The sequence below is a fragment of the Nuphar pumila genome, chromosome 13, assembly GCF_984573655.1.
Source record: "Nuphar pumila chromosome 13, dmNupPumi1.hap1.1, whole genome shotgun sequence".
Classification (NCBI taxonomy): domain Eukaryota; kingdom Viridiplantae; phylum Streptophyta; class Magnoliopsida; order Nymphaeales; family Nymphaeaceae; genus Nuphar; species Nuphar pumila.
The window spans coordinates 70,881,918-71,026,096 of NC_143261.1; the positions used below are offsets into that span (position 1 = coordinate 70,881,918).

The following is a 144,179-nucleotide window of genomic DNA, read 5'->3' on the forward strand; positions in this document are numbered from 1 at the left end:
CCCTGTTTGGAATTTAAGAACAGGGATAGGAGTTAATGTATTTGGCAAAAAGTTGATCAAACTACCATCTGGTGGCTGTTTGGAAACTGATAGTTGGGATGGGAGTTGATGCATTTGGGATGGAAAGTGACTTTGTATTTACACTAAAACATGGAATTGACAGCTACCACCTCTAGGACGTCAAGGTTTTGTGTCCATGGTGTTATCATCCCTGACCCACACTTTAACCAAAATGAGAAAAAAAATCTGAATTTGATTAAGCCTCAGATAGTAACGCAACAATATCAAATGTGAAACAGATCTGAAAACAGCAACCTAACTATTTCTGAGTTGGGTCACACATGCACACATTGGACCCGTATCCAAACCGTTTGCAATCCTGGACCCACTTTCGCAGAAAATATCCAAATCTCATATCATTTAAGTAATTATGCAAAAGGGGTATTTTTTGTAATCTAAGAAAAACCCACTGTTCGGTTGAAGGTAAAGGCCAGCCTCGCGAGGGCTCAAGGGGGGTTTAAGGCCATCTCCCTCATCTCTCACGTCCAATCTTGATCATGACTCCGATTTCGCACGCTAACTTCTTCCACCAATCTCTCCTCGCTCCACCAATCTGAGGTACACCCACCTTCTTCTTCTACTCTTCTCGCTCTTCATTTTGATGTATGATGGCCTATGCTTCACTGCGAACTTCCGGAGTCGCTCTATTGTCTTGGCGCAAAACCTCTCGCTCAGTTTCCTGCACTCTAGAACCCTAGAATATCCTGAAAATTATGTGGCGTATTGCCAAAAAACATACTTCTCTGTGGACTTTAGATATAATTTATCGATCCGGCGTCGTCAGAAGCAGCTTTTCGGAGGAATTTTCGTCGCTAGCTTCGTCGTTGCGGAGAAACCTTCATCCCTTCATTTTGGGGTTTAGGGATGGGTGTTCTGAAATGGGTAGTCGAAGGTATAAGGATTCGATGTTGGATTTAGGAGATAGAGGTGTTGGATTGTATAGAAGGAGTGTCGAAAACCAGGCGAGTTTCTTGTGTTTCTGGGATGATGATTTTAGGCGTAGAGCGGGAGAGATGCAAGGTTTTGCTAGTGTTGCAGAAGCCGTGTCTTCGACGGATGAGGATACTTCGGCAATAGAAGAAATTAAGGGGCTTGTGGAACGGTTCTCTGAGGAGGTGTTCAAAGAGAAAGAAGGGGAATTCCGTGGTAAAAGGAGAACAAAGTTTGGGAATTTGGGTTATGCCAAATACAATGCTCTGAAGAGGAGGCAGATAAAGATCGAGACGGAAGCGTGGGAACAGGCAGCAAAGGAGTACAAGGAGCTCATGATGGATATGTGTAAGAACAAGTTGGCACCAAATTTACCCTATATTAAGTCACTGTTTCTTGGTTGGTTCGAGCCCCTTCGGAATCGCATCGCCTCAGAGCAGGAGGCTTGTAGGAGGGGGAAGTGCAGGGCTGCATATGGCCCCTACCTTAATCGTTTGCCTGCGGAGATGATGGCGGTTATCACTATGCATAAGTTGGTGGGGTTGATGATGACTTCTGGCGATCATGGTTGCGCTCGGGTTGTCCAAGCAGCTTGCCGAATTGGCGATGCGATCGAAAACGAGGTGGGCAAGTTCTCTCCGTGCTTCTTTGGTAGTGATATCTGATCCTGATCTTCTGAATTTCATATCTTTAATATGCCACCTATATTAAATATCAGTGATTATAGTCATTATTGTTATACCTAAACTTCATTTACCCAGTTCATAATTAAGAGGTTTGCCATCTTTTGCGCTTTCAGTCTAGGATTCATAGCTTTCTTGAGAAAACAAAAAAGAAACATGCCAGGGGAAATATGGCTGAAGAAGAACCTGAAACTGTAACCAAGGAGAAAGAATTTCTCAGGAAGAAGGTGACAAATTTGATAAAGAAACAAAAACTACGGCAGGTGACTAAGTTAGTGAAAGGAAAGGATGATTCAGCGCCATGGGGTGTGGAGGCCCATGCAAAGGTACTTCTCAGATTACCCAAATCAAGGGCATATCCACTTGATGTCAGCTTGTCTAAGCTGTGTTTATGTTGTGAAGGTTGGATGCCATCTTATTGAGTTGTTGATTGAAACGGCTTATATTCAGCCTCCACTAGATCAGACAGTGGATGGTCCACCTGATATTCGTCCTGCTTTCAGACACTCATTGAGAAATGTCTCAAAAGAACAACCGTAAGATGTATCTTCGAGATTGACCTGTTGGGTATTATGAAAATTAGTTTTATGTGAGATATAAATGTTCATGCTTTTTGTGGCACAGGAGTAATTCAAGACGATATGGTGTTATTGAATGTGATCCTCTAGTTCGTAAGGGCCTTGATAAAACAGTAAGTACAATAAAATTGTTGTTCTCTTAGTGGCTTACAAATTAATAGCCATATAATCATCAGAATATTTCATGTTGCATAAACGTTATTGTTTGTACTTATGATTTGCATTATTTGGTTTTCTAAAAAATTAAGAGTGCATGCATCTGAGGTCTATGTATCGTTTCTTCTGCAATTACGTGATCCAAGATATAGCTACTTTTTTTTTGAAGGTTGATAATTTGTAAGATCATGCATGAACCTCTTATACTGTTTTTAGCTATTGTAGATCAAGGAAGCATCTAACAGGTGCCTGGGCTTTTCACTAGAGGAGATTCTTTTTTCTGATTAGCCCTTTCATCCATGCTTGGCATGGATAAAATCTGTCCCTGCTCTGTGACATTCTCTTGATTTTATATTAAAGGTGGGCCATGAATCAGCTTGAGTTCTAGTGACTATTGAGACAAGTATTGCTTGCTACAAAATTAATTCTGTAATCCATCTAATCATTAGATTCTGGATTTGCAATGTTCTTATATATTCCAGCTGTGCTTAGAGTCCAGATAAAATATTTTAACTATAGATATGTTTCGACTCCAGCTTGATGCTTGTGATCATTCAAGATGATTGGCAACTTCTCATCTAGAAAAATGACTGCTTGCAAAGTATCTGGTCTTCTGAGAAGCCAGCTGATCAAATAAATCTCAAATGATCTTTGTTTAAGATTCTCTATGTTTTGACAGGCCAGGCACACAGTGATTCCTTACATGCCAATGTTGGTGCCTCCACTATGTTGGACAGGGTATGATTACGTCTCCTATTTTGTTCTGCCATATTCTTTTAGTCTGTCTTGAAGGGATTACTTTTTGATCATAGTATGATAGAAGTTGATTTGGTTTCTGCATGCAACTTGTGTTACAAATAACAGTATTTGTGCTGTTGCTTTTCAGAAGTTCTGCTTGCGATAGATATCAAATTGAACATGCAATACATGCGTTATTGTTTTGGTCAACTTTTCTTGGAACCATGTATGGCATGGTAACTTGCTGGCTAGTTGGAGGCCTTGCTTTTACGTCTTGATGAAATGTCCGTGTTCATCTAATTTTTCACATGATTGGATGAAACACTAAAATTTCAACCTTTTCATTCTATCCAATTGTTTTAACTGCTATGATTTTATAAACAGCTATGACAAGGGTGCACATTTGTTTTTACCATCTTACATCATGCGCACTCATGGATCAAGGCAACAGCGAGAGGCAGTGAAGAGAACTCCGACACAACAGTTGCAATCTATCTTTGAGGTCTAAATTTATGAATTTACGTCTTGGTTTCTGAAATACTGGTTATGTTATTACATTTAAGACATGTAATCACATTTAACATTTAGGAACTCAAGTATCTTTTATCCTTTTTGTTGGAACATAGTATTTTTATCCCTTTTATTGGTTTCTTGTACTTTACTAGTTAGTTCAACTTTTTCTCAAATAAAGTGGCATTCATTATCAATGTGTTTAGTGCATTCATGAAGAACTGGATCATTTGCGATGCAAATTGCTGATTCATTATCACATGTGAGTGTTAGTGTAAGAGTTATCTTAAGCCCTAGCTCACGCAAGATTCCCATAAGCCATAGTCCTTTGCATGCACCAAGTGCCATAGCTTTGTACATTGACTCGACACTTGATATAGACATTACATCTTGTTTCTTACTTCTCCATGAGATGAGATTGTCTCCCGCAAATGTACACAACCAGGTGCAGGCCTCTTATCATTGTGAGATCCATTCCAATCAACATCTGTATGGATCTATGTCTCTATTGACCATTATTTGCATACAATAAACCCTTGTCTAGATTCTTCTTGAGATACCGTAATACTCTTAAAACTGCTTGCATGGGATTAGTGGTTTGGGAGTGCACATACCTGTTCAGCACTTGTACAACATATGAGGTGTCAGGTCTAGTAATAGTAAGGTAGATCAATTTTCCAACTAATCTTGATATCTTGCAATATCCCTGAACAACTCTATCCTTTTGATGAAGTATATGGTTTTGATCCATAAGAGTTTCAATGGGTTTACATTCTTCCGTTCAAGTTTCTTTTAACAGATCCAACACATACTTTCTTTGAGAAAGTAGAATGCCCTTAAGGCCCATTTGGATGATAAGGGCAAAACTTGAGTTTTGACATACCTAGGTCGAGAAAGCAGAATACGCTTAAGGCCCATTTGGATGTTAGGAGCCAAACTTGAGTTTTGAGAAACCTAGGTTTTGCCTAAAAACCTGGTTTTCGACAAACTTGGTTTGCCAAAAACTAGGTTTTTAACTTCTGGCTGACCAAAAACTTGAAATTCATGTTTTTGGTCATTAAAAACTTAAAAAAACAAAAAATAGGGCTCACCATTTCCCCGCTAGCCACCAGCCAAGAAACGGCCGAAAGGTAAAAAAAAGAATAAGAGCTAGAACAAGAAAAACAAATGTCTGGCCATCCACTGGCCGAGATGATATCGCCAGACACAGGAAATGTCCCGCCATAACAAAGTTGCCGCTGCCTCTACTTTGCATAAAAAACTACCCAATTCAACCAACATCTCAGACAACCAGCTGCAAATGATTAACACGTTCTGACACACTTTAACTGAACCAAATTAGACCCACAAACTGGCAGGTAACATGCAATATCAACGAGATTTGGGAGACAATCAGACCCATAAGCTGGCAGGTAACATGCAATATTAACCAGATTTAGGAGGCAATCCAATAAAGGGTCAACAACAGAAAAATATCCAAAAATTTTGTAGTGCACATAAATCTTGCCCCAAAAATTTTGGAAAAAATTCATTAATATTCCTCTAAAATCTTAGTTTAGTGAAGCCCCATATACCCAAACATTATTGAGTACTCTGCATCTCAGGCATGACATTATCTCCTCCTTGGTTATGTTGAAGTAGAAGTTTCCTTATAGTCTTCATATGACTCAGATACCATGTTCCATAACTAGTACCAACATTTTTATTGTGTTTCCTATGATAATCTACAAAAAAATTTGAAGAAAATGAAAAGAAGAGAATGAAGAGGGAAAAAGAAAGGTGTAAAATGTGCTAGAAACACGATAGAGAAGAGTGGGGAAAAGCAGCACTAAAACATACTTTTATTGCTTCTTCTTTTAGGTACAGGGAAATGACAAAAATATCCCTATTAGCAAATACATATACATGTACAAGTATGTAAAGACATATGCATGTGAGAGTAAAAAAGACAGAGCAATATATGGAGGACAAGTAAAGACCTTTACTTCATAACATATGTGGATCCACTTAGCTTTTTGCCCAACCCTAGCACATTTAATCCTGTCACATGAGACCTGTTTTTCTGCACGTATCTCATATGACATGGTACAAGACGGAATTTGTTATAACATGTTGAAAGTGTTTCATTCAGTCAATGATAGCCAGCATGTTGCCAGAATTCATTTCAACATTTAAATTTTTTGATCTTTTTATGATTTAAAATTACACTTTTACTTTTGTTTGACATTTACTGTTTTAGAGTCCCAACAACAACCACCCTCTCCCTTTTTTATTTTTATTCGACACTTATGGTTTGAGAGTCCCAATAACAAGCTCCCCCCCTCTCTCTGTCCTATGCCATGACTACTCTGAACTTTCTAAATATTACAAAAGCTACCAACTACAATGAAGTTTTAAACGTAATGTATTATAAAATATCCATACACATGTATGCATGTCTTTGTGTCTTGTACATGAGTCACATGTATGTGTCCATGTCCTTGTGGCATGGATTTTGTCCCTCCATTAATTTAATTATGATGCATTGAAGCCCCATAGAGTTTTGAACTGGGACACATTTAAGCCCAAATCAGCAAATATAAACCCACTTGCTTTTGAATGTATGTATCATATAAGGTTTGATAATACATGGGTGAGGTGGATCAAAGAACTTACCAGAAAGCCCAGATCTGATTTCATATGGATGACGGGAAGGGTGATATCTTTCACTATCTAGAGGTCTTACATACAGGTGCCTGTTGTTGTTAAAATGTACCTCATATATATATATATATATATATACATACATATGTATATATATATTACATCAATACCGATAGGGGTATTTTTGTAATTTCACATAGTTGTTTTAGAAAACAACTATTTTCGAGTTTTGTTAAAATGTAATTTTCTTTTTTGTATTTTTTAAGGATCAAAAGGGGCTCCAACCATAGAGTCGTTGGAGCCCCCTTTTGGGCTCTCCTTTTGAGGCCTTTGGCCTTCCTTTCTCTTCTCTCCCTCTTGTATAAATAGGGGTGAACCCCTTGTATAATTTTCATTCTTGAGAGCTCTCTCTCTTTTCAATAAGAGGCTTTTTATATTGTTGCCTTCTTAAAGGCTTGTGCTTGTATTGTCCCTTAGTGGACTTGTGATATTGTCTCTTTTATTCATTGCAACTCTTTATATTTCCGCAATATCTCATTACATGGTATCAGAGCCACTCGATTCTTGAAGGAAAGGTGTGGTTCGTGTATTTCATATTTTGTGTATCTCTTCTCACTTCTTGGAAACATCATGGAGGCAAAGATTGACCTATCCTTCAAGCTCAATGGAAAGAATTACATGATGTGGGCATCGATAATGAAAAATAATCTCAAAGGAAAGAAACTTTGGGGTTTTATCATGGGTACCGTTCCGGAACCTAAGCTTATGCTCACAAAGAACGAAGGAGGTCAAGAAAAGGCTCTTGAAGGAGATGCTCGCCTCAAGGCCATTGAAAATCATCAAAAAGAAGTGGAAGATTGTGAAAGCAATCACGCGAAAATCCTTGCGTGGTTTATGAACAATGTTGAGCTTAAGGTATGTGCTAATATAGCTAAATTTCGTAGAGCCAATGAGGCTTGGTCCTTTATGAAGGGTATGTATACCCAAAAGGATCTTGCAAGAGCATATTTCTTACAAGAAAAGATTAGAACCACCAAACAAGGTGATTCTAGCATTCAAGACTATTATAGTGCCCTAAACCCACCATGGGATGAATTGGCTCTTTTAGAGCCAAAATGGGTTTCTATGGAAGATATTGATTTAAGACAAAAACAAATGGAACAAGAACGATTGTTTCAATTTCTTTTTGGGCTACGTCCCGAATTTGAGCAAGTGAGATCCTCACTTCTCCATAGATCTATTTTTCCTCCTATTGAGGATGCTATTGCCGAAATCACTCAAGAGGAGACAAGGCTTGGCATGAGTAAACACGTTGATGAAGTACTTGTCGTATCAAAACCGGGTAACAATGTAAGAACCTACAAACCTCCTCATTTTGGGAAACAAAGAAACTACAATGGAGGAAGAAAAATGATTGTTTGTCATCATTGCTATGAGCCGGGTCACATTAAACCTGCTTGCTCAAAGCTTAATGGAACTTTCAAGCCTAAGGTGGCCTCTCTTGAAGAAACTACCACCAAAGAAGATGAAGGCAAGAAAAATGACCTCAAGGAAACTCTTGGGCAAATATCTATGACTCTCCAACAAATTCTAAAAGTTTCTTCCTCCACATCAGGTGCGGCTATTGCTTCTACATCATCACCCGGTACGTATTCTTGGATCCTTGACTCCGGAGCCTCTTTTCATATGCCCCCCCATGAAAATGCACTTATTGATGTTTGCACCAATTCAAAGGACTCTTGTGTCTCTACGGCCGATGGAACCTTTTTAAAAATTTCAAGTATTGGCTCTTTTAAAGATTCTCAAAATTTTTGTGTTGCAAAAGTAAGAGTTATTCCCAAACTAAATTTAAACATTTTTTCGGTCTCCCAAATTGCCGACCATGGATGTGAAATATCTTTCTCATCTAATGGTTGCTTTGTGCAGGATCTCCGGTCCGAGAAGCGGATTTGGCAAGGCCATAGAAAGGGAGACCTTTATTATATGGACCATCTCGATCTCCCTATAAATTATTTTTGTTCTTATGTCCAAGAAAAAAACATGGAAACTTGGCATAAAAGACTTGGTCATCCAAGTTATTCCAAAATGTATCTCTTTCCTTTTGGAAACAAATTTTGTAAGGAAAAAGAAATTAATTGCAAAGATTGCATTTTTGGAAAAATAAAGTCTATTCCATTTCCAACTAGAACTTTTCTTTCATTAAGACCTTTTGAATTGGTGCATTTGGATGTTTGGGGGCCTTCTCCGGTTATGTCTAAAGGGGGCTATTCGTATTATGTTACTTTTATTGATGACTTTACTCGGTATGTTTGGATTTATTTTCTTAGTCATAAATCAGAAGTATTTACCTTCTTTAAAGATTTTCATAGAAAAATTCAAAATCAATTCCAAAACAACATATCTATTTTGAGATCCGATTCCGGTGGTGAATATTTATCTCACGAATTTCAAAACTATTTAACCCAAAATGGAATTTGCCATCAAAAGTCATGTCCTAGGACCCCTCAACAAAATGGCCTAGCGGAAAGGAAACTTAGGCACATTATAGAAACCGCTAGAACATTACTTGTTTCTAGAAATATTCCAAAGAAGTTTTGGGCTGAAGCCGTTCTAACCGCAACTTATCTAATCAATAGAATGTCCTCTTCTAAATTAAAAAATGCTTCTCCCTATGAAAAGCTCTTTAAACTTTCACCTGATTTCAATCGTCTTCGTATTTTTGGTTGCAAATGCTTTGTCCTGTTACATAAAAGGGATAAGTTGTCTCCAAAAGCAATTGAATGTGTTTTTCTAGGATATGGTGAAAATAAAAAAGGTATAGATGTTATCATTTTAAGAATGATAAACTATATGTTTCAAAAGATGTAACATTTCTAGAAGAAGAGAATGGTTTTGATAAAGTAAAAGAAACAAATGAAATCGATTACATATTTTTATATGATCGTATTGATGACATACAAGAAGATTTCCTTGAAAACATAGAAGATACATGTGAGGCGTCCCATCTTGATATAATACCCTCAAATGATAGTGATACAAATATGAATGTTTACTCAAGAAGAAATCAAGAAAACCCTATTAGTGCCCTCGAAAAATACTCTCAAATTTCTGAATCTACTGAGGAACCACAAGTTAGACATTATTCTAGAATATCAATACCCCCAAATAGGTTTGTATCCTATGATTCCTTAACACCCAACTATCGGGCATGTTTAATAACCCTACATTCTTATTTTGAACCCGCTCACTATAATCAAGCTAAATCTATACCACATTGGGTTGAAGCAATGCAAGTTGAACTAAATGCATTAAAAAAGGCTAATACTTGGGAAATAGTTAATCTACCCCCACACAAAAAACCTATTGGGTGTCGCTGGGTCTTCAAAGTTAAAACTAAAAGTGATGGTTCTTTGGAACGATATAAAGCTAGATTAGTCGTTAAGGGATACTCTCAATAATATGGCATTGATTATGAAGAAACATTCGCTCCCGTAGCTCGAATGACCAGTGTCAGGACCTTAATAGCTGTCGCATCAACCAAAAAATGGCCTATTTATCAACTTGACGTAAAAAATGCCTTTTTAAATGAAAGTTTAAGTGAAGAAGTTTACATGGATCCACCACCGGAATTAATATTAAGCAAGGTCAAACACTTCGGCTTTTAAAGGCATTGTATGGCCTTAAACAAGCTCCTAAGGCTTGGCATGATTGTTTCAGTGATATCATGATAAAGTTAGGATTTCACTCTTGTTATACTGACACTGCTCTTTTTGTTAAAAATGTAGGTACTAGTATCGTAATATTGTTACTTTATGTTGATGATATGATTATCACTGGGAATGATCAAAATAGTATTATTGATGTTAAAAATATGTTAAAAAATAATTTTGATATGTCTGATTTAGGTTTTCTTAGATATTTTCTTGGAATTGAAGTTGCATACTCTTCTCGAGGATATATTTTGTCACAGATGAAGCTTGCTGCAGATATCTGTTCTAAGTCTGAGATTTCTGATGACAAAAAAGTAGAGACTCCCGAGGTTATTAATGCCAAATTACGGTTGGAGGATGGGGTTCTTCTGGAAGATCCCACACCCTACAGACAACTCATTGGGTCTCTTACCTATTTAACCATCACCAGACCAGATATCACCCATGCGGTTCATTCAGTTAGCCAATTTCAGCATGCTCCTACATCTGTGCATATGAGTGTTGTTCTCCAGATCATCCGTTACATTCGGAATACCATCAATAAAGGGCTATTTCTATCCTCCTCTTCTTCCTTGAATCTTCTTGCTTATACTGATGCAGATTAGGGAGGTAATCCTAATGATCGAGTCTCAACTACCGGTTTTTGTGTCTTTTTAGGGGACTTTTTGATTGCCTGGCGATGCAAGAAGCAGCAGAAAGTTTCACTATCATCTACTGAAGCTGAGTATCGGGCTATGGTAACCACGACAATGAAGCTTGTATGGCTTCGCAGTCTGCTTAAAGACATGGGGGTTGATATTACCGAAGCCTCAAAATTATGTTGCGACAACAAGAGTGCCATCTATATTGCAAGCAATCATACCTTCCATGAGCGTACAAAACATATCGAAATGGATTGCCACTATGCTCGTGACGAATTCTTACGAGGAACAATTGCTCTACCATATGTCACTTCAGAATATCAGTTGGCAGACTTCTTTACTAAAGCTCTTCCAGCTCCTCGCTTCATGTTTCTTTTTGGTAAACTTACTTCATTTCCCCGTAAAGTTTGAGGGGGGTGTTAAAATGTACCTCATATATATATATATTACATCAATACCTGATAGGGGTATTTTTGTAATTTCACATAGTTGTTTTAGAAAACAATTATTTTCGAGTTTTGTTAAAATGTAATTTTCTTTTTTATTTTTTATATTTCTTTTTTGTATTTTTTAAGGACCAAAAGGGGCTCCAACCATAGAGTCGTTGGTGTAACGACCCCAATCCATACCCTTTAAAAATGCGGAATATTTTTTTTTTCAATGCGGAAACCTTCCCAGAGATCCGGGGTCCTCACAGTTCCAATTTCCAAAGGATTGCCCAACCACCACAAACGAAGTTACAATCATCATCCATAACAACCAACTAAAACTCTTTTATTATTGAACCAATAAGAGTCTCATACACAACTCAAAAGTGAAGTAACAACTGCACAAATTTAAAAGAACTAAAAGAAGCAAAAATAGAGTCACTATGTCCCCTGCTGAAACTGACAAACGCAAGTATGACTCTCATCCATCCACAGTAGCCAGTCTAGCCTCACTGTTCACCATGTCCTGTGAAAAACCAACAAAGTAGGGTGTCAGAACCGAAATTCTGAGCATAACTACTTCTAAAGAAACCAGGTGAGATAAAGGACATGGATAAGATTTCATGCAATGATTTAAGTGAGTACAAATATAAAATTTGCAGCATTCAAATATCCATACCTACCAATAATTACATATGCTCACCAGTCAAGAACAGTAAAGCAGTACCATATATCAAGAACTAAATAACCAAACCTTGCAGCATGATTTCAAGAAGTAAATCATATGCTACCACCAAATCATGTCATGATATAAAAAATGATTCAAACATGCATGATCTAATGCATAACAGGAAAATGCATGATTATGTGCAATGCATGATTTCTTCTGTTATCTTTCATTTAAGTTCCATCTTTCAATATGCATGCCCTATTAAATGCACACAACTTTAAGTTCATCTTTTTAATTATCATTGCCCGCGGATACACCAAACGGGTACAATCCCTAAGGTCAAGTAGGTTCTCAGGGTAGCTTAACACACAATTTGTATTTTATTACTGGGTTCCAACTTAGCCCTCGACCGAATCACCTTCGAAACATTAGACCTCCACATCTAATGTTGGGGACACAAGGGACACCCCACGCCCACATGTGCCACTTCCTTGGTACCATAAACAACAGTTGTGTCAAACACACCACTCCCGGGTAAAGTGGCGGACTCTCCCTAAAACCGTGGCCAGGAGAAAGAACCTCAATATCGGGTTCAGGGGACCAGATTACAGCACACAGAGTTTTTGTATCCTCACAGTCTCCCCAAGACCGGATATCTAAGATTCTCATACTCCAGATGAGATATCCCAGAAGGTATATTACACTGTTCTTATTCATTATATTTTTATTTAAGTTAATTTCTTTAAGTTTGCAACACCATATCCAAAAGTAAAGTAAAAACCCGCATCCTCCCTTGCAGGGACCTTTACGAGACTCCAGCCCGTATAAACCACTAGAACAGTGTAGTAATGTGTCAAACCATCTTATGTGGTTTAAGTGATGCAGTTAAAAACATATGAAAAGGAAAACCAAACCCACGACTCTCCAGGCCGATGATGGTCCAATTAGGCCATCGGTGCATCACATAATAAAACAAAAGTAGTGTTTTAATTATAACACTAGGCCAAAATGCCAAAAACATGTGCACTCATGTAAACATAACCCAACCATATGCACGTGTTCACCATCCATGTGCAAGTGCTTTCATGTAACCACTTAACACACATACATTCGTCCATAATTCATAAGTACATGCGAACATTTATGCATGATTTTTCATGCCAAACACACATTGATTTCATATATGCACATGTACTGAAAACCAATTCATAGATGCACGATAATCAAACATGTCTCATAAATGTAGCTACATGAAACCTTCCATAACATGTGTTATCATCCACACACATGAACATAACCCAAATCTAGAAATTTAAATTTCAGGGTTGCACACATTCATATCATGTATGCACCTGTACCAACCAAACTTTGTAATAACATATTACCAGAAATCAAATATCTCACAGGTTACAAACTATATAAATCATGCTAACACGTGCCATTAAATATTCAAACTCAACTTTAAGTATATAATAACAGATAGAGCTATCAACGTAAATTTGTTAACTTTGAATTAACTTATGTATGTAACCTGTGCCAAAAACCCAGAGTTAACCATCCAAGTACCCGCATTGGGTATTCAATCAATATTGCCCACCAGGCAAGATTTCCCAAGTGACTGCCTCACAGAAAGGCACATATCTATATGTCACTAAGTGCACTGTCATTCATTTAAACTCAATGTGACAATCTTAAGCATATACAGGCTTCTGTACACATTCCTCAACGGTGGATTTCATATGAAGTAAAGTGTTCTCAAAACAGGCACCATTTTGCTAACATAGTTTAAATTATGTATGCCATATTTCCCCGACTTTACTAAAATGCACAGACCGTCAAAATAACATGGCTAGGTACCCTATGTCGAAAAGAACTACATGAATCTTCAATGCAGCTCGGATATCACAGCACGCTCTGTTTCACAGAAAATAACATGCATTCAAACATTTTAAGAAATATGCATTCTAATAGACATTTGAATATCGGAAAATATGTAGTTTAATATGTCTTTAAACTTCAGAAAAAGTGCAGCTTAATATACATTTGAACGTTAGCCCAATATGTATTTAGCATTAGAATTATGCAGCTAGAATGCATTCTCATTCAAGAAATCTTCGTGTACAGAGGTGCGCTAATCCACAATATTCATCATGCTATAATCTGGAAATAAAATTTCAGGAAGATATACAATACATAGTTCTGATATGCAATTTCATTTACACTTACTGGAAAATTTTCTGTTTTCCATGTACAAGTTCCATACCGAGCCACAATTCTGTGTTATTAAACCAAATTTGGTTGTCTTATACTTACAGAAAAGTCTCCATAGCCGTGAGTATATAGCAACAATTGATTTTATTTAATACCCCAAAAATTCAAACATTATCAATGGACTTAAAACTATAAACAGAAGTTAATGTACAATATGTAATTACTTTGAACATCTTTATGCTTAACACTGAAAATCAATGTATTCTGAAGCATAGAGCAGAATTCCATTAACTGTCATTGAACTCGTTCTTCATTAGGTTGTGTACAACCCATACATCTGACAGTCGATGTTGTGATGCAACAATGAAAAAAAAAATCCAAAATGGGTACTAATGCCATTTCCTCAGAACAAGAGAATGTAAGTATTACATGTTATCGACATAAACAAGTATATCTGGATGTGCTAATATACTAAAATTTACACTCATTACACTGTGTATTCTTATAACAAGCAGGACTTAAAACATTCAGACATTACAAGAAGCTACACTTGTAACTATACATTACAGATTTCTTACTTATTTTTAATTTTCTAAAAACCAAAAACGATTTTACTTGATAACCCAACAAGAGGCCATCATCGTGTCAGTCGATCGATGTATATATATGCATCTATCATTAGTTGCACTGTTTCACATTCTTCATGGATTTTTAGGAAAAATATAAAATCAGGAATGGACTAACAGTTAATATTTGCACCCGAGTTACGATACATAAAAAAAATCAGCTCTAGGAGTCGAGTTGCATGGTGACAAATTTGCAGTAATGACTTACCTGATTCTAGGTTTGGGATTTTACCCCAACCGAGATCCCCAAACAGGGATCAACATACATCGTACCTCCCCTTCTATCAGAAACACTGAGAATCCCCAAATCTAAAACCCTTAACCGACAAAAATTTAGACCCCCAACTAAAAACAAAGGAAAACACCCCTCATCTGGAAAGACCCGAAACCCCCAAATCATAGATTTGGGGTTTTAGGTTTAGGTTTGACATAAACCCCAAATCCTACCCTCAAACCCCCACATGGAATCGAACCCATGTTCGATCCCTCACCTCGATTCCAAGAAGACCCGTACCTTTTTTTTTGAAGCTTTTCCGGCGATCGGAGGCTGCCGTGGCGGGAGTACCGAGCTGTTGTTAGCCTCGGCCTTCGGTGGTGGCTAAAGCTCCACTCACGGCTGTGACAGACGAAGCCCCTCACTGCTGCCTCTTAAAAGTGCTCTGTTATTGTGAATATCGAGAAGAAGGAGCGCAGGAAGAGAGGAGAGAGAGGAGAGAGGAGAGGGAATTCTTGGAATTGGCAGCAACACTTCCTTTTTTTTTGTGTGTCTACACTAATCATCATTAGGGTAAATAGGTTACAGATCCTTTTTATAATGACGGGATTACCCTTAGTTAGTAATGAACATTACATTATAACATAACATACACTTGGCCTATATGGGTATGGATCCTTTACTGGATCTATATCCGATCTGGATTCTAATACCCTCCCTCAAGTTGTGCATGGGATTGGACCATGTGTAACTTGTTCTTCAGATACCAAAAGCGGTTACTTGTGAGACCTTTGGTGAACATATCAGCAACTTGGTCTTCTGAAGGCACATAAAGCGGTTCAATCTCTTTATCTGCTACCTTTTGTCTGATGAAGTGTTGGTCAATCTCAATATATTTGGTTCGACCGTGATGAACAGGATTGAACGCAATTTGTATTGCACTTCTATTGTCACACATGAGGACTGAACTTGAGATACTCTCTCCCATCTCTGTAAGGAGATGCCTAATCCAGGTTACTTCTGCTGTGGTAGCTGCCATAGATCTATATTCTGCCTCTGTGCTAGATCTTGCCACAACTTTTTGTTTTCTGCTACTCCATGAGATAAGATTACTCCCAATGAAAACACAATATCCTGAAACAGACCTCCTTTCATCTGGGTCCCCTGCCCAGTCTGCATCTGTATAAGCCAATATGTCATGTTTTGGTGTTGCCCATGAAGATTGAGCATACTTGAGTCCATCACCTACCGTGCCTTTTAGATATCGGAGAATACGTTTGACGGCATTCATATGACCGATCTTTGGTTCATGCATAAACTGAGATACTTGATTTACAGAATATACAATGTCTGGTTTAGTAAAGGTAAGATACTGTAACATGCCCACTAAGCTGCGATACTTGCTGGCGTCAGGATATAATTCGCCATCACAAATGCTGAGTTTTTGATTAATAACACTGGGTGTAGGCACAGGTTTGCAATCTGTCATTCCTGCTTTGGCCAAAAGATCAAGAGTGTATTTGTGCTGAGTTAATGACATTTCTCTATCATGTTTGTCTACCTCGACACCAAGAAAATATCTTAGCCTCCCAAGATCTTTCATCTTGAATCGCATACTCAACAAACTTTTGATTTGTTGAATGTGCTCTGGAGCATTACCAGTGACCACTATATCATCAACATATATAAGTAAGAAAACCACAGTGGTTCCATCCCTGTATATAAACAAAGAATGATCTAGTTGGGAACGAATAAAACCGTGGTTCTGAATCTCTGATGAGAAGCTTTCAAACCATGACCTGGAGGCTTGCTTTAAACCATACAATGCTCTGGTTAATTTACATACATATTCTCTTGGGTCTCCCTCTGCATAACCTTGAGGTTGTTCCATATAGACCTCTTTCTTTAAATCTCCATGAAGAAAAGCATTTTTAACATCAAGCTGACTAAGGCTCCACCCATGTTCAATGGCTAGGCCAAGGATAATACGAATGGTGCCCATTTTCACTACTGGGCTAAAGGTCTCATCATAGTCTTCACCATATTCTTGGGTGAAACCTTTGGCAACAAGACGTGCCTTGTATCGTTCAATGCTCCCATCCGGTTTGTATTTAATCTTATACACCCATTTTGAGCCAACAACATTTTTATCTGGGGGGCGACCAACTATCTCCCATGTTCGGCACTCATGAAGTGCCTCTATCTCCTCATTCATCGCCTCAATCCATTTGTGAGATTGAACAGCTTGACAAAAACCAGGTGGTTCCTCATGTTTTTCAATCTTAGATAGAAAGACCTGAAAGTCCATAGAGAAATTATCATAGCTTACCCATTTTTCAATTGGATGCCTTATCCTGCTTGATCTTCTTGGTGCCTCCCTGTTACTGGGTAATGTCATGTGTTCTCCAACAGGGGCATCTGTTTGCTCTCTGGGTCTTCTAGTGTAGACATTCCCTTTGTATCTCTGACAGTCTGTTTCCGCTACCTTATCTGAAATTGTCTCATCATGTATGTTTTCAGGAGCCAAAGTGGTACATTCAGCAGCATGTGAAATAAGCTCAGCACTAAGCCATGGATCATACCAATTATCAGCCATATCACCATGTTCACGATCATTGCTGTCTTTATCTTCCAGAAAGTTATTTTCATCAAAGACAACATTTCTGAAAATTTTGATCTTCTTATTGATAGGGTCATAACACCTGTACCCCTTGTGTTCATCTGCATAACCTACAAATTGGCATATGGAGGCTTTGTCTTGAAATTTGTTTCTCATGGATTTGTCAATATGGACATAACATGTGCATCCAAATACTCGTAACTCATCATAATTAGGCTGTATTCCAAAAAGAACATAATAGGGAGACTGATTTTCAAGGATAGGCATAGGGAGCCGATTTATCACATGAGTGGCAGTGTGAAAGGCTTCTGTCCAAAGGTTAATGGGCACATTACAATCATGCATCATACTCATTGCACTTTCAACAATATGTCTGTGTTTACGTTCAACAATTCCATTTTGTTGTGGGGTATAAGGGCAAGAAACTCTACGATGTATCCCATTATCTTGGAGGAAATCTAAAAACTCTTTAGAGGAGTACTCACCACCTCCATCACATTGGAGAATTTGAATATTTTGGGAGAATTGATTTTTAACATAGGCATGAAAATGACGAAAAATAAGAAAGACCTCTGATTTGTGTTTCATAAAGAATATCCAGGTAAAACGAGAAAAGCTATCAATAAAGAATACATAATATTTACTTCCAGAAGACGAAGGATTGGGAGCTGGACCCCAAACATCAGAACATATTATCTCAAAAGGAATAGAAGCTCTTTTATTTATTTGATGAAAAGGAAGTACATGACTCTTGCAAACTTAACAACTGGGACACATTTTATTCTTTAATGAAAATGAAACAGACTCTGGAAGAAAACCATTGGACACTAACTTTTCAATAAAGACTTGACTACAATGACCAAGACGAGAATGCCAGAGATCTGGCTTATTACATTTGGATAAACTTAGGACGTTTTCAGAGACATGATCAGACTTGAGCTTCAAGATACTGGAGGCTGGATCTTCATTAAAGACATACATGTTTCCGCGTTGCTCTCCTTTAGCGAACATCTCCTTCGTTTGAAGATCCTTGACAAAGACAGAAGTAGGAGTAAATTCCACAGATGAATTGGTAGAATCAACAAGTTTAGATACAGAGACAATGTTTTTCTTTATATTTGGTGCATGAACAACATCAGATAAAGGAATAGATGACTCAGACAAAGGAATTAGAACATTGCCTATGTTTGATATAGGGTGGTGAGTCCCGTCTCCAGTTATAATATTAGATTTTCCAAAATAGGGAACCAAAGTAGAGAATTTACCTGCATTCCCAGTAACATGAGTCGCTGCCCCTGAGTCTACATACCATATTCCATCATCATTCTGCTTCAGGTTCAGGTTAGCCATAGCAGACAAGAGAAGATCCTTAGCATCATCACTGACACGAAAGGTACCTGCAGTTCCTGGTGTAGCAATGTTTCTATTATTTTGTGCTCTGTTTCGATTCTGTGGATTGAACCAACAGTTGGCTTTGATGTGGCCTCGTTTATTACACTGATAGCATGTGGGAACATTCCTTGAAAAGCTGGCTGTGAAATTTGGTGTAGGTAGTAATCCATGTCCACCCTGGATGGCAGATCCCCTGCCTCTGCCACGCCCTCCACGTGCACGATCAACTATCATCCCTGTGGCAAGAACCTCATGTGTAGATGATTGTCCAACTGAAACATCAGACATGCTCTTCAGAGTCATTTCGTACTGAAGGAGTTTGGCACGTAGTTCCTCAAAACTGAGTAATGTAGGTAAGCACGATAAAGAGGTTACAAGGACATGATATTCTGAACCCAGAGCATTCAGTGTCTGTTGCACCTTTTCTTTATCTGATACTGGACATCCAACCATGGCTAGCTGGTCTGTAATGCTTTTGACTTAATTTAAGAATTCAATAATACTCATTGCCCCCTTTCTTAACATTTGAAATTCGCGTTTGAGAAACAACACTTTAGCCTCTGATATCTGAGAATATGTCTGAGCTAAAACCTCCCACAAGAGTTTGGATGTGCAGTCATCAGGAATGGAAATCAATATCTCTTGAGATAGTGTGGAAGTGATGTATGCAACAAGTGCCTGATCGCGCTTCATCCAAGAAACAAATGCAGGATTACGAATAGTACTCGGTAATCCTCCATCTTCTTTGGTTTCGGCTATGATAAATTCTGGAGGCATTGGAATAGAGCCATCCAAGTGGCCTGAAAGGTCTTAACTTCGAATAAAAGGAGCAATCTGTCTCTTCCAAGTCAAATAATTGTTGGTGTTTAGCTTTTCAGAAACTAGCTGTCCCAGAAAGCTAGAGGAAAGGCCTTGATTAGCTGAGGTATCCATTCGCATTCTTTGTGCAAGTGGATGGGAAGAATTCGGCTGGGATTAAAGAATGAAGAGAAGACAAGTCCACGAATGAGAAGGACTCAGCTCGTAAAGAAATAGCAACTGACTTTGAAGTGGTAGGGAATAACAATAGGTAGCAGATTTTGAATATGGATTTCAACAGCAGATTTTTCAAAAGGGAATAACAACAGATATATTGAAATCAAAGGAAATAGCAGCAGATTTTGAATAGTGGCAGTAAAGAATAAAGAAATGGAAAGAATCGAAGAACAAGAAATAGAAAGAATCAACCTGATGTTGGAGAACACGAGCTGCTGCTGTTGGAGAACACGAGGTGCTGTTGGAGATGTATTGAATCACGAAGAACAAGAAATAGGAAGAATCGACCTTCTGTTGGAAATCACAAGCTGTTGTTGGAGATGTCAATAAATAGAAAGAATCGACCTGATGTTGGAGAACACGAGCTGCTGCTTCTGTTGGAGAACACGAGCTGTTGTTGGAGATGTGCTCGGCTGAAGGAAGACTTGTCTGTGATCACGGCAGAAGAGGAATGATGGCAGGCATGGCTGAAGGTGGGTAGGCGTCATAGGTTGAGGAATGGGCCCTTTTACGTTCCCTGATGAAGGAACAGACTCGATTCTGGGTGGAGAAGGCACGGTCGGACTCAGTTCTGGGTTGTGGGTGGAGATCGGCAGATCGTAACTGAGAAAACAGGCTACTCGTTCTTTGATGGAGGCCACTTACGCCCAGATCAACGACTGCTTTGATACCATCTTAAAAGTGCTCTGTTATTGTGAATATCGAGAAGAAGGAGCGCAGGAAGAGAGGAGAGAGAGGAGAGAGGAGAGGGAATTCTTGGAATCGGCAGCCACACTTCCTTTTTTTTGTGTGTGTCTACACTAATCATCATTAGGGTAAATAGGTTACAGATCCTTTTTACAATGACGGGATTACCCTTAGTTAGTAATGAACATTACATTATAACATAACATACACTTGGCCTATATGGGTATGGATCCTTTACTGGATCTATATCCGATCTGGATTCTAATACTGCCGTGACAGGAAGACTCGGCTGCTGTTAGCCGCAGGTTTTTCCGGCGACCTCCACCTCTCCGATGCACACCCAACTCGACAAAGAGAGACGGGAGGAAAGAAAGAGAGAGAGACTGAGTGGAGAGGGCAAAACCCTCTCTCCACTCCCCTTTATCGGCCCCAAAACCCCTCCTCTACCGAGAGGTGCGGGGTCGGTTACGCCCTGCGTAACCCCCCCCCTTGCCCTCCTTTCTTTTTCTGTTACAGCATTATCGGGCAACCCTTATCGGGTTGCCCTTTTCTTTTAAAAGGGCTGCTACAGGGCGTGGCTCGGGTCCGGACCCGAGACCCGTAACCCGGCCCCAACCAATATGGATCCACAAGTTGGATCCAAATGGATCCAACTGTGGATCCTCGGATTAATAAAAAATGAATAAATTTTATAATTAAAATTTTATCTATTTATTATTATTAATGTTATTAAATCATATTTGATATTATGTATTCCTAATTACCCCTTTATGGGTCCTAGATCCGAAATGTGGATCTAGGCCCAATTTGCATATTTTAAAATATTTTGTAACAAAAATTTTCGGGTTTTACACTTGGAGTATGTGACCGTTGGGGGCTCCCAACGAATCCATGGGAGCCCTCTTTTGGGCTCTCTTTTTGAGGCCTTTGGCCTTCCTTTCTCTCCTCTCCCTCTTGTATAAATAGGGGTGAACCCCTTGTATAATTTTCATTCTTGAGAGCTCTCTCTCTTTTCAATAAGAGGCTTTTTATATTGTTGTCTTCTTAAAGGCTTGTGCTTGTATTGTCCCTTAGTGGACTTGTGATATTGTCTCTTTTATTCATTGTTGTAAGTGCTTATAAGCACTCTTTATATTTCCGCAATATCTCATTACAGTTGTATGTGATTGTTAGTGTTAATGAGAAGTGCAGTGTGAAAGCGTTGCAATAGGTCTGGTTCTTTTTAGGTATTTCCCCATCACAAACCTCCAATTACAGCTGGCATTTGGTTTTTAAAGCTGCATCCTTCGCACAATTGTGTCATATGTCACTGATTTTGAAGTCTCAACCATTTTGGGTCTATTGATCAATGAAGAAAAATGTGAACTGCAAGAATTTCTTTCAGATCCCACTATTGGAAGAGTGGCTGACAGTTTTTCTGGGTGCAGCTTTGGAGATATTCCTATAAGATTGTTAAAATATTGTGTATATATGTTTATACCTGACTCATATACATATATTTATACAATATATGTATATTAGGGGTATTTTGGTCATTTAATACAGTCCAATAGGGACTGTTGTTAGAATTTCATGTCATTTCTTGTACATACGTATATGCTTGACAGTATATATATATATATTCTCAAATATATTTTGTATATAGGTGGTTGTAATCTTATCTCTTTTTGTAATTTTATTTTTTATTTTTCTTCCTTTTTGACCAGGTTGACTAGCCAGCCACCTCTAGTGTATAAATAATGGGCTGATGCCCCTTTGTATTTTATGCTTTTTGAGAGCATTCTTCCTAATAAAAACCTGATATTTTCATGTGTGTGCCTTAGTGCATTTTGTGATATTTATGTGCCTTGATGTATTTTGTGAGTGATTATTCTTATTAAGTCCTTAGTAGACTTGATTGTTACCAATATTCGAGTGCTTCTTTACATGGTATGAGAGTCGTTGGGCTGTTTGCTTGTATTCACTCGTGGAAGCTGCCTCGTAAAACGCATTGGTGATCTTTTTGTCATTCGTTGGATCGTGGTTTCTTCCTCTTCAACATGGCTGAATTCTCGTCACACAACTCAAGCAACTCCAACTTTATTCCACCATTCAAACTTGACGGTAGCAACTGCATCATTTGGGCAGGACACTTAGAGACATTCATAAAAGGTCAAGGATTATGGGGGTACGTTAGAGGTACTATCTTCGAACCTACTCTTAAAATTACTATATGCGAAAATCGTGTCGAGACAAATCTTGAAGGAAAAGAGAGAGAAAAAGCAATAGAGGAATATTATAAAAAGTTAGATAAACAGGACATGAAAAATGCTAAAATCTTATCTTGGATGCTAAGTGGGGTTGAGACCAAGATTGCCTCAAATCTTTTATGCTACAAAAAAGGCAAGTGAGGCATGGAAATATCTTAAAGGTATGTTCACCGAAAAAGATATGGCTCATAAAGGTAATAGGCATGTGAACAATAAAAAAGTCTGCAACTTAAAAGGTAGAAACATCACAAACACGATCAATATTTCAAAACCAATTGCAGATTGAGTCTAAGTATGTAGAATACAAGTATGCTGACATGTGCTACCAAAATTCAGAACTCAGCTATGTATATAATAACAGGTAGAGTTATCAACATATACTCAGTAACATTGAAATAACCTAGGTCTGTACATGCTTATACACGGATCTGTGCAAAACCCATTTTTTTTAAAGCAACTCTCACAATCACCCGTAATGCCTAGGCATCTTCCCCATCCACTGGTGATGCATACACATATGGAACCAATTGGACTACATGTATAATTAACAACCAATGTTATTGTACGTAAAAATTTCCTCGTTAAGCAGCTGAATCCCAATATGCTAGTAATGATAAAAAAAAGAAACTCATAACCATTATGAAGACAACTCAATAGACAGCGCACTCATTCAGTCGCATGATAAAAAAAAAGAAACTTAATGTGTCAACAGTCATTAACAGAGTAAGGTGAGCGGTATGCAGATTTCAGATGCTACATCAACTGGGACTTTCCATTCCGAAATCCGATAGAAATACTAATAGAAAAAAAGAATGCCCATTAGTTACCAACTCAGACTCTAAACCCTCAGTCTGATCATAAACCACAAAAAAAATTCAGAATTTCCCTCTTTATGTCCCTTGTTTTTCGATTAGGGATTCACTGCAACCTAAATCCCCAAATTTGTCGATTTGGGATTTACGGCAACCCACTGCATGCTTGAAAATCAGTGCATATACTAAAATCACTGTAAAAAAACTACGTTACATGCTTCCAGCGCAGTACACTCGCAAAAACACAGTAAACCCTACCTTATTTGCAGCTTTTCCCCTATTGTCGAGTTCCCCTGCCGTTGTGCGCTCTTCTTCAAGTCGTGCGACAGAGAGAGGAGGAAGGTAATGAGTGAGAGAAGAGGAATGAGAGAGTGGGGAATTTAAAGAGGTGAAGGAGCGAGAGTTGGAGGAGAAAGGGGGAAACAGAGGAGATCGTGGGGGTCGGTTACCCCAACTTTCCAGCGGCTGTGTGAAACCGCAACCGCCCCCTTTCTTTTTTTAAAACCCTTAGGGTTTAGTTAAGGACCCCCCCCCCCCTCCCCCACATTCACGAGTTTTTTTTTTCATGTTCACCTTATAACGCACCATGATTGCGGGTTTGGTTCGACAGAATCCGTGACCCGCGACCCACATCAAGTTGGGTCCACCCTTGGGCCTATCCGGATCCATCCATGGATCTGGATCTTCTTGTAGATTTGTAATGTATTAATTTTTAAATATAAACCCTAACTAGATTTCTTTGGACCCAAATACATTTTCATGGATCTCAACAACTTATTATGGGTCCAAGATCCATCTTGTTCATAACACCCTCTTAAGAAATACGGATCTAAGGATCCAAAATTTTCTTCACACTATGGATCCGAATTACCATACATGGATCTAGACCACTATTATGGATCCAACATAAAAATTCTAATTGGATCATCGCCATAATTAAATCTCCGATGTCCAGGATCCAAATGCAATATTGTGGATCTGAACGTTGTGTAGACTATTACTAATCTCCATAAGGTGTTATAAGTCCGATATAGAAATTTTCTTATTAAGAATCTGATTTAAACTTTATGGATCCACTCAATTCGATCTGGATCCAATATCAAATTTGATCATGATATTGAGGATTCAATACTAGAGATCCGATCCATTTGACCATAATCTATTATTAAATATCAATTTAATGACCCGATATCTAAAATCCAAATGGAATATCGAAGATCTGCACAGGATATTAAGAATCCAACATTGAAGATCCAAATAGGATATCCAAGATCCTAGTATGAATAAACAATTAAAACAATAAAATATCCTTGTACCAACTTAAGGGCATAAATTTTAAGTTTATTTATCTGATAAAATTCACAGGTATTACATCCTTTCCCCCTAAAAAGAATTTTGTCCTCAAAATTTACCTGTAAGGGCTTACTCAAAAAGATTGGGGTACTTCTCCCGCAGGCCTCAGGTTCCCACGTGCTTTCATCAATGCCATGCTGTTGCTATCTCACTTTGACGAGAGGACTCACTCGCTTCGTTCCAATATTTTCACTGGCTTTTCTTCCATTGTTAGATCTTTTCGTATATCCACGTCCTCGTACTGGATGATATGTGACGAATCTTAAAGATACTTCCTTAGCATAGACACATGGAATACATTATGGATCTGAGCATACTGGGGAGGTAGAGCTATACGATAGGCCGTTTCACCAATCCGCTCCAAAACCTCGAAGGGTCCCACATAGCTGAGGCTCAATTTTTCCTTCTTACCAAACCGAAACACACTTTTGGTGGGTGATACCTTCACGAAGACCTGATCTCCCACTTCAAAAGTGAGCTCTCTACGCCTCTGATCCGCATAACTCTTTTGCCGACTCTGGGCTGACAACAATCTATCTCTTATCATCTTGACCTGCTGGGTATAATGCTGCAACACAATTGGTGATTCCATCGAGCGTTCACCAACTTCGTCCCAATACACAGGTGATCTGCAAGGTCTTCAGTACAAAGCTTCGAATGAAGCCATGCCGATGCTTGCATGGTAACTATTATTATAGGCATACTCAACTAAGACCACATGCTTGTCTCATTCGCCTTTCCAATCCAGCATACATACTCGCAACATATCTTCAAGGGACTGGATAGTCCTCTCTGACTGTCCGTCGGTCTGGGGATGAAAAGCGGTACTCAGCTTCAACTTTGTACCCAAGGCCTGTTGCAACTGACCCCAAAACTGAGAAGTAAACCGAGGATCTCGATCTGATATGATAGAGACTGATACTCCATGCAGTCGAACAATATCTCTGATGTATAAATCTGCTAGGCTCTTTAGGGATTGATTTATCCGTATGGGTAGAAAGTGGGCCAATTTGGTGAGTCGGTCCACTATTACCTATACAATGTCATGCTGTTTCCGTGTTTTGGGCAAACCCACCACGAAGTCCATGGTGATTTCTTCTCATTTCCACTGTGAAATCTCCATTTGTTGCATCATTCTGCCAGGTTTCTGATGTTTGATCTTAACTTGCTAGCAAGTCAGACACCTTGAGACATAACTTGCGACCTTACACTTCATTCCGTTCCACCAATACCCTCGTTGTAAATATTTAAAGTGTATGGTGTACTTGGACCTATGTGCTTCTCCCAATAGTTCTTCTTTCAACTTGGGGTTACTAGGGACCTAAAGTCGCTTCTGTATCCAGATACTGCCATCTTCTTTGAGTGAGAAGGGCGAATTTTCTTGTCGAGCCAGTGACTTGAGCTTTTCGTACTAGGGATCCTCCTTCTGACCCTCAATAATCTTTGTAAGGATCTCAAGATGGGCAACTAAGTTGGATAGCTTGATACTTCCTTTGTCATCTGCGAACGACTTTCAGTCAATGAATTCTTTCACCAAATTCCACCCTTTTGTCACTAGACTGGACAAACTGCACCCAACTTTGCGATTGAGAAAATCAGCTACGACATTTGCCTTCCCTGGGTGATAGAAAATGGTAAAGTCATAATCCTTTATAAACTCCAACCATCGCCATTATCGCATATTCAACTCCTTCTGGGAGAACACGTACTTGAGACTTTTATGATCAGTGAACACCTCAAATTGTTCCCCATACAGGTAATGTCGTCATATCTTCAAAGTGAACACTACGACTGCCAATTCGAGATCATGAGTTGGATAGTGGGGGGAGTGGGGGTCGGTTACCCCAACTCTCCAGCGGCTGTGTGAAACGGCAGCCGCCCCTTTCTTTCTTTTTTTAAAACCCTTAGGGTTTACTTAAGGACCCCCCCCCCCCCACACACACACACACACATTCACGAGTTTTTTTTTCTTCGTGTTCACCTTATAACGCACCACGGTTGCGGGTTTGGTTCGATCGAACCCGTGACCTACGACCCGCAACCCACTTCAAGTTGGGTCCACCCTTGGGCCTATTCGGATCCATCCACGGATCCGAATCTTCTTTTAGATTTGCAAGGTATTAATTTTTAAATATAAACCCTAACTAGATTTCTTTGAACCCAAATACATTTTCATAGATCTCAACAACTTATTATGGGATCAAGATTCATCTTGCTCATAACACCCACTTAAGAAATACGAATCTAAGGATCCAAAATTTTCTTCACACTATGGATTCAAATTACCATACATGGATCTAGACCACTATTATGGATCCAACATAAAAATTCTAATTGGATCATCACCATAATTAAATCTTCGATGTCCAGGATCCAAATGCAATATTGTGGATCCAAATGTTGCGTAGACTATTACTAATCTCCATAAGGTGTTATAAGTCCGATATAGAAATTTTCTTATTAAGAACCTGATTTAAACTTTGTCGATCTGGATCCAATATCAAATCTGACCATGATATTGAGGATCTAATACCAGAGATCCGATCCATTTGACCGCAATCTATTATTAAATGTCAATTTAATGACCCGATATCTAAGATCCAAACAGAATATCGAAGATCCGCACAGGATATTAAGAATCCAACACTAAAGGTCCAAATAGGATATCCGAGATCCAAGTATGAATAAACAATTAAAACAATAAAATATTCTTGTACCAGCTTAAGGACATAAATTTTAAGTTTATTTATCTGATAAAATTCACGGGTATTACACAGGCGCCATTAGAGAGAACAAAAGACCGAAATTCGTATGGATATGGTTTCTGAGCAGGTTTGTGGTGCCTACAGTCTTGTGTGATTGGCCTCGTACCTTAAATGGTTGTGTCCAAAGAATTCCATTAAATATATGTGAAAAGGAAAGGTTTGATGGAAAAATCAAAGCTTGGTACTATGAATGTGACTGGGTGTGTTTCCATTTAAAGAGGAAGTTTGGAAAGAGACATGAATGGAGGAAAATAATATCAGAAAGTACCTCAATGAGTTCCGCTAACTGAAAAGAACAGGAAAAACTTCAACATTGATAAAGGAAAATTGGGCTTATATCACCTTGTGTGCTGTTGCAAGTGTCATTATAAGGTTTGACCATTTGACATAGTTTTATAAGTGCAGTGAATGATTTAGAACCTTGAAAGGCAGCTCTATTGAACTTGTGCATTGCATGTGCTTGACTCCACTTGTATTTCTAAGTAGTTGTTCGATGAATAACCACATACCCTTCTAGATCTAGACACATCCGTACTTGAAACCATAGTCACCTGTATGGTTCAAGGATTTGTCACAGGGATTCGGCCAGCAGGGTGCCGCACCCGCGTCGACGTGATCGGGTGCAGCACCCGGTGCGGTCAAGCCGACCCTAGGTGCGGTCAACGCACCCAGGATCAAAAATGTCCAATCGTGGACCCAAAAAAAAAATGATGAAAGGGGTTTGGCGGGGGGATTAGGGAAAAAAATTATCTGTTTTTTTATTTCATTAGTGTTAACTGTTAAAAATTATATATATATATATATATATATATATATATATATATATATATATATATATATATATATATATATATATATATATCTCCCGCACCCCTGCACCCAAGTTTTTTTAAAGTGCCGCATCACCGCACCAGCACCCGCACCCATGTGACATAGGTTCAAGGTAATTTCTGGTCGAGGTTTTTTCTCTGGGAGATTTTCAAAAGTTGTTTTTTCTCGAGAAAATCTTGAGTTAAAAATTGAAAAAATAAATTAATAATCAAAATGGTAAGAAAATAATAAGTGTTGCATTGTTTTTCTTGCAAAAATATAAAGAAACAAGCTTTAAAATGTTTTAAAATATAAAAAAACAAAAAATTGAAAATGTAAGCTTAAAGTATAAAAGAGTGAGTTTTTCCTAAAAAATATCATGATATTATCGCTATAATTTGAGTTTTGGCTGTTGAAAATATCACGATATATTGCTGATACTATCGGCTGGTCTTAAATCACTGCTATTATCGCAATATTTTCAAAATATTGGTGCTATCAGTGGCACTGCTTGAAACTTTCACAAACTTGATCTTTTATTCTAGACTTCGAGTAATAGAAAAACCTATTCCAGAATCATCTAGAAAAATTTCTATACCCACATGTTTGATTTTAATCCCTTGGGACATACTATTTGTTTATTTAGTGTGGTGTAGTCTTGACTCAACATCCATCTTCTACCACACAGAGAATTCTGTCGTCAACTTTTACTTCATGCATTTGTGTGAAGCTTTTAAGAATTGTATTCTTTCTTTTTTCTGATAATTAGCTATTTGTAATAGTGAAGTCTTGTATTCTGTCTATTCCAGTTGTTTGCTCTATGTATGGGTTGTTTATGTGTACATGCATACATGTGTGCAGGCTTTGGATACACTTGGGAGTACCAAATGGAGGATTAACAAAAGACTTCTTGCGGTGGTAGACAGAATATGGGCCAGTGGGGGTAATCTTGCAGGACTTGTTGACTGTGAAGATGTAAGTTGCTCTACTAATATATGAAGCCATAATTTTTCTTACATAATTGTTTTGCTTATCCTTTTTAGATGATGCAATAATGTCCTTTGCAAAAGACCTTTTTGGTTTGATACTTTAGATTGAAAAAGCATGTTATTGCTTCCTGCTTTAATGAAGTAGGTTTGTCTATGTTTGGCCATTGTCTTTGTTATCCGTTCAACTTCTGGCAGGCTCCTTTACCAGAGAAGCCGGACACAGAGGATGAAGCAGTGCTGAGGAAATGGAAATGGAGTTTGAGGAACACAAAAAAGGAAAATAGTGAAAAACATTCACAGCGGTGTGACGTGGAACTTAAACTATCTGTAAGAATTTGTCATTTGTTTCTCTGCTATTCTATTTCCAACTTTTAGCATGCCAATGAAGTATGCTGATCTATGCCATTCTCAGGTGGCCCGGAAAATGAAGGAGGAAGAAGGATTCTACTATCCACATAACCTGGATTTTCGAGGACGGGCATATCCCATGCATCCTTACTTGAATCATCTTGGTTCAGATCTATGCAGGGGAATCCTAGAATTTGCAGAAGGGCGCCCATTGGGGAAGTCAGGATTACGTTGGTTAAAAATACATCTGGCAAATCTATATGCTGGCGGTGTTGACAAGCTATCATATGATGGCCGTTTAGCATTTGTCGAGAACCACTTAGATGATATATTTGATTCAGCTGATAAACCTCTTGAAGGTTCAAGGTGGTGGTTAGGTGCAGAAGATCCTTTCCAGTGCTTAGCTGCTTGCATCAATCTTTCTGAAGCTTTAAGGAGCTCTTCACCGGATACAACCATTTCACATGTGCCTGTTCATCAGGTTGCCAGATTCTTTTGAACATCTTATTCTTATTGCCTTGACTTGCACAACTTGCAATATGTATTTGTTTCATTGTCATTTGTTTTTGTCATGGCCTTATGGGAACAACTACTTCCAACATCTAGATTTGATGTTTCACAAACAGAGTCCTGAACAACCCCCTCCCTCCCTCTTTGGTGGCATATGTGCCACAGTTATGCAGACATAAGCAATTATAGACTGGCATATGTTACTACAACATTGTGAGGTAATCTAAAGTATATCGTAAACTGGCATATGTTACTACAACATTGTAAAGAACTTGTAATTACTAAACAAATCCAGTTTCCGAAATCAACACAGAAAGGCTAAGTATTTAGTTTTTGGCTTTTCCTAGAATGATAATCAGAAATGGGAACTACTGAGCAAGTAGATGGGATTAACTTTGGTTGAATGACAATGGGAAAAAATCAAATTGGTAGCTCACTGAAATCTCACCACCAATTACTATTCAAAATATGTTAGTATAAATTAGTTCCCAGAATTTCACATGATTATTAATGTGCCTGACCTAGGCTAATTAGGATCTAGTACAGTTGTAGGGACTTTCGTTAGTTTCCTTCTTGGCTATACAACAACAACAACAACTACTATGCCTTCATCCCAAAATAATTGGGGTCGGTGATATGAACCAAATAAGAAAATCATTCTGGGTCTTTCACATGAATCCTTCTCCTCCAATCATTTCTATCCAATGTCATGTCGTCGGTGAGGTTCAAAGCATTCATATCCTTTCCTATCATCTCCATCCAAGTCTTTTTAGGCCTACCCCGACCTCTTTTAACTAATATATTTTCTCATTTCTCCATCCTTCTAACTGGAGCATCATTAGGCCTTCGCCGAATATGTCCAAACCACCGTAAACGATTCTCTCTCATCTTATTTTCAATGGATGCAACGCCTACCTTCTTACGTATCTCCTCGTTTCGAATCTTATCTTTTATTGTATTTCCACACATCCATCGCAGCATACGCATCTCAGCTACACTCATTTTTTGAATATGATGTCTCTTGGCAACCCAACATTCCGTACCATATAGTAAAGCGGGCCTAATTGTCGTCCTATAAAACTTTCCCTTCAACCGTCGCACAACACTCCAATTGTACTTTTCCATTTCATCCACCCAACCTTTATCGTATGATTTACATCTCCATCAATTCCTCCATCCTTTTGAATGATAGATCCCAAATATTTGAAACAGTCATCCACCGGTATTTCTTACTCACCAAGCTTCACTACACTCCCATCACTACTTTGTTGCTTACTAAACCGACATTCCATATATTCTGTCTTACTCTTACTCAACTTAAAACCTCTTGCTTCCAATGTCTGTCTCCATAATTCTAACTTAGCATTAACCCTAGCTCTAGACTTATCAATCAAAACAATATCATCAGCAAACAACATACACCACGACACATTTTCTTGAATTGATCTCGTAAGCTCATCCATCACTATAGCAAATAAGAAAGGGCTTAATGCAGATCCTTGATGTAACCCAACCGTTATAGGAAAATTGGTTGTCACCTTTCCACAAGTGCGGACATTGGTTACTACTCCTTCGTACATATCTTTAATTATACTAATGTACTTGAGAGATACACCTTTCTTCATTATTGTCCATCAGAGAACATCCCTAGGTACTCTATCGTATGCCTTCTCCAAATCAATAAAACCATATGCAAATTTTTGTTTCTCTCTCTATATCTCTCAATAAGTTGTCTAAGAAGATATATAGCTTCCATAGTTGATCTTCCAGGCATAAAACCAAATTGATTCTCCGATATCATGACAACCTTCCTCAATCTACACTCAATCACCCTCTCCCAAAGTTTCATAATATGACTCATGAGTTTTATACGACGATAGTTTGTGCAATCTTGTATATCACCCTTATTCTTATATAGAGGCACCAAAGTACTCTTTCTCCACTCATTAGGCATCTTATTTGTCCGCCAAATCTTGTTAAAAAGATTTGTCAACCATTCTAAACCTTTCTCACCCAAGCATTTCTAAGCCTCAATAGGTATATCATCTGAGCCAACTGCCTTCTTGATTTCATTTTCTTCAAAGCCTCTGCAATTTCTTTCTTTTGAATCTTGCGCATGAAGTTGTAACGAGATATTGCAGAAATATAAAGAGTGTTTATAAGCACTTACAACAATGAATAAAAGAGACAATATCACAAGTCCACTAAGAGACAATACAAGCACAAGCCTTTAAGAAGGCAACAATATAAAAAGCCTCTTATTGAAAAGAGAGAGAGCTCTCAAGAATGCTAACATGCAAGAGGGAGTGGAAGGAAAAGGAAGGCCAAGAGCCTCAAAAGAAGTGCCCAAAAGGGGGCTCCCATGGAATCGTTGGGAGCCCCCATCGATCACATTTGTGATTGTTGGGGGCTCCAACGACTCTATGGTTGGAGCCCCTTTTGGTTCCTAAAAAATGCAAAAAAGAAAATAAAAAAATAAAAAACTGAAATTATATTTTATCAAAAAACAAAAATAGTTGTTTTCTAAAAAAAACAATGTGAAATTACAAAAATACCCCTATCGGGTATTGATGTAATACAACAACAACAAACAACAAACAACAACAACTACACCTTCATCCCAAAACAATTGGGGTCAGCGATATGAACCAAAAAAGAAATTCATTTTGGGTCTTCCACATGAATCCTTTTCCTCCAATCATTTCTATCCAACGCCATGTCCTCGGTGAGGTTCAAAGCATTCATATCCTTTCCTATCATCTCCATCCAAGTCTTCCTAGGCCTACCCCGACCTCTTTTAACTAATATATTTTCCCATTTCTCCAACCTTCTAACTGGAGCATCATTAGGCCTTCGCCGAATATGTCCAAACCACCGTAAACGATTCTCTCGCATCTTATTTTCAATGGGTGCAACACCTACCTTCTTACGTATCTCTTCGTTCCGAATCTTATCTTTTATTGTATTTCCACACATCCATCTAAGCATCCGCATCTCAGCTACACTCATTTTTTGAATATGATGTCTCTTGGCAGCCCAACATTCCGTACCATATAGTAAAGCGGGTCTAATAGTCGTCCTATAAAACTTTCCCTTCAACCGCAATGGCATTCTACGATCGCACAGCACTCCAGTAGCACTTTTCCATTTCATCCACCCAACCTTTATCCTATGATTTACATCTCCATCAATTTCTCCATACTTTTGAATGATGGATCCCAAATATTTGAAATAATCATTCACCGGTATATCTTGCTCACCAAGCTTCACTACACTCCCATCACTACTTCGTTGCTTACTAAACCGACATTCCATATATTCAGTCTTACTCTTACTCAACTTAAAACCTCTAGCTTCCAATGTCTGTCTCCATAATTCTAACTTAGCATTAACCCCAGCTCTAGACTCATCAATCAAAACAATATCATCAGCAAACAACATACACCACGGTACATTTTCTTGAATTGATCTCGTAAGCTCATCCATCACTATCGCAAATAGGAAAGGGCTTAAAGCAGATCCTTGATGTAACCCAACCGTTATCGGAAAATTGGTTGTCACCCCTCCACAAGTGCGGACATTGGTTACTACTCCTTCATACATATCTTTAATTATACTAATGTACTTGAGAGAAACACCTTTCTTCATCATTGTCCACCAGAGAACGTCCCTAGGTACTCTATCGTATGCCTTCTCTAAATCAATAAAAACCATATGCAAATCTTTGTTCCTCTCTCTATATCTTTCAATAAGTTGTCTAAGAAGATGTATAGCTTCCATAGTTGATCTTCCAGGCATAAAACCAAATTGATTCTCCGATATCATGACAACCTTCCTCAACCTAGACTCAATCACCCTCTCCCAAAGTTTCATAGTATGACTCATGAGTTTTATACCACGATAGTTTGTGCAATCTTGTATATCACCCTTATTCTTATATAAAGGCACCAAAGTACTCTTCCTCCACTCATTAGGCATCTTATTTGTTCGCCAAATCAAGTTAAAAAGATTTGTCAACCATTCTAAACCTTTCTCTCCCAAGCATTTCCAAGCCTCGATAGGTATACCATCTGGGCCAACTGCCCTTCTTGATTTCATTTTCTTCAAAGCCTCTGCAATTTCTTTCTTTTGAATCTTGCGCATGAAGTCACGATTTATCTCATGAAAAGGAATGGAGAAGTCTCCAAGATCTTGAGCATGACTATCATTAAATAGCTTATCAAAATAATCTTTCCATCTCTCCTTAATCTCCTCATCTTTGACTAAAACCCTTTGCGTTTCATCTTTGATACATCTAACCATACCCAAATCCTTCGATTTCCTATCTCTCATCTTTGCAAGCCTATAAATATCCTTCTCGCCTTCTTTGGTATCCAACTTGTCATAAACCTCCTTATATACCTTAGCCCTCGCGTTTCGAACAACTTTTTTAGCTTCCTTCTTTGCTATCATATACTTCTCCAAATTCTCATTATCACGACTCTTACTTAGATTTCTATAACACTCTCTTTTAACCTTAATAGCTAATTTGACATCCTCGTTCCACCATGATGTATCCTTACCTAGTGGTGCACCGCCTTTAGACTCACCCAATACCTCCTTAGCTACTTTTCTCATACCACCCGCTATCTTATTCCACATTGATTCTGAATCCTCCTCGAGACACCAATCAACTTCCTTAACTACCTGCGCTACAAACATTCCTTGTTTAGCTCCTTTCAGTGCCCACCACTTAATTCTAGGATCTATCCTATGTCTATCCCTTTTGCGGCATTGTCTAATTCTAAGATCTAAAATTAAGACTCTATGTTGTGTAGCTACACTTTCTCCTGGTATAACCTTACAATCGATGCAACAACCCCTATCTCTCTTTCTAAGTAGGAAAAAATCTATCTGACTCGTATTAACCCCACTTTTAAATGTTACTAGGTGAGACTCCCTCTTCCTAAACCAAGTGTTTGCTAAGATCATATCATAGGACAAACAAAAATCTAAAATCCTTTCTCCACTTTCATTTCTTTCTCCTATACCATAGCCTCCATGGATATTCTCAAATCCATCCCTACTAATGCCTACATGGCCATTAAGGTCACCGCCGATGAAAAGCTTTTCTCCATAAGATGTCTCTTGTACTACTCCATCTAAATCTTCCCAAAATTGATGCTTAATGGAATCATCTAAACCTACTTGAGGTGCATAAACACTAATAATATTAATAATATCCGTACCTAATACTAATTTAATAAGTAAAATTCTATCACCCTTCCTACGGACCTCAACTACATTATCTATAAACTGACGACTCATAGCAATCCCTACTCCATTCCTATTCCTATTTATTCCTGTATACCACATCTTATATCCCCAAGGTTCTATCACTTTAGCTTTCTCACCTACCCATTTGGTCTCTTGAAGACATAAAATATCAATCTTTCTCCTACACATAACATCTACTAACTCTACCAACTTACCAGTTAAAGACCCTATGTTCCAAGTGGCTAACCTAATTTTATGGTCTTGGACTAACTTCTTTACCCCCACCCGTCCAACAAAGTGAGGGAACCCTTGCCTATTTGACACCACACCCGGGCGCCGGTGTGACGCGTCGCTTCTGGGCGACGACCTAGCAACCCTTGCACATTTATCACTGCCTCCGGGCCTAGAGAGTACAACGCGTCGCTCAGTAGGGAACGCCCCAACGAAATTCTCATATTGGTTCATTTTCATAGGATATGACAAAGTTTTTATGCTGGCTGTCACAGGCCTACCGCAACCCTCCTCCTTTATCCGGGCTTGGGACCGGCAGTGTATAACTACACAGGCGGAGTTCGGGTATTGATGTAATATATATATATATATATATATATATATATATATATATATATATATATATATATATATATATATATATATATATATATATGGAGTATATTTTAACAGAAGTCACGATTCATCTCATGAAAAGGAATAGAGAAGTCTACAAGATCTTGAGCATGACTTCCGTTAAATAGCTTATCAAAATAATCTTTCCATCTCTCCTTAATCTCCTCATCTTTGACTAAAACCCTTTGCGTTTCATCTTTGATACATCTAACCATACACAGATCCATCGATTTCTTATCTCTCATCTTTGTAAGCCTATAAATATCATTCTCGCCCTCTTTGGTATCCAACTTGTCATAAACCTCCTTATATACCTTATTTATCCCTAGCGTTTCGAACTACTTTTTAGCTTCCTTCTTTGCTATCATATACTTCTCCAAATTCTCATTATCACGACTCTTACTTAGATTTCTATAACACTCTCTTTTAACCTTAATAGCTAATTTGACATCCTCGCTCCACCATGATGTATCCTTACCTAGCGGTGCACCGCCTTTAGACTCACCCAATACCTCCTTAGCCACCTTTCTCATGCAACCCGCTATCTTATTCCACATTGATTATGAATCCTCCTCGAGACACCAATCAACTTCCTTAACTACCTACTCTACAAACATTCCTTGTTTAGCTCCTTTCAGTGCCCCCCACTTAATTCTAGGATCTATCCTATGCCTATCCCTTTTGCGTCATTTTCTAAATCTAATATCTAAAATTAAGACTTTATGTTGTGTAGCTACACTTTCTCCTCTATGCAACAACCCCTATCTCTCTTTCTAAGTAGGAAAAAATCTATCTGACTCGTATTAACTCCACTTTTAAATATTACTAGGTGAGACTCCCTCTTCCTTCTTGGCTATGCTTTTATTATTTGAATGCAGTTCCATAACTGAAAAGAAAACTCAAGTTTGACCACATTGTCTTTATCGTGGTATTTTCCAGTAATGATGTCCATATCCTGATGCAGATCTGCATTGGAATATGCAAGTGAATTAGAATCTAATAGAACTTACTAGATTTTGGGAGATGACTTCTGATATGATGCACTCAGTCTTTTTTTCTTATTTGGATAGGCAAGCTGAACTCGATCCTTACTTTTATGTGATTGTTTCCCTTGTAGCAGTTCCTAAAAGAAAGAGCCATAAGAATAGTGCATTTTAGGTTACTGTTATGGTTCTTGTAAATCTTCAACAACCCGATGAACTAAAATATTTTGATGAAGTTGATAATCTTGAATTGATCAAGAGATGCATTTGTAATGGCAAACCTTTAAAACATTTGGCATTATACTTTTCGTGGAAAAATTATCTTCCACCAAATGTCAATTTGTCTTTCACCTGATTGGATCTTCTGAAATTTTGTATTATTGTGGATGTAATCAGGATGGTTCTTGTAATGGCTTACAACATTATGCAGCCCTGGGAAGAGACAAGGTAATATATAATTATCGTTGTCAACTATTGAGGTTTACGTGAATCCCTTCCTGTGATCATTGTGTATTGTCCTCCAAGGTCTTCCAGATATCGGGGAATGTACTGAATTCTTGTTCTGAGTTCATTGTTTGTTTGCTTAGAGGTTCATTACATTGATGCTTTGTAATTTCTTTGATACTTACCTGCTAAATAAACAGTACTAGGTTAACCTCTATATCACAGGGATACTCCAATTCACTTGTCTCTGTTAAGGAATGTAATGCTCATATTACAAGTGTGTATGCTACCCTCTTTCCTTTGTACATATGTTTATTTTTTAGGGTATTTTTGTAACATAGCTATAGGGGAAATAGTCAACTATTTTTGTCCTCTTGTGTAGCCAAAGGGGACATCCCCTATATGTTGTATTCTTCCATTCTTTTGAAGCTAATGGAAGTTCATTGTTCCCTCCCTCTCTTTCCTCTCTTCTTGTTATGCATGTATGCTTGTGTGCCCTAAGTTTGTATATGGTATCAGAGCCATTATACAACCTGGAGGGCATCAGTGAGTGAAGGAAGGTGTTGTGGAACTTTCATCCTGATGTTCTGCTGCACCATGCCTCAGGAGTTGTGCCTCATTGCTGACATCATCATCGTGATATTCACTGGTGGGGATTGTGTTGGCTGAGGTAGGGATTTTGTAGAAGGTGATTTTAGAGGTATATTGAATCAAGAATCTGCTCAATCAGAAATATTCTGGATTTCTGTGATTTTTCTAAGCATTTTCTGTTATCGCCACTCTTGGAGTCCAGATTTGATAAAACTGATTGTTTTTGTGTGTGCATGCCGTGGATATTAGTTTTGGGTTGATTGGTTTGATTTCATGGAGCTTTGATGAAGTTTTTGGGTGTCTATGCTTGATGTCATTTTGTATTTGAGCATATATAGCCATTTGGGTGTGCTGTTTTGTGTTAGGAACTTAGTAAGTGAAGTTTTATGTGTTGTGCAGTCTTGGGTGGCTGTGTATATGGTTATGCACTGAATATATGCTAGTTTGATGAAGTTGTTATCGTGATTACTTGAATCTTTGGATATCGGCTATTTGCTATTGTGTGCTTCTTAGGGTCACATTTATTGTGGCTCTTGCTCTTGTATTGCTAATTGGATTGCAGTATATTTCTGGTGTTTTTGATGGTTTTTGTGTAAACCTTTAATCTTGTAGTTGGTGTCTGGTGTGAGAATGAAGAAAGGAGACCATATTCAGCTTACTCTGGTGAAGCTCCACGGGGCCAACTATGCATTTTAATCCGATTTTATGACAGCATTTATTGATGGAAAAGGCTTGGGAGGGTAAGTTGATGGTACTAGCTTGATATCCAAGGAGGGTGACCCGAATTTTGAAACATTAATGGAGTGGAAAATGAATGTTGTGAAGGTAAGATTCTGGGCTCCATAGAGCATAATATTGTTATGAACATTTCTAAGTTTCAAGAATCCAAAGATGCATGAAAATATTTGAAGCGAGTTTACATGCAAGAAAATTGGGCAAGGCAATATCAACTCATGCAAGACTTCTGGTCCTTAAGGCAGGGAAATAAGTCTGTTCAAGACTTTTTATTCTGAAATGCAACTATAGGATTCCCTTATCTTGATAGAAAGTCACAAGTGCGAGAAGTGCAAGGATTGCAAGGTATGTATAGATGTTTAAAAACAGAAGTGAGGAAATTGTGAGGTTAATAGAGTTCCTTATGGGGCTTTGTCCTGAGTGTAACTGGCTCTCTTTGAGCTTATCATAGAAGAAACCAAGATGAGATCTCTTCAGTCCTATCCAGCTGGGGATACTGTTATCATGGCAGCCAAGCAGGCAGGTGCCAAGAGGGGAGCACCTAAATTTGATATGAGTGGAGTTAGATGCCATTAATGTAAGGAGTTGGGTCACATAAAAAAGGCTTGTCCAACATTGAAGAGAAAGAATGGGAGAATGGGAGGGGGAGTGCTTCAACATCTAGGGCATGTTTGGAAGCGAGAAAAACTCTCATAGGAAAAGAAAGTTTTGCCTATGAGAGTTTTTGATATGAGAAGTTTTCCAAAAGAAAGTTTTTCGCTTGTTTGTGTAGCATGAGAAAAATAAGCTGGAAACAAAAGAGATTTTTTTTCACTTGTTTGTTTGTGCATGGAAAACTTTATCTCCAACAAATCAACACTAATCAGATCATAAAACCATCAGCTGATATTTACAGGTATGATGGATGCGTTAACATTCTACATTGGTTGTTGAAGATAGGATTCCTCATGTTATCCCGAATTGACATGGTCTCCCCTCGAAGTTTGCCATTCTCTTGCCTCAGTATGGAGTTTTCATGGTGTTCCAATTGTGTCTGTTAGGATGTCTCCCACATTTCACATAAAAAATTAAAGAAGACCAAAATAAATCCCAAATGAAAACCACCACTACCACCAGCGAGAAAAAACAATTGTTCAAACAATTTTTTTTTTAAAGAAACTACCTTCATTTGGGCACGCCTATTCTGAAACCAGAATTTAACTTGTCTGCTCTCAAGATTCAACCTTTTACTCAGTTCTGATCTTTGCTTCTCACCAGGATGAGGGCATTCCTTGAAGAGACTATAAATAGAGGGATAAACGAGTAAAAACTCAGATATCATCCCTACAAAGAATAAAAAACAAAATAAAAGAAAAATTAAACCAGAACTTCTTACGCTACTAGTTCCTGAATCTGCTGGGGAGTGTGCCTATGCTATTTTTTCTTTTTGGAGGGTTATCACCACAACCACCCCCACCGCCGCAGTCACAGAATCCCTGACCATCCATACCTCCTCCACCATCGGTACTCGTCTGCTAGGAAAATCCATCAACAATCCAAATTTCTTAACCCCAAGAGAGAGAAATGACAGAACCAAGAAGAGAAGAAGGATTGAGCTAAAGAATCCATCAGAATATTCAGGGAAAAACCAAAGGAAAGAAGAACAAAAAGAGGAGAAGAAGAGCAGAAGGAAAGAATTGGAGGAGGAGAAGTGCAGAAGGCGGTGACAGTGAGGCTAAAGAGGAGGGGGCCAGAAAGTTTTTGATAGGAAAGATTCCTCCACCCCCCCTTGGAGGAGTCTTTCCTATCAAAAGTTGTATTTTTTCAAAATGTTTCTCAGCGAAACATTTTCACTCGTTTGGAAAGGTCGGAAAAACTGTACGGCTTTCCGACCTCGGTTCACTTTTCCTACATCTTTCTTGCTTCCAAACGTGCCCCTAGTGTAGTGAGTGGTGAAAAGAGCTCTGGGAAAGAAGAGAATTTCTCTACTGTGGTGTCATCCTCAGTTCCTGCTTCTCTATCGAGTATCTTTGGTTATACCTTTGTAGGTATGTTCAGGTTGGTTAATAGATTCAGGAACGTTACGTCATATGACTGCTAATGAATCTATTAACCAATTGCAAGTCATGACGTAGTGCATGGTTTTCTCATGAGCGTCTCTAAAGTAGGTTTGATTATCTTTGATTCCAATCCTAATGAAAAATTGAATGTGTCTGAAGTCTTTTTTGTTCCATCACTTGCTATGAATTTGATTTATGTTGGCCAAATTACTCGGTACAACCGTGATGCTGTCTTCACTCTCGACTGTTCTTTGTTCAAGATCGGTTGTTAGGGAAGAAGATTGGGACTGGGCATAAACAGGGCCACCTATACTTTCTTGACCAGTTGGACCAAAGATTTGAGGATATTTTCAAGCATGATGTGAGTGCTGCAGTTTAGGAGTCTTATGGCATTAATAGTTGGGTCATTTGTCTAGTTCTAGGCTACAATGTTTGTTATAAGTATTATGGATAATAGTTGTTCATATAGTGTCTCTGATGTCATGAGAGTTGTAGGTTGTCCAAAGGTCATGCTCTCAATTCAGTCTAAAAGCGAAGTTGAGCCCGTTTGTCCTTATGTCAAAAGGTGGGTCCATGTATTTTATGATATTTATTGATGATTTTTTCAGATATGTTGGAGGCATTGAAGAGAATTCAATCTTGGGAGCTAGTCAAATTGCCAGATGGGAAAAATGTAGTGAGTTGCAAATGGGTGTATAAAATTAAGACTACAACAAATGGTTCAATAGAAAGATATAGGCTAGACTTGTTGCGAAAGGGTATGTCAGAAATATATGATATATTTTACTGAGACTTTTGCCCCAATTGCCCATATGACCACCATCAAGACCTTGTTAGCAGTGGCAGCTGTTATAAGATGAGACTTGTGGCAGCTCGATGTTAAGAATGCCTTTTTAAATAATGATTTAGAAGAGAAAGTATACATGGAGTTGCCCTAGGGAGTAGTTGACAAGGAGGGTAGAGTATGCAAGTTGAAGAAAACTTTGTATGGTTTGAAGTAAGCTCCAGGAGCTTGGTTTGATAAATTCAATGATGCAGTTATGAGATTGGGCTTCAAGCAAAGCTTTCATGATCTTTCACTATTTGTGGTATCTTCTATTCGAGGCATTTTGTTGTACGTAGATGATATAATAATTATGGAGGATGACAAGGTCATGATTGAGAATGTAAGCATTCAAATGGTGAGCTTCTTGTTGACCCTACTGTATATAGGCAATTTGCTGTGCATGTGGTGTTTATGAGTGCTCCTACATCTCCTCACTTGGTGTAAGTCAGGGTGGTCATGTGGATGGGACTTGATTGGTGGAGTTAGAGAGAGAGAGCTTGATGGGTGGTCTCCAGGATTTGCTTTTGGCTTTCCCTTTTCTCCCACACAGCTAGTCACACCCACAATTTGGGTCAAAGTGTAAATATCAAGTTCTATTTGTCACAAAACAATGTGATTCTTTAGTGAGCCATTTATGGGCTAAAGCACACTTGAGAAATGACCACTTATGGGTCCAACATAAAGAAAATATAAAAAGAAGCCACTTAAGGGTTGAAAACACACTTGAAATAATGCACTTTATTAGGAAACAAGCCTTGAGAGAATTAGATACAAGAGGGGGCTAACCCCTTTATATACAAATGGAGGTTCATAGAGAGAAAAAATACACTCATTTTTTATGTACATGTGAAAAGAAAAAAATGCTCTTGAAATACAAATGCACAGAAATACATATGTAAATAAATAAATAAATAAATAAATAAATAAATATATATATATATATATATATATATATATATATATATATATAGATAGATAGATAGATACATTTGTTTACATTAACACTCTCCCTCAAACTTAGGGTATCATTGAAATTGTCCAATAAGAAATGAAACCTTGGGGAAGGCAAAGCTTTTATGAAAAAGTCTGCAAGCTGATTTTCTGAAGTCACATATGGCAGTAAAATGGTCTTCTTAAAAAATTCTTTAACATAATACAGTCCATCTCAATATGTTTAGTGTGCTCATGAAAAGTATAATTTCCAGCAATATTGATGGCACTCTTATTGTCACAACATAGTCATGATGACTCTGTCATGATTACTCCCATCTCCTTAAGATGTGATGCAACCATCTACGTGGGGTCGGTTCGCACACATGCCTAAATGTCTCATTAAAATGCAGAAGTGATTTACTTTCAAAACAAATTGTATGTTCAGAAGTTGAAAGTATATGTAAATTAGATTGGGATATGGGCAGTTTACTCGCAAAATATAAATAAATAAATATATGCTGAAATAAATACGACCTGCAACAAACACACTCCGTATGTGATTCCCAGCTTCCACCGAACTTCACAATTTAAAAAATTACACTGCACTTCAATATGAATCACACAATATGCTGAGATTAACCAAAGAATGAACGATGTGAAATAACAATCAGGGCGACTATGAATAATGAGATCAACCAAAGGAAGCTTATCTTGTCGACTATGAATGATGTTACTTCTCATTTGATCAAACTCGGATCCCAATCCCTTCATAAATTAAAAAAATTGCTCATTATTTATTTGTTTCTTTATAAGTTGAGCATCATTGGGAGTTTCCCAAATGGTTTCCAATTTGGCTATTTGATCCCATAGTTTCTTTAGAGAGCCAAAGTACTCTAACACTCTTTTCGCCTTGTTTATAATTATGTATTTTGTTTTGAAGTTCCCTTCTAAAGGTAATATCGCATTGAGTATATGTTTGCTTGATAAAGAACCATGCTTCATTGGCTCTCTCAAATTTCAAAATAGTCGTCACAAGTGTCTTCATTCATGCTTATCGTAAATAGGAAAAGCACCTTGGCATGGGCTATTTCCCATTCTTTCATGGTTTTTTTATAGCTTATAAAAGCCTTTTCTTTTTCATCTCCTTTAAGCACTTCTTCTTTAATGGTTTCATCTTTCTCTTGTATGGATTTTGTGAGAGTAAGTTGAGGTTCAGTTGCGGAACCATCAACAAATTCCCACAAACCTTTTCTAACAAGAATCCTTTTAATGGCAGTAGCCCATAGATTATAGTTATTTCCATCAAATTTAATTGTAACTACCGTCACTTCTTTGTCGACCATTAAACCAAAAAATATAACACAAGATAATATGATAAAGAGAAGGAATATGTACTTGGGACAATTTTCAGCTTTCTTTTGAAGAACCAAGACTTCTATGCATTCATGAGATGATCAATCTTCAAGAGGATTGGTCAGCACGTTTCTCAAGGCAAGATCCGATCTTTGTATCACTAAAAAAATGCTTGAGTTGAATATCACCAAGAAATCGAACAAGCTTTGATACCATGTCACGAACCAATGTAATTCTTTAGTTAGCCACTTATGGGCTAAAGCACACTTGAGAAATGACCACTTATGGGTCCAACATAAAGAAAATATAAAAACAAGCCACTTAAGGGCTGAGAACACACTTGAAATAATTCACTTTATTAGGGAACAACCCTTGAGAGAATTAGATACAAGAGAGAGGGGGCTAACCCCTTTATATACAAATGGAAGTTCATAGAGAGCCGTTGGGACCTACCCAATGGCTAGAAATCTAGCAGTTGGGTAGGGTCCAACGGCTCCTACATTATTCCCATAATGCCCTTTGTGGCTGGGAATAAATACAAAAATAATATAGAAAAAATATAAAAAATACACTTATTTTTTATGTACATGTGAAAAGACAAAAATGCCTCTGAAATACAAATGTACAGAAATATATATATATATATATATATATATATATATATATATATATATATATATATATATATATATATATATATATATATATATATATATACACACACTATGTCACATGGGTGCGGGGGTGCAGCAAAATAAAATAAAATAAAATAAAATTATATATATATATAATTTGTGTAGGGGAGGGGTCGAGCCCCCTCCCTGCGCCCTCTTTGTGCAGGGGAGGGGTCAAGATGATGAGTTGTGAAGCTTGATTCAGAGTTTTTGCCCTTGTAGAAAGGGGGGTCCGGGGGTCTCCCCCCCGGCACGGGTCCCGCTGCACGTTCAGCGGGTGGGGGTCTAGGGGGGGGGGCGCCCCCCAAAAGATTTTTTTTAATATAAAAATTGGATACAAATGACCCTGGGTGCGGTCAACGCACTCAGGGTCGGGTTGACCGCATTGGGTGCCGCACCCGCATTGCGTCGCGTCGACGCGGGTGCGGCACCCAGTTTGCCGAGTCCCTGTGACAGTATATATATGTTTACATTAACACTATTTACATTTCCTATAGTTTGGGTTAGCAATAAGGACAAGAATAGACCCTAGTCTATACCCAAACCCGACCTAGCAACTAATTGGGTCTAGTTCAGTTAGAAACAGGCTTAGGTGTAAAATACCTACCCAAGCTTGATTTCAGGGGTCCATGTACTTGATAGCTCATCGAGTACCCAACATGATGTCGACCCCTCACGTGAATGGTTATGAAGTCTATGACCAAGTGAAAGCAACATATGCAAATGCTCTGCATGGGTATCTCAACAAACATTTGTTGAAAATCTCAAGCTCATGGTAGAAGTCATTGGCCAGCCGTGTGGAGTTCTAGAATCCCTGGTTCAAATATACATATTTTGGTGGTGATCATTTCTCAAATATCAGTATTTAGGTGGTCCCAAATCTTTGGATTTTCAAAACATGCTGACATGTCGCAGCACATATTGTTCACTAAACTCCTTGTGTATTTTTCTTGTTCTGTGAGCGCACTCAAAATTTCTAATCTTTGGTATAGTGCAATCCATTTTTCTCTTGACCGGTTCCCTCATGACGGTCTCTGTTATTTTAGCATTCAAAATATGCACTTTTCTTATATTCACTTTGTGCTTTTTCTCCATGAAGCCCATTGACATAATTTTACTTAATGCTGATTGACAAATGGTGATTTGGTATGATACATTTAATTTGCATTTCTCTTTAATGATTTTATTATTTATGACCTCTCTCTCTCTTTTTAGAATCACATCTTATCTTGTTTTCTTGATGCCTTTCTTATCTATGTGCTACATGTACTTGTTATATCTAGTTGGGAGCAGCTTCAGTGAACCTGGTTGCTGGTGAGAAACCCGCAGATGTTTACTCAGGAATTGCTTCAGGGTATGCAAATGCCTATTTATATAGCCTCCTTTGGCTCTTTTGTCAACCTGATTTGGTTTGTTTAATGAGATTATGTTTGGTTGTGAAAATAAAAATGAATACTACTGGAAAAGAGTTCTGTGGAACTTGCCATCTGAATAACTAGAATGGGAACCTATAGGTGCTGTGTTACTTTCTGCTAACATGATGGCAATGGGTTCTTTGGAGCTACGCCACTACTGCATCCAATTGACAGGTTGTGATATTTGCTGGAAACAAGTTAAATATAACTGATTCGTCCAATTCAAGAATAGCCTTGACATATTTGTATCACCAAATGGTTCTTTTTGTTGATTTTTTGATAGTTTACTGTTGTAATATAGGGAAAGATCATATTTTCTCTTTCTTCAGTTTGACTGCATCTGATGGAGTTGACTGAGAATGGTTTCCTATTTTAAGTGGCATTTTTTGGAATGGAAATATTTACTTCATCATAATACTATGAATAGAAAGAGAGGGGTCGATAGAACCCAATGTTATCGTTCCATAAACCCTCTCTCTCTCTCTCTTACTTACACACAATCCCTCATTATCATTTCTTCTCACTTTTCAACCACATTGTAGTCCTTCAAAATCCAAGAGTACCCTTGCATTTTGCTTTTTATTGTTCGTTTTGGATATATTTGTATAGATGATGTTACTGTGGTTTGCAAGTGTCATTACGTTTGTCACTTTTGGGCTGCTGCTTTGAAACTATTTTTATTTGCTAATGAACACCATCCTGAATGTTTGTCAACAGTTTCTAGTTTATACTTTATATAGCCAATATTGTAAAGTAATTATGAAATTTCATTTCCTAGAAAACCACCCTGTGTGATTTTTGTGTGTTCACATGAAATATTTCTTAAAGTTTGGCAGGTTTGTGTCTGCAACTGTGAATGCCATATGCGCTAGCTTCCCTGTTACCTTTATGGCCAGAGCTTGATTGCATAAACTATCAAGTATTCTTTCGAAGATACAAACTCAATAGAATTATATTCTTGGTGCTTTTTTTGCATTATGGTATTTATGGACACGGAGAAAGTTTGAGTTCTTGAAATAGCAATTTCTTGCACCTTAAGCATGTCTATGGTTATTTTTCCAGTGCATGTATTTTGAAGAATTTTCTAATTTTATGATATGCATAGGCTCATCTTCATATTGGTTGGTCAACCAGAACATTCTGACTCAACAGTTAGGTTTGTCTAAGTAAATAGTTTTACCTGTACATGAAATCAGTCACCTAATTTTCTTTTCTAGAACCCTCTTATGATAAAGTGAAAATCTGATTTACTTGGATTTTCTTGAAAACTCACATTGTTTGGATGCACCCATTTATCTAGACAAATGGGATAAGCAGGAAAATTGTGTCGTGCTACAGTTGAAATCCCAAGCTATACTGTTTCCCTGGATGAGATTGTATTCACACTCCATGTAATATACCATCCTATTTTACTCCAAATAACTATTTATATAAAAGTCAAACCTAGTGTAACGCCCCAAAATTTCAAACTTGCAAACCTTTCAGAAAACAGGCAAGAGACTAGAAAAAATCTCTTTCCTCCAGAGTTTGTTTATAAAATCAACGAAAGAGTATTCTTTTGTTAATTCAAAAGGCAAGCTGACAACTTTGGGCACGTTAGCTAAAAGAACCAAAACTCACAAAATTCAGATATCTCAAGGAAAATCCGTTATAAACCCAAAACGTCCAGGACGCGAGCTAAGAGCAGGAAGAAGAAGTCCTGAAGTCATCTTGCAATCGCGCCATCGCCCGTGGTATACCTAATCATCACCTGTACTCATAGAATGAGTTAGTTTCGCGAAAAACTAGTAGGTGCACAAGAGCGACTACAGAAATCCGAATTAAGTACATTTAATTTTGTTTGCTAAGCAGTTTAAAGCAGATATGCAGTTAAACAGGTAAGCAGTGCAAACGGGTAAGTAGTGCAAGCGAGTAAGCAGTGCAAATGCGTAAGTAGTGCAAGCAGGTGACCCTCCTCACAGGCGGCAGGGGTTTTACCCCTGTCGACCTATCGACAACAGGTGGGGTTAAAACCCTTGTCGCACGGCCCTTCCCTGTCGTAAACAACCGACGGGAAGGGCTTTGCCCCCGTCTGTCGATGACAGGGAGAAGAGGAGAAAAGAGGGAGAAGAGGCGGCGAAAGGGAAGAGAAAAGGGAGAGAAAGGCGTACCTGGTGGTCTTCGGAGGGAAGCTCGTCGGCAGGAAGAGGGTCGATGATGTCAGTGTCGGCGGGCTGTCGAGAGTTGCTGGCATCGGTGACGGTGGACGAGCGAGAGGGTAAGGGAGAGAGACGAGAGAGCAGAGGGAAAAGGCGGTGAGGGGGGTTTCGTAACCCTCCTCCCGCCTGCCTCGCTGTCTTAAAAGACAACGAGAGACGGTGGTCCGGGTCGGGTCCGGATCCGGATCCGGCCTGAATCAAAACAAATTTTTTTTTTGCTGTTACATCCTACCCTCCTTAAAATAATTTCGTCCGCGAAATTTCTATTGCATATATTGGTCAAAATACAAGTCAGGGTATTTTTCCCTGATATCAGACTCAGGCTCTCATGTACATTCATTTATTCCATGGTGTTGCCAACGTACTTTTACAAGAGAAATCGTCTTCGATCTTAGCACTTGGTCTCGATGATCAACGATTGCCACTGGTCTTTCCTCGAACGCCAAGTCTTTTTGGATATCCACATCATCATAATGAATGATGTGTGATGGGTCGTGAACGTATCTTCTCAGCATAGATACGTGGAAGACGTCGTGGATCTGAGCGTACTGAGGAGGCAGCTTAACACGGTAAGCCGCCTCACCGATCCGATCCAGGATCTCAAAAGGTCCGACGAACCGGGGACTTAGCTTTCCCTTCTTCCCGAAACGGAAAACGCTCTTTGTAAGAGATACCTTAACAAAAACCATATCTCATATTGAGAACACGAGCTCTCTACGTCGACGATCGGCGTAACACTTCTGCCAACTCTGCGCGGTACGCAGACGTTCACTGATCAACTGCACTTGCTGAGTATAGTGTTGTAGCACTATAGGTGAATCTAGCATCCGTTCACCAACCTCATCCCAGTAAACAGGTGATCGACAAGGCTTCCCATACAAGGCTTCGTATGGGGCCATACCGATACTCGCATGGTAACTATTATCATACGTGAATTCTGCCAACCCGGTATAAGAGTCTCATTCTCCCTTTCAGTCTATCATGCACGCTCGCAGCATGTCCTCCAAAGTCTGAATCGTGCGTTCAGATTGCCCGTCGGTCTGAGGGTGGAAGGCGGTGCTGAATTTCAGTTTTGTGCCTAAGGCCAACTGCAGTTGCCCCCAAAACCTAGAGGTGAACCTCGGGTCACGATCAGAGATGATTGACACGGGAACACCGTGCAATCTCACAATCTCCCTAACATAGAGGTCTGCCAAGCTATCCAGTGACTGACTGGGCCGTATAGGGAGGAAATGTGCTGATTTAGTGAGTCGATCAACGATCACCCAAATCACATTGTGTTTCCTCCGCGTCCTCGGCAAACCGACGATGAAGTCCATCGTGATGTCTTCCCACTTCCATTGAGGAATCTCCATCTGCTGCATCACTCCGCCTGGTCGCTGGTGCTCGATCTTAACCTGTTGGCAAGTTAAGCACTTTGGAACGTACTCGGCTACGTTCTGCTTCATTCCACTCCATCAATATCTGCGCTGCAAATCTTTGAAAATCTTTGTGCCGCTTGGGTGAATCGTGTACTTGGACTTGTGGGCTTCAGCGAGAATCTCATCTCTCAAAATAGGATCTTCTGGCACCCAAAGACGATCCTTATGCCATACACCTCATTCCTCACTCAGTCGGAAGGGGGTATCGGCCCACTGCGCTAGAGCCTTCAGCTTTTCGTACTGCGCGTCGATCTTCTGACTGACAAAGATCTTTGACAATAGCTCAGGTTGAGCTACCATGCTGAAAAAACTAATCGAAACTGGAGTGACCGCAAACGGTTCCCACGATATCAGATCCTCGATCAGCTTCCACCCCACAAATAACAAATTAACAGAAACACTGGGAGACTTGCGACTCAGAGCGTCGACCACGACGTTCGCTTTTCCTGAGTGGTAGGATAAGGTAAAGTCGTAATCCTTGAGGAATTCCAGCCAACGCCGTTGCCTCATATTCAGTTCCTTCCACGAGAACAAATATTTTAGGCTCTTATGATCTGTAAAAGCCTCGAACTGCTCCCCATACAAATAGTGTCGCTATATCTTCAACACGAAGACCACCGCTGTTAACTCCAAATCATGACTCGGATAATTCTTCTCATGTATTTTAAGTTGGCGCGATGCGTAGGCGATCACTCTATCGTTTTGCATTAAGACGCAACCCAAACCTGTCCCGGAAGCATCGGTGTAAATCACGAAGCCGCCTTGACCCGAAGGTAAGGCCAAAATAGGAGCAGTCGTAAGACGTTCCTTCAACATCTGAAAACTGCTCTCGCACATGTCGTCCCACACGAACTTAGCTTCTTTCTTTAGGAGCTGCGTCAAGGGTAGAGAGATCTTAGAAAAGTCCTGGATAAATCTTCGGTAATACCCAGCTAATCCAAGAAAACTCCGAATGTCAGGAACATTCCTCGGCTGCTGCCAACTGAGTACAACCTCAACTTTTGATGGATCCACGGACACACCTTCCTTGGAGATGACATGTCCCAAAAACATGATCTCCTCATGCCAAAACTCGCACTTAGAGTACTTAGCGAACAAACGTTCCTTTCGCAAGGTTTCGAGAATAACCCTCAAGTGCTCACGATGTTGCTCCCAGCTATCGGAATACACCAGAATGTTGTCGATGAACACAATCACGAAGGTGTCCAAGAAAGGTTTGAACACCCTATTCATAAGATCCATAAACGCTGCAGGAGCGTTAGTGAGTCCGAAGGGCATGACCGTGAATTCGTAATGCCCGTACCTGGTCCGAAAGGCCGTCTTGGAGATATCATCTCCCTTAATTCTGAGTTGATGGTATCCAGATCTAAGGTCAAACTTTGAGAATATCTTGGCCCTCTGCAACTGGTCGAACAGATCCTCGATGCGTGGCAACAGGTACTTATTCTTTATTGTCGCCTGGTTAAGCATCTGATAATCGATGCACAACCGCAATGATCCATCCTTCTTTTTCACGAACAAGACAAGAGCGCCCCAGGGCGAGACACTGGAGCGGATGAATCCCTGATCCATCAACTCCTGCAACTACTTCTTGAGCTCTTCGAGCTCGGCTGGTGCCATTCGATATGGAGCCTTAGAAATTGACGCAGTACCTGGCAACGACTCGATGTTGAACTGCACATCGCAAGGTAGAAGAAGGTCTGGCAGTTTCTCCGGGAAGACGTCTGAAAAATCTCGAACAATCTCTAAGTCTTCTATCAGGACCCGCGTCGGCTCAGACTGGACGATACTAACCAAAAAGGCAGTGCATCCCTTCCTCATGTAGCTCTGCGCCTTCAGTGACGAAATCAACTTGCTCGCCCGAACGGGTTTCACGATCTTGAATTCCATCTTGGGCATTTCTGGTGGAGATAAGACAATCCTGCTATCTCGGCAGAAAATCTTGGCATGATACTTGTGCAGCCAATCCATGCCTAGGATGACGTCAAATTCCGTCATCCCTAGCAGGATAGCACAAGCCGGTAAATGTCGATCTGCCAAGACTACGTCCAACTCTGGTACATAGGCCGCACAAATGATGTTTTTCCCAATCGGGTTATACACTTCAAGGGTATTATGCAAGGGTTTTACAGGTATGTGCAAAAACTCGGCAAAATTTACCGAAATAAAAGAGTGTGTGGCACCACAATAAAAAAGCACAAAAGCCGCTTGGTTAGCGACAAAAAGGGTACCTTGCACTAGGTCGCCCTTGGTCAACTGCTCGGCCTTGGCTGAGTAGACGCGTCTCAGCGCCCTCCTTTGACCGCTCGCCTGCGGTTGTGGCGCCTGGTACTGCTGTTGCGACTGTGGTGGCCGAGGGAGCAGAGGTGCTCCGTTGGTCTGCCTGGAATCGTCAGCCGCCTTTTTGCGGCAATCACGAACATAGTGGCCCATATTGCCACAATACAAGCATCCGCATGTGTCGAGCGGGCACACCTGCCCAATGTGAGATCGCTGGCATCTGGGGCATACGTTGCCAGCCTGCTGCCTGGCTGGAGGGTTGCCCTGAGACTGGTGACTCTTCGAAGGAGGATATCGTTTCCTTCCTCCTTCGCTCTTTATAGGAAAGAACGATCGTTTGCCTGGGTCGCCGAAAGGTATCTTCGGCTCACCACCCGTAGCGGGTGGCCTCCTGCTCTGAGTACTCTTAGTGCGCTCCCAGGCTTCACTCAGAAGGGTGGCGGCAGCAATTGCCGCAGAGAAGGTCGAGGGCATGCTCGATAGGACCCGATACATGAGTCCCTCCTTCAGCCCCCGAATAAACTTTCCTGCTCGCTCGCGATCATCCGCGAACAGGTTGGGGTAGTAGGGTTCCAAGCTCTGGAATTTGGCAATATAATCCGTTAAACTCGAATTACCCTGGCTGAGCCTCAAGAACTCTACCTTCTTCTTCTCCCTCGCATGAGGCGGGAAGTAATTCTCCAAGAAAGCCTTTCCAAGGAATGGGCGAAATTCTTGGAAATTGCACACCCCGGGCCATGTCCCACCAACTGCGGGCATTCTCCTTCAGCCTGAAGGCCCCGAATAATGTCTTCTTGTCATCGGGCACAGACAAGACCTCGAACACTCGTTCCACCTCCTTCACCCAGTTATCGGCCATGTCTGGGTCGGGCATGCCGTCGAAGGTCGGGGGGTCAAGCTTCAGAAATTTCTCATACGTCACTGCGGTATGCGGGATCGGCTCAAGAATGGGCGCTGGTTCCCTTTGGGAACGAATCTTGTCTCACATAGCCGCTGCCAGGGAACTTAGGAAATCCATCACGAATCTCCGCTGATCTGACCATTCGTCAGCAGACCCTTTGTTCGAGTTTCTTGCCATCCTTGGAGTAAACAAGGAATACCAATAATTAGAAACCTCAAAAAGCTCAAGATAAGCCAAAACATACGTACCATTCATATTTAACACGAGTAGTTTATGAAAATCTAGCAATGCTGGTACATAAGCAGAACGTGTCAGGCCACTTAGCTTAACAATGCAAAATACACCTACTAAGCAAGAGGAAAGGTATACTCACAGCACGATGCGGATGCTCAATTGTTAAGAATCCTTGCTTCCCTTACCTCTTATACCAAGTTGTAACGCCCCAAAATTTCAAACTTGCAAACCTTTTAGAAAAACAGACAAGAGACTAAAAAAAAATCTCTTTATCTCAGAGGCGGTTTACGAAATCAACGGAAGACTATTCTTTTCTTAATTTCAGAAAGGCAAACTGACAACTTTGGGCACATTAGCTAAAAGAACCCAAACCCACAACCCATGTTACTTGCAAACACTTGGAAAAACCACTTTCATTTAAGAAGTTCTCCAAATAGTACAAAACTCAGATATCCCAAGGAAAATCCGTTACAAAACCCCAAACATCAGGACGCGAGCTAAGAGCAGGAAGAAGAACGTCTTGGAGTCATCTTGCCATCGCACCATCGCCTGTAGTGTACCTAATCATCACCTGTACCCATAGAATGGGTTAGTTTCGCGAAAAACTAGTAGGTGCACAAGAGAGACTACAGGAAACTGAAATATGTACATTGTTGAGAATAGGTGGTTTTAAGTAAAGTTATTTTACATTAAGATGCTATTTGTAATTTAGTTTTTTATAATGGGGCTTTATTATAATTATGTCTTTAAGCCTCTCTCTATTTAACATAGAGAGATGCCCTAATATCGTATTAAGTTCTGAGGTTTTTTGTGCAGCCGCCTCTCTCTCTCTCTCTTCTCTCTCTAGGACTCGGTTCAGTTTCTACATGGTATCAGAGCTTCGCCGATCGTGGGAGCGTGATCGAGTGTGATCAAAGCTCGGCGTGGGAGCGTGACTGTTACGTGGGAGTGTGATCGAGTCTGATCAAGGCTCGATCGATCGTGGAGGCCATCTTGATCGTGATCAAACTCCGATCCAATGAGTAAAAAAAATCAATAGAGAGATCAGGTCAGCGATGTAAATTTTTTTTTAGATCTGATGACAGATCTGGTCATGCTGTGGGTTCGTGGATGCTTGCTGTGGGTTCGTAGCTTCTTGTTTTATTGTTTCGTGACTACCTACTGCCTCGGTGGTAGTTCCTGCCGTCAGTCTCGTGACTACCTGTTGAGAGTTTGATTGCTGTTGGTATAGTGTGCACTAAACATGTCGTGTGAAATATTGATATCGTTGCTGTTGGGAGTGTGATTGCTGTTGGTGATTCTACATATAGTTGGGGCCCTGTTTTGTTTATCTTGATATCGTTGCTGTGGGGAAATTGATTGCTGTTGGTACAATTTCCACTGAAAAGGTCGTGACTTCCTGCTTATTTTGGGTAGCAATCCAACACGTAGTGGTGTTGCTCGTGAAGAAAAAAAAATGAATGACTTAGTGTCGAACTGTATATGTCTGGGGAGCTGCCCCTGTTATGAAAAAAAAAATTACTGCTGCATATGCAGAAGTCATGTTAGTCGTGATTCACTGACGTGCTGAATCATTTTTCTGTTTGTGGGCTGCTGCTCACTACTGTCGTGGGGTTTTTTTTGTTGTTCGTGAGTGAACAACTGCTGATTGGAATATCAGTTGGCGTGTGAGTGTAACACATGGTTTTTCCCTGTTTAGTTTGGAGATTGTCCAGTTTTTTTTTAACCAGAAGTATGGCTGAAACTTCGAAATGTGATTCAAAATTGGAACATATTGGAGAATATAAGGCATTTGCCAATCCATTTTCGTACGGTTCGTCTGTAAGGTTAAATGAAACCAACTATGCCAGGTGGTCCAGAACATTTATGATGTCGGTATCTGGACATCGTAGAAAACATATCTTGTTAGAAGATGAACCCACTGAAAAGGTGGGAAAATATGTTACCTGGGATGAAGATAATGACATAGTTATGTCATGGATTATGAATAGTGTCGAACCCCATATTGCAGATGGTTTAATTTATTATAATACAGCCAAACAGATGTGGGACAATCTTCGAGATACATACTTACAAGAGACTAATGTGAGTCGTATCCTACAAGTCGAACAAGAAATATACAATTTACAGCAGGGAGATCAAACCTTGGCCCAGTACTATGCCTCCGTAAAAGCTGCGTTTGAAAGACTTAATGCTCACAGACCTCTCTGTTGTTCGAAACAAAAAGATCATCAAGAACAAACTATGATTGCTAGGTTTCTTACAGGTTTATCTTCAGAATTTTTTGTTGCAAAAGTCCAAATGTTGACTGGTTCGGATATACCTACTCTTGCTGAGGCATATAACCGTCTAAGCAGACTTGCGATATCTCTTCCACATTCTCAGCCTGTGACTCAGTCATCTGCCTTAGTTGTCTCATCTGGTTATGGACGTGGAAATCTTCAGAACATCAGAGGATGAGGTCGCGGATGAGGTGTGGGAGGCAGAGGAAAGCTTCAATGTACATTCTGTGGAAAATCTGGACATTTAGAAGATCGTTGCTGGGATAAGCATGGCCGACCAACCTCCTCTTCATCAAAGTCATATGCTCCTAGAGCTAATACTACTTCTCTCGAGGCAACAAAGGCACAAGAAAATATCTCTGCAAGTGACAGTAGTATAACCCTCAGTCGTGCTGAATATGATGAGCTGATAGCTCTTCGTCCTTTGAGTTCTACCTCTCCTGTTGCTGGTGTTGCCTATTCAACCGGAAATCTTCTTCATTCGACTGATAGTAAGTGGGTTATTGACTCTGGTGCATCCAGACATTTGTGTGGAAATTCACGTGTTTTTTTCAGATCTAAAGGATATTAAGGCTCAACTTGGAGTCTCATTAGCCGATGGGAGCTCCTCCTCGGTTGTTGGTCAGAGAAATATTTCTATATCCTCTTCATTACAGTTGAAAAATGCTCTTCATGCTCCAAACTTTCCTCAAAGTTTACTCTCTGTTAGTTGCCTTATAAAAGAACAAAACTGTAGAGTAATATTTGATCCAATGGATTGTCATTTTTAGGATTTGCTGACGGGGAAGAAGATTGGTGGAGGCTATGAAGAAAATGAAATTTACTACCTACATCATCCAATGGGTATTGTTCATGCTGCAGTGCAACATTCATTCAGTCTTGTTCAGTGGCATCATCGTCTTGGTCATCCTTCATTGTCAAAGCTTCGATCGGTCTTTCCTCAGATTTCTTCCACCACATCATTTCAGTGTGAAGCATGTCAGCTGGGCAAGCATCATCGAAGTTTGTTTCCTTCGAGTCAGAGTCAGTCTAGTAATAAAGTCTTTGAACTTCTTCATGCAGATGTATGGGGTCCTAGTAAGATTCCTACTAGGACTCAGTGTCGATACTATTTAGTTATTGTTGATGATTTCTCTAAGTTATCATGGGTGTTTTTAATAAAGGAACGATCTGATGTTCCAAATATTATCAAATCTTTAATTCTTGAAATAAAAACTCAGTTTGAATCTAGTGTCAAGATTGTTCGCACTGATAATGCTCTCGAGTTTAAATCAAAAAGTCTGTTACAATTTTACCAAGATAGTGGCATCCAACCCCAAACTTCCTGTGCCTATTCATCTCAACAAAATGGGGTGGCTGAGCGAAAACATCGTCACCTACTTGATGTTGCCAGGACCATTATGATCCAATCAAATGTTCCTGCGTTATACTGGGGAGATGCAATTACAACTGCTTGCTATCTGATCAACCGCATGCCTTCCTCTTCTGTGGGTGATCAAATTCCAATTCATATCCTAAAACCAAATACCCCTCTCTTCTCCCTCTCGCCCAAAGTGTTTGGATGTGTTTGTTTTGTACACAAACTTGGCCCTGATCGTGATAAATTAGTTGCTCAAGCTACAAAATGCATATTTATAGGTTACCCCAAAAATCAAAAGGGATATCGATGTTATGATCCTACTTCTCGCTGAGAGTGTGTCAGTGCGGATGTATCTTTCTTGGAATTCACTCCATATTACTCTAATACCGGTTCCCCGCTGCAGGTTGATCCAGCTGAGTCTTGTCCATTACCTATACCTCCTTTTCCCTTGGAATCCGTGCCCTCATTCCCGAACCACACTTCATCCTCTTCCAGATTTCATAATCCTCCATTGGTATATGTGCGTAGAGATCCACCTCCGCAAGTGCCTCCATCTTCTTCTTCCCCTGAGGTAAGTTCTACTGACAATAATGATCTTCAGGATGATGATAACAGGCCGATTGCTCTACGAAAGGGGACACGACAATGTACTTTATATCCCATGTCTCATTTTGTCTCCGAACCAGAATTGGAAATCAGATGAAATCTTTTATTTCAGCTTTATCTGCTGAAGTTATTCCTCTGAACTATCAGCAGGCAGAGCTTGATACTCTCTGGAAGATGGCTATGCAAGAAGAAATGGATGCCTTAATATCTCAGCATACTTGGGATCTAGTTGATTCCCTAGCAGATGCTGACATTGTTGGATGTAAATGGGTATATACGATAAAGTACAAATCTGATGGTTCAATTGAACGGTACAAGGCCAGATTAGTAGCCAAAGGGTATACTCAGACATATGGTATTGATTTCTTTGGAACTTTTTCTCCTGTTGCACGAATGGGTACCATTCGTCTTGTTCTCTCAGTAGCTGTGCAGCATGGTTGGAGCCTGTACCAATTAGATGTGAAAAATGCATTTCTATATGGGGACCTATCTGAAACTGTTTACATGCAACAACCTCCAGGATTCGAGGTTGAGGGGGAGTGTCAGAAGGTGTGTAGATTGAAAAAGGCAATTTATGGCTTGAAACAAAGTCCTCGTGCATGGTTTCAGAAGTTGTTTGAAGTGATGTCAGGTTTTGGCTTTAATAGGTCAGCAACAGATCATACACTATTCATAAAGAAAACTAGCTCTGGCATAGTTGTTATGGTGGTATATGTGGATGACATCATTCTTACAGGTGATGATGTGAAAGCTATTGAAGCCACAAAGGCTCATCTTCAAAAACACTTTGTTACAAAAGACCTTGGTTCACTCAGGTATTTTCTGGGTATAGAAGTTTCCAGGAGCAGTGGAGGGATGGTTTTGTCTCAACGGAAGTATGTTCTTGACTTATTAAAGGAAACAAGAATGTTGGGAGCTAAACCAGCAAATATTCCCATGGACCATAAAGTTGTTTGAAGAAGGGTCAAAACTGGTTGATAGCAAAAGCTATCGCTCCCTAGTTGGGAAACTACTGTATGTAACTGTGACCAGGCCGGATATTGCTTTAGCAGTAAGTAAAGTCAGTCAGTTTATGGACAAACCAACTGAGGTACACTGGAATGCAGCTATTATGATTCTCAGATATCTAAAATCTTCTCCTGGAAAGGGGTTATTGTTCAAGAAAGGTGAAACTCTGGATATAGTGGCCTATTCTGATGCTGACTATGCAGGATCTGTAGTAGATAGAAAAATCTACCACAGGATTTTGTGTGTTCCTGCGAGACAACTTGATCTCTTGGAGAAGTAAGAAGCAAAATGTGGTTTCTAGGTCGAATGCAGAATCAGAATATCGGGCTATGGCCCAAACAACTGCTGAATTGATGTGGGTTCGTACTGTTCTTCTTGATCTCCAGGTGAAGGTTTCCTCTCCCATGACCATGATGTGCGATAACAAAGCTGCAACATATATAGCGAACAATCCTGTATTTCATGAGAGAACAAAGCACATTGAGGTTGATTGCCACTATGTAAGGGATATGGTTCAAGCGGGTCATATCACTACCCAATATCTAAAGTCGGAAGACCAAGTTGCAGATATGTTCACAAAACCTCTTGCCAGACCAAATTTTTCAAATTGTTGTGACAAGCTGAGCATGATTGATATCTATGCTCCAGCTTGAGGGGGAGTGTTGAGAATAGGTGGTTTTAAGTAAAGTTATTTTACATTAAGATGCTATTTGTAATTTAGTTTTTTATAATGGGGCTTTATTGTAATTATGTCTTTAAGCCTCTCTCTATTTAACATAGAGAGAGACCCTAATATCGTATTTAGTTCTGAGGTTTTCTGTGAAGCCGCCTCTCTCTCTCTCTCTTCTCTCTCTAGGACTCGGTTCAGTTTCTACATACATTTAATTCAGCAGGTTACGCAGTTTAAGGCAAATATGCAGTCAAACAGGTAAGCAATGCACGAGGTAAAATAGTGCAAGCGCGTAAGTAGTACAAGCGAATAAGTAGTGCAAACGAATAAGTAGTGTAAGCGAGTAAGTAGTGCAAGCGAGTCAGTAGTGCAAGCGAGTCCGTAGTGCAAGCGAATAAGTAGTGCAAGCGAATTAGTAGTGCAAGCGAATTAGTAGTGCAAGCGAGTCCGTAGTGTAAGCGAATAAGTAGTGCAAGCGAGTAAGTAGTGCAAGCGAATTAGTAGTGCAAGCGAGTCAGTAGTGCAAGCGAATTAGTAGTGCAAGCGAGTCCGCAGTGCAAGCGAATCTCACGACCTAACGACCCGTGTGAACAGACTTTATGTTTCGATATTACTGGCTTGCGGGTACGCGCAGGCAAAACGTGAAAACAACTGAGACTAGTTCGGGCGTCTGGTATTCTATATATTTTTCAATAACCCGACTAGCTAGTTGAGTCCGCTCAAAAGGGACGGCTTTAGCCGAGAGAGGATTCCCCAGAGGAGGCAGTGCCACAGATGCATCCAACTTCTGCAGAAGTGTTTAGCTAACTATTGTAGCCCCTTTCTCCTTAACTCCAATGACTGGGGAGGCCGGATCATTGCCCGTGGGGTGGTTGTTAACAACCTGTCCATTGGAGTTTTGTACCGCTCTGTCATTTCCCTTGACAGAACAACCAGAAGCGAATGAGTGCGTTAGGGGTTGCTTAACTAATGACCCATTCTATGTTGTGGTCTTTAAACCACTCGAGCATCTTGCCTGTGAAGGCGAATGTGAGGCCATTTATGTGATTACAACATTGTGCATTTAGCACTGTTCGAGGTCGCACGACCGTCTCATCCGATCATCGCAGTACTAGACATGTCGTACACGACTACAAGTACTCTAGGATGAAGGGGGGTATAGCTCCTCAATAGAAGCCTCAACAGGAGTGTTTCACAAAGATGTAAAGTTTATCAACTTTACTTTATCTTTTGAAACAGCAGCACCTTGTACCAACATTATGCATGCGATTTTTTATAACCTCATCCGCTATCGGGGTATCTACATGCCTCGCATGACTCGATACTGGTCTCGATAGACGGGATACATGTTTCTCAACAGAACTCCTGCTAAGTAGCTTGCTCGAACCCCAACTCGTCTGCAGGACTGCATACTCGAAGAGTCAGGATCCTTGCAAGGTATTCCTTTCCTTAGATGAGGATGTAACGCTGACTCCCAACTCAACTCTCGTCGCAAGAGAGAGAGTGGTAAATGCCCCTTGCATCCTCCACGAGGATGCCTTTAAGGCATACGCAAAGAGCAAGAACTTGCACGTCATTTGCAATAGCAAGGCAATACCAACACATATGCAAAAGCAAGAGCCTAGGCGCAGAGCGCGACGTAAGGTAAAGGCGGTAAGCAGAAGTGCAACGCTAAACCTCGACGCGATGCGTGACGGCAAGTAAAAACTGATAGAAGGTAAAGGGCAAGGATTGCGAAACCGCATCCTTGAGTGAAGTGCATACTTGTATAAATATATATATTTGTATATATATATATTCATTTAATGATCGTTTTTAGTTTAATTGAACTTAATTCAATTATCCAAGTCTTCCGTGCAATCTTCCCCTACCTTGGAGAGTTACGAACTTGCTGGCGTCTGCGAATGTACATGATTGACGGCTCGGGTCGCGGAGCGCGAGTGAGATCCGTCGTAGCTGCAAATATGTGATATTAACATGCAAACCCAGACAAAAGCAAAAGCAAGGCGAAGACTCGACTTCTTCGATACATGCAGGGGCCGATGGCCCCTGCTGGAAAAGTACAAAGGGCAGGGGCCGATGGCCCCTACTGGAACAACAAAAAGGGCAGGGGCCGATGGCCCCTGCTGGAACAGTAAAAGGGGCAGGGGCCTTCGGCCCCTGCTAGAATAGCAACAACAAAAAAAAGGGCGGCCCCTGCCAGGAAAATGAGCAATGAGAGAGAGACGCAGGGGCCAATAGCCCCCCTGCGACCTTTGGGAGAGGAGGTAGGGACCAAAGGCCCTTGTCGATTTGCTTAACAGGATACGAGACAGGGACCAAAGGTCCCAGTCGGTTTCTTAGAGGAACATGAGGCAGGGAGGGGTCTCGACCCTCCCTGGTAAAGTCAAAAGGGTAGGCAGGGGCCCCAAAACCCCCTGCCGGAAACCTCCTCACAGGCGGCAGGGGTTTTACCCCTGCCGGCCTGTCGGCAATAGGTGGGGTTAAAACCCCTGTCGTAAACAACCGACGGGAAGGGCTTTGCCCCTGTCTGTCGATGACAGGGAGAAGAGGCGGCGAAAGGGAAGAGAAAAGGGGGAGAAAGGCGTACCTGGTGGTCGCCAGAGGGAAGCTCGCCGGCAGGAAGAGGGTCGATGATGCCGATGGCGGCGGGCTGTCGAGAGTCGTCGGCGTCGGTGACGGTGGACGAGCGAGAGGGTAAGGGAGAGAGACGAGAGAGCAGAGGGGAAAGGCGGTAAGGGGGGTTTCGTAACCCTCCTCCCGCCTGCCTCGCTGTCTTAAAAGACATCGAGAGGCGGTGGTCCAGGTCGGGTCTGGATCCGGCCCGAATCAAAATTTTTTTTTTGCTGTTACACAAAGCATTCATATCCTTTCCTATCACCTCCATCCATGTCTTCCTAGGCCTTCCCCGACCTCTTTTAACTAATATATTTTCCCATTTCTCCATCCTTCTAACTGGAGCATCATTAGGCCTTCGCCGAATATGTCGCCTTCGCCTCAGGAGGCAACATAACATAAACAATTTGCTTTCTCCTTTTGCATGTCACAGAAGCCGTATCTTTTAAACTATGACCCTCCAACTTAGAATTAGGTCTGTGTAGTTCCCAATTGTATCTATTGATGATTGGCCCATGCATGCTAGGGTTCATAAATATTTATTATTTCCTGCTTATATTTTTCATCAAAATTCCTCTTCTAAATGTTTTGTTAATTGTAGGATCTAATAAGAAACTCTTATGTTCATGGTAGGGTTCTTGAAATCATGCGAAGGGATTCACAAAAAGATCCTGCAAATAATCCAAGTGCTGTGCGTGCAAGGCTTTTGATCGACCAGGTTGGTTTCTATTATCTTCCCTGTGATTCCATTTATGTTTCAAGACTATGAGCAGTCCCAGAGTTCACAAATCTGCAATTTGGTGATTGTGTAATGAGCAGATTATGTAATGAACAATTATTTCATCCTTTCTCACTGGCGTTCATCTATGTGAACTTACCCTTATTAAAGAATGTAAAGTACGCAAATAATAATTGCTTTATATTTTTATTATAATCTTTTTGGTAAGTTGAGTAAAAGGAAGTTCTTTGCATATGAGCTTATTATCAACTGCCTTTTTCTATAACAGTACAACAGAGTAAGATAATCAAGAATCAAGTGTGATTCCAAAAGTGTCTCTGTTCAGCGGTTCACTTGTCTTATTTATTCTAGAACATGGGAAGCGTACAAATATCTCACATACCTTTTACCATGCAGGTGGACCGTAAATTAGTTAAGCAGACAGTCATGACATCAGTGTATGGGGTGACTTACATTGGTGCTCGGGACCAGATAAAAAAGAGGCTAAAGGAGCGGGATGTCATTCCAGAGGATCAGGTGTTTGGTGCAGCTTGCTATGCAGCCAAAGTAAGGGTGAAAAATAACTTCTTTTGGTTTAACCTGCATAATTTTACTTTTTTACTTTACAGAACACATTAGAAATAGATGAAGATTTGTTTCAAGTTGTGTTTTGAAATTTGAACTGTCATTTTTTTATGTCCTTAAAAGCAAGGAAACAATGTGGAAGTGACAAGCAAATTTATGTTTTGGATAGACTACTTTGGCTGCCCTGGAGGAGATGTTTCAAGCTGCACGTGGCATTATGAGCTGGCTGGGTGATTGTGCAAAGGTTGGGGCTTGCTGCCTGACCATGTTAATTCGATGATTGACTTCAAGATCCATGATTTTAGATGAACATCTTATAACTGATTCTTTAAACATCTATATTTATGGCATTTGATTTGAGTATATAGTATATACTGCGGTTTTCACCAATTTATGGTCTTTGAGGATCAGTCCATCAATTTGAGCATTTGCAGTCATCTGGACCTTATCAGCTATGTTTTAAGGATAGGGAAAAGCCATAAATTAGAGGCTTTCATTCATGCTGCCTGTGTTTTCTAGATTCTCTTGCAGGGAGCCGGATTGCATGTAGAAAGATGATGTGAGTTGGGATTTCTCCATAGTTTATTACGTGGAAGAGGCTGGAGTTGCTGGCCTTCACCATGTCTTGAGAAGGTTTACAATCACGCAGAGTTTTTTCTTGATAAAAAAAAATTCAAATTGTTGGTTCTGATTAGATGTATGGAGTTTTTCCAAAGCTTGGACTCCCTAGTTCCTGTTTTTTCATATTTACAGATGTATTGGTTTCTGATGCAGCCTTCACGTGTTCTTGACGATGGCTGTTGAAGGCACGACCCTCATGGTCGTGCATTGGGCAGAATGGACTAAGAATGCCCACCAAGACTGTGAGGCTTGATTTTTATTTCAATATCAATGTCAATGAACAAGGGAATGAATATAAAAGAAAAGAAAAGAACAAACAGTGAACAAAAATAAGATGGAAAACGACTGAAAAAAAAAACAATGCTGAAAAGAAAGGCTGATGTTATTCTTCAAAAAGTCCCCTTCACGCAACCCTAGACAGGGCTTTTAAAGACGCCCATTGGATCCGGGTCTTGGGTCCGGATTTGGACCCGAGACAACTTCATTTTGGAACCGGATCGGTGACGAGCCGGGCCTTCCCTCTTCTGGAGTAGGTGCGCAGTACATCCCTGCATCGGGTCACCTTACCTGTGATCGGATCCTGCTGCTGGATCCAATCGTCCATCCCTTGTGGTGGGTCGGGTTCCTTGGCCGTGCCAGGGTCACGCGGTACAACCTGCTCTGCATCATTCTCCCTTGGTTGGGAAGAAGTCGACTTTGACGACTTGTTGTCCCCACAGTAAGCATATAAGATCAGACACATTGAAAATCAAAGAAATGTTTCAATCTTCAGGCAGTTCTAAGAGGTAGGCATTCGGACCCAATCGCCGGAGGACCTTGAATGAGCCATATTTCTTAGGACTCAGTTTACTATAAGTACCCACTGGGAAACGCTCAGGACGTAGGTAAACCCAAACTAACTGACCAACTTGAAACTGGATATCGAGACGACCTTGGTCAATGAAAGCTTTGTACGCTTCATAACTCTCAACGAGTTTGACTCGGACTTGCCTATGTATATCACACATGTATTCAACGACATCAAAGGCGTCTGGGGCTAGGTCGGGGAGACTGGACACTGGAGCTAGATCTACGACATGAGTGGGTGATCGACCATAAACCACTTGAAAAGGAGACTTGCCCGTGGACCTATTGATGAAACTGTTATATGCAAACTCGGCTTGAGGCAAGACTAGGTCCTAGGTTTTGACATTTTCCCCTACTAGACTCCGTAACAAGTTCCCTAAGGTGCGGTTCACAACTTCGGTTTGACCATCGGTTTGTGGGTGATACGCACTACTGAACTGAAGCTTGGTCTTCAATAAGGCCCATAACGATTTCCAAAAATGGCTCATAAAACGCGTGTCACGATCGGAGGTGATCGTGTGGGGCAAACCATGGAAGCGGACGACGTCCTTGAAGTAATAGGAAGCTACTAATGAGGCGTCAGTGGTTCGCTTACACGGGAAAAAAATAGCCATTTTGGAGAACCGGTCAACAATGACTAAAATTAAATCAAAACAACACGAGGTTTTGGGAAAATCCACAATAAAATCCATGGACACGTGCTCCCACGGTTGCTCAGGGATAGGTAACGGAGTATACAGACCACTATTCTGACGATGACCCTTAGACACTTGACACACATGACAACTTTGAACGAATTTGACATCTTTGCACATTTTGGGCCAAAAGTATCGTTCATCTAACAGAGCGAACGTCTTATCATGTCCAAAATGCCTAGCTAACCCCCCCTCCCCCTCCTCATGTAACTCAGAAATCAACTGAAGCCTAAGAGAGAAATCAGACACACATAACTTGTTCCCATGAAAGAGGTAACCATTATGAATACTGTTGAGAATAGGTGGTTTTAAGTTAAGTCTTTTTATATATTTGAGGCTATTTGAAATTTTGATTTTATAGTAGGCTTAAATGTAACTACTCTTTTCAGCCTCTCTCTATTTAACATAGAGAGAGGCCTTAATAACGGGTTAACAGGTTCTATTATTTGCCGCCGTCTCTCTCTCTCTCTCTCGTCTCTCTCTCTCCTTTTCTCTCTCTCTCCCTCTCTCTCTCTACCTAGGGTTCGGTGCACTTCATCTCTTCCGTAACATGGTATCAGAGCCTCGATCTCAGGAGCGTGATCTACACCAAGGAGCGTGATCTACACCAGGAGCGTGACCTACATCAAGAGCGTGATCTGCAACGATCTCGAACCAGGTGTGGATTAAATTTTTTTTAGATCTGATAACAGATCTGGGCCAGATCTGTCATCAGATCTAATGACCATCGTGGGAGTGTATATTCAAGTCTGGCAGCCGTAACCCCCTTCTCTTGATCAAGATCTGCTGATATTTTTTGGATTTGGCAGCTGATAACAATGTTTACCTTCCATGCTGTCGTGATTGTCATGATTGTCGTGATTGCAGTGATTCTTCATGCTGTCGTTAATTTCTTTACTGTCGTGATTGCAACTGCTGGCGTGACTTCAGCATCTATCGTGATTGCAGCATCTATCGTTATTGGTTTTTTTTTTTCATGCTGTCGTGATTAGTTAATCAGTTCATGCTGTCGTGATTAGTGGAAACAGCAAGTTGGTTTTATCTGCTGTGATGAAAATTATCAGTTTTTTTGTCGAGGGAGTCTGTGTGGAGGATAGATGTTGGTCGTCGGTTCTGGCTGATGCGTGATTGTCTCATATGTGTGTGCAGTTGTTCAATATTCATGTGTGTGGGCTGCTGTCCACTACTGTAGCAGAAATTGCAGGCTTGATTGCTTGATTCCCTGCTGTGCTGGGAAAATACTCTTCTTGTGGCCTGTTGTTCCTTATTGTCGGTGTTTTTTTTTTGTAACAGCTGCTGGGTTGTTGTGTGAGTGTAACACAGGTTATTGAAATTTGTCCCTGCTGAAACAGGAGTATATTTTTAGTATGGCTGAAACTTCAAAATGTGATTCCAAAATGGAACATATTGGGGAGTATAAGGCTTTTGCCAACCCCCTTCTCGTATGGCTCTTCCGTAAGGTTGAACGAAACTAGCTATGTCAGGTGGTCCAGAACTTTTATGATGTCGGTATCTGGATATCGTCGAAAACATATTTTGTTGGAAGGCGAACCCACTGAGAAATTGTGAAAATATGTTACTTGGGATGAAGATAATGACATAGTTATGTCATGGATCATGAATAGTGTCGAACCCCATATTGCAGATGGATTGATCTACTATAATACTGCCAAACTGATGTGGGACAATCTTCGTGATACATACTCACAAAAAACGAATGTGAGTCGTATCCTGCAAGTCGAACAGGAAATATATAATTTGCAACAGGGAGATCAGACCTTGGCCCAGTACTATGCCTCTGTCAAAGCTGCGTTTGAAAGACTGAATGCTCACAGGCCTCTTTGTTGCTCGAAGCAAAAGGATCATCAAGAACAAACCATGGTTGCTCATTTTCTTACAGGTCTTTCTTCAGATTTTTCAGTTGCAAAAGTTCAAATGCTGACTGGATCAAATGTTCCCACTCTTGCTGATGCTTACAATCGTCTGAGTAGACTTGCGATCTCTCTGCCACAATCTCAGCCTGTGACTCGGTCATCTGCTCTTGTTGTCCTATCTAGTTATGGGCGTGGAAATATTCAGAATATCAGAGGACGAGGACGTGGACGTGGTATGGCATGCAGAGGAAAGCTTCAATGTACATTCTGTGGAAAATCTGGACATTTAGAAGATCGTTGCTGGGATAAGCATGGTCGGCCAACCTCTTCTTCATCAAAGTCATATATTCCAAAAGCAAATGTTACTACTATCGAGGCAACAAATGTACAAGAGAATATCGCCGCAAATGAAAGTAGTATCACCCTTAGTCATGTGGAATATGATGAGCTGATAGCTCTTCGACCTTTGAGTTCCACCCCTCCTGTAGCTGGTGTTGCCTATTCAACCGGACATCATCTTCATCCGACTGATAGTAAGTGGGTTATTGACTCTGGTGCATCCAGACATTTGTGTGGAAATTCACGTGTTTTTTTCAGATCTAAAGGATATTAAGGCTCAGCTTGAAGTCTCATTAGCCGATGGGAGCTCCTCCCCGGTTGTTGGTCAGAGAAATATTTCTATATCCTCCTCATTACAGTTGAAAAATGCTCTTCATGCTTCAAACTTTCCTCAAAGTTTACTCTCTGTTAGTTGCCTTATAAAAGAACAAAATTGTAGAGTAATATTTGATCCAATGGGTTGTCATTTTCAGGATTTGCTGACGGGGAAGAAGATTGGTGGAGGCTATGAAGAAAATGAAATTTACTACCTACATCATCGTCTTGGTCATCCTTCATTGTCAAAGCTTCGATCGGTCTTTCCTCAGATTCCTTCCACCACATCATTTCAGTGTGAAGCATGTCAGTTGGGCAAGCATCATTGACGTTCGTTCCCTTCGAGTCAGAGTCAGTCTAGTAATAAAGTTTTTGAACTTCTTCATGCAGATGTATGGGGTTCTAGTAAGATTCCTACTAGGACTCAGTGTTATTGTTGATGATTTCTCTAAGTTATCATGGGTATTTTTAATAAAAGAACGATCTGAAGTTCCAAGTATTATCAAATCCCTAATTCTTGAAATAAAAACTCAGTTTGAATCTATTGTCAAGATTGTTCGCACTGATAATGCTCTCGAGTTTAAATCAAAAGGTCTGTTATAATTTTACCAAGATCATGGCATCCAACCCCAAACTTCCTGCGCCTATTCATCTCAACAAAATGGGGTGGCTGAGCGAAAACATCGGCACCTCCTTGATGTTGCCAGGACCATTATGATTCAATCCAATGTTTCTGCGTTATACTGGGGTGATGCGATTACCACTACTTGCTATCTGATCAACCGCATGCCTTCGTCTTCTGTGAGTGATCAAATTCCATTACATATCCTAAAACCCAATGCCTCACTTTTTTCTTTCTCACCAAAAATATTTGGATGTGTTTGTTTTGTACACAAACTTGGCCCTGACCGTGATAAATTAGCCGCTCAAGCTACAAAATGCATATTTATCGGTTATCCAAAAAATCAAAAGGGCTATCGATGTTATGATCCTATTTCTCGCCGAGAGTATGTCAGTGCGGATGTATCTTTCTGGAATCCTCTCCATATTACTCTAGTTCCGGTTCTCCGCTGCAGGTTGATCCAGCTGAGTCTTTTTTATTACCTATACCTCATTTTCCTTTGGAATCTGTGCCCTCATTACCGAACCAAACTTCATCCTCTTCTAGATTTAATAATCCTCCATTGGTATATGTGCGTAGAGCTCCACTTCCGCAAGAACCTTCATCTTCTTCTTCTCCTGAGGTAAGTTCTACTGACATTGTTGATCTTCAGGATGATGATAACAGACCTATTGCTCTATGAAAGGGGACAATACAATGTACCTTATATCCCATATCTCATTTTGTCTCTGATGCCAGAATTGGAAATCAGATGAAGTCTTTTATTTCAGCCTTATCTGCTGAAACTATTCCTCTGAACTATCAACAGACAGAGCTTGATAATCGCTGGAAGCTGGCTATGCAAGAAGAAATTGATGCTTTAGTATCTCAGCATACATGGGATCTAGTTGATTCCTCAACAGATGCTGACATAGTTGGATGTAAATGGGTATATACAATAAAGTAAAAATCTGATGGTTCTATTGAAAGGTACAAGGCCAGATTAGTAGCGAAAGGATATACTCAGACATATGGTATTGATTTCTTTGAAACTTTTTCTCCTGTTGCACGGATGGGTACCATTCGTCTTGTTCTCTCAGTAGCTGTTCAGCTTGGTTGGAGCTTGTGTCAGTTAGATGTGAAGAATGCATTTCTATATGGGGATCTATCCGAGACCGTTTACATGCACCAACCTCCTGGTTTCGGGGTTGAGGGGGAGTGTCAGAAGGTGTGTAGATTGAGAAAGGCGATTTATGGCTTGAAACAGAGTCCTCGAGCATGGTTTCAAAAATTGTTTGAAGTGATGTCATGCTTTGGCTTTAACAGGTCAGCAGCAGATCATACACTATTTATCAAGAAAACTAGCTCTGGAATAGTTGTTATGGTGGTATATGTGGATGACATCATTCTTACAGGAGATGATGTGAAAGCTATTGAAGCTACAAAGGCTCATCTCCAAAAACACTTTGTTACAAAAGACCTTGGTTCACTCAGGTATTTTCTGGGTATAGAAGTTGCCAGGAGCCGTGAAGGGATGGTTTTGTCTCAACAGAAGTATGTTCTTGACTTATTAAAGGAAACTGGAATGTTGGGAGCTAAACCAACAAATATTCCCATGGACCATAAAGTTCAGTTGTTTGAAGAAGGGTCAAAACCGGTTGATAGCAAAAGCTATCGCTCCCTAGTAGGGAAGCTACTGTATGTAACTGTGACTAGGTCGGATATTGCTTTAGCAGTAAGCAAAGTTAGTCATTTTATGGACAAACCAACTGAGGTACACTGGAATGCAGCTATTATGATTCTCAGATACCTAAAATCTTCTCCTGGAAAGGGGTTATTGTTCAGAAAAGGTGGAAATCTGGAGATAGTGGCCTATTCTGATGCTGACTATGCAGGATCTGTAGTGGATAGAAAATCTACCACAGGATTGTGTGTGTTTCTGGGAGACAACTTGATCTCTTGGAGAAGTAAGAAACAAAATGCTGTTTCTAGGTCAAGTGCAGAATCGGAATATCGGGCTATGGCCCAAACAGCTGCTGAATTGATATGGGTTCGTACTATTCTTAATGATCTTCAGGTGAAAGTTTCTTCTCCCATGACCATGATGTGTGATAATAAAGCGGCAACATATATAGCGAACAATCCTGTATTTCATGAGAGAACAAAGCACATTGAGGTTGATTGCCACTATGTAAGAGATATGGTTCAAGCTTGTCATATCACTACCAAATACCTTAAGTCTGAAGACCAAGTTGCAGATACGTTTACAAAACCTCTTGCTAGACCAAATTTCTCAAAATGTTGTGACAAGCTGAGCATGATTGATATCTATGCTCCAGTTTGAGGGGGAGTGTTGAGAATAGGTGGTTTTAAGTGAAGTCTTTTTATATATTAGAGGCTATTTGAAATTTTGATTTTATAGTAGGCTTAAATGTAACTGCTCTTTTCAGCCTCTCTCTATTTAACATAGAGAGAGGCCCTAATAACGGGTTAACAGGTTCTATTATTTGCAGCCGTCTCTCTCTCTCTCTCCTTTTCTCTCTCTCTCCTTCTCTCTCTCTACCTAGGGTTCGGTGCACTTCATCTCTTTCGTAACAAATACTAAAATGGTGGTCGATGGTGCGATCAGAGGATAGACACCCTTTCCAAGCTTGCTGGAAATCAGGGTCCGTCGGGTATAACTCCTTGCATTGATCAAACCCAATGACCTGCACTGACATAGTCATCAAAAGGTTGTTCTTTCTACTAAGAGCGTCAACCACCTTGTTCAGAGTACCAGATTGATGGCGAATCGTGAAGGTGTACTCTTGCAAGAAACTAACCCACTTGGCATGACGAGCACTCAACTTCTTTTGACTATTCAGATACTTCAATGCCTCATGATCCGTGTATAAGACAAACTCCTTATAAATGAGATAATGCCTCCAATAACGAAGGGCTTGTACAACAACATAAAACTCAACGTCATAAGTGGAATACTGACACCTGGCCTGAGTCAGCTTTTTACTAAAGAAAGCAACATGTTGGCGGTTCTGACTCAGGACGACACCAATTCCCACTTTAGAGGCATCACACTCCACCTCAAAGACTGCACTGAAATCAGGAAGGGCTAAGATAGGGGCACTAGTCATTTTTTCTTTGATGATCGTAAAGGCTTTTCCCGTGGCAGGCGTCTAGTGAAAACTAGTACCCTTTAGGCATTCCGTGATAGGGGCCACGAGGGTGCTGAAATTTCGTAGGTCAGTCTACGATCGCACGGACTTTTGCAGGATCTGCCTTAACTTCATTGGAAGACATAATAAAACCTAAGAATACGACATTGGACGTCATAAACTCACACTTTTTGGCATTGACGTACAACTTTTCGCTCCTTTAAATCTTTAGGACCTGATGCAGGTGACTCAAATGGTCAGACAAAGATGAGCTATAAATCAAGATATCATCAAAATACACAACGACAGACTTTCCTATACAGGGACGCAACACTTGGGCCATCATATTCATGAAAGTACTTGGGGCATTAGATAACCCAAATGACATGATTAACCACTCATACAATCCATCACGTGTCTTGAATGTCGTCTTCCACTCACCCCCTCCCGGATACGGATATGGTGATACCTGCTTTTTAAATCTATTTTAGAGAAAATGGAAGCATCAGACAACATATCAAACATATCGTCCAAACGGGGGATGGGAAAACGGTATTTGACAGTGATGCGATTGACCGCTCGACTATCGACACACATGCGCATGGACCCGTCTTTCTTAGGAGTGAGCAGGGCAGGCACTGCACAAGGGCTCACACTTTCATGAATAAACCCCTTCCAGAGCAACTCCTGAACCTGCCTCAACAACTCGGTATGCTCGGATGGGTTCATGCGATATGCGGGGAGATTGGGGAGACTCGACCCTGGCACAAAATCAATAGCATGTTGCACAATTCGCGTGGAAGGAAGGCCATCTGAGAGGTCTTCTGATATAATATCACGAAACTCATCAATAAGGGTTGCGATATTCGCGGGAACGGGCAAGGGCGTACTCATCGATGGCTTGGCTACAAAGGCATAACAATAACCATCTTCCCGACAATGGTCCAAGAAGGACCGGTAGGATAGGCCTACAAGTCGGGGAACTCGTTCAGGTTTATCCACCCTGGGAAACCCGGTCTCCTTGACGAGAAAGACTATCTTATGATCCTTAAATATGAACGAGTACGTGTTCCTACGGCCATCATGAATGGTCTTGCGGTTAAACTGCCAAGGACGTCCCAAAAGGATGTGGCATGCGTGCATAGGGGCTACATCACACCACACCTCATCGTGGTAGTGTTCCCCCATGGAAAACCGAACTAAACAACGCTGGGTGATGGGGACCTCGTTTCCCTTTTTGAACCAAGCCATCTTATAGGGCTGGGACAATTTCTCGGTGTTTAGGTTCAAGGTAGACACTACACTTTCGGATACCATATTCTCGCATGCTCTGGTATCAATGATAACGTCACACGCGTGACCCTCACAGTTGCACCGGGTTCTAAAAATATTATTCCTCAACCATTTGGATGGGGCCGACTCCCGAAGTGCGGTAAACACATGACGATGGACAACAAATTTTCGATGTTACCGTTGAACTCTACAACTTCACTCTCGTCATCCCCCTTAATAAACGACTCACCCTCACTCTCACTATCCGACACCGACTCGACAATACCCTCTACGAAGTGTGTATTCTTGCTCATGGTGGGGCACTTGGACGCAACGTGACCTAACTCCTGACACCTAAAGCAACGAATAGTAGACTCACTAGACATGGCTTTGGATCTAGTGTGGTAAGCGGGTTCAGATTGATCGAGTTTACTAGGGTCAACTCTAGGGGTGAACTTTGAGTCTTCTTTCTTAGGGGAGCTCGCTCCCTTGGTTGGGAAACTCGACTTGGGTTGACTAGACTGGTCACTATGGGTGGTCCTATATTCTTTTCGCCTCTTCAACTTTTCCTCCACATTCATGACATAACTGCTTGCTTGATCTATTGACTTGACTGTGATACAACTAAAGTCATAAAAAATGGCAGAACGGAACAACTAAAGTCATAAAAAATGGCAGAACGGAGACCAGAAATGTACCTCGTGACCTGTTGGCCGGCGGTCTCCTCGATCTGCACTTGTAGAGAAAGACGATAGAACTCAACAGTATACTTCGCCACAGTTTGTGTGCCCTGACGCAAGGTGAGGTACTCTTTGTAGGCTCGCTCGGCGTGATCTGATGACACACACTTATACTGCATCAACCTCTTCATCTCTTCCCACAACTCCGCGCGCTCTAGTCCTTGACGCTCCCTCGACCTCTGCAACTCAACCCACCATGTATATGCTAGTTCTCTCAACCGAGTGGAGGCTAGCGAGACGCGACAGGGCTCAGCTACATCGTGGTAGTTAAAGAAGAACTGGACGACATAAGACTAGTCGAAGAGCTGCTCCTCATCGAACCGACTTGCGAACTCTGGGAGCTCCAGCTTCACCCCTTACGTAGAGGGGCGCTCTGGTGCTCTCTGCTGACGGGCCTCCACCATGCCTGTGGGGTACTCGTTCCAGAAAGTATCATTGTCCCATACTGCTTCATCGTTGCGGTCCTGCTCACCTGGCGGCTGGTGCTGACGTACTCCGACGGGTGGTCGGCGCTCAGGTCGCGCCGGTCCCTGCTGAATCTGCCTCGGTCTGGCTTGCCCATGGGCGGGAGCCATCTGCGGCTGACGTTGGGGCACCGTGATGACAGGAGGTCCAAAGTAAGGTGAATGGGTATGTAGGGTCTCAGGTTCTAGGTGAGTAGGAATAGGATAATATGTGTTTGGGTTATGGGTCGGGCTAGGATAGTGGTGTTGGGTTAGATACGGTATTGGGTTTTGGATCGCGGTTGGGTTAATGGGTTGGTTCGAGTTCGGGTTCGGGTATAGGGTCTGGTTGGTATAATATTGAGTTGATTCGCCCGATTGGATGTGAATCAGGTCTATTCCTAAAAACTACTCGTCGGACCCAGATTTGGATAGGTTGGATCGATGATCGAGTTGTGGGGATAAAAGGCTTGGTTTGAACTCGATCCACGATCCATATGATTATGGGCCTGGTTTGACCCAGCTCAAATTCAAACTGGAGCTCCGTCCAGGTCCGATATGGGTTTGGGTCGGTATGGGATCCATTTTGTAGGTCAAAACTAACGGGTTGGGTCTGGTTCGGGGCGAACCGCGAACCAAACCCAACTGGGTAGGTTGGGTAAGTAGGTTCAGAACTCGGACCTGCTCCCGGGGACCCAAAGGATGGTCCACGAGACCCGGGCCCCATGTTCACGAACTCGGGTCTGGACCTTCTCGGGTCCAGACCTGTCCACACACCCCCGCTCCCGCTCGTGGGTTTGCCGCCTTACGGCTCCCACGCGCGGGCTCAAGGGGGAAGGTCATAGCCTTCCTGGGTCGGACAGAGGAACCTGGGTCCCTAGCAGTGCCCAGCGGGACGCTGGGACCCTGCAGGCCCGACCCACCTTGTGGCGCGAGCTCCCCAGTGCGAGGCCACAAGCCCGGGCCTGGGACAGGACCGAGCGTAACGCTGTGGTCCTGCAGCTCGGGCCCAGCCTGCGATGCAGTCGCAGGGGCTCGCTGCCACTATTGGGGTGCATTCGCACCTTGATGGTTCAGTGAGAGGGAACCCGAAACTGGGCTACCCACGGTCGCTGGTGATTCAAGATGGAGGAGAGGTATCGGATGGAGAGAACTGCCACAACCTTCATCCTTGTGCAGGGTTTCCTCAATGCCTTCTCGTCCCACCGTGTGTTGGAGCATCACCGAGGCTGGATCGATGGCGGCAATATCATCGGGGTTGTTCGCGCGCGTACCTAACTTGTTCAATAGCACCGCATGCGCATCTAATTTGGATTCAAGGCCACCCATTTGTGCTTCGATCCCGTCCATACGCTTCGACAGACCGGCGATGTCCTTACTTACGTGCGTCATACCCTCTTGAACTTTGGTCATCATGGCCATCAACTGCGCCATTGGATCTTCGCTGCCGATCGCCTCCCGTTCCTTTCCAGTCGCCGGATCGTTCCTCGCCTCTTGACCCATGTCACTGTTGAAGGAGGAAAACCCTGTGCTCTGATACCACTTTGATGCAGCCTTCACGTGTTCTTGATGATGGTTGTTGAAGGCACGACCCTCACGGTCGTGCGTTGGGCAGAATGGAATAAGAATGCCCACCAAGACGGTGAGGCATGATTTTTATTTCAATATCAATGTCAATGAACAAGGGAATGGATATAAATGAAAAAAAAAGAACAAACAGTGAACAGAAATAAGATGGAAAACGACTGGAAAAGAAAACAATGCTGAAAAGAAAGGCTGCTGTTATTCTTCAAAAAGTCCCCTTCATGCAACCCTAGACAGGGCTTTTAAAGACGTTCACTGGATTCGGGTCTCGGGTCTGGATCCAGACCCGAGACAGCTTCATTTTGGAACCAGATCGGTGGCGAGCCGGGCCTTCCCTCTTCTGGAGTAGGTGCGCAGTACATCCCTGCATCAGGTCACCTTATCTGTGATCGGTTCCTGCTGCTGGATCCGATCATCCATCCCTTGTGGTGGGTCGGGTTCCCTGGCCGTGCCAGCCTCAGCCCTGGAAACTTTTTGGTTTTGTTATATATTTCTTTTTGCATCTACCTTAGAATTGGTTGTATACATGAGTGAAGAGTAGACATGGACTAGGCTAGAGTAGGCATGTATAGGTGAAGAAGGCTAGATGAATTACCTTTATCACCTAGTATCCTTGGAACTAGCTAAGCACAGCAGGGGGTGAGTAGCTGCCAGAGTGGTCCCCCTTGACTAGGCACTGTATGGGTGGTTGCTTAGCTTCCATTGAAAATATAGCAACATAGATTGTAGAACACCGTTCAGTATAGGATTGTTCTTGACTAGATCTATATTGCTGTCATTTTCCTTACGGTGATCATGAAAAACTGATGGTGCAGACCTATAATAACGAACTTTGAGAATATTTTGAAGGTGTCATGATATTTTAAAGCCAGTATGATCTCTAAAAAGTAATAATATCAATATCGCTTATTTTAAAGGATGGTGTTTCTTTCTTGATATCTAAACAATAAGACCTATGTCACATAGGTGCGGGTGCAGATGAGGCGATTCGGCGCTTTAAAAAAACTTGGGTGCGGGGGTGCGGGGAGGATATATATATATATATTAACAGTTTTAAGTTAACACCACGTGTATTTGTGTGCATTGTTAAATTGTAATTCATAAGACAATGTATTATATATATATATATATTTTATATATATAAAAGAAGATACATATACATATATATATGTACATGTATCCATCTACATATATAAAATATATATTTCTTTAGTTGTAGGGGTATTTTAGTCATTTCTATATTTTACGCATATTCATGTTTTTTAATATGACTGTAATTCCTCTTTATTTTTTCTTATTTTTGTAATTTTTTTCATTTCTTATTTTTGTTCTTTTATGTAATATTTCTGTACACAGTCCGTGGCTGACTGTGTACACAGTTTAAAAGGTAGACGTTGGGCTAATTCCCAACGTTTCTAATAAGAGCCGTTGGGCTATCTCTTTAAGTGCTTATAAATAAGGTTATGTGAGCCCATTGAAGGAATGTATTACAATAAGGAGTTGTCTCCTTAAGCTTATAAACACTGTGCATTTATTGCACTTCTTTTGTGGTGTAAAGCTTATAAACACTCTGCATTTATTGCACTTCTTTTGTTGTGTAAAGCTTATAAACACTGTGCATTTATTTTGTGTCTTGAGTATTTGAAGTATCAAGTTATTTGAAAACTTGATTGTTTGCAAGTATTATTCACATGGTATCAGAGCAAGGTTGGAGAAAGAAAAATCGTGTGGATTCTCACTTTTTTGGGTGCCTCAAAAACCGTGCCTTCAATTTTTTTGTGATTGGAGTGGATTCTCTTGTTCATCCAATATTTTAGAAGACTCTTCTATCAAGAAAGGTCTAAAAATCCTTTATGGTATGTATTCTTTTTCATCATCTCTCCTCTCTAATGGGTGAAAAATACTCATTTTTCTCTTGGCTTCAAACTCAATGGGACCAACTATCATGTTTGGGCCGAAAACATGGAGGCTCATATTAAAGGGAAAGGGCTTTGAGGCTATGTCCAAGGCTCGATTCCTAAACCGGAGCCAAAGATAACCTTGTTGGAGAAAGGAGAAATAAAAATCCTTGAAGGCGAAGAAAGAACCAAGGCTCTTGAAGACTACACCAAAAAGCATGAAGAATGGGAGATGAGGAATTTTAAAATCCTCTCATGGATTTTCTCATCCGTAGAAACAAGAATTAACGCCAATATTATCAAGTTTAAGAAGGCTTCTCAAGCGTGGGAGTACCTTGAGAAATGTATATCTTTAGGGACTTATCCCATAAATATTACCTCCAAAAGAGGGCGCTAACTCTTCATCAAGGAGAGATAACTATAAAGGAGTATTTTGCCGAACTCTCTTCTATTTGGGATGAGCTTGCTATGCTCGAACTCAAGTGAAGTGGAGAAGCCATAGAGCTTCGTCATAAACAATTGGAAGAAAATAGATTTTTTAATTTTTTAAATGGGCTTAGGCCTGAATTCGAACAAATCCGGTCTTCTCTTTTATCCGCTTTTACTTTTCCCTCTTTCGAAGATGTAATTACTAAAGTAAGTGGGGAAGAGACTCGTATGAGAATAAGCAAGAACAACCCAAGTGTTCTAGCTACACCTTCCAATAATGAAGAAAATGAAGGAGTTAATGCCGTCAGACCGGGGAGCAACTTAAGGACCTACAAGCTTCCTCACTTCAAGAATCAAAACTCAAGTGGTCAAGGAGGGAAGAAAGATTATAGCAAACTTTTATGCCATTTTTGTAAGGAACCGGGGCATATCAAGCCTATTTTCCTAAAGTGGAAAAAGTTATTTGCCATGGCTACTACATCCCAACCTCAAAAGGAAGAGTGCTTGTCATCTTCAAATGGAGCTCTCTCATTGCAACAAATCGTGGATGCACTTAAACCTCTTCTAAAAGGGGTTATTTTCAGAGTCGTCATGTCAACCTCTTCTCCTCCCGGTAAGACCTCTTGGCTTTTAGATTCAGGTGCTTCTTTTCACATGACCCCAAGTTTTAGTTCTTTTTCCGAATACTCAAAAAATCTCACTCCATCTTTTGTTTCAACCGCGGATGGAACATCTCTTGAATTAAAAGGAATAGAAAATTTTGAAAAACAAGGGTTCTTTATTCCAAAAATTAGATTTATACCCAAATTAAACTTAAATTTGTTTTCTGTTTTTCAACTCTCGGATCATGGGTGTGATATAAAGTTTTCATCTAACAAATATTGGATATAGGATCGCCGGTCCGGGAGATTGATTGGGGAAGGCTCTAGGAAGGGCGATCTATACTATGTCGATTCCCTTCAAATTCCAAAGAACCTGTTTTGTAATGTTGTCCAACAAAAGGATATTAATGTGTGGCACAAGAGACTTGGACATCCAAATATTGCAAAAATTTCTCATTTACCTTTTGTTAAAAGTCTATGTAAAAGTGATTTCACTTGTAACGGCTGTATTTTTGGGAAAATGAAAAAATTGCCTTTTATCAAAGATCTATGTTTACAACAAGACCTTTTGAAATTATCCATTCAGATGTATGGGGACCAGCACTCGTCCTATCAAAAGGAGGCTTTGCATATTATGTCATTTTTGTTGACGACTACACGAGATATTGTTGGATTTATTTTCTTAAACACAAATATGAAGTTTTCTCGATTTTTAAAACCTATCATATGATGATTAAAAATCAATTTAGTGGGAATTTAAAAATTTTTAGAACTGACTCATGTGCAGAATACCTTTCAAGTGAATTAAAAAATTATCTTGAAAGTCATGGTATTCTTCACCAATGATCTTATCCGAAAACCCCTCAACAAAATGGATTAGTCGAAAGGAAGCATAAACATATAATAGAGACAACTCAAACATTACTTGTTTCTCAAAACATCCCAAAAGGTTTTTGGGCTGAAGCGACTTTAACATCTGTCTATCTGATAAATCGTATACCTTCTAAAAACTTGAACAATATCTCGCCTTTTGAAAAATTGTATACCAAAGAACCCGACTATAGTCGGTTGAGAATTTTCGGTTGTAAATGCTTCGTTCTTACTGACAAGCTTTCACCAAAAGCCATTGCCTGCACTTTTCTTGGATATTCTGAAACCCAAAAAGGGTTTCGTTGTTATGATATTAAGAATGACAAGCTATATGTTTCCAGAAATGTGAGTTTTCTGGAAAATGTTAATGGTTTTGAAAGGAGTGAACCCTTTGAAGAAAACATGAATTACTCTTTTTTATTTGAAATGTTAGCACATGATGATGATAGTGATGACGATTTCATTCATAATGATGTCAATGATAAAGAAGATGGCTCTTTCCATCCACCTATCTCCCAACATAGAAATGAAGGAGCATTGAGAGATCCTATAACATATACCCATAGAGATAAAAACAATTTTAGGAGTGCAATTGAAAAATTCAGTGAACCTAGTGGGTCTAATTCAACAAATAATGAAAACTTACAAAGAACTGAGAGAAGTAGAAAGATGTCTTCTAGGTTTATTTCATATGATTCGTTTACTCCTAAACATAGAGTCTGCTTTAGCACCATTCATTCCTATATAGAACCCAAAAATTTCGAAGAAGCCAAAAAGAATGATGAATGACTGAAAGCAATGGAATGTGAGCTTTCAGCTCTCAACAGGGCAAATATTTGAGAGTTTCATGATCTTCCTAAGAGTAAGAAAGCAATAGGGTGTAGATGGCTATTTAAGGTAAAAACTAAGAGCGATGGATCTCTTGAGGGATATAAGGCTCGATTAGTTGCAAAGGGATATAGTCAAGAATACGGGATTGACTATGAAGAAACTTTTGCCCCTGTGGCCCGAATGGTCACTGTCCGATGTCTCATTATCGTTGCCTCAATCAACAAATGGAACATCTATCAAATGGATGTTAAAAATGCCTTCCTAAATGGTGATCTTAATGAAGAGGTATATATGGATGCTCCACCAGGAATGAAGACTCCCAAAAGGAAAGTGCTTCGCCTTCGAAAAATACTTTATGGTTTAAAACAAGTTCCAAGGCTTGGTATGATAGATTTAACTCCGTAATGTTAGAAAATGGTTTTTCTTCCTGTTTCATTGACACTACCTTATTTGTTAGAAAAACCAATGCAGGGATTGTCATTCTGCTCTTATATGTGAATGATATGCTTATAACCGGAAGTGATTCTAAAGGGGTTAAAAGCATAAAATCAATTTTTAAGGATAGGTTTGAAATGTCTGATTTGGGATTTCTAACTTATTTTTTGGGTATTGAAGTAGCATACTCTCATAACGGGTATTTTTTATCTCAAACTAAGCTTGCCTCTGAGATTATTGACAAGTCAGGTATTACGGATGATAAGGTTTGTGAAACTCCTGCTATAGTAGGAGCTAAAATGAAGATTGATGATGGTATTCCTCTCTTCGATCCTACCCCCTACAGACAGCTTGTGGGATCTTTGATGTATCTAAGTATTACTAGACCAGATATCTCTCATGCAGTTCATACTGCAAGTCAGTTCCAACATGCACCAACATCAATTCACATCTATATCACATGGGTACGGGTGCGATACAGGTGCGGTGCGATTTTAAAATTTTTGGACACGGGGACTCGGCTATATATATATATATATATATATATATATATATATATATATATATATATATATATATATTAAAAAAAAGTGCAAAGACACATCACAATCACAGTCTGTGACTGTGCACAACACAGTCCATTGTGCACAGTGACACAACCTTTTTTATATATTTTTTTAAATAAAAAATATAAAAAAAATGTTTTTTTTAGTTTTTTCACCCTACAAATGGACATTTTTGGACTCGGTCAACGTTGACCGAGTCCAAAACAAGGACGGACTCGGCCTCGACTTGTTGACCGAGTCCGACTCAGCGTTGACCGAGTCTGGGCCGTGTCCGTGTCCGCACCCGAGTCGACATGCCTCGACACGCCTCGACACGGGTCCGTGTGACATAGGTTCACATGAGTGTCATCTTGCAGATTGTGAGATACATAAAGGGCACACTAAACAAGAGAGTATTATTATCCTCTTCTTCTGAATTAAAATTAATTGCGTATATTGACTCTTACTGGGGAGGTGACCCAAATAACAATCACTCTACCACTGGTTTTTATGTGTTTTTAGAAGACTCGCTGATTTCATTGAGATGTAAGAAGTAACAAAAAATGTCTCTATCCTCAACAGAAGCTGAATATTGTGCCATTACGACTACTACCATGAAAATTGTATGGATTCATCAACTATTAAAAGACATGGGGATCTCAATAGAAGGGCCCAACAAGCTATGCTGTGATAACAAGAGTGCAATATACAATTCAAAAAATCATACTTTTCATGAGCGGACTAAACACATTGAGATGGACTGTCACTATGTTCGGGAAGTGTATCTGAAAGGAGTTATAGATCTTCCATATGTAACTTCAGAATATCAGTTGGCAGATTTCTTCACCAAAGCTTTGTGTGCTCCGCGGTTCAATTTCCTCCTTTGCAAACTTTCGGTCATCTTGCCCTAAGTTTGAGGGGGGTGTTAAATTGTAATTCATAAGACAATGTATTATATATATATATATATTATATATATAAAAGAAGATACATATACATATATATGTACATGTATCCACCTACTTATATATATAAAATATATATTTCTTTAGTTGTAGAGGTATTTTTGTCATTTCTATATTTGACGCATATTCATGTTTTTTAATATGATTGAAATTCCTCCTTTTTATTTTTTCTTATTTTTGTAATTTTTTTCATTTCTTATTTTTGTTCTTTTATGTAATATTTTTGTACACATACAACAGTCAGCCACTGACTGTTGCACACAGTTTAAAAGGTAGACGGGCTAATTCCCAACGTCTCTAATAAGAGCCGTTGGGCCCAACGTCTCTTCAAGTGCTTATAAATAAGGGCTATGTGAGCCCATTGAAGGAATGTTTTACAGTAAGGAGTTGTCTCCTTAAGCTTATAAACACTGCATTTATTGCACTTCTTTTGTTGTGTAAAGCTTATAAACACTCTGCATTTATTGCACTTATTTTGTTGTGTAAAGCTTATAAACACTGTGCATTTATTTTGTGTTATTTGAAGTATCAAGTTATTTGAAAACTTGATTGTTTGCAAGGATTATTCACATGTATATATATATATATATGGACTTGATTAGGGTTAACTGAATCTACTTTTGGATAGAAATGGACCTCGGTGTGGTTGACTTCACCTAACACAAGGGAAGTTGCGGGTGCGACATGGGTGTGGTGCCCTGTTAGAAGAGTCAGCGTGACATAGAATAAGACCCTTTTTAACCATTTTTATATTTTTGTGGCTTTGTATTTTTTTAAATATATACTCCTATTATTTATATTTTTGTATATGCCACACTTTTTTTAAAATTTTCCAAAAGGACAAGTTTTAAATTTATCTCAAGATTTTTCCTCACTGAGATTTTCCATTTGATACTGGTACTGACCACAGCATGCTGCTTAGGTGATGAGAATGACAATTTTGGTCCATTGTTCTTGGGTAATGTGGCTAGTCATCAGTGGAGACATGTTCAGCATCATTAATGATTGCAGCAATATCATGCAAATGGATGTGAATATTCAGGATCCTATTCCTTGTTTAGTTTGACCATTGTATGACTACAGCATCCAATTGCAAAGTTCTGTACCATGCAGCATATATGCATTGTCTTGGGCATTGACCTCCAAGATATTTATTAGATTGTCAGCTGGGTCTCAAGATTTACCCAGACACCCTCTGGTAAACAATATTACAAGTTTAACAACTCCAGAAGTATTTATATATACCCCTTCAGCTATATGTCAACCTTTGACAACTAATATTCTAGCTTTCATGAGAGTATTCCACATAAAAACATGTGAAAACAAAAGTGTCAGGGTGTTTATGGGACTATCCTCTGTGGTTCAGGATTTCTGGCAGAGAGACCAACCAATTGTGCATTTCTAGGAGCCAATGTATAACATGAAATAGCTGGGTTCTTTTCGACCACATGCCAACTAAATCAGAATGATGTTTGACAGAAGCTTGGGAGTGAACAATAACCTTCAAAAGAGGCCCCAATATTTGTGGAAGTCAAACATAAGTACGCATGTGTGTGTGTGTGTTGAAGATTGTGGATTTCCTTTTCTTCCAAGCAAAAGGTTAGGATGTTTTATAATAGTTATTCTACAGTTAAGTGGTTGTAAAATCTCCATAACGTGTAGGTTATTCAACATATGATAATTTTTTCACTTAATGCACATACTATGGGAAAGAGAGTTATAAATTTTTCTATTGTTTGGTGTCTGAACAATAAAAACTATTTTTGTCATTCGTTGGTATTTCATATGCTGAGCCTTTAGTATCAATCAGGTGATTGCTTCGGAAAATGAGTCCGTGAGGTGGACCACTCCCCTTGGCCTTCCAGTCGTGCAACCTTACAAGAAGCAAGGCAGGTGTCTTGTAAGTGTTCTCTTCTCTCTTGCTCACTAGTTGGTGAGTGAAACTATGACTTCTATTTCATGAATAATGGTCCTGTTTAAGAATAAATCTTACTATTTCATTCTGTAATTTTTCAATCAAGTGTGTTTCTCCATTTGTAAATTGATGTTTAATTGGTACTGCAGATAAAAACTTCTTTACAGGTTTTGGCATTACAAAAAGAAACAGATAAGGTTACCTTTTTGTTCTAGTTTAACAACATATCTATTGAGTGACTGAATGGAATTTTACAAACATTATTCATATTACTTGTATCTCGGTTCTGTCATGTTCACTACATAAGCCTTCTTCTTAGGTCATGATTAAGAGGCAGAGGACTGCTTTTCCCCCTAATTTTGTTCATTCCCTTGATGGATCACACATGATGATGACAGCTATTGCCTGCAAAAAGATTGGACTGAATTTCGCGGGTGTGTCTTCTTCTCTCATCTCTTGAACGTGGTGTATTTTGTGTTGTCTTTTAATTTTGTGACTCGCTTCAGGAGTTCATGATTCATACTGGACACATGCATGCGATGTGGATGAAATGAACAGAATACTGAGGAAGAAATTTGTGGAACTCTATGAACAGCCGATTCTGGAAAATGTAAGCATTGAAACTTGTCTTAACCAATGCACATATTTGATAAATTTTTTAGAAAACACCTTTTTTGTGGAAAAAAAAGGGCCAAACTTCTGCAGGAAAATGTCCTTTATTTCTTTTATGAAGTGAGTTGTTTCCCATCATGTCAATGATCCTTATAGAGAAAGAAGCAAGAATACCAAAAGGCCAAAGTGGCTTCTATGAGTCCTTGACATCAGCCTACATTATTTTAGAAGTGCCAGAAAACCTCACTGGAAATAAACTGGGGCTAAAATAGCTGATGCTTTTTCTTCTCTTTCTTTAGAAGTTGAACTGTTTTTTCATCACTAATAAAGAATTAGGCATTTAAATTGGTCATCACCAGGTACTTGTACACATTCAACTGTCTGATATGTATTATGCAAGGTAACATGTGACTGCAAATTTTGTGCATATCTGATTATTTTATCAGATCATTTTCATAGCATTGAAAGAAGTGTCCTGATTCATTTGTATGATAACCTACATTATGTGGTCATTTGTCAATAACCAGATTTTTCCCAATCATCTTTTGAATCAAGGATATACATTCTTTTCAAATGGCAAATATTCATTTTATTAGGTTCTTGTCATTTGCTGCTACTGAAGTATCTGTGCTGGTGCAGTTGTTGGAAAGCTTCCAGAAATCATTTCCTAAGTTGAGTTTTCCTCCTCTTCCAGACCGTGGTGATTTTGATCTGAAGGAGGTTTTGAAGTCACCTTATTTTTTCAACTGATTTCTTTCTACAGCCAGCCAGCCTTTGTTACAGGACAAGGTTGGAGTGCTTACTCTGTATAATCAATCTCATTCTGTTTCTACCATTACTGTATAAGATGGCAGATTTCTATTCTTTTCTCACTCATGCCTCACCACTTGAAACATGAGCTTTTTGCATAGTCTCCACCACAGTCGTGCTGACAGATGCTTATCTCCCTGTAAATATTATGTGAAGACGGCTCTTCAAGAGAGGCATTCCTGACTGCATCTGAACACCTGCTTTCTCTGTTTGCCCAAAGAGATCTACAAGTGTTGTATTTCTATGTACTAATCTTGTATTCAATTTGATATTTGCCGCATGAACCTTTTGTGCTTGGTGTCTTGATCTTCCCTCCAAGTATCAGTTTTGGGTAGGAAAAACAATGTATGTTGAAGAGAAAACAGAATGCCCAAGTGGTTGCTGTTTGGAAATCCTAGAAACGCACAATAGAGGTGTAATTTTAGCTCTAGGTTGTTAAAACATGCATGTTTGTAATTGTTGATTTCTTTTAATGTAAATAGTGATCTATTTTTTATTTTTGGTACCAAGTAGCATGTTTCAATGCCCAATGTTAAATTCTGCAAAGCTGCTTTTTTTATATTTAGCAAAGGAAAACACCGGTTCAGGTGGTGGGGCTCAGTAGGGGTGTCAACGGGTCAGATTTGTTTCGGACCCAGGTGGAACCAGATTCAAACCTGTTTTGAGATGATGATACCAGGTCCGGACCCAGGTCTATTGGACCTGCCATAAGAGAAAATATACCCGGATTCTAGAAGGATTACATGAACTAAACCCGAACCATACCTGGTAAAATAATATGTTTTATCATTTTTACATTGAAAATTTGTGGATCTTAATTGAAACTTGGGTTGGCCCCGTGTTTGGTATGAAATTTCACAAACCACACCCGACTCTGGACCCTTCATGTCCAATCTGGATTCTAATCGGGCCTTCTTATTTATCACCAAACCAGTTTGGTACGGGTCGGGTCTGGGTGAAAACCTGACCCATTGACACCCCTACCCAGGAGAGAATGATGCCCTGCCATATGAGACACTGGATTGGTTAAAACCCCTCAGCCACCCTCTTCATCCACCAAGGAGCTTGCTGCTTCAATCTTACAGGAAGGCCCGAGAACTGAATTCTCTACGCACTTCAGCTTGAATGCCTTTTGCCGACCCAACTAGTCAAGTGGATAGGGCCCCCGTGGGCTTTTCTATGACTAGATGCAAATAGCAAAAGCAGGTGCAATTTTCTGTGTGAAAAATGCATATTGCAGTTGGATGCATTTGCCAGTGTGGTAGTGCACATTGGAGAGAGAGAGAGAGAGAGAGAGAGAGAGAGAGAGAGAGAGAGAGAGAGAGAGAGAGAGAGAGATGTTGCCGGAAAAGACTTCAGAATTTTTTTATGAGCCATTCAAAAAATATCCCTCAAGAATGAAAGAAATTTCCGATTTGGTTAGTTTCTTTTATTCATTTAGCACCAAGTGGGAAGAAACTTACAGCTTCGACCTGTTCCACATGCAATGTTTTTTTATTTTCATATTTGCTTCTCTCCCTCCATCTCTCTGGCTATGCCTTAAATTTACACGCATGAATGGTACACTAAGCATCAAACATCATCAAAATGGGCTGTCTAGGACCAGATAACTGTATTTTTAATGATCTAATTCATTGGTTTATGAGGTAAATCCTGGTATGCAGATCGCACCTTCGTTTCCAGCAAACGGACATAGCTATCAAGCATTGAGATCACAGCTTCAAATTCAGTTACTTGTTGCTCTATTGAATGTATCTGCTGAACATACTCGTCGAAATTGCCATTCTTTGCCTTTAGTTGCTCAACAAACACTCTTAATCCTGAAGCAATATCTCCAAAATTTTGGTATTCTTCTGCTACTTTGAGGTTCATCTTCTCCAAAAGCTCCAGAAGGTTGCCTGTTCCCTGCAAAAAGATGATCCTCGTCTTTTCAATAATTCTCAGGTTATACTGGCATTCAATAATACAGAAGATTAGCATGGACCATGCAAATGGATGACACACAAATTGAGAACTTATTCATGAATAATCATCCAAATTAGTAAGCCCACACCAACTTGGGCCAAGCCACCATGAACCAACGTGGGCTACCAATTCTCCAACATGACTCTGGGTGGAATGGTCTTAACTCTTAACCATAGACAGATAAATTAAGAAAGAAGTTGCACGCTGCAACTGTCGATCAATACAACAGAATGACCCTCTACAACACACAATACATAGCAGCTATTAAGGCATATTATCCAAATATGACTCCTGAAAGATTAAACGTAGTTCGTCTACCAAAGAAACATGAAAAGATGAAAACGTAATGCAGTATTTGAATAGTAAATGTACAATAGGCTAAGAATATCTACATGACCTACAATTGGAAATAATTTTAGCAGATTGAGCTGGTGTAAAACCAAGGTGGACTTTTGACACAAGAAGAGATCCTTTGACATGATCGGTTCCATAGATCTAATACATGCATCATAGCAGCAACTTTCTTGGAAACCAGCATTGAGTGAATCAAACAACTAATATTAATTTCACTGTGATGGCTGCTTGTTAGGAGTTGCAAAACTCCAAGCAGCTCAACTATTGATGCCACATAACAGAGGCATGCTTTTGAAAAGGTTATGCAAATAAAGCACTCAAGAAAACAAAAGAGAGGGTGTCATAATATACAGCAGAAGGATGACTCAATAACAGCTTAGAAATGCGATCAGTGCACCAACTTGACGGTACTGCTTGGTGCAGCCTGACATTTTCTTCTACCCTTAAGGATCACAAAGCTCCCATACAAGGTAAAAAAAAAAGAGAGGGAAAAACCATGACAAGATCTAACAATAACTGACAAGCAACCAGAGCAATAGGACCCCATAAAAAGAATTCAATCACCTCAAATATGAGCTAAAAATCAAGGGTGAATTTCTACATGGAATAAAACTGGTGGGATACAACTAAATAGATGAGGATGAAGATAAATGCCTACCAGACTCTTAGCAAATGAAAGGAAAAAACATAGAAAACTAAAATCACAGAGAACAAACAGACAATTTCATAAAGCTAGATTGCTTGATATTCCACCAATATGCCAGATGAAAACCATACACTAAAACACCATTACATTTCCTATCATACTTCCCTGTTGACATTACTTGCCATTAATAATTTGAAAAAAACAAGTTTTTTATTTATCATGGGATTTTCACTTGCCAAGAAAATCCCGATACTAAGAGTTGTAATAATGCAGTCTTCAATGGTCTCCAAAAAGAGTTGACAACTGAATGTATAAAACCCATAAACAAACATATCAAAGGAAATGAACTACAGAAAAGAAATAACTAGAAGGATCCAAATGCTTAACCTTTCCACAAGGACAAAACCCTATACGGCCTTGGTATAAAGAGGCTTGCCTATATTATAGTTGATCAATGTACACAACTGCAATAGTGACTGATGTAATATCCAAAATAGACTCTTGGGAAACTATTTGCGACCCTTGTGGGTAGAGAACCCCTTAGTTGGAACTCATATGGGCAGGCTGTTTTGACCAAATGTAACCCCATGGATGTGTTCAGCATGGTGAATATGGTAAGGATCAGCCCTTGAATCCTATTTTTTTAATGTAAAGAAATGATTTTTTGAAGATTGAAAATTCAGTACATTGTATGCCATTGATTTTCAGCCCTTGAAAAATTTGACACACATTGGAAAAACATGTTCCCAAGGCCAGTTTCTACTAAACCAAATACGTAGATCACACTGAAGGGTCAGCTGTGAAAAAAAATTAAAGAGTAAAAAAAGTGCAAATTTTCACTGGGGTGTGTGTGTGTGTGTGTGTGTGAGTGGGTGGGGGGGGGGGGGGGGGTTCTTACCCACAAGGTAGCAAACATTATCCCCTCTTATTTATCAGGAAATATATTGGCCAAAGTAGGCAACATCCAATTCCAAATAGCCATGAGGACCTATATGCTCTTGTATAAAAATACAGTCACTATCTATGTCACATGGGTGCGACACGAGTGCGGAGCAATTTCAAAAATTTTGGACACGGGAACATGGCTATATATATGTATATATATTTAATATATATATATATAACAATAATAAGACTGTCAAAGTTGTGCCCATTAGGGTATGTTTGATGCGCCGTTCCCAGCGTGATTGGGATGAAAATCTCGCTGGGAACGGTGATTTCCGACAAACGTTGGACCCGGCGAACGGCATTCTGCGCGTCCACCGCGTCCTTATACCTATGATCTTTTCGTTCCACCCTCCCCCCTATTACAGGAACGAGGAGAACGAAAATTTCTCGACGGGCATGCCTCTCTCGCCCAAAATTTTTGAGTACGCACCGATGGTCGGCAGGGGGAGAGGCGAAGACAGTAGTTAGAGGAGGAGGGTGCTGGACGGCTGGCAGAGGGGGAGGCGAGGATTTGTTTTTCCGTTTTTCCCGTCCATCTCTTTTCCGTCGTTCCCTTCATTTTCCTGCAAATCTTCTCCCTCTTTCTCTCCCTCTTTTCTATCCATTGGGAAATTAGAGTTAGGTTTTTGCACAGAGGGAGCAAACTCTCGCTCTCGATTGCGATAGAGTTATTTCCTTTCTGGTTTACAAAGGGAGAGAAATGAAGGAATTCATGGGCATCGATCTGTTCATATAGTCTTCAGTGCCCTTTTGTTACTTTTTTTATGGTGTAATGAGAAAAAAAAGAGCGAAAAAGAAGAATGCAACTTAAAGTTTTTTAATCTATGGTGCTCTGTTTTTTGCTTTGCAATTGGGAAATTTCATTCATATGGCGATCTTCGTCTCCAGGTTCGTTATCGGGTTTACGACAGTATGGCAGCTCGCGTTCGTGACTCTTGCGGTAGTCCCTTTGATTGCCATCATCGGCGCTATTCACACAATTACGCTGGCCAAGCTTTCCACCAAGAGCCAAGATTCTCTGTCTGGAGCAGGAAACATTGCTGAGCAGGTACACACAAAATCAATACACAATACAGAGACAAATTCCCTTCTGTTTTTGTTTGTTTTGGAGAATGAAATTCTCTATCTGAAAGTAGTTATTCCCAGAGAAGAAATGGATCCTTAACATTCCTGTTATAAGTTACGGATTTTCTGGCATGCCACCAGCATTGCCGACCAACATTGGTAGCTGGTTGATCACTGGCACCATATTTAATTTCTTTGTTTTCCAGTATTGGAAGAGGTGGTGGCAGCGCTACAACTATGTGTTGTCGGCTGCACTTGATGCAGGGACTGCATTCATGGGTATGATAGGCAATAGGAACGTCAAGTGGTGGGGGACTGAACTGGATCACTGTCCCTTGGCTTCATGTCCTACTGCTCCTGGAATTATTGTTAAAGGGTCACTGGCACCATATTTAATTTCTTTGTTTTCCAGTATCGGAAGAGGTGGTGGCAGCGCTACAACTTTGTGTTGTCGGCTGCACTTGATGCAGGGACTGCATTCATGGGTATGATAGGCAATAGGAACGTCAAGTGGTGGGGGACTGAACTGAATCACTGTCCCTTGGCTTCATGTCCTACTGCTCCTGGAATTATTGTTAAAGGGTGCCCTGTTTTTTAGCTTGTCTTTCTTCTTTTTTGGTTTTCTTGTATATAAAGGCTTCCTTGTGCTAGTACTCTAGGAATTAGAATGGCCTGTGAGCGAGACAGGTAATCTAAAATCAATTGAGAGACAATGTGCGGAACTGTGTGTGTGCAAGAGAAAGCTGACTTATTCCAAATTGACCTAACTTGTGAGTTAACTCTGTTGAGTCCCTGGTTGCAACCAAATGACAACCTCGACCAATTCGATCAAGCAAAATAACCAGTAGGTTCATAGAAAAAAATGAAAGAGACTAGGGGGTCAAATTAGATAGTTGGATGGCTAAGTCTTAGTATCATAACCGAAGAGTCTTGGGTTTAAATCCCACACAGATAATCCCCCAACATGCCTATCAAAAAGAAGAAATGAAGGAGGTTAGATTATTTTTTTTAACCCACAAACACATTGGAGCTCAACAGTGGTTGCTGTTTGTTACAATTGAGCCAAGTTTGAGATCATAAAGAGCTAAACAAGCTGAGCTCGAGCTGGCTTGTTTACAATTGTTTCATAGCTAGAATTAATGGGGTTTCAAACAAATATGTTGTTTGAGAGATGAAAGCAATAAAATCTTATCTTTAAACCTATAGCTTGCAAAACCAAATACTTTGATCATTTGTTTTACAACATATTATCTGATGTAAAATATATCTAATATATATATTACCATTTAAAGAGGTTAATTATATGAACTGAGCTGAGCCGAACACCTGCTGTTCATGTTCAGCTTCCATGCTGAGGTTATTTTATGAATTTGAATGAGTTCTTTACAAGCCAAACATGAGTTGGGCAATGAGCAGCTTAGCTTGTTTCTCAGCCCTACTTGTGCATGATATTGTTGTGCAGGATCCTTAAAAAAAAGAAAAAAAAGAAAAAGAAAAGATCAATAATTGGCCTATGCCTATCACAATCATTGAACTTTTGCTAGAGGATTGGGATTAGGAGCCACATATTACGTTACAGTCCTGTTCTTCTGCACTGAAAGTAGTTCAAAGGCTTGGATATAAGAGTGGCTTTGCTATTGGGATTAGGAGCCATATATTTCATTGTTTTTTGTTGCTATGCACCTCTTCTTCTCTGCTTTCATGCACTTTGTTGTTTGCTTTTCTTTCGTTTCATGTTGATTGTGTTTTTCTTTCAGCTTGATGCAATTTGTTATATTGATGATTTTTTATTCCTTATGCTACAATGTCACAAGGTGCTACTGATCAAGCTTCCATTGCACCTGCTGAGGATGCTACTATCACAAGGTGCTACTGATCAAGTTGTTATATTGACGGTTTCTGGTTTCTTTCAGGTTGTGTTTTTGAGGTTGCAGGGATTTACTGATTTAAGTTCTTGGAGGAGCGAAATTCTGGGAAATTTGTAACTTCTTTTGGTGTCTCCAATTCGTTTTCTGGCGTTGAGCTTGAAGGGAAAAGTGGGTTTCACTTTGTTTCATGTTGCAGTATGTATTTGGCTTAGTTAATGCATGTTGGGAGGGGGGGCTATTGTGACTGATTTGGATTAATGATTTTGGTCTGTAATTTGTGCATTCTTGTAGCGTTCATTCTGATGGATTCTTGTACACTATATGTTAATGATGGTTGTAATGCGAACTGTGTACATATGAGTAATATGATTGATGGGCTCAATAGTTGAACATTACCTGAAATTATTGACAAAGGCTCTTACAAGAGTAAAATCTCATGGTTGAGTCATTTTTCACTTCATTAAGGTATATATTTTTCATAGCTCTCAGGGGGGACTTTGATGATGCTCTCTCATTAGAGGGAGGGACAAGTAGACAGCACGGGTTAGTTACAGGAAGTTGCATGGGCAACAATGAAGGCTGGGTTCAACCAAATGGCCTCTTGCCCAATGGCCTTTTACCGAATGTTGCAACAAGTGTAATTTTGCATCATGTTTCAATTATGTTGATTCTTTGGATACCATCCACTGTACTCATCAATGATGCCGAAATGTATATTTTGGGAACGTGTGTATGTGCCTTTTGAATTTGTAAATGCTATATTTGAAAATCAAAGTTGTTACCATGCTGCTCCTTTGTAATGCTATATTTGAAAATCAAAGTTGTTACCACTATGCTTCTTTGAAGCAACCTCCATTTTTCATGATTGTTCAAAAGGAAAAAAAATCATGAATTTAGTAATTGGATTCATATTCGGGCAAAAAACCATAATAAACTTCTTAAAACATGTAAAATGGTGGACGGATTGGGTCATACGATCCAAAATGAAGTAATTTGACCCATTATCCATGACTGTCCAAGTTGTCCACACATCGTCATCAAACAATGGACATTTGGAACATAACATCTGAGTACAGTCTAAACAAACGTTGGACTTGGAACACTTGTTACGGAACGAACAGAACCAATGTTCTATTCCATTCTTTTTGTTCATTTCGTCCAACCCTGGACAAGCCATCAAACATACCCTTAGGGGACACCGTTATATATATATATATATATATATATATATATATATATATATATATATATATATATATATATATATATATATATATATATATATATATATATATATATATAAAGATCATTTTTTTTAGTTTTTATGTCTTTTGCCATAAAAATGGACAAAAATAGACTCGGTCAAAGTTGACCGAGTCCAAAATATGGATGGACTCGGCCCCGGTGCGTTGACCGAGTCCGACACTTAGTTGATCATGTCCGCACCCATGTCGGGGCGTGTCGACGCAGGTGCGTCGACCTTATAGCCGAGCCCGTGTGACTTAGGTCACTATGTTTATTTAGTCAAGACAACGTAACAATCTATAGGCCGACATATTCGTCTTAAAGCTACCAATTCTTTTAAAATGAGATATTATTTAACTTCTATGCAATATGACATTAGAGCAATGAAGAGAAATTTATATTGGGAAAGAAAACAACTTTAGATAAAAAAAGAAAATGATATGATATAAATGGTTAAGAAAGAAAAAATCATAAAGATATATAAATCTATTAACCAGATCAAGGGTGAACATTGGGCTGGGTAGTTAATAAGCTTGATGTACCAGGTCTGAGAATAGCAGTGCTATATATATATATATATATATGCGAGTCAAAAGCACCAACTAGTCGGCCTAGGCACAAGTAAAATGTCTAGGCTTTGCAATTCCTAGGTGAGTAGCTTAACAAGTACCATTTTTGCCAACTAGTCATCAACTAGGGCGCTTAGTTAGCAATTAAGTTGACCTCGCTTAGGCGGAAGAGAAGTTTTAGCTATTTTTTACTATTATAATTTTTTTTTAAATATGAGGAAGGGGGTTAATTTTAAATGATTATGTTATATATGCATATATATATGTGTGTGTGTGTGTTCATTTGTTTCTGATGAATTTTTTTGTTAAAGGCTGAAAGTGAGATAATATATATATGTGATTTTTGTTTGTATATATGTGTGAGATTTTGTAAATTTTTCTATAAAAGCTTGAATGCATGTTTAATATTATTGATTATGTAATATGTTATTTATATATGTATGTACTATTGTGCTTATACGAAAGGCGGAAAGCATGATATATATATATATATATATATATATATATATATATATATTGATTATGCTATGAATAAAATATGTGTGTGTGTTACAATCGATTTTCCTGTGAAACGGTGAGCATATTTTGCTGATTATACCAGAGTTACCAGTCAAGGAAGCGGGAGCGGGAAGCGAGGCACTTTCAAACATTTAGGAAGCGGGGAAGCGTGGGACCACTTAGAAGAAAATTATGAACAGTCTCGGAAGCGACCTAGGAAGCGAACCGGAAGCGAGGGGAAAGCGAAAAAAAATGAAAAATGGGGAAGCGTGGAGGAAGCACGCTTCCCATAAATGGGAAGCCTGTTTCCCATAAAAGGGAAATGTGCTTCCCATAAAAGGGAAGAGCGCTTCCCAAAAAAGGGGGACGCTTCCCCCACGCGTTTCGAAAGCGCGACGTTTCGCGCTTCCCCTTTTACCTAGGCGCTTCCGGTAACTCTGGATTATACTGAATATGTTATGAATAATTGAATATATACATATATATGTATGTAAGTATATTCTGCAATAGTTGGCAAACTTGGTGAATCAACTCGTGACTTGCCCGAGTTGTCTCAGATCGGGAACTAACCGAGTTAAAAAAGTAGTATAACTCGGTTAGAACCAAACTCGGACGAGTCACATTTTAACTCGACCGAGACAGCTAAGACTCAACTGAGTTTATCATTGACTCAATTGAGTCTTAACTACCATGTTGAAACTTCATTAACTAAAAGCATAAACTAAAAGCATGTTTTGGTAAAAGCATTAAACATGTTTTGCTGAAAATTCAAAACATTAATTAAAAACATTAAAAGCTTTCAATTTTCCAAAGCTAGATTTGAAAATATTTCTACTTTCCAAAATTGCATTTGGCATTGGTACTCGGTGGATGAGAATTTATTAGCATTCAAGAGAGAGAGAGAGAGAGAGAGAGAGAGAGAGAGAGAGAGAGAGAGTTAAATGATCATATTTAATACTGAAATAATGATAATAAATAAGCATTTCACCAGAATGACACTTATTTTAATGTACCTAATTAACTCTCATGCAATTATCTACATTTTCTGAAAATTTTATGTTTAGAAAATTAGAATATAAAATATCATGATTACAATGTGAAATTTATGTTTTATCAAGTACATTATGATATTTTGCAAATAACACACTATTTTTTAATTTCAAATAGTGAAAATGCCATTTTTTAAAATTAAAAATATATATTTAATATATATATATAATTATGTTTATTACTATATATAATAAATCACACCTAATATGTTATTTTTTATTTTTGTTTCATAAATTACATACTTATTATTTATTTTTAATAAATTAAATAAAAATTCTTGACTCACCCAAGTTACCGAGTTGTATGTGGCCCATCCGATACCGAGTCCTAATAATGCCAACCATGATATTCTGGTTATATATATATTGTGAAACATGTATAATTGTATACTTGTCTAATGAAAGCATCTTATTACCAAAAGAATTAAACATATTTTTATGTATATTTTTTATTTTTTAATTGGGGAACTAACTAGCCCGACTAGTTCCACCTAGTCCCTGACTAGTCTTTTTAGGGGTCTACCGACTAGGCACCGTCTAGCGCTTTTGACCACATAGAATATATATATATATATATATATATATATATATATATATATATATATATATATATATATATATATATATGAGTTACTAGAATATGAGAACTGAAAATATGAGAACTGATGTGTGCATTGCAATTTTCGTGGATTTTGTACCCTTTTCTCTTGAATCTAACCCTTCGGGTGCGGGTGCGGGTGCGGGGGTGCGGCAAAAAAAAAAAAATATATATATATATATATATATATATATATATATATATATATATATATATATATATATATATATATATATATATATATAGTCCAAAAGTTGGACATAAATGACCCTGGGTGCGTTCAGGTTGACCACACCGGCTGCCGCACCCACGTCGCATCACATCGATGCGGGTGGGGCACCTAGTGGACCGAGTCCCTGTGAGATAGATCTAACCGTACGAATGTGATATACATGCTTTGTTTGATAAGAATTCGCTCTTGAATCATCCGATTTTGATGCATAAAGAAGATTTTTTTAAGGCTTTAAAATCACTGGCTCATAATCTTGATCAATATTCAAGCATTCAAAGATCACATTTTCAGTAAAAATATATGATCCAATGGTTGATTCCTAGCAAATTCATCATGCCAAGCACATCCACATGGTTGGATTTGCAAAAAAAGTGTTGAAAATGCCCATATTTTGAATTCTCATATTCTAGTGATTATATATATATATATATATATATATATATATATATATATATATATATATATATATATATATATATATTACTTATTTATTTATGATGTATAAGAGGCAAGTGGCATGCCATTTGTTGCCATGGTGCCAGTAATGTGGCTACAAGTTGCTCAAGGGCTATTCAGTTTCATCCTGGCACCAGCCCCGGCTATCTCTGAGCCCAATAAGAGCCGACTTAAGCACAATAGGACCAGGGAAGAGACATTATCGACACTGGTTTTCTTCCCAGGCTGACAGGCTTCAATGAAGCAGCCTAAACTCAACAGGATGCGCAAGCCCAGTGACCATATAACTAAAACACTAACAAACACAGGACTACTAGCATTTTTGGTTGAATCTGCAGTGTATTGTTTCCCAATGGCCGAAAACTGAATTTTTTTCTAGAGCTTAAAGTGATGATTCCTTTCATGGTATGAAGTTTATATGGCACTAATTTGCATTTCCAACCTATTCTATGACAATTGTCATACATTCACTAACTTGCAGTTGTCCCAAGTGTTTGATCAGTTCATCTCACATTTAATCCCCACATTTCTCTGCTTAAACTAACACAAGAATATTCATTTAATAAATAATCATCAGCCTAAGTTTCTCAAGTAACATTTTCTCCATCATATCCACTTTATCAAAAAGATCTTAGGCTAAGAATTTCATGTACAGAAATAAACAATTGAATCTAACGAAGCGTTTGTAAGATAAATTGGTGTATTGTATTTCCGCCAAAGTTCATCCAGATAAATGGGGGACAAATCAAGATACTACATTTCACTCCAAAATTCAATGCCCCAACTTATACCAGCTTTCTGGAAAAGTTGGGAGAATCCACTAACCCCATAGATGTGTTTGGTCGCACCCATTTATACAGATAAAAAGAGATGCTTTTTGTGATCTCTGGACGAAAACTGATTTTTTCACCACGATGCAAGATTCGACCCTGAATCAGTTTTCCGGAATCCAAACATTTCTTAATAATGCGCAGAAAAATGCACGCACTTATCGATACTGCATCGTCAAGCATAATGAAATACCCAAAAAATCTCAATGCTTGGGATAAGTTAATGGATCCAAACACCCCTTTATAAGTAGATTTCTCTCAGGAAAAATCGCAAACACCATCAGTTCTGATTATTTCAACTGGATTACAGTCCGAAACAAAAGACCCAAATCCCCAAAAGGAAGATATAAATTATAACACGAAAACGAGCAAGAAATCCATCGGAAAGAGATAAAGATAGGAGAGAGAGAGAGAGAGAGAGAGAGAGAGAGAGATTTGCACCTGAAGCTCAGACTTGAGCACGGAGGAGAGATTGGTGAAGAGGTCGTCGAGGGATCTTCCAAGTTGGTCGCTCTCTCCTTCCGCCATGATTGAATTCCGCCACAACCAGAATCCCCCGGGGAGCCGAAGAGTTGCCGCAATTGGGGACGTGAGCGGATCGGATTCGGTTCAGATATAGCTTTTACTGAAAATCTGACCTGAATCAGATACTTAATAACGGAATTCAGAGTCGGATTCGGATTGGGATGGAAAAGGGTCGTACAGAATCAAGATTTTTACATATATTGGGATATGGATATCCATTGGATTCGGCTGTGAAAATCCCAAACCGAATCTGATTGCTAATCAGATTCGACTTGCTTTACTGAATCCAACTAATCAGAGTCGGATTCACTCATGCATTGGATCCGAAACCAATCACTTGACATTTGGCTGGAAAACAGGAAAGGCAGTGGTCAGTTACAACTAGGGGTGTCAATGGGTCGGTTTAACCCGAACCCAACCTGTTGTGGGTTGCCATTAGGGCCTTAATGGGTGCATGCTGCCAGTTTGGACCTTTAATGGGCCTTTATGGACTAATGCAAACTGCGTCTATATAAACCCAGCTTAATGGTTTCCTTCTTCAATTACTGCAGAAAAAGTTTTGAATTTTCAACAATTTAAAAATAATATTTTAGCTAAATGGCGTCAAATGTTAAGGTCCAAAACTAAAAGATTTTTTAAATTATCTCAGTTCGATGAGACCAATTTCAATTTTCAAGCACTGGCAGAACAAAGTCATGATCTTCCTAACCAATGACGAAGGTGGTGTACACGTTGACTGAACCCTATCCTCTATAACGAGAAGAAAAAACCATTGCTGAGAATAAGAAGCGTCACAAATAGAAGGAAGATGACTATGTGTGCATAGGGCACATTCTGAATGTGTTATCTCATCCGTTGTTTGATCTCTACTCCGAAGTGAATTCTGTGCAAAAAGTTCTAGAAAACTCTTCACAATAAATACAATACGGAAGACTCTGAAACCATAAGTTTCTTGCTATATGTTTCTATTTACTTTCTTGACTAACTTGAAGTATGACATGCTAGACTTGATCATGTGCATTTTGGATCCATTAAGAAAATTGATAAAATTGTGATTAATTCATGTTTGCAAGGATAATCATTATAATAAATGTGATGTGTGCATTCAAGCTATTTTTTTTATAAAAACCTTTTTATTGGGTGTAAAGAAGTTTTAAAATTCTTGAACTCATACCCAGTGATGCTTTGATTTGAAAAATACTTCAAATCGTGGGGGTAATCTATATTTCATAACTTTTATTGATAATTTTTTAAAGAGCCATTTGAAAAATTCAAAATTTTCAACGCCAAAATTGAGAATTTTCACAATTGCAAAATTACTTCATTTATGTCAGATAGTGGTAACGAATATTTATCTTATATTTTTATCAAATTTTGAGCATCACAGGCTTGGCAGGTTAATGCAACATATTGAGATCTCATTGTAAAAATGAGAGGATATCACGATGAATTTCGTAGTGGGTTTACCCAAGACTTGACAACAACATGACGTGATTTGGGTGATCGTTGACAGACTCATCAAATTGGTCCATCTTCTACTTATTCAGATTAGTCAGTCACTCAAGTGCTTAGCCAACTTGTATAACAAAAAGATCCTTTGGTTACATGGAATACAGGCTCGAACATATTCGATTGTGATCCGCATTTTACTTTCAGGTTTTGGGGACAGTTACTATAAGCTTTGAGTACAAAGTTGAAGTTTAGTGCAACCTTTTATCCTTAGACCGACGAACAATCAGACAGGATGAACCAGACTCTAGAAGACATGTTGTGAGCATGTGTTCTACACTAGAAATGTGAGTGGGATATGCATGTTGTACTTGTCGAGTTCGCATACAACAATAGCTACCATGCCAGCATCGAGATGACACATTTTTAGGCTCTTTATGAGAGACCTTGTTGATCGCCTGTGTATTGAGATGAGGTTGGTGAACAGATTGTAGAGTTAATGATCATATTGCAACACTACACACAGCTTGCACAGATGATTAGTGTAAAGCCCGTGAAAAAAAAAAATTGCGTCCGACTCGTGTCAGACACATGCCCGGCACGTGTCAGACACGAGTCAGGGTCTGACCCCTGTGTCGGGGCCGGATCCGGGCCGGACCCGAGATCAACCCGGACCCGGGTTCTCGAACTCTCGAGAACCTGCGTCTTTTAAAAAGACGCAGGTGTCTCGGGCGAGGGGTAAAACCCTCGCCCCTTCTCTCTCTCCTCTGCTCCGATCTCCCGCCCCTCACGCTACCGCTGGCGATCGGAGACGCCGGCAAGTGATTCCGTCCGGCCGGCCTCCCTGACGATCGACGATCCCTGGGCGTCGACGACTCCCGGTCTTCGCCGCCGCTGCCTGCGACCTTGGTTTCCTCGGTGGCCACCCGTGACCCAGTCGACTGCGCGGGAGCCCCCGTCGTCGGAGCTTTTCGCCGCTTGCATCCCCAACGACCTCGAGCACCGACGAATCGCTGGCGACCTTCGAGCCTTGCCAACCACCCCTCTTCCCCTTGCTGTCTCCTCTTCGCCTCTCACCCTTCGAGCGAGGGTTCCTTACCATCGACCGCCCCTCTCTACTCCCCCTTCGTCAGAGGCTGCGCCAGGGACCCCGAGCGTGCCGTCAGCCTCTGCTTCCGTTCGGGGTGCTGCAGCCACCATCGTTCATCGCCACCGCCTTCCTCGTTCTCCTTGGAGCCTGTGCTGTCGACCTTCCAGACCCGACAGTCACGACTCCCCTCAGGCGGTCCCGTTGCTACGGTCTTCTGAGGTATAAAACCCTCCCCTCTTCGTTGCTTCTTTTCGTCTGTGTGCAGGGTGGATCGACAGGGGGGCTGAGCCCCTGTCGTTGGCTCTTCTTGGCAGGGGGTTCCGCCTCCTGCCACCCTTTTCTTTTTGCTGTTGGACGACAGGGGGGCTGAGCCCCCTGTCACTTCTTGTTTTGGCAGGGGGTTACCCCCCCTGCCTTTTGCTCTTGGTCGACGGGGGGGCTGAGCCCCCTGTCGCCTCTTGTCGACAGGGGGTTACCCCCTGCCTTTTTGTAGTGGGTCGGTAGGGGGACTGAGTCCCCCTGCTCTTTTGGTGCCTCTCGGCAGGGGGCTTTGCCCCCTGTCTTTTGTTGCCGGCAGGGGGGGCGGGGCCCCCCTGCCTTCTGGTTGTTTCCTCTGCAGGGGGCGGAGCCCCCCTGCTCTTCTGCTGCTCCTCGGCAGGGGGTTCTGTCCCCCCCTGCCTCTTGCATTATGCCGGCAGGGGGCGGGGCCTCCCCTGCCTCCTGCGTTGTGCCAGCAAAGGGCGAAGCCCCCCTGCTTTCTGGTTTTCGAGCAGGGGCTTGCCCCCTGCATCTCCATGTTCTTTGGCAAGGGGCTCTGCCCCCTTGCCTTGTTCTTGCTGCCGGCAGGGGGCTGCGCCCCTGTCTCGTGTTCTGACAGGGGGTGCTTCCCCCCTGCCTTGTTGTGGCAGGTGTGGCAGGGAGCTTCTACTCCCTCCCCTGCTTTTCCTTGTGCTAGTAGACAGGGAGCTCCTGCTCTCTGTCTCTGCTGTTGTTGCCAAGCAGGGCTGAGGCCCCTGCCTCTGGCACCCTTGTCTGCAGGATGCAGAGCTCCTGCCTCTGCCTCCTGCAGGCAAGAGGCCTGGTTGTCTTGTTGCTTCTTGTTTACCTTCGGCATATGCTAATGTTCTGAGATCTCCAGGTTGAACGGTGGATCCAGCTCGCCCTCTGTGGCTCGAGCTTTTGCTTGCCTACGCTGCATGCGTACGAGGACCCGCAACCCCTTAAGGTAGGGGATTCTTGCGTGAAAGGACAATGAACTGATAAATGCTAAAATAAGGAAGATAACTAAAAGAGGACGATATATGTATACGTATAATGTATATACGTATGTCTTTACCTTCAAGGACGCGGTTTCGCGATCCTTGTCCTTTTTACATTCCTGCACTTTCCTTTCTGTCGCCACCGCGCTATATGTGCCTAGGCTTTTCATTCCTGTCTTTACATTCCATGTCTTTAACTCAAGGACGCGGTTTCGTGATCCTTGTCCTCTTTACTTTTCCGCACTTTACTTTCATGCTGCCCCGCGCTTTGCGCCTTGGCATTTACTTGCTTATGTTTGCCTTGTTCTCCAGGATGTAGATCCTGGTCCATCTTTACGTTCTTGCACTTTACTTCCTGCATTTATTTGTTGCCCCGCGCTTTATGCGCCATGGCCTTGCTCCTGCTTTACTTCTCGCGCTTTACCTTCCTGTGCTGTCGTACTGCTCTTGCCCTTATCTTTTGTATGCGTTTGTCTTTACCTTGTTGCCGCACTTCGTGCATATGCCTTGCTCATTCATGTATTTCATTGTTGTTGTGTGCTTCTTTATTTGCTTACGTTTATCGATCTATCGAGGTGCAACCCTATGTCTCGTGAGTCGTCCTTTACACTTGCGTAGTCAGTATAGGATCTCCTACCTCATGAGTCGCTTGCGTAGTTGCCTGCTTGTGCGTTACGATGATCGAGGCATGATCTCATACCTCGTGTGGAGCCTTAGCGTTCTACCCTCGCGGTGCGGCCTCGCCCACCGAGTCTTGTCCCTCGTCGTACCTTTGTATTAGTATGTGCATGAGTTTGCCTCTTGTCAGCTTGCACTCCCTGAGTGCAAACTTCGAATGTATAGTGTATATCGTTTCACTTGGCTTACAAGCCACGACACGCACTTATGCACTTCAGTTCTCAAAAGACATCGTCTTAGGTGCAAACCTATTTTCAAGTTGTATAGCTGGTAAAACAGAGGTAGCGGTCGGACTTCCCAAATTGACGTATTTGGGATAGATGTGTTACAACCTTAGTTTGCCTGTTCGATATGACTCAGATAACCTTGTTTAGGATCCTGTGCACGAGTAGAGCAGGGATCCTAGCGATGTACTTGCGCCGTCACTAGATCGGCGTTACCTCACCTCTGATACGAGACCTAGCTTCTAGGCTTTCTGGTTCAACCATGTTTGTAGCGCCTTCCTTCGTGAAGGTATTGTTGGATCTCCTATAAGGGACTCATGTTCCTCCTCTTGTAGTTCTACCCTTAGTCACGTACGATATGTTTGGACTACGAGAGCAGATCGAGAGGTCTATAGTAACCTCTAAGCGCGTATTGACACATTAAGCTAATCCTGTTATGTTGCTTTCGCCTAATAGACAGATTGCTCGCGATTGTCTAAAGGACCCGAGCACGATCAGTTGGAACTGGAATGAGTTCACTGCGGGCTTCTATAAAGTAGAAGCATTGGGGATTTCCTGCGAGAGATCCATACCCCTCTTATCGTGGTTGTACTTTTGAACAGGTACGTTGCGTACTACGATGAGTAGGATGAGAGGTTTATGTCTGCCTCGAACATGCAATGGCATGTGTTTGAGATCACAAGAGTGATGTTTCTACCCTCACTAGGGATTGACCCCTTTCAGCGTGATTATGCATTTGAATAGTTACGACGCGTACTGCGGTAAGTAGGATGTGAATTGTTTGGTTGCCTTGAACGCGCAATGGCGCGTATAACACATCTAAATAATAATCATGCGCCTTCACAGGCAAGATGCTCGATTAGGTTGAAAGACCAGAGCATGAGAATGGGACGACGGTTAAGAAACCCTCCGTCGTGCTCATTCGGGACGGTTCATCAAGAGAGAGGATGGATGGTACAAAACTCCGATGGACAGTCATATATGGCAATCTCGGGCAAAGATCCGACCTTCCCCAGTCATCAGAGGTTAGGGGAAATCTTTCGGGCCACTTCTGCAGAAGTACGGATGCGCATCCATTGGGCCTTTGTTTGCCTTTGGGGATTTACTCTCTTGGTCACAGACCGTCCCCTTAGGAAGCGGACTCAGTCAGTCATTCGGGGTATAATAAAATACATAGCATAATGGACCCCCGAATCGATCTCGGCTGTTTCTACATTTTGCCTTGTGCGTACCCACAACGGCCTGCTCAGTAATGAGACAAGATATAACTTATACACATGATCGTGAGATACACATGTTGTGATGTGCTTTGCTTGCTTGCTTGTTAGCTCGGTAGTTCGGTATGCTATTCGTTGAGCTAGGTACGCCCGTCGAGGCGTTACCCTTGTTGGTTAAACTGCTTACGCAGTTCCTTGCTTGGTAATAACTAGCTTCTCATACTAGTTGATTGCTTATCTTATATTGCTTAGGAATTGCTTGTGATGCAATAGCGTGTGCCTCACAATTAATGTAATCACTTGTCAATGGACTGAGCCATCCTATGGTACTTGGATGTATTACGAGTGTTGTTATGAATACCTGTCTGATGAAATTGCTTTGCTTGGCTGGTGGATAGAGTTAGTTACTCTTCACCTATTATATTTATGAGATTGCTATAGTTGTCTGTTCAGCACTCTGATCCTTCCTGCTCTTTTACGTAGCTGTCTGCTTTACTAGAGCTTTGCTTACTCCACAACACATTTGGTTAGATCTGCTAGTCTTGCTTGTTTCTGCTTGAGCTAGCGTTTATCTTACTTATTGCAGCTTCTGCTCTTTCTTGTCCTTTGCACCCCTACTAGTCTGTTGTGTGACTGACCCATTTTCATGGGCAGGTGGTGAACAGGTTGAGACAGCTTGCGATGGCATGATGATGCGATGCATTCAAGGCAATGCCCTTTCCTGACGTTGCGCTCTTGGGGACTCTTTTGATAGATGGTACAAGGTTTCTTTGAAAGTATCTCTTTCGATTATAACTCTGCATTTCTAAAACTGTATTACCAAAATGTGGTTCTTCTTTAATTTCAATAAAATATATATTTGAACTGCAAATCGGTTTGTAAGGGAGAATCTGTTTTTGGTTGTAATGTGCTCAAGGTCTAGGGACTTGTTGTTTTGAACCTGATCTTCCGCTGAACTTCTGTTTTAAACTCTGATAAATGATTGATTTCAAAGCTTTCAACCTTTTCATAAAAGGTTTCAAGTCCGTGATTTTGGGGCGTTACAACTTTTGGTATCAGAGCAACTGGGAAAGTGGTAATCCTTGATCATCCGTCATCTGCATCGCACTGTGAGTATCTATTTCTCTTAACTTATTTTGTAGTTATTTTAATTAAAGAATGTGTTTTTGCTTAGATGTTGTTCAATAGACTAATCAAATCTATAGACGCATTAACCGGAGCAGTTGGGCAGCTCCAAGCGATGGTCCAAAACCTGGATCCTTAGGTTGATAGGTTAGTATGCACGAGCACCAATCTAGAGCGAGGTGTCAGCCCTCATGTTTTGTTCGGTCCTAGGTGCTTTTGGGACCTCGATAGTTGTTATTTTTGTGGAAAGGTGGGTCATTCTGCTGAAGTTTGCCACTTTAAGCAAACATCCCGACTGAAAGTCTGCCGAAGATACTGCTGACAACAAGCGTCGACCTGCTAAAAGACATAAACTAAGTGAAGGAAATGAGCCTCAACGACCGTTAAACCCAAAATGTCTGAGATGTGATCGTATTCACCGTGGACAGGCATGTCCTCGAGCCTCTGGTGGTTGCTTTTATTGTGGAAAAGTGGGCCACTTTATCCGTGATTGTCGCATAGAGAAGGTCGATGACCTTCGGCGAGTCGGCAGTACGCCCCAACTTTCTCAGTAGTAGCATCAGAACACATAGAAAACGTCGAGTAGACACTTTTGTTAGTCTTAGTTTAAGGCTTTTTGTGTGTTGTTGCGTATTTTTGTTAAGTAAAAGCTTATCGATGAAATTTTGTGTGACTTTGGTGTCTTTGTGATCTTAATGATTGTGATGCTTATTAGGTGAATGACGTGTCACGCCTACAACTGATTAACTTTTAGGTGGTTGACTTGTATGCCTACAAATCATTAGTTTAGATCCCTTAGATATATGACACCTCACGACTACAAATGATTAGTAGTTTGATGATACATCACGCCTACCTAACTGTGTTGCAGGGTTTCGCATTATGATGGATTGTGTGATTATATCATCCTTGTATAGCATGATTTATGAATATCATGGGTATTGGACTAGGGATGTCTTGCAGATATGTGCGTGTGTTTCACGTTGAAGTGGTTGAATGTGGTGTGCTTCGAGGTAAGAATTGTGGATGCATATGATGGTGCAAAGATTTGAATTGTCTTATTTGCACATACAACTTGAATCCTGTGAATTTATTGAACTGCGTAGGAGTTACGTAAGTTGAAGTTTAGTTGATTCATAGTATATTATCTGCGTATTTTTGTGTATAGAATTCATGCTTTGATTGCGCATGCTTTGATGTCTTATTTGAGGATATTATGTTTCTTGTGGCATTAATGAATTGCGTAGTTTAAATCTTCTATGTGATGTGATTGATATGTCACGTGATAAGAATTGTTGGAAGAATGTGTGATTCTGTGTTTTGTTTTGCCATGAGAAGTGATACGATGCATATTGCTGGTATTTATGCTTATGCCCATCTTGGTGGCTTCTGACCCTGTGTGCGGTCAATTATTTTGATCAGTCGATTGTTTTGGTGCATGTATCACTGTGTATGGCGCCTGTTGAGGATCTGATCTCCAATGGATTATCTGCAAGGGGGTGTATGACCAAGATCAGGTGACCCACTAGAGTGGTAGAATTCTGTGAGGACGTGCACTATCCAAGACCGGGTAGCCGCGAAGACGGTGAACTGTGAGGAAGTGTATGGTCCAAGACCAAGTATACCATCTAGGACGGTAATTCCTTGTGAGGTCGTACATTTTCCCAGACCAGGTGATTAGGCGTGGATCTTGTGGATTTTTAGTGGCTATCGACCCAGTGAGCGGTCATTTGTGTTGATGTGGGTATCGTAGTGATTTTCTTTGATTATAGCATTTGTTGAGGTTTGGGTTCCCAAGGGTTTTCTGTGAGGGTTCGTATGACCAAGATCTGGTAACCCGGCTAGAGTGGTAAAATCTCTGTGAGGATATACACTGTCCAAGACCAGGTATACCATCTAGAGCGGTAATCCCGTGTGAGGTTGTACGTTTCCCAAATCAGGAGGCCCGACGAGGAACCTGTGTGACTTTGATTGCCATGAAAGGCTATGGTGAACTGTATTGATCTTCTGATATTTATGAGTATAGCCAGTTGTGAATCTATAGATTTGGCTTCCTGTTTTTAGCATGATTTTTATGCCCAGCTCAGATGTGTGAATCAGATTTGTATTGATTTTTAGATCTTGATCATGTTTCAGACCTTCTGTGGAAGGGTGGGCTTTTATGAGAAAGTATGTCGCCTTAAGTGAGTCTTGATAGGTGGCAGTTGGCCGGATTAGGCCTTGAGAGGGTATAGATTGTGGTTATTCATGACGCAGAGTTTGTTAGAGTTTGCGAGTGTGACACACGACGTCTTGATGATGATTTAGAGACCCCGTTCAAGGAACGTAAGCCAGAGCAATGTCTCGTTTTGCCTCTTCATCCCTTATCGAGTCTAGTAGAAGTTAATGTTTAACCTTTCCTATTTGTCTTCTACTAGACTCATTTTCTTTGATGACTCGTGTTTCTTTATCTTTGAAGATAACGAATAAGCATTCTTATAAGCCTTCAGCTAAACTCCTCCTTTTATGGCTCTCTATGAACTCTAGCGAAGACAAATTTATAATGAATTCACACATACGTTTGGTTCGACCAAGATGGTTGACTTCGAACCTCTCTTTGGGACGCATTATGTGTTGTCCTGATCCCTTCAGAAGCTTATGTGTCTGGGGGTTCGTGTGCGTGCGTGCATCCTAATCTACCTAGTTCCCTTTGGCTGCGATCTAGGCAGATCACCTTCCTATGAAATTTCGAGGGCGAAATTCTTTTAAGGGAGGTAGGATGTAAGCCCGTGAAAAAAAAAATCGCGTCCGACTCGTGTCAGACACATGCCTGACACGTGTCGGACACGAGTCAGGGTCTAACCCCTGTGTCGGGGCCGGATCCGGGCCGGACCCGAGATCAACCCGGACCCGGGTTCTCGAACTCTCGAGAACCTGCGTCTTTTAAAAAGACGCAGGTGTCTCGGGCGAGGGGTAAAACCCTCGCCCCTTCTCTCTCTCCTCTGCTCCGATCTCCCGCCCGTCACGCTGCCGCCGGCGATCGGAGACGCCGGCGAGTGATTCCGTCCGGCCGGCCTCCCTGACGATCGACGATCCCTGGGCGTCGACGACTCCCGGTCCTCGCCGCCGCCGCCTGCGACCTTGGTTTCCTCGGTGGCCACCCGTGACCCAGTCGACTGCGCGGGAGCCCCCGTCGTCGGAGCTTTTCGCCGCTTGCATCCCCAGCGACCTCGAGCACCGACGAATCGCCGGTGACCTTCGAGCCTTGCCGACCACCCCTCTTCCCCTTGTTGTCTCCTCTTCGCCTCTCACCCTTCCAGCGAGGGTTCCTTGCCATCGGCCGCCCCTCTCTACTCCCCCCTCGTCAGAGGCTGCGCCAGGGACCCCGAGCGTGCCGTCAGCCTCTGCTTCCGTTCGGGGTGCTGCAGCCGCCACCGTTCATCGCCACCACCTTCCTCGTTCTCCTTGGAGCCTGTGCTGTCGACCTTCCAGCCCCGACAGTCACGACTCCCCTCAGGCGGTCCCGTTGCCACGGTCTTCTGAGGTATAAAACCCTCCCCTCTTCGTTGCTTCTTTTCGTCTGTGTGCAGGGTGGATCGACAGGGGGGTTGAGCCTCCTGTCATCACCACTTGTTGGCAGGGGGGGCTAAACCCCCCACTGCCTCCCTTTGTTCTTGGTCGACAGGGGGTTCCGCCTCCTGCCACCCTTTTCTTTTTGCTGTTGGACGACAGGGGGGCTGAGCCCCCTGTCACTTCTTGTTTTGGCAGGGGGTTACCCCCCCTGCCTTTTGCTCTTGGTCGACGGGGGGGCTGAGCCCCCTGTCGCCTCTTGTCGACAGGGGGTTACCCCCCTGCCTTTTTGCAGTGGGTCGGTAGGGGGACTAAGTCCCCCTGCTCTTTTGGTGCCTCTTGGCAGGGGGCTTTGCCCCCTGTCTTTTGTTGCCGGCAGGGGGGGGCGGGCCGGCAACAAAAGACAGGTTGATTGCTTATCTTATATTGCTTAGGAATTGCTTGTGATGCAATAGCGTGTGCCTCACAATTAATGTAATCACTTGTCAATGGACTGAGCCATCCTATGGTACTTGGATGTATTACGAGTGTTGTTATGAATACATGTCTGATGAAATTGCTTTGCTTGGCTGGTGGATAGAGTTAGTTACTCTTCACCTATTATATTTATGAGATTGCTATAGTTGTCTGTTCAACACTCTGATCCTTCCTGCTCTTTTACGTAGCTGTCTGCTTTACTAGAGCTTTGCTTACTCCACAACACATTTGGTTAGATCTGCTAGTCTTGCTTGTTTCTGCTTGAGCTAGCGTTTATCTTACTTATTGCAGCTTCTGCTCTTTCTTGTCCTTTGCACCCCTACTAGTCTGTTGTGTGACTGACCCATTTCCATGGGCAGGTGGTGAACAGGTTGAGACAGCTTGCGATGGCATGATGATGCGATGCATTCAAGGCAATGCCCTTTCCTGACGTTGCGCTCCTGGGGACTCTTTTGATAGATGGTACAAGGTTTCTTTGAAAGTATCTCTTTCGATTATAACTCTGCATTTCTAAAACTGTATTACCAAAATGTGGTTCTTCTTTAATTTCAATAAAATATATATTTGAACTGCAAATCGGTTTGTAAGGGGGAATCTGTTTTTGGTTGTAATGTGCTCAAGGTCTAGGGACTTGTTGTTTTGAACCTGATCTTCCGCTGAACTTCTGTTTTAAACTCTGATAAATGATTGATTTCAAAGCTTTCAACCTTTTCATAAAAGGTTTCAAGTCCGTGATTTTGGGGCGTTACAATTAGAGAGAGGTTGCATACAACTCAGATTTGGTAGAAAAGCTACACATACCAGCAATATAGAGAACTCACTCTTGATGTGGGAGATTTCGTCTTTGTCAGATTATCTTCTATCAAGAGTGTATTTCGATTTGGAAAGAAAGAAAAGTTGAGCCTAAGATACATCAGTCTCTTCAAGATCCTTGAATGGATTGGCGAAGCAGCATACCGAGTGACACTACCTCCTCAGTACTTACAGATCCATAATATCTTTCATGTGTCCATATTGAGAAAGTACATCAATAATCAATCACATATTATAGAGTATGTAGATGTGGATATTCAGGAAGATTTGACAGTAGGGGAGAAATCAACAGAGATTGTTAATCAGAAGGAACATGTGTTGAGGTTGAAGACCATTCCTCTAGTAAAAATACATTAATAATATCATGGTATACAGAAATATACCTAGGAACCCAAGGTTGGTATGCAAAAAAAATACATTCATTTGTTTGAGTAGTGTTTATATCGAATTTCGTGGATGGATTTTCTTTTAAGGGGAAGAAGGATGTTGTACTCACAAATTTTTGGAAATTATTAAATTAATAAAGAGAAATTTTATGTCTCAATTGTGAATTAAATTATAATTGAAATTACATTTGAATGTGTACATTAATTTAAAATTTAATCTCATGTGAATTGAAATTTTTATTGAATTTAAATTAAAGTTTGAATTTAATTCAAATTTTATTTGGAATTTAGATTTAATTAAGTATGGATTTGACACTTGGTGTAACGCCCCAAAAGTTTGACTTGAGACATGAAAATTTGAATGAAATTCCTTTTGAAAGTCAGAGTTTGCAGCGAAGATTTTTAGTGATACAAGAGGTTTTCAATAAAAAGCACAAGTCAATTCTTCTGAGTACGTTAGCCAAAAAATCCAAAAAAAAACACATTTCTTAGCTGAACTAGACAATAACCAAAATATAGAAAAGATTTTATCGAAAAAAGGTTTAGCTTATACAGAACACTAGGGTCATCCACCCCTAAAAACAAAACTACAAAACCCGAAACAAAATAGTCAGAACACCAACAAGAGAGGTGAGGCCTTGATCATGTAGCATTGCACCACTGCCTTTGAGGAGAGACTACCTGTCACCTACATCCATAGAATGGGGTTAGCCATGTAAAAAAACTGGTAGGTGCGCAAAAAGAACAAGAAGAACAACAACTAATCTAACACATGCTCATATCTAAGCAGATAGAATCCTTATGATAGAAACTGATACAACAGGCGAAAAGCAAGTGACTAACCAAGATTGTAGAAAAGTTAACATAAGTATCATCATGAGCATAACCAGGCTAATCGTACAGTGATAACAAATCTAATTGTAATCAATTTCAATAGGTCTAATCATGCATACCATTTAACTATCACAAGTAGCAAAACAAGTATCAAGGTAAAACATGTAGTCAAGCTCAAGAGCAAAGAACTATTGTGACCTCACCAAGGTGCAAATCTAATAATAATGTGAGCATGTCATATTTTGTTCTTATTATTAGCTGGCCATTGTGGGTATGCACAAGGCACAAAACGTGGAAACAACTGAGATCGATTCAAGGGTCCATTATGCTATGTATTTTATTATACCCCGAAATGACTGACTGAGTCCACTCCTAAGGGGACGACCAATGGCCAAAAGAGTAAGTCCCCAAAGACATACTGGGCCTATGGATGCATCCAACTTCTGCAGAAGTGTCAGGCGACTAGCACTTAGGATAATTATGATAGTCTTCATTTTCTCTGCCTCCAATGACTGAGAAATAATTGAGTCATTGCTCGAAATAGCCATTATTCGCCTGACCCACCATCGAAGTTTTTGTACCATCCATGCTCGCCCTTGATGAACCATCTCGAACAAGTACGACGAAAGGTTTTTCTTTATCGTCGCCTTGTTTTATATGCCCTGGTCTATTCGACCCACTCAAGCATCTTGCTTATGAAGGCACATGATTACTATTTAATGAATGTCCACAATTATGTTTTATTGCATATCATGAGGTTTATCCACCTCGTGCTACTCATTGCAGTATCACACAACATCATCGCCAAGGGATGCGACTACGATGATAGCGAAGGGCCACAAGGAGATAGCCAAAACAAGCTCAAATATGTCAGCATTCTTGAGAAAAACCTGAGCAACAGAGGCAATCATATAACCGCAATTTATATGATGTAGGCAAGAAATAAAGTAGTAAGAGCGTAAACAAGCAAGTCAAGAACAAATCCATGGAGCGTAAAGCGCTGGGCAACAGAAAGTAAAGTGTTGAAAAGTAAATAGCCAAGGCGCATAAAGCGCGGGGCAACAGAAAGTAAAGTGCTGAAAAGTAAATAGCTAAGGCGCATAAAGCGCAGGGCGAAAGAAAGTAAAGTGCTGAAAAGTAAATAGCCAAGGCACATAAAGCGCGGGGCGACAGAAAGTAAAGTGCTGAAACGTAAATAGGACAAGGATCGCGAAACCGCGTCTTTGAGTTAAAAGGCAGAAAATCAAGCCTAGGCCGATAAAGTGCGGCGGCATCAGAAAGGTAAAGTGTAGAAAGATAAACAGGATAAGGATCGTGAAAGCACGTCCTTGAGTTAAAGAACATACATATATAACTTATATGTATACATATATAATTATCCTCTTGTTCGATTATCTTTTATTTAGTTAGTTTTGTTCATTCAAGGTCCTTTTACGCAACTTTCACCTACCTTGGGGGGTGCAAGTTTCCAAACGCTTGCGGGCGTAGGTGCGAACGATCTCGAGCCACGGGACACGAGTGTGCTCCGTCATGCAACCTGCAAGTGCAAAAAGGTTAGCATGAAAGCCAAAGTCAGAAACAGGTCCGACAACACCTGCAATAGTACCAGACCACTAAGACAGGCACAGAGCAAGACAAGAGGGACATGGGAAGCAGAGCCCCCTGTCAATAAGAAAAGAGGGACAAGAGGAACAGAGCCCCCTGTCGACACAACAGATGTCAGGGGGCTCCACTCCTCTGCAGGCAACCAAAGAGGGACAGAGGGAACGGAGCCTCCCTGTCGACACATCAGATGGCAAGGGGCTCTGCCCCCCTGCCGGCAACAAAAGAGGGACAAGGGGAACAAAGCCCCTTGTCGACACAACAGATGGCAGGGGGCTTCGCCCCCCTGCCAGCAACAAAAGAGGGATAGGGGGAACGAAGCCCCCTGTCGACACAGCAGATGGCAAGGGGCTCCGCCCCCCTGCCGGCAACAAAAGAGGGACAGGGGGAACATAACCCTCTGTCGACACAACAGATGGCAGGAGGCTCCGCCCCCCTGCCGGCAACAAAAGAGGGACAGGGGGAACAAAGTCCCCTGTCGACACAGCAGATGGCAGGGGGCTCCGCCCCCCTGCCGACAACAAAAGAGGGACAGGGGAAACAGAGACCTCTGTCGACACAACAAATGGCAGGGGGCTCCACCCCCCTGCCGGCAACAAAGGAGGGATAAGGGGAACGGAGCCCCCTATCGACACAGTGAGTGGTAGAGGGAGCAAAGCCCCCTGCCGACGCAACGAATGGCTGGAGAAGCGGAGCCCCCTATCGATAGAATGAGTGGCAGGGGGAATGGAGCCCCCCATCGACACAACAAAACGAGAAGAGACAGGGTTTTTTTTACCTGAGAGTTGCCAGCGATGATTCAGGTGTCACCGACAGATGTAGAGGAAAAAGGGTGGCGTCAGGGATGTCGGTCGAGGTCGTCAAAGCAAAAGGTGGAGGCAGTGGGTCGCTGGTGCCCATGCAACAAAGAAAGGAAGAATGTGGTGGCCAACAGCTTTGGTCACCGGCGCTCGCTCAGAGGGTGAGATGGCCGACGGCTTTGGTTGTCGGCAACGGTGGTCACAGGGGACGAGAGGAGACAGGAGAGACAGAGAGGTGAGAGGACGGGCGAGGGCTTTTGCCCCTTGCTTGAGGTGCTTGTGCTTGTTTAAAGGCACAGGCTTCTCGAATAATTGAGAAGTCGGGTCCAGGCTGGGCTCGGATCTGGGTCCAGCTAGGATCTGACACAACAGACCGACCGTGGCATGTGTCTGACACGTGCCTAGCGCGTGTCCGACACGTGTTAGATTCATTTTTTTAAGTGGACTTTACATCCTTCCCTCCTTAAAAGAATTTCGTCCATGAAATTTTATTGCAATCGAAGTTAGGAATACAATTCATAGTATTTCTCCCTGATATTAGCCTTGGGTCCCCAAGTACATTTGTCAATGCCATGGTTCTACCATCAAACCTTTATAAAAGGTATCGTCCTTGATCTCATCACTCGATCGCGATGATCAACAATCTCTATCGGCTTTTCCTTGAATGTCAATTCATATCGAATATCAATGTCGTCAAAGAAAATGATGTGGGATGGATCGTGGATGTACTTCCTCAGCATGGACACATGAAAGACGTTGTAAATATGAGTGTATTGAGGGGGTAACACCACACAATAGGCTGCCTCACCAACCCATCGTAAAATCTCAAAAGGCCCGACATATCTGGGACTTAACTTTCCCTTCTTTCCGAATCGAAAAACACTCTTTGTCAAAGATACTTTAACAAACACCATATCTCCAACAACGAAAGAAAGTTCACGGTGGCAATAATCGACATAACTCTTTTGCCGACTCTGCGCTGAACGAAGCCGATCCTGAATCTGATGTACCTGTTGTGTATAGTGCTGAAGCACGATGGGTGAATCAAGCCTTCTCTCGCCTACCTCATCTCAGTATACTGGCGCTCGACACAGCCTTCCATACAAGGCTTCGTAAGGGGCCATACCAATACTAGCATGGTAGCTATTGTTGTACGCAAATTCTGCTAAACTGACATAGGAATCCCATTCCCATTTTCAGTTTATCATACAAGCTCGCAACATGTCTTCTAGAGTCTGTATAGTGCGCTCTGACTGTCCATCAATCTGAGGATGGAAGGTAGTGCTAAACTTTAGCTTGGTGCTCCACGCTTGCTGAAGTTGTCCCAATAATCTCGAGGTGAACCTTGGATCACAATCAGATATGATAGAGGTCAGCACACCGTGCAATCGCACGATCTCGCGGATATACAAATCTGATAGGCTGTCCACCGACTGACCTAAACGAAAAGGTAAAAAATGCACCGATTTGGTGAGTCGATCGACAATCACCCAAATCGCGTCATGCTTTCTCCTTGTCCTAGGCAAACCGACAACGAAATCCATAGTAATATCTTTCCATTTCCATAGCGAAATATCCATTTGTTGCATGACTCCACCTGGTCGTTGGTGCTCGATCTTGACCTACTGGCAAGTCAAACATCTTGAAGCGAACCCCGCTATCTCACGCTTCATGTCGCTCTACCAGTAATTCTCCTGCAAATCTTTGAACATCTTTGTACCCCCAGAATGGATGGTGTACCTGGACCCGTGTGCTTCAGTCAAAATTTCATTCTTCAGGACAAGATCATTAGGGACCCAAAGATGATCTTTGAACCATATACTACCATCTTTCCTCAGACGGAAAGGAGTATCATCCCGTGCTGCTTTTGTCTTCAAACCTTCGTAGAGTTGATCATCCCTCTGTCCGACAATAATACTGGCGAACAAATCTGGGTGGACCACAAGATTTGACAAACGTAACGAGCCTGTTGAGGAAGCAAAAGGTTTCCACAAGACAAAGACCTCGATCATCTTCCATTGAGCAGCTAAATCACTGACTAAGGCCCCAGAAGATTTGCGATTGAGGGCATCTGCCACAATGTTTGCCTTTCCCAGGTGGTAGGAGAGAGAGAAATTGTAGTCCTTAAGGAACTCGAGCCATTATCGCTGATGCATATTTAGTTTCTTCTGGGAGAAAAGGTATTTGAGACTCAGGTGGTCAGTAAAAGCCTCAAACTGCACTCCATACAAATAATGTCGTCATATCTTCAACACGAAGACTATGGCGGATAACTCCAAACCATGCGTCGGATAATTCCTTTTGTGTGGCTTAAGCCGACGAGAGGTATATGCTATCACCCTACCATTTTGCATAAGGACACCATCGAGGCCCGTACTTGAGGCATCAGTGTAAAGCACGAATCCTTCCTGGCCAGAGGTCAAGGCCAGAATAGGGGCAATAGTAAGCCACTCTTTTAAAGACTGAAAACTTGTCTCACAACTATCATCCCAAACGAACTCGGTCTCTTTCTTCAACAACTTGGTCATTGGCTGAGCAATCTTGGAGAAGTTCTGGATAAACCTTCGGTAGTACCCAGTTAATCCAAGAAAACTTCAAATGTAGCGAACATTTCTCAGTTGTTGCCAGTTCAACACAGCCTCAACCTTTGCAGGATCTATGGACACTCCTTCTTTTGAAATGACGTGTTCTAGAAACATAACCTCCTTGAGCCAAAACTCGCATTTGAAGTACTTGGCAAACAAGCGCTCCCTTCGCAGGGTCTCTAAGACAATGCTCAAATGTTCTCAATGTTGCTCCCAACTTTCCGAGTATACCAGGATGTCGTCAATGAACATGATCATAAAAGTGTCCAACAAAAGGCCTGAACACCCTGTTCATAAGATCCATAAAAGCCGCTGGGGCATTCGTGAGTCCAAAAGGCATAACAGTGAACTCATAATGCCCGTATCGAGTTCGAATGGCCATTGTTGAAATATCGTTCTCCTTGATCCGGAACTGATGATATTCAGATCTAAGATCGATCTTTGAGAAGATCCTGGCTTTCTGCAGTTGATCGAATAGGTCCTCAATACGCGGTAGCGGATATTTATTCTTGATCGTAACCTGGTTGAGCATCCGATAATCGATGCACAACCTCAAAGACCCATCCTTCTTCTTAACAAATAAGACAGGGCTCCCCAAGGTGACACACTAGGGCGAATGAACCCCTGAACAAAAAGCTTCTGAAGTTGCTTCTTGAGTTCCTCGAGCTCTACAGACGAAATACGATATGAAGCCTTCGAGATGGGTGTAGTACCAGGCAACAAATCAATACAAAACTCCACCTCTCGGGGCGGAGGAAGACCTAACAACTCCTGGGGGAAAACATCTGGGTAATCGCGTACTACGTCCAACTCGCCAAAGGGAGTCGGTGCCGCAACTAATTGAATAACACTTACTAGAAAGGAAGTTGTGATCATCGCAAAGTTTTTCCTCTCTTGTATTTATCTCTCTTCCTTCTCTTTTTCCTTTTTAACCTCTATTTTCTCCTTTTGAAGGGAGAAAATAAAAAGAAAGAAAAGAAAAGAGAAGAGGAAAAGAAGAGATGAATTCTTTTGCAGGGGTCTCACTTGACCTTGATTTGAAAATATTTAAGAAAATAACTCACCTCCGTTTTGAAAATATTGTGGGAAAAACTGGGAGACGGAGCTTGCTCGTCGGTACGAGGTTCGATCGTTCCTGACGCCTTTACCAGGGGTAATCAAACCAAGGGTCGAATTTATGCCTTTTGCTTTTGCCTTAATATTATTTAAGAATTTATTCTAAGTCTAAAGATGCACAAGGAATCATGCTTGTGTAAATGCAAAGATGTATGCTCTTTTTGAAAAGAATGATTTTGGAAATCTCCAAGTGTTTCTGAGATGAATTTGATAATAGAGTGAAGAAATGGTTTTAGACAGTTGAATCTGACGCAAAGCTATGAGATAAATCAGAAAAGATACTAGAAGTTCTAAGTCTTTGAAATAATCAGAGTTTGGAAAAATAAATCTTGACTTTGAGAAAGAAGGATTTGAAACTGAGATAGAAGAAAAAAGGAAGTGAAATTTCAAAGTCAGAAATGGACTCTGAATTTGAATTTTGAACTAGATGAGATTTGAAATGGAATTAAATTCTAAATTCGAAGTTTGATATCAGGATGAAATTGGGTTTTAAAATCTGGGATCCAAGATGGAATTTTGAATCCACAGTCTGAATCCTAAATGGAATTGGGATTCTAAAGTCTGGGATCCAAAATGAAGTTGAGTTCTGAAATCTGGATTCCTAAATGGAGTTGGATATGAAGTCTGAGATCCAAAATGAAGTTGAATTCTAGGATTCTAAATGGAATTGGATTTGAAATATGAGATTCAAAATGAAGTTGAATTCTGGAACCCTAAATAGAATTTGGATTTGGAATCATAGATGAAATTGGATCCAGAATCTGGATCCAAAGTGGAATTGAGTTCTAACTTTGGATTTAGAAAGCTTAAATGGGACTTTCGAAGATGGATCTGGGTTTTGAAAACCCAGTTTGAATTTAAAACTTTAGAAAAGAATCAAATTTTGAGATTCAGAATCAATCTCAAAACTTTGATTTTGAATTTTGAGATGTTAAATTGAATTTGAAATTGGATCCTGGAAATGAATTTAGACTTTTAAAGTTGATTTGAACCTTTAAAATTTGATTAGATTTAGAAATTGAATCTTGAATATATAAAATGAATTTCAAAGTCAAATTGGACTTTGAATTTGAAGTTTAAATTTGGAATCAGAAACTTCAAAGTTAAATTGAACTTTGAAGTTTGAATTTTGAACTGGGAATTTGAAACTTCAAAGCCAAATCGGACTTTGAAAAATGAGATAGAATTTGAACTAAAAATTGAAAAGATATTCAAGATCTCTTGGATTTTTGAAAAAAAGATTTTTGAAAATATGATGCAATTCTATCCTAAATGATGAATGAATTTAAAGATTTTTTAAATTTGATTTGAAAAGCATATTTCATTCTTTAGGTGAATTTAAAATAAGATTGAGGATATAATACATTCTTGACTATGGTCATTGAATGTATTATACAATAATCATATTTAAATTCAGGTGAAGAATAAAATATATTTTTTGTGCTTTTATAGAGTTTAAAATGAAATTAACTCTCAATATATCCTGACTATGACCATTGATATATATTTTTGAGTTAATTTTAAACTAAACTCTGATAAAAGAGGAAAATATTTAAAGAAAAACATGATGATTTTTGAAAAAGGATCCAGTGTGGATCCAGTGTTATTTCGTAAAAGATGAAAATCCTAAGTTTTGTTTACATCCTGACTATGGTCATTGATGTAAATCATCAACTTAGGACTAATCACCTTTTACAAAATGGTGCACGTGCCATTCGTGGTCCCATTTGTGAAATCTTTGAGAAATAAAAGAATAATATGAAAAATAAGTGATTCCATGAAAATGCATGTTCATACATTCTAATTTTAAAGACTGAAAATGTAAGTTTCTCATTTATAATCTAGCTATTACAATGAAAATTGACATGATAGAATCCTAATCACCATTTTCCAGAGATTCCTGCAAAACACTTGGTTAGTATGAAAGGAGAAGAGAGTTTGCACATATCACATTGATTTTAAAGATGTAGATGGTGAGATGTTCATATGCCACGATATTTATGATTTAAAGTGATATATATATCTATATACATATATGTACATACATGCATATATATATATATATATATATATATGTATGTATATCTATATATATATATATGTACATATATATGTATATATACATATATACATGACATATATGCAATATAGGTGGACGATGGCTTGGGAGATAGGAGAAGTGAAGTTTAAGTGTTGAAGATGATAGTGATATGGTGAAAATGAGAGTGTTGTTAATGTAGTGCAGGAAAACAGGGTATAATATGTGAAGGAGTGATAGGCAGCAAGTGATGATTAGTGTAATGGGGAAAGTAAGTGCTAATGATGGAGATGATGCTATGAAGATGAAGGTGCTGATACGACTGTATATGTAATGAAAGTGTTGTTGGGGGACTGTAGCAGTGAACATTCAGATGAAATATGATGTGCTGGTGCACAAGTGATAGGTAAGTGGGAAAGGAAGATGAAGATGAGGATGAACAATAGATTTTGCAGAAGGCATTCACAGCACATGTGCTGTGTAACGATGGTGCGTCTGGGTAGTTCAAAGGGAGGATGAATGGATGTAACCACAGTTGGTGGCTGGAGATGTTGCAAAGATAAATGTAGCAAAGGGGGAATGATGTGAGATGCGGTGTAACTGGGTTTTGCTAGGCTAATGTGAGGGTTTGTGCAGTGGGTTGGTGTTGTATGCGTGGAATGCTACAACAATGCTTAGGCATTGCTGTAACTTAATGAAGTGTCACAACAATGCTAAGCATTGCTGTAGTGAATGAGTATTACAGCAATGCTGTAAGTGAATGGAGGGAATTGCAATGACTGGTGGTGCAAGTGTTGTAAGTGGATGTTGTGGTAATGGTGCAGATTTATGAGGAAACGTAGTTGTTGTATACAACATGGGGTGTACACTGGTAGAGTGAAAGTGGTGAATGGATGGTGTGGTTGTTTAGTGGTACATGATTGTTAACAATGATCCTCCATAGCGACCTAGTCCAACAAGCTTAGTCATGATAGAATTTTCATAACGCCATCTTCATCTTGTAATCTAACCATTGCAAATGAAATATTATGATAGTATCTTGTAATAACATGTTGGATCTACTTGTTCATGCTTAAATACAGATACATCAATGTACACAAATAATTACTCCAAAGTTTAAACCACAAACAATCAAACATGGAATATGTGAGAGACCAATAATTCCAACTATCTCTTAGATCAGGATTGCCTTTTTTGTTTGTAAGAGAAGATTTAAGGATGGCATGGGTGGTCATGATCACACAATGCACAGAATATTGTAAATATATATATACATATATATATATGTATATTTTATTATAGAAAATGTTGCTATCAAGCCAATTGTTTTCACAGTAATAATTAATGACATGCTAAATCAAGCAACTAAAAAGGGGAGGGGAAATCTGCTGGGAGCATATGCACAGTGTTGCTACATCAGGTGTTGGGAGCATATGCACGGTGTTGCTACATCAGGTAGACCTTCTAAGGGTTGCTCTCAGTCCTCATTGAGAAAAATGGTTGTTTCAACAACCGCAGAGAAGGTTGCAGGCATACTTGTAAGAACCCTAGGTCTGAGCCCTTCTTTTAGACCCCTAATGAACTTCCTTGCCTGCTCATGTTTGTCTTCAAAAAGGTTGGAACAGTGACGCTCCAACTGCTAAAATTTTGTTACGTACTTGCTCAATGATAAGTTGCCCTAGCACAGTTCTAAGAACTTAATCTTCTTTTTCTCCCTCGCATGAGGGAAAAAATAATTATCAAGAAATGCCTTTTTGAAGGTCTCCCAAGGCACCACCCCCATGCTAGGGAATCACATCTTTCGAGTGGTATCCCACCAAACACGCGCCTTGTCCTTCAGCCGAAATGACCCAAACAAAGTCTTTCTCTCATCGGGGACTGAGAGTACCTCAAAAACTCGTTCAATCTCGTTGACCCAATACTTTGCTGCGTTCGGGTCTACTCTGCTGAAGAAAGTCGGAGGGTCCAACTTTAAAAATTTCTCAAAAGTGACCCTCTGCTCGGAGAAAGGAGCCTGATCCCTCTGCGCAGCAACCTGACTCTGGATTGCCTCTGCCAACGAATTGAGAGAATCCATAATGAATCCTCTGCGCTCAAACACATCTTCAGTCGAATCCTCGTTCGACTGCCGCACCATCCTTAACAGTAAGCATACGGTATAAGTCAGAAAGCACCAAGACTGATAAGAAAAATAGAATACTTTATAAATCCTTAAGTCATTACATATACAAAATCCCAGCGATGCTGGTGCACAAGCCAAAAAGAGGAACTTATCTGCACTAGAGTTCGCAGACTCCCGTACAAAAACTGAACAAAATTGTGCAAGCACTATCTCCCTCTAGCGACGGTCGAATTGTTGAAGGTACTCTCTTTTATCACTCGTGCGCCTAAATCTGCATCGAGGGGTGAAAGGGAGTGGCTCATCGCAGGGAGTCTACTTTATACAACGGCATCGAAGGCCTGTAGTCAGGTGAGCCTGAACCGCTCAGAGTTGAATCCGAAATGTTTATCAGAGAATCAACAACATGCAGTGGGGGCACAGGGCCCTTCAGGATTACCGAGGGTAGAGGCTGCTTGAAGACCGCCAAAGGTAGATCTGACATAATCCGGTCTGGGATGGCAACTTCAGCAGAATCCTAGGTCGCAAAAGCCTTATCGTGCTCCACCTTAAGGAGACAAGAGTCTAGGGTGTGCCCACACACTCAACTAGGACCTCGAGAGGACCATTGCTCTCTGATGCTTTAGGCGTAGCCTGTCGATTCACCTGAATTTGTGCAGTTACATGCCTACCCATCCGAGCATAAACTGAGGAACAAGTTGTTGCCAACGGTATCTGGAAGTCTGACGGTAGCTAAATACTTGTCTCTTCCGTAAAGGTCGATGAGAGTGGGCGGTTAGCCCAGTAATCCTCTCAGGACACCCTAAGTCCTCCCCTTTCTACGAAGAGGTCTCTACCCCTAACCAAACAAGCATGCATTCTACGTGTACCCCTGTTGTGACAGCCACTAGGATTAGCCGACGGATCCATCAGACAAAAGTACTGATCAAAGCAAAAACAATACTTTAGTTTATCAAATCCAAATATCTAATATCTAATGATAACCAAGGTCTACTTACAGTGCGATGAGCTTCTTTATGGTCAAGGCTCCAACCTTCTCGTTCTGGCTCTGATACCAAAAGTTGTAACGCCTCAAAAGTTTGATTTCAGACAAGAAAATTTGAATGAAATTCCCTTTGAAAGTCAAAGTTTGCAGCAAAGATTTTTAGTGATACAAGAGATTTTCAATAAAAAGCACAAGTCAATTCTTCTGAGTATGTTAGCCAAAAAATCCAACAAAAACACATTTCTTAGCTGAACCAGACAATAACCAAATAATAGAAAAGATTTTATCGAAAAAAGGTTTAGCTTGTACAGAACACTGGGGTCATCCACTCCTGAAAAAAAATGTACAAAACCCGAAGCAAAATAAACAGAATGCCAACAAGAGAGCTGAGGCCTTGATCATGTAGCATTGCACCGCCGCCTGTGAAGAGAGCCTACCCGTCACTTACACTCATAAGAATGGGGTCAGCCATGTAAAAAAACTAGTAGGTGCGCAAAAAGAACAAGAAGAATAACAACTAATCTAACACATGCTCATATCTAAGCAGATAGAATCCTTATGATAGAAACTGGTACAACAAGCAAAAAGCAAGTGACTAACCAAGATTGTAGAAAAGCTAACATAAGTATCATCATGAGCATAACCAGGCTAATTGTACAATGATAATAAATCTAACTGTAATCAGTTTCAACTGGGCTAATCATGCATACCTTTTAACTATCATAAGTAGCAAACCAGTAGCAAGGTAAAACATTCAGTCAAGCTCAAGAGCAAAGAACTATTGTGACCTCACCAAGGTGCAAGTCTAATAATACTGTGAGCATGTCATATTTTGTTCTGATTATTAGCTGGCCATTGTGGGTATGCACAAGGCACAAAACGTGGAAACAACTGAGATCGATTCGAGGGTCCATTATGCTATGTATTTTATTATACCCCGAAATGACTGACTGAGTCCACTCCTAAGGGGACGACCAGTGGCCAAGAGAGTAAGTCCCCAAAGGCATACTGGGCCTATGGATGCATCCAACTTCTGCAGAAGTGTCAGGCGACTACCACCTTGGATAATTATGGTAGCCCCCATTTTCCCTACCTCTGATGAATGGGAAAAAACCGAGTCATTGCTCGAAATAGCCATTATTGGCCTGACCATCGGAGTTTTTGTACCATCCATCATCTCCCTTGATGAACCATCTCAAACAAGTACAACAAGGGGTTTTTCTTCATCGTTGCCTTGTTCTATATGCTCTGGTCTATTCGACCCACTCAAGCATCTTGCCTGTGAAGGCGCATGATTACTATTTAATGAATGTCCACAATTATGCTTTATTGCATACCATGAGGTTTATCCACCTCATGCTACTTATCGTAGTATCACACAACATCATCACCAAGGGATGCGACTACGATGATAGCCAAGGGCGACAAGTAGATAGCCAAAACATGCTCAAATATGTCAGCATTCTCGAGAAAAACCTGAGCAACAGAGGCAATCGTATAACCACAATTTATATAACGTAGGCAAGAAATAAAGTAGTAAGAGCGTAAACAAGCAAGTCATGAACAAAGCCAAGGCACGTAAAGCACGGGGCCACATAAAGTAAAGTGCTGAAAAGTAAATAGCCAAGGCGCATAAAGCGCGGGGCGACAAAAAGTAAAGTGCTGAAAAGTAAATAGCCAAGGCGCATAAAGCGCGGAGCGAAAGAAACTAAAGTGCTGAAAGTAAATTACCAAGGCGCATAAAGCGCGGGGCGACAAAAAGTAAAGTGTTGAAACGTAAATAGGACAAGAATCACGAAACTGTGTTCTTGACTTAAAAGGCAGAAAATCAAGCCTAGGTAAATAAAGCGCGGCAGCAGCAGAAAGATAAACAGGATAAGGATCGCGAAACTGCGTCTTTGAGTTAAAGAGCGTACATATATAATTTATATGTATACGTATATAATCATCCTCTTGTTCAATTATTTTTTCTTTAGTTAGTTTTGTGCATTCAAGGTCCTTTTATGCAACTTTCCCCTACCTTGGGGGTTGCGAGTTCTCGGACGCCTGCGGGCGTAGGTATGAAGGGTCTTGGGCCATGAGACATGAGTGCGCTCCGTCGTACAACATGCAAGCGCAAAAAATTAGCGTGAAAGCCAAAGTCAAAAACGGGTCTGGCAACACCTGCAACCGTACCAAACCACTAAGACAGGCAGGGAGCAAGACAAGGGAGACAGGGGGAGCAGAGCCCCCTATCAACGAGAAAAGAGGGACAGGGGGAATGGAGCCCCCTGTCGACATAGTGAGTGGAGCCCCTTGCCGATGCAACGAATGGCAGGGGGAGTGGAGCCTCCTTCCAACAAAACGAGTGGCAAGGGGAGCAGAGCCCCTTGTCGACACAACGAGTGGCACGGGGAACAGAGCCCCCTATCGACACAACGAGTGGCAGGGGGAGCGGAGCCCTCTGTCAACACAGCAAAATTAGAAGGGGGGGGGGGGTTACCTGGGAGTTGTCGACGATGACTCATGTGTCACCGACAGACATAGAGGAAAAAAGGTGGCATCGAGGACGTCGACCGAGGTCATCAGAGCGAAAGGTGGAGGTAGTGGGTCGTTGGCGCCCATGCAACAGAGAAAGGAAGAATGTGGTGGTTGGCAGCTTCGGTCATCGACGCTCGCTCGGAGGGTGAGATAGACGGCGGCTTCGGTTGCCGACAACGGTGGTCACGGGGGACGAGAGGAGACGGAAGAGGCAGAGATGAGAGAGGACGAGCGAGGGCTTTTGCCCCTCGCCTGAGGCGCCTGTGCCGTTTTAAAGCACAGTCTTCTCGAATAATCGAGAAGCTGTGTCCGAGCTGGGCTAGGATCCGGGTCCAGCTCGGATCCGACACAGCAAACCAACCGTGGCACGTGTCCGACAGGTGCCTAGTGCGTGTCTGACACGTGTCAGATTCATTTTTTTTAAGTGGACTTTACACTTGGATTTAGATGTAAATTTGATTTAGAAATTAATTGGATTTGGATTTAAAATCCAAAATAGAAATTTAATTGGATTTAATTAGTATAATTAATCAATTAGAAGACCCAAGAGGGTGGGACGCCTCTCCCTAGGTGGACTCATCCTGCTTGTCTAGAATTATATCTTTAAAAGTCCTAGATTAATTAGGAGTTTTAAATTAGTTAATAGCCCATAGTTCTTAATGCAAGTAAATGTTAAAAATAATTAGGAGTCTTGGTATTCTAAAGAGAATTTTGAACTCTAGGTGGGACGCCCCCTATGTGGACCCCACCTAGGTTGATGGGACTCCATTATGAGAAGGTCCCTCAGAGGGGGTGAAACGTCCCCACATACCTTATCTCAATAAAAAAAATGGAAACCCATAGGTTTGGGAGTCCTAATTGGTCATTTAGGGTTGGAGACCTACTCAATATGGGAGTCTCCCATACCCCTACGAGATTTTCCAGTGGAGCTCTACATGGGATTGAGAATCCCATGTGTAAAAATCTATATAAAGGAGGCAAAATAGCCCCCCTCCCCCCTTATTTCTCTCTCTCTTTCTCTCAAGTTCTCTCTCTCTCTCTCTCTCTCTCTCTCTCTCTCTCTCTTCTACACCCTTTAGAGGTTCTTAGAAGGTTTGGAGCTGGTGTGAAGATCTTCCATTGTTGATAGCTTAGAGAAGAAAGATTATCTCCCTCCTACAGTCTTAATTTCCATTTCGGTCTCATTTTTAGCTTTTAGAGGTACGTACACTCTAATCAAGTGTGCGTATATGATGCTAATGAGCATATGTGTGCTATAGGAGGATTCCTAGATGAATATCAATCTGAAAATCATCCATGAAGGGTTGACATCATATTGTGGATGGGTTTTTAATCCCCAAAATTGTTTTTACCAAAATCATTTTTGGGGAGTTGCATAAATCCATGAAGTTCTTTTATAAAATCGATTTGAATGATTCTTGATCAATGTTTTGTGTCAGATTAATTATGACCATGCATGTGATATATTAGATGCATGAATGATTTGATATTAGATGTGCATGATTGATTTAAATTACAAGAATCAGATTCATTTCAAGAAAATTGAATTTTGATTCCTTGTAGTCTTCTTTTGGAAAAATCAGCTACATGGGATTTTTTTTTATTATTTGTATTAAAATTTGTGTTGATTCCTATTATGAATATGATTTTTGAGATTTCGGCATGATTGGATGTATGCATGCATGTGATTAATGTGTTATATTAATTTAAATCATGTAAAAATATGCTAATATTATTTATTATATGAAAAGCACAGTTTTTGGTGTAGAAACCTTGGATTTGATGGGTGAATCATACTATGAATACAAGTTTTATATTTACAGCACATTTGAATATGTACATGCATGATAAGGATGAGGGTATATTGAATCAAACCATGTTAAAGCACATTTAAATGATTTATTTTATGAAAACCATGAAATAAATAATATTTTATAATTTGAATACATGTCTTGAATTTTTATTCTAACAAATTTTCAAGAATTTTATCATTCTCCCAAACAGTGAATTCAAAAATTCTTAAATTTTAGAGACATTTTTCAGACATATATAAAAAGTCTATTTTTTTTTTTTTGCTTTGTTTGAGTCTGGATTGGGAGATACGACCTCTATAAGTCGAGTTAAAATTTTGGTTTTGACAGAAATTCTGTAGTCGACTACAGGGTCTTGTGGATTTTATTTTTCCTAATATGTTTCATGGTTATGGAAAAAAATGTTATATATATTATATTATATATTAATAAACTTTTAATAAAAATTTAATGCACAAATTCATTACAGTCTATGAATTAAAAATTACAAAAGATGATTCTGAAACTTGAAAATTTCTAGAATACAACTTATCCAAAAACATGACCATGCTACGGTCCATGAATTTTAATTCACAACTGGGATGAAGTTTTGACTTGATCTCTTTGAATATTTTGTCAGACATATCCATTTAACTACAAAAAAATTTACAGAATTTTTCTCATTTTGTAAATTTTCTGATTGATGCTTCTTCAAAGGGATTGAACTGGAGAGTTTGTTTAATGAACATAAAACTAGTTTTAGTAAAAACAATTATTTTTCCATGATCTGGAACCCGATTGAAAAAACGGTTGTGGCTATAATTAGCTAACACATATGAGCATCTACTGTAAACTTTTTAGATTTTATTTCATTGTAATATGATCATGATAGAATTTTCTCTTACTAACAAATTTTGTCCATGTTGTTCTAAGTTGGAATTCATGTTTGGATGTATGACATAGTTTAGAAAGTGAACCAGTTGGACACGAGTGATGTCCATTGTAAAACCCGCTTTAAAACAAAAAAAAAATTTGACCTGGGCCGGGTCGGGTCCGGACCCGATTCGGGCCCCTTTTCATTAGGGTTTTAATAACCCGACTTAGGAAGAGGATTTCAAATCCTCTTCCCGAGTGCCGCCCCCTTCCACCTTCATTTTCGGAAGACTTAGGGAAACCCATCGGGGTTTCCCCATTCGTCGCCCCCCCCCTGAGGCTTTTAAAAGCACTGCAGGGGGGCGGGGGAAGGCACACAACCCTTTTGCCCCCCCTGTGCTGCCTCCTCCTTCTCCGCGCTCGCCACCACTGGCGTTGCTGCGCTCCGTGCCGACGCCGGCCACTGCCTCCCAGGTACACCACTCCACCTTCTCCTCCTCCCCCTCCCATCTCCATCTCTGTCACCTCGCCAGGACGCCGGCATACGGTGCACGGCCCCTGCCGCGCCGTCCCACCTTCTTCCTTGCCCATTGGAGACCCGACAAGGGGCCTGCAGGGCCCCTGTCGTCCCCTTCTCTCTTTTGGGGCTTCGTCGGAGTGCCGGCTGGGGGCCAATGGCTCCTGCGACACCGCCTCGCCCCGATCTCTCTCTCTCTCTTCGGCAAGGGTTTGTCCCCCTGCCATCGTCCTTTCGCCGGACGGCAGGGGCTCGGCCCCTGCCGATTCGCTGTCGTCGGCAGGGGTGCGACCCCCTGCCGTTTCTGTGTTGTCGGCAGGGGAGCGACCCCTGCCGATTCATTGCTGTCGGCAGGGGCTAGCCCCCTGTCGATTCGCTGTTGTCGGCAGGGGTGCAACCCCTGCCGTTTCAGTGTTGTCGGCAGGGGAGCGACCCCTGCCGATTCGTTGTTGTCGACAGGGGCTAGCCCCCTACCGATTCGCTGTCGTCGGCAGGGGTGCGACCCCTATCCCTTTTCAGTGTTGTCGGCAGGGGTGCGACCTCTGCCGATTCGTTGCTGTCGGCAGCGGCTAGCCCCCTGCCGCTTCGCTGCCGTCGGCAGGGGTGCGACCCCTGCCGCTTCAGTGCTATCGGCAGGGGCTAGACCCCTGCCACTTCGCTGCTGTCGACAGGGGTGCGACCTCTGCCGCTTCAGTGCTGTCTGCAGGGGCTCGCCCTCTGCCGCCTCGCTATGTTTGGCAATGGCTCTTTCTCTGCCACCTTGCTGTTTTCAGCAGTGGCTCGTCCCTGTCGCCTAAACCTACCCATGTCCTCATCGCACCATTAATTATATTAGCAAAATTGAATATTTAACACTCTTGCATATTTACGCAACAGGTCCCGATCGTGCTCCACGGCTCAACCCTGGTATTATCCTCTCGCGTAGGCGTACGCAGCTGCACGACATCCCAAGGTAGGGTAAAGTCGCACTAAGGGGCAATAAATGAACCTATTTAAAGTGAAATAATTAAGATGCCCATGCTAGACATGCTTAGAGTATATGGCTTCTAAAATACGTATTTTCTTGTTTTGCATGCTCATGGGTTGAGGTTCAATTTCATTCTTCGATTATTATTTTGTGTAGTTGTTTATGAATTTGAGGTGTGGTTTCGTATTTCTTAAAATACATACGCCCTTGTTTGCTTGCACATTTCCTTTGAGTGAGGTACGACTTCGTGTCTCGTGTATTACTTATGACCTTAGGTGTTTGCCTATCTAAGTGGTCAAGGTATGGTTTTGGTACCTCGTGTGTTACTTATGTGTTTTTCGTGCGATGTTCGGCATCGCAAGCCGAGAGTTGTTTGTCGTCATGTTATAACCTGCATATGTTGAAACTTATGGTAAATATGTACCTACATAAATGTAGTATTGTGCCGATCCTGTTTTCACTTGTTTTCAAAACACTAGAAGTTGTACTTGTGCATTGCAGTTCTTTAAAAGAGGGTTTCCTTTTGCAAACCCAGTGCTTTTCAAATGACACAACTTTTGCAAAGTTAAGTTTTTATCATCGCAGGATTTCGAAGTTGCATTTGAGTCCTCCCAAGTCCACACACTTGGGAGAAATATTTTATAACCCCGATTTGAGTTGCGACCCAATTCGAATAACCCCGATCAGGGGCAAGAACATATGAATGAGTGAGGTTCTATTGAAGGACCCATTCTTTATTTATCAATCTAGTGTCACATGTCGATACTAAGATAAATTTTGGATGCGAGTTTGATAGTGTTGTGCCTTGCGTGAATGACTTAATGTGGCATTATGGCTTTTAAGGATGAATCGTGTCAAATGAGCACTCCTTTATTCTTTGGATCGTTATAAAGTTGTGTGTTGGGTGTTCCTTTTGAAAAGTCCACACACCTCCCTGGTTCAGTATAGCGTACTTTTAGACATGCACAACATGTTAAGTACTTTATTGATCGGACAAGAGATCCGAGATGACCTTGCATCATGAAATATGAAAAATGTTGTTGAATTGAATTCAAGACTTATCTTGTCAGGATGTGTTGTATTAATTCTTTTGCAGATAAGATCTGTTGGGTTTCTTTTGTGGAACCTTTTCCCTTTCATCGTAGTCGTACTTTTGACAAGTACGACTGTATTTTTTGACAAGTACGTCTTCTTACGTTGCGATGATTGGATAAGTAGGTTGTGGCAACCTCGATGAGTGCAAATAACAAAATGTTGTGATCACCTAAATAAGTGATGTTTTCGCCTTCACCGGCAAGATACTCGAGTTGGTCGAAAGACCAGAGTATGTAGAATGGGTCTTCAGTTAACTACCCCTGATGTACTCATTCGAATCGCTGACTCCTGTCAGGAGAGAGGACAGGAAGGTACAAAACTTCGATGTACAGGCCATTAATGGTAGTTACGAGCAAAAGACTCGGCTTCCCCAATCATCAGAGTTAGGGGAATGGGACTACCATAATTATCCTAGGTGGTAGCTCTCCATGTTTGGGATGCATCCATTGTTTATGCTGCTTTGGGGATTTCTCTCTTGGTCACCGACCGTCCCATTAGGTGCGGACTCAGTCAGCTATCCGGGTTATCATAAAATACATAGCATAATAAACCCCCGGATCAGTCTAGGATGTTTCTAGAGTCATGCCATGTGCGTACCCGCTTGGCCAGTTAATATTGGAACATAATTTAAATCCGATCACACAATGTGTTCAGTTATGCACGTATGAAAGTTATAGGATACAACAAGTTCAATACTTATGGAATTGTGTGTGTGGTTGATGAAGCATTGTATTTTGCTAGTTAACTTTCTTGTGCACTGCTTTGCTTGTAATAGTTAGCCTACTTGTGCCAGTAAAATGCCTGTAATAATTTTAACATTGTGTTCATGATAGTTGCTTTGTAAATCTGTTGAAATTAAATTGCTATATAATTGTCTGCCTACTTGACATATTAAATTATTCTGCTTAATTATGTTCAATATTGTCATGTCTGTGCACCTACCAGTTTTTAGCGAAACTGACCCATTTTATGGGCAGGTAATGGATAGGTAATACAGTCTGTGATGGCACGATGGCGTGATGAGGTCAAGATAGAGCTCTTTCCCTGATGTTTCGCTCCTGAGGACATGTTGGTAAATTTGGTATAAAGTGTTTTTCAAAATTTCTCTTTTATTAAACCGTGAGTTAATAAAACTGTTTTGGTAAGCTTCTTCTTGGTTTCAACAAGCGAATTCTCAATTATTGAAACTCCATTTCTAAACCATTTGATTTCAATGGTTGTGCGGGATTTTACAAAGGAAAGTTTACGCTGTAATGCGCTCAAGGTCCATTGACTTGTGGTTTTCAAAAATATCATTTTCCGCTGAAGTATTATTTAAACTCTGATTATTGTATGATTTCAAAGCTTTCTAAACTATTCTTAAAGTTACAAGTCCTGGATTTTTGGGGCGTTACAACTTGGTATCAGAGCGACAGGGAAAATAGTGATTCTTGACCATCCGACATCTGCATCGCACGGTAAGTACTGTTGATTTTATTGTTTTGTACTTAATTTGATTAAAATATTTTGCTTCGATTTAGATGTCGTATAATAAGATGAGCGAAGCAATAAATGTTTTGACTGGAGCCGTTATTCATCTCCAATCTATGGTTCAGAACCTGAGTCATAGTGTGGCTTGCGAGAACACCTTTCAGGGTCAGTGCGATAAACAGATGGATAACCATTAAGTTCCCCCGAATCTATTGTACCCCCTAAATTCTATTGTTTGCTCTTTCTGTGGTAAGGTGGACCATTCAGGGAAAGAATGCTGCCATAAGCGAAAGTACGATAAGTGGCAACTGGCCACACACGGCTTGGAACAAGGGAAGCAAGTTAAAGATTTTCAGAACAAAAAGTCAGTTAGCAAATGCCGACTTGCCAATGATATATTGCAGGGTTCCCCATCTAAGAAACAAAAGCAAGGCAAAGGAATCAAACTACATCGATCATCTAGTCGTAAATGCTCGAAGTGTAATTATGGTCATCCGGGACAACTATGCCCTCGAGACACTGGAGGTTGTTTCTATTGCGGAAAGATGGGGCATTTCGCCAGAGTTTGTCGCAAGAAGGAAGCAGATCTGAAGAAGCGAACCGCGAAGGAAAGCCAACAACAACCCAAGCTGCCTCACTAGTAGCAATGAAAGTAGAGAACCATATTTATTTTCGTCATGACGGGTTAGGTAGAGAATTAGCAAATAGACACTTTAATAAGTTCGAGTAAGACATTTTATTTTCAAGTGCGGATCTTGTCAAGTAAAAGTTTATTAATGAAATTATATATGAATTTTGTCCAACCCAGACCCTTATGATTATGATGCTTATGCAGGTAAATGACATGTTACGCCTACAACTGATTAGTTTTTGAGTAGTTGACTTGTTACGCCTACAAATGATTAACTTTTAGGTGGTTGACTTATACGCCTACAAATCATTAGCTAGACTATTTAGAGGAATGACACCTCACGACTACAAACACTTAGTTTTTATGATACATCACGCCTACGTAGCGGTGTTGCAGGGAGTTGCATTATGATTGTTTGTGAGAATATATCATATCTGTATAGCATGATTGATGGATATCATATTGGACTAAAATGTCTTGTAGATCTGTGCGTGTGTTTGTCACTGATATGGTCGAATGCGATGTGCTTTGAGGTAAAAATATATATTCATATGATGGTGCCATGATTTAGATGTCTTAGATGCATATAGAATTTGAATTCTGTGTGCATAACTCGAACTGCGTAGAAGTTACGTATCTTGAGGTTTAGTGGATCTTTGTTATATACATGATCACATTGTATAGAACTCATGCTTTGAGGTTAGATTTGGATAAGGAAATGCTCCTGGTGGCAATGATATAATGCATAGGATAACATGCTTTTGTATGATATGATTGAAATGCATGTGACCTCAAAATTTGAAAGTATGCGATATATGCTTAAGTTCAATAGTGAACTATGATTCTTGGAACCTTATTGGTGAAATGGGTGATTTTATGAATTGAATACCATATGAAGTGATGTGATGCACATTGATGATATATATACTTTTGCCAATTATTGGTGGCTATCGACCGTGAGAGTCGTCGTTTGTTTTGATGCATGTATCATTGATTTCGGTACATGTTGAGGACCTTGTCCGCAAAGGATTCTCTGCGAGGGCATGTATGATCAAGATCAGGTAATCCGACTAGAGTGGTGAATCTCTGTGAGGAAGTACACTGTCCAAGATCGGGTAGCCGCAAAGACGGCAAATTCCTGTGAGGAAGTATATTTGTCCAAGACCAGGTAAACCATCTAGAGCGGTAATTCCTTTTGAGGTTGTACATTTCCCAGACCAGGTGATCCAGCGTTGAACTTGTAGATTTTGATTTCGTAGAGAATTATGGTGTGTTATGATGCTCTTCTGAGAGCATTTGTTATAGCCGGTTATAAATCTTTAAATTTGGCTTTCTGTTGTAGCATGATTATATACTGGTTTTAGATTAGAGAATCAGATCCTTACTAAATCTAGATCTTGATACGAGGTTATGATTTTGTCTTCTATGAAAGTTAGGGTCATTCTAAGAAGGATAATTTAAGCGAAGATAGGACAACTGGCCATGTAAGGCCTTGGGTTATGGGGGTAAGTTGAGGCTATTCCGGACATAGAGTCTGTTAGAAATAGTAAGGGTAACGAACGACAACCTCATTATGATAAAGTACAGAAACCTCCGTTTAAGGAACGTAAACAAACTGAGCAATGTCTCGTTGCGTCTCTTTATTTGTATCGAATCTAGTAGAAGGTGACGAATAAACATTCTTACAGTCTTCTGCCAAACCTTTTTGTGACTCCGTATAAACTCTTGCGAAAACATAAATTATTAACAAAATTGCCCACATTCTGTTCGATCGAGTTGTTGGCTTCGAACCTTTCTCCAGAATTCTTTAGAATTCATTATGTGTTGTCATGATTACTTGTATAGCATACGTGTTTGAGATCACTCACACATATAGTGTATCCTCATTAACAACGATTAACTAAGAACCAGATTGTTGCAGATAATCTTTTAATGATATTTCGCGGACGAAATTCTTTTAAGAGAGGTAGGATGCAAAACCCGCTTTAAAAAAATAATAATAATTTGACCCGGGCCGGGTCGGGTCCGGACCCGACCCGGGCCCCTCTTCATTAGGGTTTTAATAACCCGACTTAGGAAGAGGATTTCAAATCCTCTTCCCGAGCGCCGCCCCCTTCCACCTTCGTTTTCGGAAGACTTAATGAAACCCATCGAGGTTTCCCCATTCGTCGCCCCCCCCCCCCCCCCCCCCCCCCGAGGCTTTTAAAAGCACTGCAGGGGGCGGGGGAAGGCACACAACCCTTTTGCCCCCCTGTGCCGCCTCCTCCTTCTCCGTGCTCGCCACCACTGCCGTTGCTACGCCCTGTGCCGACGCCGGCCACCGCCTCCCAGGTACGCCACTCCACCTTCTCCTCCTCCCCCTCCCATCTCCATCTCTGTCACCTCGCCAGGATGCCGACAGACGGTGCACGGCCCCTGCCGCGCCGTCCCACCTTCTTCCTTGCCCATTGGAGACCCGACAAGGGGCCTGCAGGGCCCCTGTCGTCCCCTTCTCTCTTTTGGGGCTTCGTCGGAGTGCCGGCTGGGGGCCAATGGCTCTTGCGACACCCCCTCGCCCCGATCTCTCTCTCTTTCTCTTCGGTAGGGGTTTGTTCCCCTGCCATCGTCCTTTCGCGGGACGGCAGGGGCTCAGCCCGTGCCGATTTGCTGTCGTCGGCAGGGGTGCGACCCCCTGCCGTTTCTGTGTTGTCGGCAGGGGAGCGACCCCTGCCGATTCATTGCTGTCGGCAGGGGCTAGCCCCCTGCCGATTCGCTGTCGTCGGCAGGGGTGCGACCCCCTGCCGTTTCAGTGTTGTCGGCAGAGGAGCGACCCCTACCGATTCGTTGCTGTCGGCACGGGCTAGCGCCCTGCCGATTCGCTGTCGTCGGCAGGGGTGCGACCCCTTTGCCGTTTCAGTGTTGTCGGCAGGGGAGTGACCCTTGCCGATTCGTTGCTGTCGGCAGGGGCTAGCCCCCTGCCGCTTCGCTGCCGTCGGCAGGGGTGCGACCCCTGCCGCTTCAGTGCTGTCGGCAGAGGCTAGCCCCCTACCGCTTTAGTGCCGTCGGCAGGGGTGCGGCCCATGCCGCTTTAGTGTTGTCGGTAGGGGCTAGCCCTCTGCCGATTCGTTGCTGTCGGCAGGGGCTAGCCCCCTGCCACTTCGCTGCTGTCGGCAGGGGTGCGACCCCTGCCGCTTCAATGCTGTCTGCAGGGGCTCGCCCTCTGCCGCCTCGCTATGTTTGGCAATGGCTCTTTCTCTGCCACCTTGCTGTTTTCAGCAGTGGCTCGTCCCTGTCGCCTAAACCTACCCATGTCCTCATCGCACCATTAATTATATTAGCAAAATTGAATATTCAACACTCTTGCATATTTACGCAACAGGTCCCGATCGTGCTCCACGGCTCAACCCTGGTATTATCCTCTCGCGTAGGCGTACGCAACTGCACGACATCCCAAGGTAGGGTAAAGTCGCACTAAGGGGCAATAAATGAACCTATTTAAGGTGAAATAATTAAGATGCCCATGCTAGACATGCTTAGAGTATATGGCTTCTGAAATGCGTATTTTCTTGTTTTGCATGCTCATGGGTTGAGGTTCAATTTCATTCTTCGATTATTATTTTGTGTAGTTGTTTATGAATTTGAGGTGTGGTTTCGTAATTCTTAAAATACATATGCCCTTGTTTGCTTGCACATTTCCTTTGAGTGAGGTACGACTTCGTGTCTCGTGTATTACTTATGACCTTAGGTGTTTGCCTATCTAAGTGGTCAAGGTATGGTTTTGGTACCTTGTGTGTTACTTATGTGTTTTTCGTGCGATGTGCGGCATCGCAAGCCGAGAGTTGTTTGTCGTCATGTTATAACCTGCATATGTTGAAACTTATGGTAAATATGTACCTACATAAATGTAGTATTGTGCCGATCCTGTTTTCACTTGTTTTCAAAACACTAGAAGTTGTACTTGTGCATTGCAGTTCTTTAAAAGAGGGTTTCCTCCTGCAAACCCAGTGCTCTTCAAATGACACAACTTTTGCAAAGTTAAGTTTTTATCATCGCAGGATTTCGAAGTTGCATTTGAGTCCTCCCAAGTCCACACACTTGGGAGAAATATTTTATAACCCCGATTTGAGTTGCGACCCAATTCGAATAACCCCGATCTGGGGCATGAACATATGAATGAGTGAGGTTTTATTGAAGGACCCATTCTTTATTTATCAATCTAGTGTCACATGTCGATACTAAGATAAATTTTGGATGCGAGTTTGATAGTGTTGTGCCTTGCGTGAATGACTTAATGTGGCATTATGGCTTTTAAGGATGAATCATGTCAAATGAGCACTCCTTTATTCTTTGGATCGTTATGAAGTTGTGTGTTGGGTGTTCCTTTTGAAAAGTCCACACACCTCCCTGGTTCAGTATAGCGTACTTATAGACATGCACAACATGTTAAGTACTTTGTTGATTGGACGAGAGATCCGAGATGACCTTGCATCATGAAATATGAAAAATGTTGTTGAATTGAATTCAAGACTTATCTTGTCAGGATGTGTTGTATTAATTCTTTTGCAGATAAGATCTGTTGGGGTTTCTTTTGTGGAACCTTTTTCCTTTCATCGTAGTCGTACTTTTGACAAGTACGACTGTACTTTTTGACAAGTACGTCTTCTTACGTTGCGATGATTGGATAAGTAGGTTGTGGCAACCTCGATGAGTGCAAATAATAAAATGTTGTGATCACCTAAATAAGTGATGTTTTCGCCTTCACCGGCAAGATACTCGAGTTGGTCGAAAGACCAGAGTATGTAGAATGGGTCTTCAGTTAACTACGCCTGATGTACTCATTCAAATCGTTGACTCCTGTCAGGAGAGAGGACAGGAAGGTACAAAACTTCGATGGACAGGCCATTAATGGTAGTTACGAGCAAAAGACTCGGCTTCCCCAATCATCAGAGTTAGGGGAATGGGACTACCATAATTATCCTAGGTGGTAGCTCTCCATGTTTGGGATGCATCCATTGTTTATGCTGCTTTGGGGATTTCTCTCTTGGTCACCGACCGTCCCCTTAGGTGCGGACTCAGTCAGTTATCCGGGTTATCATAAAATACATAGCATAATAAACCCCCGGATCAGTCTAGGATGTTTCTAGAGTCATGCCTTGTGCGTACCCGCTTGGCCAGTTAATATTGGAACATAATTTAAATCCGATCACACAATGTGTTTAGTTATGCACGTATGAAAGTTATAGGATACAACAAGTTCAATACTTATGGAATTGTGTGTGTGGTTGATGAAGCATTGTATTTTGCTAGTTAACTTTCTTGTGCAGTGCTTTGCTTGTAATAGTTAGCCTACTTGTGCCAGTAAAATGCCTGTAATAATTTTAACATTGTGTTCATGATAGTTGCTCTGTAAATCTGTTGAAATTAAATTGCTATATAATTGTCTGCCTACTTGACATATTAAATTATTCTGCTTAATTATGTTCAATATTGTCCTGTCTGTGCACCTACCAGTTTTTAGCGAAACTGACCCATTTTATGGGCAGGTAATGGATAGGTAATACAGTCTGTGATGGCACGATGGCGTGATGAGGTCAAGATAGAGTTCTTTCCCTGATGTTTCGCTCCTGAGGACATGCTGGTAAATTTGGTATAAAATGTGTTTCAAAATTTCTCTTTTATTAAACCGTGAGTTAAAAAAACTGTTTTGGTAAGCTTCTTCGTGGTTTCAACAAGCGAATTCTCAATTATTGAAACTCCATTTCTAAACCATTTGATTTCAATGGTTGTGCGGGATTTGACAAAGGAAAGTTTACGCTGTAATGCGCTCAAGGTCCATTGACTTGTGGTTTTCAAAAATATCATTTTCCGCTGAAGTATTATTTAAACTCTGATTATTGTATGATTTCAAAGCTTTCTAAACTATTCTAAAAGTTACAAGTCCTGGATTTTTGGGGCGTTACAACTTGGTATCAGAGCGACAGGGAAAATAGTGATTCTTGACCATCCGACATCTGCATCGCACGGTAAGTACTGTTGATTTTATTGTTTTGTACTTAATTTGATTAAAATATTTTGCTTCGATTTAGATGTCGTATAATGAGATGAGCGAAGCAATAAATGTTTTGACTGGAGCCGTTATTCATCTCCAATCTATGGTTCAGAACCTGAGTCATAGTGTGGCTTGCGAGAACACCTTTCAGGGTCAGTGCGATAAACAGATGGATAACCATTAAGTTCCCCCGAATCTATTGTACCCCCTAAATTCTATTGTTTGCTCTTTCTGTGGTAAGGTGGACCATTCAGGGAAAGAATGCTGCCATAAGCGAAAGTACGATAAGTGGCAACTGGCCACACACGGCTTGGAACAAGGGAAGCAAGTTAAAGATTTTCAGAACAAAAAGTCAGTTAGCAAATGCCGACTTGCCAATGATATAATGCAGGGTTCCCCATCTAAGAAACAAAAGCAAGGCAAAGGAATCAAACTACATCGATCGTCTAGTCGTAAATGCTTGAAGTGTAATTATGGTCATCCGGGACAACTATGCCCTCGAGACACTGGGGGCTGTTTCTATTGCGGAAAGATGGGGCATTTCGCCAGAGTTTGTCGCAAGAAGGAAGCAGATCTGAAGAAGCGAACCGCGAAGGAAAGCCAACAACAACCCAAGCTGCCTCACTAGTAGCAATGAAAGTAGAGAACCATATTTATTTTCGTCATGACGGGTTAGGTAGAGAATTAGCAAATAGACACTTTAATAAGTTCGAGTAAGACATTTTATTTTCAAGTGCGGATCTTGTCAAGTAAAAGTTTATTAATGAAATTATATATGAATTTTGTCCAACCCAGACCCTTATGATTATGATGCTTATGCAGGTAAATGACATGTTACGCCTACAACTGATTAGTTTTTGAGTAGTTGACTTGTTACGCCTACAAATGATTAACTTTTAGGTGGTTGACTTATACGCCTACAAATCATTAGCTAGACTATTTAGAGGAATGACACCTCACGACTACAAACACTTAGTTTTTATGATACATCACGCCTACGTAGCGGTGTTGCAGGGAGTTGCATTATGATTGTTTGTTAGAATATATCATACCTGTATAGCATGATTGATGGATATCATATTGGACTAAAATGTCTTGTAGATCTGTGCGTGTGTTTCACACTGATATGGTCGAATGCGATGTGCTTTGAGGTAAAAATATATATTCATATGATGGTGCCATGATTTAGATGTCTTAGATGCATATAGAATTTGAATTCTGTGTGCATAACTCGAACTGCGTAGAAGTTACGTATCTTGAGGTTTAGTGGATCTTTGTTATATACATGATCACATTGTATAGAACTCATGCTTTGAGGTTAGATTTGGATAAGGAAATGCTCCTGGTGGCAATGATATAATGCATAGGATAACATGCTTTTGTATGATATGATTGAAATGCATGTGACCTCAAAATTTGAAAGTATGCGATATATGCTTAAGTTCAATAGTGAACTATGATTCTTGGAACCTTATTGGTGAAATGGGTGATTTTATGAATTGAATACCATATGAAGTGATGTGATGCACATTGATGATATATATACTTTTGCCAATTATTGGTGGCTATCGACCCTGAGAGTCGTCGTTTGTTTTGATGCATGTATCATTGATTTCGGTACATGTTGAGGACCTTGTCCGCAAAGGATTCTCTGCGAGGGCATGTATGATCAAGATCAGGTAATCCGACTAGAGTGGTGAATCTCTGTGAGGAAGTACACTGTCCAAGATCGGGTAGCCGCAAAGACGGCAAATTCCTGTGAGGAAGTATATTTGTCCAAGACCAGGTAAACCATCTAGAGCGGTAATTCCTTGTGAGGTTGTACATTTCCCAGACCAGGTGATCCAGCGTTGAACTTGTAGATTTTGATTTCGTAGAGAATTATGGTGTGTTATGATGCTCTTCTGAGACCATTTGTTATAGCCGGTTATAAATCTTTAAATTTGGCTTTCTGTTGTAGCATGATTATATACTGGTTTTAGATTAGAGAATCAGATCCTTACTAAATCTAGATCTTGATACGAGGTTATGATTTTGTCTTCTATGAAAGTTAGGGTCATTCTAAGAAGGATAATTTAAGCGAAGATAGGACAACTGGCCATGTAAGGCCTTGGGTTATGGGGGTAAGTTGAGGCTATTCCGGACATAGTCTGTTAGAAACAGTAAGGGTAACGAACGACAACCTCATTATGATAAAGTACAGAAACCTCCGTTTAAGGAACGTAAACAAACTGAGCAATGTCTCGTTGCGTCTCTTTATTTCTATCGAATCTAGTAGAAGGTGACGAATAAACATTCTTACAGTCTTCTGCCAAACCTTTTTGTGACTCCGTATAAACTCTTGCGAAAACATAAATTATTAACAAAATTGCCCACATTCTGTTCGATCGAGTTGTTGGCTTCGAACCTTTCTCCAGAATTCATTAGAATTCATTATGTGTTGTCATGATTACTTGTATAGCATACGTGTTTGAGATCACTCACACATATAGTGTATCCTCATTAACAACGATTAACTAAGAACCAGATTGTTGCAGATAATCTTTTAATGATATTTCGCGGACGAAATTCTTTTAAGAGAGGTGATGCAAAACCCGCTTTAAAAAAATAATAATAATTTGACCCGAGCCGGGTCGGGTCCGGACCCGACCCGGGCCCCTCTTCATTAGGGTTTTAATAACCCGACTTAGGAAGAGGATTTCAAATCCTCTTCCCGAGCGCCGCCCCCTTCCACCTTCGTTTTCGGAAGACTTAGAGAAACCCATCGGGGTTTCCCCATTCGTCGCCCCCCCCCCCCCCCCGAGGCTTTTAAAAGCACTGCAGGGGGCGGGGGAAGGCACACAACCCTTTTGCCCCCCCTGTGCCGCCTCCTCCTTCTTCGTGCTCGCCACCACTGCCGTTGCTACGCCCTGTGCCGACGTCGGCCACCGCCTCCCAGGTACGCCACTCCACCTTCTCCTCCTCCCCCTCCCATCTCCATCTCTGTCACCTCGCCAGGATGCCGACAGACGACGCACGGCCACTGCCGCGCCCTCCCACCTTCCTCCTTGCCCATTGGAGACCCGACAGGGGGCCTATAGGGGCCCTGTCGTCCCCTTCCCTCTTTTGGGGGTTCGCCGGAGTGCCGGCAGGGGGCCAATGGCTCTTGCGACACCCCCTCGCCCCGATCTCTCTCTCTCTCTTCGGCAGGGGTTTGTTCCCCTGCCATCGTCCTTTCGCGGGACGGCAGGGGCTCAGCCCCTGCCGATTTGCTGTCGTCGGCAGGGGTGCGACCCCCTGCCGTTTCTGTGTTGTCGGCAGGGGAGCGACCCCTGCCGATTCATTGCTGTCGGCAGGGGCTAGCCCCCTGCCGATTCGCTGTCGTCGGCAGGGGTGCGACCCCCTGCCGATTCGCTGTCGTCGGCAGGGGTGCGACCCCCTGCCGTTTCAGTGTTGTCGGCAGGGGAGCGACCCCTACCGATTCGTTGTTGTCGGCAGGGGCTAGCGCCCTGCCGATTCGCTGTCATCGGCAGGGGTGCGACCCCCCTGCCGTTTCAGTGTTGTCGGCAGGGGAGCGACCCTTGCCGATTCGTTACTGTCGGCAGGGGCTAGCCCCCTGCCGCTTCGCTGCCGTCGGCAGGGGTGCGACCCCTGCCGCTTCAGTGCTGTCGGCAGAGGCTAGCCCCCTGCCGCTTCAGTGCCGTCGGCAGAGGTGCGGCCCATGCCGCTTTAGTGTTGTCGGTAGGGGCTAGCCCTCTGCCGATTCATTGCTGTCGGTAGGGGCTAGGCCCCTGCCACTTCGCTGCTGTCGGCAGGGGTGCGACCCCTGCCGCTTCAATGCTGTCTGCAGGGGCTCGCCCCCTGCCGCCTCGCTATGTTTGGCAATGGCTCTTTCTCTGCCACCTGGCAGTTTTCGGCAGTGGCTCGTCCCTGTCGCCTAAACCTACCCATGTCCTCGTCGCACCATTAATTATATTAGCAAAATTGAATATTTAACACTCTTGCATATTTACGCAATAGGTCCCGATCGTGCTCCACGGCTCAACCCTCGTATTATCCTCTCGCGTAGGCGTACGCAGCTGCACGACATCCCAAGGTAGGGTAAAGTCGCACAAAGGGGCAATAAATGAACCTATTTAAGTTGAAATAATTAAGATGCTCATGCTAGACATGCTTAGAGTATATGGCTTCTGAAATGCGTATTTTCTTGTTTTGCATGCTCATGGGTTGAGGTTCAATTTCATTCTTCGATTATTATTTTGTGTAGTTGTTTATGAATTTGAGGTGTGGTTTCGTATTTCTTAAAATACATACGCCCTTGTTTGCTTGCACATTTCCTTTGAGTGAGGTACGACTTCGTGTCTCGTGTATTACTTATGACCTTAGGTGTTTGCCTATCTAAGTGGTCAAGGTATGGTTTTGGTACCTCGTGTGTTACTTATGTGTTTTTCGTGCGATGTGTGGCATCGCAAGCCGAGAGTTGTTTGTCGTCATGTTATAACCTGCATATGTTGAAACTTATGGTGAATATGTACCTACATAAATGTAGTATTGTGCCGATCCTGTTTTCACTTGTTTTCAAAACACTAGAAGTTGTACTTGTGCATTGCAGTTCTTTAAAAGAGGGTTTCCTCCTGCAAACCCAGTGCTCTTCAAATGACACAACTTTTGCAAAGTTAAGTTTTTATCATCGCAGGATTTCGAAGTTGCATTTGAGTCCTCCCAAGTCCACACACTTGGGAGAAATATTTTATTACCCCGATTTGAGTTGCGACCCAATTCGAATAACCCCGATCAGGGGCATGAACATATGAATGAGTGAGGTTCTATTGAAGGACCCATTCTTTATTTATCAATCTAGTGTCACATGTCGATACTAAGATAAATTTTGGATGCGAGTTTGATAGTGTTGTGCCTTGCGTGAATGACTTAATGTGGCATTATGGCTTTTAAAGATGAATCGTGTCAAATGAGCACTCCTTTATTCTTTGGATCGTTATGAAGTTGTGTGTTGGGTGTTCCTTTTGAAAAGTCCACACACCTCCCTGATTCAGTACAGCGTACTTTTAGACATGCACAACATGTTAAGTACTTTGTTGATCGGATGAGAGATCCGAGATGACCTTGCATCATGAAATATGAAAAATGTTGTTGAATTGAATTCAAGACTTATCTTGCCAGGATGTGTTGTATTAATTCTTTTGCAGATAAGATCTGTTGGGGTTTCTTTTGTGGAACCTTTTCCCTTTCATCGTAGTCATACTTTTGACAAGTACGTCTTCTTACGTTGCGATGATTGGATAAGTAGGTTGTGGCAACCTCGATGAGTGCAAATAACAAAATGTTGTGATCACCTAAATAAGTGATGTTTTCGCCTTCACCGGCAAGATACTCGAGTTGGTTGAAAGACCAGAGTATGTAGAATGGGTCTTCAGTTAACTACCCCTGATGTACTCATTCGAATCGCTGACTCCTGTCAGGAGAGAGGACAGGAAGGTATAAAATTTTGATGGACATGCCATTAATGGCAGTTACGAGCAAAAGACTCGGCTTTCCCAGTCATCGGAGTTAGGGGAATGGGACTACCATAATTATCCT

The 144,179-nt window shown here is 40.9% G+C and overlaps 3 protein-coding genes across 5 annotated transcripts; 2 read left to right on the forward strand and 1 right to left on the reverse strand.

Annotated features, from left to right (window-relative positions):
• The first annotated feature begins 509 nt into the window (after positions 1 to 509).
• On the forward strand, positions 510 to 85,983 carry LOC149818654 (DNA-directed RNA polymerase 2B, chloroplastic/mitochondrial-like). 3 transcript variants are annotated; one of them, XM_089984287.1, is made up of 19 exons: positions 510 to 1,613; positions 1,790 to 1,999; positions 2,076 to 2,209; positions 2,298 to 2,364; positions 3,087 to 3,145; positions 3,530 to 3,647; positions 29,383 to 29,496; positions 29,706 to 29,837; positions 29,923 to 30,339; positions 37,631 to 37,681; positions 46,113 to 46,183; positions 62,454 to 62,538; positions 62,956 to 63,105; positions 63,293 to 63,367; positions 83,991 to 84,080; positions 84,245 to 84,292; positions 84,415 to 84,529; positions 84,602 to 84,705; positions 85,347 to 85,983. In XM_089984287.1, the coding sequence occupies exons 1-19, from the start codon at positions 774 to 776 to the stop codon at positions 85,455 to 85,457; spliced, it is 2,991 nt and encodes a 996-aa protein (XP_089840413.1). In that variant the 5' UTR covers positions 510 to 773; the 3' UTR covers positions 85,458 to 85,983. The 3 variants fall into 3 exon arrangements, with proteins under 3 accessions (XP_089840413.1, XP_089840415.1, XP_089840414.1); XM_089984289.1 differs by lacking the exon at positions 63,293 to 63,367; XM_089984288.1 differs by lacking the exon at positions 37,631 to 37,681.
• A 932-nt stretch (positions 85,984 to 86,915) lies between these two features.
• LOC149818655 (biogenesis of lysosome-related organelles complex 1 subunit 2-like) lies at positions 86,916 to 98,413 on the reverse strand. Its single transcript, XM_089985179.1, has 2 exons — positions 98,282 to 98,413; positions 86,916 to 87,422 (listed from the first exon to the last, which is right to left on the reverse strand). The coding sequence occupies exons 1-2, from the start codon at positions 98,366 to 98,368 to the stop codon at positions 87,144 to 87,146; spliced, it is 366 nt and encodes a 121-aa protein (XP_089841305.1). The 5' UTR covers positions 98,369 to 98,413; the 3' UTR covers positions 86,916 to 87,143.
• Positions 90,294 to 92,719, forward strand: LOC149818656 (ABC transporter B family member 1-like). The gene is made up of 2 exons (XM_089984455.1): positions 90,294 to 90,478; positions 92,409 to 92,719. Exons 1-2 carry the CDS (start codon positions 90,299 to 90,301, stop codon positions 92,478 to 92,480), a joined length of 252 nt encoding a protein of 83 aa, XP_089840581.1. The 5' UTR covers positions 90,294 to 90,298; the 3' UTR covers positions 92,481 to 92,719.
• Positions 98,414 to 144,179: the final 45,766 nt, after the last annotated feature.

Excerpts from the sequence above, each read along its gene's own strand:
- LOC149818656 (XM_089984455.1), top strand. The coding sequence starts at position 90,299 with ATGGCGATCTTCGTCTCCAGGTTCGTTATCGGGTTTACGACAGTATGG. Across the intron at positions 90,479-92,408 it reads CAGGAAACATTGCTGAGCAG|GTTGTGTTTTTGAGGTTGCA; the intron begins GTACACACAAAA and ends GGTTTCTTTCAG.
- LOC149818654 (XM_089984287.1), top strand. The coding sequence starts at position 774 with ATGTGGCGTATTGCCAAAAAACATACTTCTCTGTGGACTTTAGATATA. Across the intron at positions 1,614-1,789 it reads GCGATGCGATCGAAAACGAG|TCTAGGATTCATAGCTTTCT; the intron begins GTGGGCAAGTTC and ends TTGCGCTTTCAG. Across the intron at positions 30,340-37,630 it reads CACATGTGCCTGTTCATCAG|GATGGTTCTTGTAATGGCTT; the intron begins GTTGCCAGATTC and ends GGATGTAATCAG.
- LOC149818655 (XM_089985179.1), bottom strand. The coding sequence starts at position 98,368 with ATGGCGGAAGGAGAGAGCGACCAACTTGGAAGATCCCTCGACGACCTC. Across the intron at positions 87,423-98,281 it reads TGCTCAAGTCTGAGCTTCAG|GGAACAGGCAACCTTCTGGA; the intron begins GTGCAAATCTCT and ends ATCTTTTTGCAG.